Here is a 139316-nt window from a genome sequence, read left to right on the forward strand (position 1 = left end):
GGTACTAGGGGGTCGTAATGGTGCATCATCCTGTGGTTATGGAGTAAAAGAATGTGTGACTTTTGCAGGATTGAAAAAGAAGCAATCAAAGAATGTTGTCTATGGGTAGGATGTGTGATTGGTGCCAGTCTTTGGTCCACTCTGGTGGTGGGCTGGCAATAGGGCTAACAAGGGAAAAAATAGCGCACTCAGTGGTGTCAGTGGGATCAGACTTGTGGCTCTTTAAGGCTTCTGCTGTACCCCGCTGAGGGCCCTCGCGAAGTTGGTGCCTGCTCTAACTGGCAGCACACAGCTCCTACACTCTGCAGGAATCCTGAAAAGGCCCAGGAGCACCGATATGGGCCAGACGTAAGAACAATGTGTGCCTCGGTCTCACCCTTGTGCCACGGGGTCACAACAGTAGATTCCACAAAGGACCGGCACCACAACAAGGTATTATAGCTCTAATACTTTATTAGCTCATGCCATAAAAGCAAAGACAGACTGTTGTTTCAGCCATACGTGGCCTTTGTCAAGTTGCACAAGAAGCATTACACAGGCAAGTGCACAGAATGTCCATATATATACAAGTGAAACATGCCCACAAAACATCAAAACCCAATCACGATAGGCCAGCAGTGGAGGACCTGATGGAGAACTTAGAACACCATCAAATGACCAATCCAGTCATATATATTCAAAGGATCACTCACCAATGATAGGAGGGCAAAAACCACCGTTATTCTATCCAGAATGATGGCGCTACCATGCTCATATCTGCCACTGTCTCCTCCAGAAAAACTGTAAGTGACATCATAGTTATGTGACGGCGGCAGAACGGTGGATTTTGCCCTCCTTTCATTGGTGAGTGATCCTTTGAATATATATGACTGGATAGGTCATTTGATGGTGTTCTAAGTTCTCCATCAGGTCCTCCACTGCTGGCCTGTCGTGATTGGGTTTTGATGTTTTGTGGGCGTGTTTCACTTGTATATATATGGACATTCTGTGCACTTGTCTGTGTAATGCTTCTCGTGCAACTTGACAAAGGCCACATATGGCCGAAACAGCAGTCTGTCGTTGCTTTTATGGCATGAGCTAATAAAGTATTAGAGCTATAATACCTCGTTGTGGTGCCGGTTCTTTGTGGAATCTTCTGCAGGAGTGCTGTGATCCAGTGAGTGGCAGGTGGTGTTAGTGGCTGAGCAGTTTTTCCCCCATGCTGTAATGCGACTTACAACTGAGCAGGTTGCAAGCAGCTGATGAGAGTAAAGGTATTGCTGTGGGGTGTGAGTGGAAGTACGACAAGGCTAGGACCATATTTGTAAAAAATATATACTTTACATCTGCATGCGGCCAGTTAGAGCCAGGCCCAACTTTGCGAAGACCCTCATCAGAGTACAGAAGAAGCAAGTGAACCTGAACTGAATAAAATAATTTAAAATAAACACATGATGTACCGGCAAATGAATGTTACTTACCTTGCCATCGGTTCCTCTCAGAAACTCACCATTTTCTTCTAACAATGATTCCTTCCAGTTATGACAAGATTTTGTCAGAACTGAAATATATCAGTTGCTGTCAATTGTATATCAGTTGCTGTCAGTTGTATATCAGTTGCTGTCAGTTATATAATAGTTGCTGTCAGTTATAACCGAAAGACAACTGATGTGCAAGGTAATGTACATGTTTCCCTATGGCTCAAGTGGGTGTTAGTATAGTTTAACGGTATGCTGACCCTGGAGCTGTTACAGGGTCACTGCAGTTCCCGACGGCATTTACGTGGCGGCGATTGATGACGGGAAGCTTTTGTTCTCCGAGCCAATCTCAGTGCCTGGAATGAATGTACTTGACCACAATCAGGGACCATGTCCATTAACCATTTCAGCCCGCGGGGATTTTTCACCTTATGCATCTGAGCAATTTTCACCTCCCATTCATTCGGTAATAACTTTATCACTTCTTAACACAATTTATTGATCTATATCTTGTTTTCTTCCACCACTAATTAGGCTTTCTTTGGGTGGTACATTTTGCTAAGAATTATTTTATTATAAATGCATTTTAACAGGATGAATAAGAAAAAAATGCGAAAAATTCATTATTTCGCAGTTTTCAACGCTATCATAATTAAAACCTATGTATTTTATTTGCCCGTTTGTCTCGGTTATGACACCATTTACATTTTGTCCCTATCACAATGTATGGCGCCAATATTTTATTTGGACATAAAGGTGCATATTTTCCGTTTTGCGTCCATCACTATTTACAAGGTTATAATTTAAAAAATGTTCGTAGTATACCCCCTTCACATGCATATTTAAAAAGTTCAGACCCTTAGTTAACTATTTATGTGTTGTTTTTGTTTTTTTAATTGTAATTTTTTTTTCCATTAAAAAAATTATTTGGGTAATATTTTGGTGTGGGAAATAAACAGTTAATTTTTAATGTTATTATATGTGTAAATTTTAATGTAAAATGTATGTAGATATAGTTTTACTATTTGGCCACAAGATGGCCACCTTGACTTTACTTTTTTCTCCTTGTGCTTCTCGATCACCGGAAGCACAAGGAGAACGGGAAAACTTTTTTTTGCAGAAAGACTGAAGCCTCTAGTAAGAGAGCTTTGGTTTTTCTGCTGGGGACACTAATCATGTTCCCGTTCACTGATCCCAGGGCTACCGGGGGACAGCATGGGGGCGCGCCCGTGATCACGCGCTGGAGTGCGCCGAAGCGTGGCACCACAGCAGAGCAGTGCTCGATCACGTCTGGGCAGCTGAAATGGTTAATAAGAGTGCTAAAAAAAAAATAGAACACTTCCTGGTAACCCAGGATAGTGTTTTTAGTGCCATCTAGTGGCGAAAAGGTAAAAAACAAAATACATAAATAGTTGCTTTAGGGAGTAGGATTTTAATATTTATATCAGGAAGGTAAACCACTGTTATGTTCCCTATTTATTGTCCAGTGCTGTGTAATATGTTGGCACTTTAGAAATACAATTAATAATATTAATGTTAGCAAATAAGGGCTTGTAATTGTTGATCAGATACAAAAAAAAAAACACAAGACAAAAAAAATAGACCTTTATTTCCAAATAATATATTGTCGCCATACATTTTACTAGGAACATATATTAAATGTTATGTTAGCTGGGACTGGCTTCCCCCATCCTCCTGTTTCTCATGGTGGCGGTGAAAAAGCTCCCGGAATGGCGGGGATGTAAACATTTACCTTCCTGGCTCCAGCACAGGCCCAGTATTGGCTCTCCGCTTGGAGATAGGTGGAAATAGCCAAGTCTCCTGCGCCTGTGTAGTAGAGTGGACCCGACAGAGATGGGCTATTTACGCCTATCGCCGTGCTGAGAGCCACAACAGTGCCCCCGCTGGAGCAGGGTAAGGTAAATAAATGTAGCTTGTCGGGCTTGTCGAGGGAGGATTCCGGGTAGGGATGGGAACTGGCATTTCCGATTCCGTGGTAAATCCGCATTCCGCCATTGCCAATTACCGATTCCGCTTTCCGCTACCAATTTCCGCATTTCAACGCGGAATTTCCGCCGGAAATCGCGGAAATTCCGCCCGAATTTAACATCGATTTTCTCAAAAACTATAAGGTCTTTTTGAAAACTTTTTTTTGCATCTTTTTTTTCTAGGACTTATGGGGGCTTTGCTATTATCCGCTAAATTCGGCGGATTTTTACTGTAATGTAAAATGCAGAAAATAGGCAGATGCAGATTTTCTGCATTTTACATTACAGTAAAAATCTGCCGACTTTAGCGGGTAAATAGCAAAGCCCCCGTAAGTCCTAGAACCACCAAATTTTCAGGATTTATTAAACAGAATCTTCTGAACAAGATGCAAAAAAAGTTTTCAAAAAGACCTTATAGTTTTTGAGAAAATCGATGTTAAAGTCGGCAGAAATTTCCGCGATTTCCGGCGGAAATCCACCCACCGCAATTGCATTACTGAATTTCCGCATTCCGATGCGGAAATGCAATTTCCGATCGGAATTTCGGAAATTGCATTTCCGCGGTATCCGAATGAGCATCCCTGATTCCGGGACAATTTGGGGGAGCCAGCGCTGGATTGCCTGCAGCTACAGCGGAGGGGGAAGCCTCATTGGGACTCTGAGGCTTCCCCCTCCCGAGGTGAGTATCCACCAGGGGACGTTTTTTTTTTTGTTACAGAGTCTCTTTAAAAGTTATTTTAATAAGATTATGAAAATTATCTCCTAGGAGATAACTGAGGAGAAAAAAATAATTGCATATGGGCCAAGGGCCCTTATTCAATTCACTTTTTCTCCTAAGTTTTCTACTAGGATATTTTTTTCACACCTTGGGCCATATGCAATTCATTTTTTCACCTGAGTTTTCTCCTAGGTGATATTTTCACAACTTGTAAATAAAATGCCTTTTACATCACCAGCAAGCAAACAAATACTCAATATAATTTTGATAGTACTTTTCGCATACTTTTTGGTACTTTTTCCATTGCAAAGTGCTTAAAAGCTATTATCCAAGAAAAGAAGATTGGGCTGCTACAACTCACCGATATCACACTAGATGGGAGCAGGAAATCAAGTGCTGAATCGTAGATGGTAGTTGAAAAGGATGTTACATCAACTGGCTGGATTGCAAACTCTTTATTCTGACATCATGATACATTCAGGTAAAAGCTCACGTGTATTGAAGCAAAAGCATGGCTCCTTAAAAAAGGGGCTAAAGAGCATACATTTCTTTTTTATTATTTTTGCCTGAAATGGGTGGCCCTTTAACCACTTGCCGACCGCCCACTACCTATGGGCGTCAGCAAAGTGGCATGCCCAGGACCACGTAACGCCGATGGGCGTCGGGTCCTGGTACTGGATCTGGCCGGGGATCGCGCGCAGTGATGCGCGCACATCCGCCGGCAATAGGCTCCGCCCACCCGCGACGTCAACCTGCCAGCCGTTCGGAAGCGCCGGCGGGTTGTTAACCCCTCGATCGCCGCGTTAGAAGCGTATAATACACTAATACGCTTTGTAATGTATACAAAGCGTATTATACAGGCTGCCTCCTGCCATTGTTATTATACAGTGATTATTTGTTGTTTAACATTATGTAAACACTTCTCTGACTGTGCAGACTCTCCAGAACACAGACAGCTATTTATAAATCATTCCTGGGTACATTACAATAGAAATACAATAGAAATACACCAGTTATGAATAAAATGCAATTGCAGCTCTCAGAGCAAAAAAAAGTACTTTGGGAACTTGTAATTTCTAAATGAATAATATTACATGTGCACAAATGCAAATATGATAACTGTATGTGATATAATAAGTAGGAAAAAATGTTTTTATTGAATATTATGTCAGAGTTTTACACCACTTTAAAAAGAGAACATACACAAAGTACTACATGGATGATTACCAGACATCTTAACAAAAAAAAAATGTTGGAAGGGTTCCATGGTTAAGCCAAAAGAGATACCTAGCTTTCAGCAATTAAATAACAGTGCCTGAATAATTCCAAGGATATAAAAACATATTTAAAGAGGAGCTTCAACCCAGGATAGAACTTCTCCACAGTGTGATGTCATGACCATGGTCCTGACCATTTGCTGTCTGTGAACCTTGTTGCATTGTAGGAAATAAAGTATTTTTCCAACTGCCAGCAAGCAATATCTCCCTCTGTGCACAGAACACTCAGTAACGAACATTCCATAAAGATCACCTGGCAGAACTAAAGATGTCACCATCAGTGATACATTTCAGAATGTAAATCTGGAATATTTTACAATGGGAAACCGCTAAATAATCTATAAATGAATGTTGTAAAACATAAGCAATTTTATTAATTATGTAATTTTCACTACAGTTCCTCTTTAAAGGGTACCTGAGACGAAAGGGGAGGGGGAATTATACATACATGGGGCTTCCTCCAGCCCCCTCCTGGCTTATCACTTCCTCACCGTACTTTTCCGCTCCCTGGATCTTCCTCTATAAGTCCCAGTAATTTGGCCAGTCGGGGCCAGTTGACACAGATGCAGTCCAGCCACGTGCTCCCCCATCATATTCCCCAGCCTGGAGCATTCTGCACCTGCTCAGTAGTACTGTGCACTACGCCCTGACTGCCTGAAGTACCTGGGCCCATAGTAGAAGATCCAGGGCCTGGAGGAAGATGGCGAGGGACCAGTTCGCCTAAAGGGTGTTAGAGGAAGCCCCGGGTGTGTATCAGTTTTTCTTTATCTCAGGCTTACTTTTACCTTTTGGGGACTGGCTGCCTACCCCCCCCTTAAGGACCAGGCATTTTACATGCGGGGGGCATGTTTTTGGGGGGTCAGGCAGCCGGATCCCTGCTGGGGCTAGCTTAGGCATGGTGACCAGGTCCCCCCTGTATTGCAGGCAGGATTTACTCACCTCCCAGGCTCCAGAGATGGCCCGATGTGGACCCCTCCGCTCCGGCCGGCATCTCCGCTCTTACTGCCGCTAAGTTCCAGGTCGCGGCTTGATGGCATCATCAAGCCGGGATCCGGCACTTACGTCAGAGTAAGCGAGGATGCCGGCCAGAGTGGAGAGGACGCGATTGCCGGGGGAACGGCAGGAGGGTGAGTGGATCCTCTTCTTTCCCCCCCTACCGCCACATCACTAATAGTGATCACTATGATCCATCGGCGATCGTAGTGATCCCGTGATCAACAGCCATATGCGATGGTTGCTGATCACTGAGGGGAGATGTCAGCTGTCATATGACAGCTTAATCTCCACTCTTGGGTGCGCAGGATCGTGTCAGGAGCGTAAACGGCGGGTGGCGTAAATCCTATCGATCAGCCTTAGACAGCCACAAGTGTGACGTAGGTTTTACTATAGGTGGTCCCCAAAGGGTTAAGAACACATCTAACTATCACAAATATACAGTATAGTGATCATTTCATAATATGCATTGACAGTGGCTACAGGTGACACATAATCAGAGCTTGGCCTCCACTGCCACATTTAAACATTGTTTTGTTTAAATGATTATTTCAAACAAGCAAACAGGCAATTCATATATTAGTATTTATTAGTATTTATACTACAAAAAATCATAGAGTATATGTTTCCAGGATTTGTGAAGGCCCATATGCATTAGTATAACATTAAAATTTTCAGAACAAATATTTGCAAAAATTGCGAATCCTGAATTGAAAATTGTATGGAAGAATAACACAAGGAATCATTTCTTAGCAGAACCCCTTTTAGTCAGGGCTACACTACCTATAAAATTGGCAGTTGAAAAAAGGTATCAATTTCATGATGACTTATTTTTTGTTTGCCCATAAGAAAAACATTCTTTCACACGAACATATTTTCATGAGCCAATGAGAAAGCCATTAGTTTCATACAAACATATTTTTGCAAGAATCTAAAAAAAGCTATTTGTGTACATACTCTTTCACAAACAATTTACAGAAATTATTTTAGCATTTTCACTCAATTTTAGCAACCTGTAATCAGGGGTCTAGTCCTAGAAAAAAAAGGTGAGTGGACTCACCTCAAAAATCCCTGTGCCGCGTGTAGCGTGGGGCGCCGAAAAATGTGACCGTAGTCATGGGTGGGGCCAAATATACATGACTTTAGCAGTGGTGTAAAAGGTCTTCTGGGGAAGTTTGAGCTCTGCCACAGTATATCCCCCAAAAATAGAGGTAATCTGACAGCTTTTCACCAAAAATACACATAATCTGGCAGAGGTTCCTCCAAAATACAGATAATATGGCAGTGGTTCCCCCAAAATAGATGTAATCTGGCAGCAGCAGTTTCCCCAACATACACATAATCTGGTACCAGTTCCCCAAAATAGGCGTAATCTGGCAGCAGATCACCCAAAATACACGTATCACTGACTGACAGTGGTACAGGCAGACTAGAGGTCAATATCAGGCAATATATCTGGCAGTGGTACAGGCAGACTAGATGCCAATTATCAGGCAATAGATCTGGCACTGGCAGGCAGACTAGAGGCCAATTATCAGGCAATATATCTGGCAGTGGTACAGGCAGACTAGATGCCAATTATCAGGCAATAGATCTGGCAGTGTTACAGGCAGACTAGAGGTCAATATCAGGCAATATATCTGGCACTGGCAGGCAGACTGAGGAGGCAGACTGTATATCTGTATATATAGGCAATATATCTGGCACTAGCAGGCAGACTGAGGTTAATATCAGGCAATATCTGGCACTGGCAGGCAGAGTGGCAGACTGAGGTCAATATCAGGCAATATCTGGCACTGGTAGGCAGAGTGGCAGACTGAGGTCAATATCTGGCAATAATATCTGGCACTGGCTGGCAGAGTGGCAGACTAGAGGTCAATATCAGGCAATCTCTGGCACTGGCAAGCATTGTGGCAGACTGAGGTCAATATCTGGCACTGGCAGGCAGAGTGGCAGACTGAGGTCAATATCAGGCAATACTATCTGGCACTGGCAGGCAGAGTGGCAGACTAGAGGTCAATATCAGGCAATATCTGGCACTGGCAGGCAGAGTGGCAGACTGAGGTCAATAGCTGGCACTGGCAGGCAGAGTGGCAGACTGAGGTCAATATCAGGAAATAATATCTGACACTGGCAGGCAGAGTGGCAGACTGAGGTCAATATCCGGCACTGGCAGGCATAGTGGCAAACTGAGGTCAATATCAGGCAATATTGTCTGGCACTGGTAGGCTGAGAGGCAGACTAAGGGCAATATCAGGCAATATCTGGCACTGGCAGGCAGAGTGGCAGACTGAGGTCAATATCAGGCAATAATATCTGGCACTGCCAGGCAGAGTGGCAGACTGAGGTCAATATCAGGCAATAATATCTGGCACTGCCAGGCAGAGTGGCAGACTAATATCTGGCACTGGCAGGCAGAATGGCTACAAGAGCAAAGTGGCCGGCCGGGTAGGGGTGCTCGGATACCCCTTTTCAAAATCCGAATTGATCCGGATACCCAGATATCCGATCCGGGTCGGATATCCGAGTTCAAAATTTTCCAATCCGGATCCGGGTCGGATATCCGACCTCAGTATCCGAGGTATTCGGGTGGATTCTGATATCTGGATAGAAAAAACGGAAGTGGCCTTTAAATTGCTTTAAAAACGTTTTTAGGGTAAATGAGGCATGTAGCATCATTATTTTTTAAAGGGGAACACTAATTGATGATGTGGGGACTTAAAATCCCCCCCCCCCCCCATCCAAAAAAAAATGGCTGTCAATTAACATCAGGCCTAGGTTCCAGACAGCGGTCATGCAGCCCACATTGGCCTCAATTCATTAAGCTTTATCAAACACTTTATCAAACGTTTGATAATTTATCTCATGGGTAAAATCTGATTTTGAATTCACTAAGGTGTTATATATTAATTGAATGTTTTATCGATAAAACGTTCAATAAATCTATAACACCTTAGTGAATTAAAAATTTGATTTTACCCATGAGGTAAATTATCAAACGTTTGATAAAGTATTTGATAAAGCTTAGTGAATTGAGGCCATTGTGTCCAAAGTCTAACCGCACAACTGGGACATCACAGTTTTCAGCCAAGAAAAAATTACGCAGCAATTGTGTTTTGGGTTAAATATAGGTGGCATCAGTGGCCTGTGGCACCCTGCGGTGGGAGCTGCACAGGCAGCAGGGCAATGCAGCAGCAGCAGGTGTAACGTGTGCCAGGAGCATGCCGGACGTGTCACGTGTCACTTGGCACGTGTCACTTGGGACTTGGCACTTGCCGCTTGGCACATGTCACTTGGCATGTGTCACTTGGCACTTGGCATGTGTCACTTGGCACGTGTCACTTGGCACATGTCACGTGTCACTTGCCACGTGGCAAGTGACACAAGCCAAGTGTCAAGTGACACGTGCCAAGTGACACGTGCTAAATGCCAAGTGACACGTGCCAAGTGACACGTGCCAAGTGACACGTGCTAAATGCCAAGTGACACGTGCCAAGTGACACGTGCCAAGTGAGCAGGTGTAACGTGTGCCAGGAGCATGCCGGACGTGTCACATGGCACTTGGCACGTGTCACTTGCTGATTGGCACGTGTCACTTGGCACATGGCACGTGTCACTTGGCACGGGTCACGTGGCACTTGCCACGTAGCAAGTGACACGTGCCAAGTGTCAAGTGACATGTGCCTAGTGACACATGCCATTTTGGACTAGCCCATCTTTTCAGAGGGGGTTCTTAGGGTTTTCTTTATTTTTAAAAGCACTTAGTGAATGGCAGTTGCTCCGCGGCCGTGATATGAGTTATCACGGTTTAGTGAATCAAGTTCTGATTACAGACTGGCCTATGATAGCATTTTTATAAAAAGAATAGATAGGGATTCAGGAAGATACTACCTATCTTCAAATTATTTTGAATAAATTCAAAACAGGCTTACAACATTACTTATGTTCTACACACTGACTTGGACTGCCAATTTCCCATCACTAAATTCATTTCTTTCATTCTGTCTGCAGTCTCATCTTCTTTGTCCAGTATGCCTCATCCCTTTCAAGATCAGAACAACTCCAGAAACTATCCCAATTATTCCAACAGATAAGCCAGTTGCACAGATTGTGTTCTCTGAATTCTCTGATGGGACCGGTGGCACATCAGGTCCTGTAGTGAAAAAAAAAAACCTAATAAAATGTTTTTTAAGATGATAAAGATTATATATTTAACTAGCTGATGACCCAGCGTTGTCCAGGTATGTATTTGGTTGTTATTGGTTCCGTCCACTTTTTTTTTACCTTGCCACACAGTCACTCAATGACCAAGTCTATGAGCTTTGGGGTCCTTGGCATCAATAATGTAAATTTTCCCATTGAAATTAAACAAATCTGACTGGCTGCTGGTGGCTCCGCCACTTTTTGGAATTTGAATCAGTCATCCAATGATCCTTTGTAGCAGGTTTGAGGGCTATGCCATTAAGAGTGTAAGAATGGCAACAATTTAAATATTCCCCTTGAAAATCAAAAGGCTTCACCCACTTTCCTGAATATTAATCCCAGTCACGTAGTGGCCAACTGTGCAAAGTTTGAGAAACCTGCCATAAACAGTGTAAGAATGGCTGCCATTAAAATTTTCCCTGTGAATTTTTTGGGCCCTGTCCACTTTTTGTAACCTTGACTCACAGCAACTCAATGGCCAAGTTTGTGAGCTTTGAGGTTCCTGGCATCAATATTGTGAGAATGGAAGCAGTTTATCAAGCAAGGAATTGAAACAGTTTCAATAGTAATAGAAAAATATTAATCCCAGTCACCCAATGACCAACTGTGCCAAGTTTGAAAACCCTACCATTAACAATGAAAAACAAAAGTTTGCTTTCTTAAAACAGAAAGAATTTGCGCCAATTCAGGTTGGAGTGAGCCCGAGATGCCTCCCAGTGCAACACTGCTGAATGTATGCAAATTAACCATTGTTACCTTTAGAAGCTAAACAAGCTTCTAAAGGTAACAATGGTTAATTTGCATACATTCAGCAGTGTTGCACTGGGAGGCATCTCGGGCTCACTCCAACCTGAATTGTCGCAAATTCTTTCTGTTTTAAGAAAGCAAACTTTTGTTTTTCTTAACATCTTAGTAAGGGGGCTTTTAGGACCAATGTAGTCCCTTACACACTCCAATGAGTTCTGGTTCACCATGAGCTTGCTGGTTGGTATTAACAATGAAAGAATGGCTGCAGTTTACAGACGACTCAGTGTTGCCCAGGTATGTATTTGGTTGTTGTTCCCCAAATCAAACGATTGGCTGGAAAGTGTAATGGTTAAGGGCTCTGCCTCTGACACAGGAGACCTGGGTTCAAATCTTGGCTCTGCCTGTTCAGTAAGCCAGCACCTATTCAGTAAGGAGTTCTTTGGGTGAGACTCCCTAACACTGCTACTGCCTACTGAGTGTGCTCTAGTCCGACAGGAGAAAAGTGGTATACAAAAAAAGGAATTATTATTAATAATGAGTAGGTTATTTAGTATTAAACTGTTGCTCATTCATGAAAGAAAAGCCATAGATGACATGGGTCAATAAGTGCTTAGAAATCTTCAGTAAGTTTAGGTGGTCACATTCTGGCCCCTGCTTCTATAATATGCACAGGGCCAGATTTCTGGAAAGGCCACAAAGGCCCAGGCCTTGGTCGGTTGCAGCCCAAGGGGCACCCCTTACTATATGTGAAAGAGGAGGCTGAAAATGGGGAGGCACGTGAAAAAGGGAAACTGATGCCCAAGGGAGGTGTTCATGAACGCGATGGGCGCTGTAAATAGATGATACGCATAGAAGAAGGGGCTATGCATGGAATGGGAGAAGCGCTGCTGCAGATAAAAGGGGAGCAACAACGTACCTGGCCTAGGGGCACAAAATGTATAAATCCTTCCTTGAATATGCAGACAGTCTGACAAAAATAGTGACCATGGAGATTGAGGGACATGCTGCTGTAAGCGCCATCCAAAGGTTAGACGAGACAAAACAAGAATCATTTATACAGTGCTTTTCTCCAGGCAGACTCAATGCGTCAGAGCTGCAGCCACCAGGGCGTGCCCTATAGGCAGCAGCAGCAGTGTTAGGGAGTCTTGCATGAGGTCTCTACAATGAATAGGTGCTGGCTTACTGAACACCACTTTCCACCAATCTGCACATTTCTATTCATAAGCACTTGACCTTCAGAGGTATTCAAGGTTATGCTTGACCATTCTGATGAAAACAAGGTGCCCATTAGAAATTCTGGCCAACAAGCTCCTATGTTGTCTGTATGGTAATCAGTTTGTTTACCTTTGAAGGCCAGACTTTCAGGGAGTAACATAAAAAGCACAAATTAGTGCAAATTTGCACAATCTAAGGGCAATGTTAGCACAAAACTACTGAGCTCTTTTGCAAATGTAGCAGCCCCACTAGGTGTGCTTAAAGTGAATGGGAACTGCTTTAAAAAAAATGAACCAAATATTTAACCCCCTTGCCATTCCGATTGTGTCGGCGCAGCACTTTTAATTTTTTTTTTAATTCATGTAGCTAACCTAGCGCTAGCTACATGATAGCCGCTGACAAGCGGCATCCCCCTACCTAAACCGATCGCCGCCGGCGCTCTCTGAAAGCAGGAAATCCCGTTCAGAACGGGATTTCCTGCTGGGCTTCCCCCATCGCCATTGGCGACGGGGCGGGATGACGTCACCGAGATGTCAGAGAGAATCCCGATCCACCCCTCAGCGCTGCCTGGCACTGATTGGCCAGGCTGCGCAAGGGGTCTGGAGGGAAGGGGGGGCGGCGCGGCGGGTAGCGGCGAATCGGCGGCGAGCGGCGGCGATCGAAATATGCACACAGCTAGCAAAGTGCTAGCTGCGTGTAATTAAAAAAAATTATGCAAATCGGCCCAGCGGGGCCTGAGAAATCCTCCTACGCAGGTTACCCCGAGCTGAGCTCAGGATAACCGGCAAGGAGGTTAAAGGGGAACTGAAGAGAGAGATATATGGAGGCTGTCATGTTTATTTCCTTTTAATCAATACCAGTTGCCTGGCAGCCCTGCTGGTCTATTTCTCTGCAGTAGTATCTGATTAAAACCAGAAACAAGCATGCAGCTAGTCTTGTCAGATCAGACTTATAAGTCTGAACCACTGAAACACCTGATCTGCTGCATGCTTGTTCAGGGGCTATGGCTAATAGTATTAGAGGCAGAGGATCAGCAGGGCTGCCAGGCAACTGGTATTGTCTAGAAGGAAATAAACATGACAGCCTCCATATACCTCTCTCTTCAGTTCCCCTTTAAGGAAAGGGAAGGCTCTGGGTCCTATTGAGCTTTCCCGCTCCTCTCATGTATCCTTCGTTCCAGCGCTGGCTCCCCGGTAGCAGTATTCAAACAATTGGTCAAATACTGCCTTTCTATCGCAAAAGAGGCTTCGGATGTTTTTTGTGAGTCAGAGTGCTCCTGAAGACAGGCAGCTCCATACTGTGCCTAAGCGAGCATGCTTTCTCACACGTTCATGCAGGTGCAGTACAGAGCCGCCTGGTGAGGGATTCAAATGGGGAGCCAGCGCTGCAACAAGGGCACTGTCAGAGAAGCGTGGAGACTCTATAGGACCCAGAGCCTTCCCTCTCCTTAGGTAAGTATCTGGTTCTTTTTTTTTTAAATTCCCATTAATTTTAATTAAGGAGTCTGTTATGGAATGTTAATTAGAACCTGCCATTGCAAATCTCTGCCCCCTGAGCAAGACCACCCCTTAAGAATTGGGCATTACCCTGTGGGGTGGGGGGCAGTGAAGACTACACCTCTCTTCTGCTGATCACCCTTATTCAATGGCTCACCTCCACCTCCAGTGCCCAGGTGAAGGTAGGAGTAACTGCTGCCATGTACATGGCAGTAGGGCCAAGCCTGTAAATTAAAGCAGACCTGAACACAGAACGTCTTCTCTGCTCTAAAAGCTTTGCAACAGCATTATAACCTTTAAACAAATGTCTTTGTTACGCCTGATACAAATACCACATCCTAAAATAAATCTGCACTTTGATTCATGGAAGCAGACATATTGTTAGCCTTATGTACTTTCAAATGGCCTTATCTGCCATCAGGTGACCCAGGGGGAGATCAAATTACAACTTGTGATTAGTAACAAATGAGGGGGAATTACACAGGCTAAACTCTCTAAACACATACCGGGTGCATTTCTCTATGTTAAATTGTTTCAGCACTGCTTAAACTCCCATGTGTGCGTGCGGTGCGTTTTGAATGTGGGGTAGATGTATGAGTCATACTCTCTGCTGAAACAATTTAAAATAAAGTTATTATATTTTAAACATTAAAGGGACTCCGAGCTCACCCAAAAAAAGAAAGTTGTACTCACCAGGGGCTTTCTCCAGCCCAGTGCTGGTCGGGAGGTCCCACGCCGGCGTCCTGGCTCCTCTCCTTCTCCCCGCTCCGGAATGGCTGACAGGCCGCAGCCCGGGCGACACTCGGTAGAGTGTCGGGCTGCTCCTTCCGCATATGACGCGGATTACGTCACACGCCGGCCGCCTCGCGTCATCACGGCGGCCGGCGTGAAAGTACTGCGCATGCGCGATTAAAGCGCGCATGCGCAGTACTTTCACGCCGGCCGCCGTGATGACGCGAGGCGGCCGGCGTGTGACGTAATCCACGTCATATGCGGAAGGAGCAGCCCGACACTCTACCGAGTGTCGCCCGGGCTGCGGCCTGTCAGCCATTCCGGAGCGGGGAGAAGGAGAGGAGCCAGGACGCCGGCGTGGGACCTCCCGACCAGCACTGGGCTGGAGAAAGCCCCTGGTGAGTACAACTTTCTTTTTTTGGGTGAGCTCGGAGTCCCTTTAAGTCACCTATGCTCCTTTCTATCTATTTATGTGCAAGTTACTAATAGTGGGGTTAAGGGGCACACCCACTATATACCAGGTAGCTGTAGGTGGGAAGATTCATCTTTAGTATTTATAATACAACACTCTAGATAAGCAGCGCCAGCTAGTTTATTTGTTATTGCATTTCTCTATGTATTTCTTCAGTCTTGTGCAAGAGTGCAGGTCCTCTTTAACGTTAATATTAAGAGGTCTTCAAACAATCATTAACCCTCTACCATCAGAACACACGCTCACAACAAGCTGGAAAACCAGCAGCAATATAAGCAACTAAGAGTCCATTATTTAAGTTTCAGCAGAATTAGCATGATTTCTCTTGTTTGATTCTTTGTCTGTGTGCAATATTAAGGGACCCCCAGATGCCCACCCCCTAGGGGTGGGTGTAGGGATACATCAGTACCTCTTCCCCATTTCTACAAAAGGTTAAGGCTGGTTTCACAGTGGGACGTTACAGGCGCACGTTAGAGCAGCCTGTAACGCACCCCACCGCAAAGTAATGAAAAATCAATGGGGCTGTTCACAGTGCCCACGTTGCGTTACATTGTAACGCTGCGTCACAAGACAACGTACTGCATGCAGTACTTTAGACGCGGCCGAGCCGCGTTAGACTGCTTGCACATGCCCAGTAATGTTGGGGAGGAGCGGAGAGCGGCCAGGCACATGGCTAATTAATATTCACTGCACTCAGTGACGTGCAGTGTTTACTTCCTGGAGCAGCCGCTCTGTGCGGCGATTGGCCGGCGGGACCACGTGATGTCGCATGCGCACAAGAGTGCGCATCACGGCATCACTGACGCCAGAGTGAGCTGCACAACGCGGCTCACTCTGACGTCCAGATCCAGCACCACCAGGCGTTGAGTTAGGGGGACATTATGCGACCTTAACGCCCCCTCTAACGCAACGTCCTGGTGTGAAATTAGCCTTAAAGTAGAAAACAAAATATCCAATATCCTCTAGCCTGAATGTTTGCCCCCAAGGCCCTCATCCTCTGCACACCCACCACCATACTGAAAAGGGCCTACCTTATGTGGGTGGGACTTTTTGGATATAAATGCATTTCCTGTTTGTATCTGGCTAGCTATGACCTTGTGTCTGAAATGCGTCGGCTGCTGAACATGTCTTTCTGGACGTGCCAATAAAAGTTTGCAGATTTTATATCTACACACAGTATGCTGCAGGCTATTGTACAAAATTAATGTTTGCTGCCTGGTGGAGAGTCGTCCAGACACTGCTGTAGTATTGGGAAGATGAGAGTGGTCTTCCTACTGGTTTCTACTGGTGGGTCAACAGTCATACATTCTACCTTCTAACACACCCACTTACCCCAAAACATTCTTGTGGGTTCATCCAGGCCCCAGTGCTCCACCTCACAGGTGTAAATGTCTTCTCTAGATGGAATCAATGCCAGGTAGTGGAACTTGCGGAAGGAGTGATCCTGGGATGGCAGGAAGATGGTCTCAGTTCCCTGCACATCAATCTTCTCTCCATTCTTCAGCCAGGTCATGTTCATCACAGGTGGGAAGATGTTCCGTACAGCACAGATCAGGATGTTTGGTTCCCCCAGCACTACGGGATGTTCTGTGTACACTCTGACTATGGGTGGAACTGATACGATTACACAAAGTTATAATGTATACTTCAAAGTACATATAGGCTCTGTCTACAGTTGTGCACATAAGTTTACATACCCTGGCAGAATTTATAATTGTCATAGAATTGCCATTTGTCATAGAATATGAATGATAACACAAAAACTTTTCTTTCACTCATGGTTAGTGGTTGGCTGAAGCACTTTATTGTCAAACAACTGTGTTTACTCATAATTACTACACAAGCTACCCAAATGATCCTGAACAAAAGTTTACATACCCCATTGCAATTGCCCCCTTTAACATCTATAACAGCTTGAAATCTATTGTGGTAGACTAGTAGTGGATGAGGCTCTTTATCTTTTCAGGTGAAGCTGTCTATTCTTTCTAGCAAAAAGCCTCCAGTTCCTGTAAATTCGTAAGCTGTCTTGCATGGTCTCCCCAGTAGTGGTGCTCATAATGACTCAGTAATAACATAATTTCGTAATTACGAGTCAAAATTGGCACTCAAAATATCGTAATCGGAAACCGTAATCAGACGGAATTACAGGTTGGGATTACAAGTGTACGCAAAGTTACACTAGTAATTTCGATTATGAGCCATAATTTCAAGTACTTTAAAGAAAACCTGTAAACTCAAAAAGTTCCCCTGGGGGGTACTCACCTCGGGAGGGGGAAGCCTCAGGATCCTAATGAGGCTTCCCACGCCGTCCTCCGTCCCTCGGGGGTCTCGCTGCAGCCCTCCGTACAGCGGTGATGTAAATATTTACCTTCCTGGCTCCAGCGCAGGCGCTCTGGCGGCTGGCGGCTCCGAAGTAGGCGGAAATACCCGATCGCCGTCGGGTCTGCTCTACTGCGCAGGCGCAAGTCTCCGGCACCTGCGCAGTAGAGCGGACCCAACTGAGATCGGGTATTTCCGTCTAGTTCCGAGCCGAAAGCCGCCACAGCGCCCCCGCTGGAGCCTGGAAAGGTAAATATTGAACTAACAGTCGGGTCTGTTGGTCGGCTGACCGGAGGGCTGCAGCGAGACCCCCGTGGGACAGAGGACAGCGTGGGAAGCCTTATTAGGATCCTGAGGCTTCCCCCACCCAAGGTGAGTACCCCCCAGGGGAACTTTTTCAGTTTACAGTGTCTCTTTAAATAATTACAGAAGTGCATTTTTTTTTTCATTTTAGACCAATCAGAGTGTCCCCAGCACGTCCCTAGCAACCAGTAGAAATGACCCCTCCCTATATAATGCGTACACCATTTTGGTATTCATCTCTATATATTCATTTTTTTTTTGGGTCAGTGAGCTAGCTAAGTGAACTAGTGTAGCGCTCTGTGTACTAGCGTAGCGTAGTGCTTAGTGGTCATCAGTGACTTAACTTGTCCATCCCATTAACAGTACAATATTTTCATCAGATGCAATCTTTTGACACAATATTTATGATCGAATTGTACAGAAAACGGCACAGTGTTTGGTTAAAAAATTATGTGAAACGGTTCTTTAATCGATTGGAACTGACAATTCAGTCAGCGGTCAAACACACAAAACCTAATGCTGCAGTGGCTGTAAGTAGCACACAGGCAATACAGCTGGAATCTAACCAAGTCATTGCTAGACCTGAAAACGAAAATACTACTTATGACGGAAAAATAAAAAAAATGATGGAGGACTTCACGGTGAGGATTAAAGAAACTATAGTAGAAACAGTACAGGTTTCTATAAAAGAAGCAATAAGCAGCGAGCTCAAAGTGATCAAAGAAGAAATTCTACAGCTGTCAGAGAGAGTGAACAGTTTGGAAAAAGAGACAGACAATATTGTTAAACAGACAGATTTGCATAGAGAAGAAATAGGAGCGCATAAAAAGTGTTTGAAGGACCTTACACACAAGATAGACGACCTGGAGAATAGGAATCGAAGAAACAATATAAAAATTTGTGGACTACCTTCTAATATCCCTCCCAAGGATTTACAAGAAGTGGCTGGAAAAATGTTTAAAGAATTTACAGGCAACGATGCACCAGCTGGCATACTAATAGACAGAATCCACAGGATTGGCAAAGAAAAGAACTTTTCTGGCCTTAAAAGCACAGATGTGCTCTGTAGGGTGCATTTTTTTCATGAAAAGGAACAGATCTTGAGCAAAACTCGTACTTTAGGCGCTCTGAAATTTAATGGTTGGAGCATTGAGTTATTTCCAGATCTATTTAAGAGGACAATTGACCGCAGAAGGTTGCTGAAACCACTGCTGGAGAAAATTAAACAAAAAGGAGGAATCTATAAATGGGGTTTCCCCCTATCATTGAGAGCCACCATCGATGGGAAAACATGTGTTCTTAATGATGGCGAACCAATTCAGAAGTTCCTGTCTAACCTAGGGCTCCCCCCAATTGAGATTCCAGGCTGGGAAGATTTGTAATCTGTTTTTTTGTTTTTTTTTGTTTTGTTTTTCAAACACTTTACCGCTATATTTGCACGCAAAAGGAAGGTAGGCGGTAAATATCTGACATCGGGACTCTATTCCATTTGACGAGTATCAAGATGGAAACATTTAGTTGTCAGTTCGGACAAGACCAATCTGATTGTGAAAAGAATGAGTGTATGTATGATTGAATTCCACCGATACCCGCCTAGGTGTGCCCTGTTGCTGATGTCCCGTCCTCCTGCTCCGACACAGGCAGCAAATGGAGCGTCATGTAATGTTTTTTAATAATTATTTGATATGGCAGATAATTTGAGATTGCTTACACTTAATGTTAAAGGAGCTAACTCTGGATGTAAGCGTAGGATAATTGTAGATGAACTAATAAAGAATAAAATTGATATAGCATTCATTCAGGAAACACATTTTAAAAAAGGGAAACTCCCCAAATTCTTTGATAAAAGGTATAAAGAGTGGATCGTTAATTTGAATGAGCAGAAAAAAGCCTGTGGAGTAGCTATTGTGATAAGATCAGGTCTGGACTTCACTATAGACCAAATTTACAAAGATAAAGCAGCAAGGGAGCTAATTGTGCTTGGGAAGGTCAATGGCATCCGTTTGACATTAGCAAATGTGTACGCGCCAAACAAAGGCCAAGTAGCCTTTCTAATTGATTTTTTTAAGAGAGTGAGAGAAAAAGCCAGAGGTAGGGTCCTTATTGGTGGAGATTTCAACCTAACGATTGACCCAAAACAAGATACCTCACAAGGCTTTTCGCACATTTGCAAACGTGATATTATAAAATTTAATAATGAACTTACAAATTATAAACTCGTAGACACATGGAGGATTAAAAACCTTGAAGAAAGAGATTACACCTTTTTTTCCAATGTACACCAAAATTACTCCAGACTAGACTATTTTCTTATCCCAGAAAACTTTATTACATCCATTATAGATGCCACAATTGGGCACATTACCTTCTCAGATCATGCCCCTGTCATATTAAGGATTAATCTTGGTTCAAAAATCCCGCAAAACAAATTATGGAGATTAGATAAAACTATATTAGAGGAAGAAGAAACTAGACTTTTGATAACTAATGCGATAAAGGAATTTATTGAAATTAATTTACCAACCGCGACAACACCATCCATCCTTTGGGATACACTAAAATGTGTTGTAAGAGGAATATTAATTAAACTGAGTAGCAGAAAAAAAAAAGATAAACAAAAAAAGATTACCGAGCTAATAAATAGTTTACACTTAGCAGAAACAGAACATAAATCCTGTCTATCGTCTAAAGCACTACTCAATTTATCAAAAATTAAGACAGAATTAAATGTACTGCTTGATAATAAATGCATAAAGGAGTATAAAGACTTTAAAAAACATTATATACAAGGAAAAAACAAACCGGGTAAAATATTAGCAGATTTACTAAAAAAGAAAATGCACACAACTAAATTTATTCAGCAAATCAAAAATACAGACGGCAGATTAGTCGAAGGTACGGAAAATATAGGTAAGGTGTTCTCTCTTTTTTATGAAAGATTATACAACATGGATATTCCAAGACTCCAGAATGCAAGGGATTACTTGGAAAAAATCAATTTGCCTAAATTAGACACTGTAGACCAAGAAATGCTTGGCTCATTAATAAAAGAAAGTGAATTTATAGATACTGTGTCCAAACTCCAGAAGGGAAAGAGCCCTGGTCCTGACGGTTATTGCGCAGAGTTTTATCAGTACTTCGCTCCAGTCTTGGCCCCTATCTTTTGTAATATGGTTAACAATGAGGAAGGAGCTGCTATCTTTTCTAAAGAGACTAACCGAGCAACCATAACGTTAATTCCAAAGGAAGGGAAATCTAACTTAGAATGTGCAAATTTCAGACCAATATCGCTTCTAAACTGTGATGTCAAGATTTATGCAAAAATCTTGGCAAATAGACTGGGCGGGGTTGCTGATGGAATTCTGGGCAAGCAGCAGGCCGGCTTTGTTAAAAATAAACAAACCCAAGATAATATTTATGCAGCAATAAATTTGATACATACATGCAGAAAAAGGGGGGTAGAAGCAATAATGATTGCTGTAGACGCAGAAAAAGCGTTTGACAGACTTTCGAGGGATTTTATATTCTTAATTCTCGAAAGGTTTGGCTTTGACTTCAATTTTATTAATAAAATTAAAAGACTGTATACGAATCAAAGTGCCGGAGTCAATGTTAATGGACATATATCTAGTAATTTTGACATAAAAAATGGGGTCAGACAGGGTTGCCCACTATCTTCTTGGCTATTCAATCTAAGTCTAGAAGCTGTTATCCAATTAATTCAGTTCGATAATCAGATAAAAGGTGTTAAAACAAATGAAGATGAGATCAAAGTGCTTTCCTATGCTGATGATCTGTTATTAATCCTGACTGACCCGATCCATTCTATTGCTAGGTGTGAGGAACTTTTTAATACATTCTCACTGTATTCCAACTTTAAGTTAAATCAAGACAAAACTACAATCTTGAATTTGGGGTGTTCAGTTGCTACTGTACAAAATATTAAACAAAAAAATAAATTTAAATGGAACGAGTGTGTAATTAATTATCTTGGAATCTCCCTCACTAAAGACCCTAAGGATCTGTTTAGAGCTAATTTCTCTAAAATTATAAAAGATTATAAGGAAAAACTTCAGTCATGGGATCGCCCTTGTTTTAACATCATTGGCAGGATTAGTATTATCAAAATGATTGTGCTACCCAAGCTCATCTTTTTATTGCGGAGTTTGCCGGTGACCATCCCAGGTTCATGGTTCCAAAGCTGGCATAAAATTTTTCAAAACTTTATATGGAGTAGGTCCAGACGTAGATTAAGCTACAAACTAATCTCTAGGGGGAAAGAGACGGGAGGCCTAGCGGCACCAAACATCCAGAATTACTACAGAAGTATACACTTGGCCAGAGTTCTGGACTGGAGGATAGAATCCTCTCCTAACAAAACAGGTAAAATATGGACGTTACTGGAAAAGGAGGAAGGTAAACTTAATTTAATTTTTTCATGGATACCAAGTAATATTTATAAAGTATATTCCACTACCTACCATCCGCTGATTAGCCCCACACTAAAAACCTTTTACTGGTTTGTTCTAAAATGGCAAAAAGAAACAGGCCTCTCGCCTCTGACCACATTGAGAGACAATCCAGACTTTATTCCAGGTTTGGAGAAGTCTTGGTTTATAAAGAACAAAATAAGCAGTGAAACTCGTATTATTAACCTCAGGGGCGACCACACTTATAAAATACCTAGCCTATTATGTAATCATGGGCAGGAAAACTCCTGGGGATTAACTCAAGCCCGAAGTTTCCTGCAAAAAGTGCACTCGAAATCTACTAAAATTAGGAAAGACCTGAATATTTTAGAAAAACACATCCTACTTAATAAAAAAATGGAAAAGGCTCTATCTAAACTAAATAGACTTAATAGCCCAGGAGAGATAGATAATTCTACCCCAACGTACTGTACAAAATGGGAAACAACTATCAATCCTACTCTCAGTTGCAAATGGCCTAAGATCTGGCGTAGTAACTGGTCTATACAGGATGCAGGACTACAACTTATCCAGTACAAGACCACTGCTAAATGGTATATTACCCCAGCACACATCCAGAGATTCACTGGCCATAGAGAAGTCTGTTGGAGGTGTGGGCAGGAGGACGGGACAGAGCTGCACATGTGGTGGACATGCCCCATTGTTAAAATCTTTTGGGATGAAATAAGCCATTTTTGTAGAGATTTACTAGGAGATACCTTCGATCTATTTGCAGAAGAAGCTATTTTTGGATTTGCTGACACGGGTGGGTGTAAAGGTAGTATTTTAATTAAAGAAGTAGGTACCAAGGTTGCCAAAAAAATGATAGTAGATAAGTGGAAAGAATCAACCCCCCCAAGCTTGGATGAATGGGTCTGCAGAATGGACCAGCTATGTGGTGGCAGTACCTCTGTAGTTCAAGATACGAAGGAAGACAAAATGGTTTGTGGTGGATGTGAATGGGCAAGTCCGTACAGTAAGACCTGGCAAGAAATTACAGAAAGGTATATAAATAAAATATAAATATACACACATTTTGGGGATAAAGGTAGACAGAGCCTGAGGCGGGTGGATAATCTGCGGTGGAGACTGGTAACAGGATATATTGCGCTTCGGTATGTTTTTGTGTGTTTGTGAGTCTGAGTGGGAAGATTGTGGACTAAGAGTGAATGGATGAGGGTTGAATGTGCATACGTACATGCGGAAGCTAGAACCTTTGCCCATCGTCTGAAGGTTAGCAAGCTGGGACAATTGAAATAGTGCAGTCATGCTGGAGAGGGGAGGATTGGGCACTGAAAGGGTAGTTAAACGATCTATTTAGTTTGTATAGAAATTTATAAGCGCTACAAAAAAATGGAACCGAACGATGATGATAGCATTACCCAGCGATGGCACACAGCCACTTAAGGCTGATGAGCCTCTAGCTGACAAGCTTTCTGCATGTGGTGTGCATCTGAGTTAATAAAGGAAAAAAAAAAAAAAAAAAAAGGAACTGACAATTCAGTCGATCTGAAAGTACGATCGTATCTGAAGAGAGAAAATACCCTAATCGACCTGTTTAAGGGAACAATCAAGAATTACCTAGTATAGTCACATTTCACATGAAAGGCAGTCAGACAGGTTCTGTGTACTCTCTGTTGTTTTGTACTTTGTCATTGTACTTGTGTTTTGTGTAGCTGTCGTTTTTTTAATTTGTCAGTGACAGGTAGTCCGCTTTTTGTCCGAAAGTTAGTGTTTTCTGTATGTTCATTGTGTATGTATGATATATATACAGTGGTGTGAAAAACTATTTGCCCCCTCCCTGATTTCTTATTCTTTTGCATGTTTGTCACACTTACCGGTAAATGTTTCTGCTCATCAAAAAACATTAACTATTAAACAAAGATAACATAATTGAACACAGAATGCAGTTTTAAATGATGGTTTTTATTATTTAGTGAGAAAAAAAACTCAAAACCTACATGGCCCTGTGTGAAAAAGAAATTGCCCCCTGAACCTAATAACTGGTTGGCCCACCCTTAGCAGCAATAACTGCAATCAAGCGTTTACGATAACTTGCAAGGAGTCTTTTACAGCGCTCTGGAGGAATTTTGGCCCACTCATCTTTGCAGAATTGTTGTAATTCAGCTTTATCTGAGGGTTTTCTAGCATGAACCACCTTTTTAAGGTCATGCCACAACATCTCAATAGGATTCAGGTCAGGGCTTTGACTAGGCCACTCCAAAGTCTTCATTTTGTTTTTCTTCAGCCATTCAGAGGTGGATTTGCTGGTGTGTTTTGGGTCATTGTCCTGCTGCAGCACTCAAGATCGCTTTAGCTTGAGTTGACGAACAGATGGCCGGACATTCTCCTTCAGGATTTTTTGGTAGGCAGTAGAATTCATGGTTTCATCTATCACAGCAAGCCTTCCAGGTCCTGAAGCAGCAAAACAACCCCAGACCATCACACTACCACCAACATATTTTACTGTTGGTATGATGTTCTTTTGCTGAAATGCTGTGTTACTTCTACGCCAGATGTAACGGGACACGCACCTTCCAAAAAGTTCAACTTATGTCTCGTCGGTCCATAAGGTATTTTCCCAAAAGTCTTGGCAATCATTGATATGTTTTTTTTTAGCAAAATTGAGACGAGCCTTAATGTTCTTTTTGCTTAAAAGTGGTTTGCGCCTTGGATATCTGCCATGCAGGCCGTTTTTGCCCCGTCTCTTTCTTATGGTGGAGTCATGAACACTGACCTTAATTGAGGCAAGTGAGGCCTGCAGTTCTTTAGATGTCGTCCTGGGGTCTTTTGTGGCCTCTCGGATGAGTTTTCTCTGCGCTCTTGGGGTAATATTGGGCGGCCGGCCACTCCTGGGAAGGTTCATCACTGTTCCATGTTTTTGCCATTTGTGGATAATGGCTCTCACTGTGGTTTGCTGGAGTCCCAAAGCTTTAGAAATGGCTTGATAACCTTTACCAGACTGATAGATCTCAATTACAGTACTTTTGTTCTCATTTGTTCCTGAATTTCTTTGGATCTTGGCATGGTGTCTAGCTTTTGAGGTGCTTTTGGTCTACTTCTCTGTGTCAGATAGCTCCTATTTAAGTGATTTCTTGATTGAAACAGGTGTGGCAGTAATCAGGCCAGGGGGTGACTACAGAAATTGAACTCAGGTGTGATAAACCACAGTTAAGTTATTTTTTAACAAGGGGGGCAATCACTTTTTCACACAGGGCCATGTAGATTTGGAGTTTTTTTTCTCACTAAATAATAAAAACCATCATTTAAAGCTGCATTTTGTGTTCAGTTATGTTATCTTTGACTAATAGCTAATGATTTTTGATGAGCAGAAACATTTAAGTGTGACAAACATGCAAAAGAATAAGAAATCAGGAAGGGGGCAAATAGTTTTTCACACCACTGTATATATATCACCTTTTCCACCTTTTCCAACAAGCATATTCTCTAGCTTATGCCATGCAGGGCCGGGCCGAGGCATAGGCTGGAGAGGCTCCAGCCTCAGGGCGCAGTGTAGGAGGGGGTCACAATTCATTCAGCTGTCATTCCTAATTGTGTATGAAGCAGAAAGAAATAAGAAAAGGGGATACATGGCAGTGACTGCAAGCCAGATAACTAGAGATTAAGGTGTTGGGGAGGTTGTGGGCCCTGTGGCCCTCTTAGTCTGATAGCAATCAGTGTGTGACGGCTGGGGTGGGAGGGATGGAGGGGCGCACTTTGGTGTCTCAGCCTTGGGTGCTGGAGGACCTTGTCCTGGCTCTGATGCCATGCACCCACTAAATAACCTAATTACGCACTGCCTGTACATATACTGTATACATCCCCACCTCTTGTTTCCACCCCATTCCTTTAGATTGTAAGCTCGCAAGGGCAGGGCTCTCACCCTTTTGTGTCATGGAATGTTATTAATTTAATTGCTTGCACACTGTTAGACATTTATACATTTTAATCATCATGTTATTGTAATCAGCAGTGCTGTATCTTGTATCAATGTTCATATTTGATGTATATCATTGTCTGTATCATTATGTACCCCTTGTTTGTTTTCTTACATTGTACAGCGCCACGGAATATGTTGGCGCTTTATAAATAAATAAATTATATATATATATATATATATATATATATACAGTGGTGTGAAAAACTATTTGCCCCCTTCCTGATTTCTTATTCTTTTGCATGTTTGTCACACTTAAATGTTTCTGCTCATCAAAAACCGTTAATTATTAGTCAAAGATATCATAATTGAACACAAAATGCAGTTTTAAATTATGGTTTTTATTATTTAGTGAGAAAAAAACCTCAAAACCTACATGGCCCTGTGTGAAAAAGAAATTGCCCCTTGAACCTAATAACTGGTTGGGCCACCCTTAGCAGCAATAACTGCAATCAAGCGTTTGCGATAACTTGCAACGAGTCTTTTACAGCGCTCTGGAGGAATTTTGGCCCTCTCATCTTTGCAGAATTGTTGTCATTCAGCTTTATTTGAGGGTTTTCTAGCATGAACCGCCTTTTTAAGGTCATGCCACAGCATCTCAATAGGATTCAGGTCAGGACTTTGACTAGGCCACTCCAAAGTCTTCATTTTGTTTTTCTTCAGCCATTCAGAGGTGGATTTGCTGGTGTGTTTTCGGTCATTGTCCTGCTGCAGCACCCAAGATCGCTTCAGCTTGAGTTGACGAACAGATGGCCGGACATTCTCCTTCAGGATTTTTTAGTAGACAGTAGAATTCATGGTTCCATCTATCACAGCAAGCCTTCCAGGTCCTGAAGCAGCAAAACAACCCCAGACCATCACACTACCACCACCATATTTTACTGTTGGTATGATGTTCTTTTGCTGAAATGCTGTGTTACTTCTACGCCAGATGTAACAGGACACGCACCTTCCAAAAAGTTCAACTTTTGTCTCGTCGGTCCACAAGGTATTTTCCCAAAAGTCTTGGCAATCATTGAGATGTTTTTTGGCAAAATTGAGACTAGCCTTAATGTTCTTTTTGCTTAAAAGTGGTTTGCGCCTTGGATATCTGCCATGCAGGCCGTTTTTGCCCAGTCTCTTTCTTATGGTGGAGTCGTGAACACTGACCTTAATTGAGGCAAGTGAAGCCTGCAGTTCTTTAGATGTTGTCCTGGGGTCTTTTGTGGCCTCTCGGATGAGTTTTCTCTGCGCTCTTTGGGTAATTTTGGTCGGCCGGCCACTCCTGGGAAGGTTCATCACTGTTCCATGTTTTTGCCATTTGTGGATAATGGCTCTCACTGTGGTTTGCTGGAGTCCCAAAGCTTTAGAAATGGCTTTATAACCTTTACCAGACTGATAGATCTCAATTACAGTACTTTTGTTCTCATTTGTTCCTGAATTTCTTTGGATCTTGGCATGATGTCTAGCTTTTGAGGTGCTTTTGGTCTACTTCTCTGTGTCAGATAGCTCCTATTTAAGTGATTTCTTGATTGAAACAGGTGTGGCAGTAATCAGGCCTGGGAATGACTACAGAAATTGAACCCAGGTGTGATAAACCACAGTTAAGTTATTTTTTAACAAGGGGGGGCAATCACTTTTTCACACAGGGCCGTGTAGATTTGGAGGTTTTTTCTCACTAAATAATAAAAACCATCACTTAAAACTGCATTTTGTGTTCAATTATGTTATCTTTGACTAATAGTTAACGTTTTTTGATGAGCAGAAACATTTAAGTGTGACAAACATGCAAAAGAATAAGAAATCAGGAAGGGGGCAAATAGTTTTTCACACCACTGTATATATATATATATAATTTTTGCTATTATTTAGAAGACCTATCCTGTTTAGTGTAAGCATATTTATTTAGTTGAGGTAATAGTTAAAGCGGTATTGTCACCATAAAAATCAAATTTCAACAGCAACTGGTCTGAGTGTATTAAAGGGACACTTAAGTCAAAAAAAAAAAATGAGTTTTACTCACCTGGGGCTTCCAATAGCCCCCTGCAGCTGTCCGGTGCCCTCGCCGTCTCCCTCAGATCCTCCTGGCCCCGCCGGCAGCCACTTCCTGTTTCAGTGACAGGAGCTGACAGGCTTGGGACGCGAGTGATTCTTCGCATTCCTGGCCACAATAGCACCATCTATGCTGCTATAGCATATATCATATACCATATAGCAGCATAGAGGGTGCTAATGTGTCCGGGAACGCTAAGAATCACTCGTGTCCCCAGCCTGTCAGCTCCTGTCACCGAAACAGGAAGTGGCTGCCGGCGGGGCCAGGAGGATCGGAGGGAGACGGCGAGGGCACCGGACAGCTGCAGGGGGCTATTGGAAACCCTAGGTGAGTAAAACTCATTTTTTTTGTTTGACTTAAGTGTCCCTTTAAGTGATAAAGGTGCTAATCCTGCATTCAAAACTTGCAAAACTTTTTCTGCTGTTATGATATGGAGTTATCACATACTTTAGGAGCACTGGCCCTTTAATAGCCATTGCCATTCAGTTGCATGCTGGGGGTTCTTTTTATCTATAATATATTCCTCCTCTTCCATTTATTTCCCTACCTAGCTTCCTGTCTGAAACACGATCCAGCTCACTTGTGTTTACAAGCAAGGCTGAGGTGGCTCAGCGATTGGAGGAGAAAAGAAGTGCAGTTCCTAGTATACACCTCAGTGGGAGTGTCTGAAGACTCTGGGAAGAGGGCAGCTAATGAATACACAATGAGCAAGAGAAGGGGGAGGGGGGAAACAAGAGTCAGGGAGGATATGATGTCAGCATTAGCTTGGCAAAATGGCCACTGCCTAGAATAGGATTTTCTGCTTTTCCTTTATAAAATTCACAGGAATCATTACGTGGATAGCACAATACATCTATTATGCAAGTAGAACTAGTATTTATCTACTTATAGATTTTTTTTATTTCTAGGTTAGCATGGGTATCGCTTGTTCTTTAAGGGCCCGTTTCCACTATGAAGTGATGCGAGTGCGGCTACCTCGCTGCATTGCATCACTTCCACTGCCGTTCGCGTCACTTCCACATCGGGAGATGCGGAAGTGTATGGAGGGGGGCGGCAGGCGGATGCGGCTGTGTGAGAATCTGCAGCATTGGTTTCAGGACACCTGCGGTGCAGCTATGTAGCCGCATCGCACTGCATGTAATGGAAATGGGCCATTAGTGGTACAGTTTTTACTGTTAAACGGAACTTGAGACAGGGAGGGAAGGAAAAATTATACATACCTGGGGCTTCCTCCAGCCTCCTCCAGGCAATTTGCTCTTTCACCATCCTTCTCTGCCACTTGGATCATCTGGAATCCGGCCCCAAAAGTCCTCCAGTTGGAACCACTCAGTGCAGGTGCAGTCTGGACTGGAGCGCTCCCCAATACTACTGCGCGCTGCGATTTGCTGCAGTATGGGATCCCTGAGTGGCACATTTCCAGCCACCAGCCCGCCATTACATTTCCAAGATGGCAATTCCAGAATTGCACAAGTACGTAGTGCAGAATGAGACCTGTGTGCTCGATTACACTCTGGGGGACTTGGTCCATCTCACTATGGACTCATGGAGCAGCTGCTATGGACAGGATTGCTACCTGTCCTTCACCTGCCACTGGGTCACCAGTGTGGAAGGCGGTGGGGCCTCAGCAACTGGCACAGCAGCAGCACCTGCACAGCTGCTGGTGCTAACCCCACAGTGTCATAGGAAATGGCTTCCCAGTCACCTCTGATCCATATCCATCCGTGACTGCAGACGCACCTTACAAGCATTCCCCCCTGAGTAGCAGCATGGAGCACTGTCACCGACAAGTGCTGCTGCAGTTGGTGACTAAGAGGCTGATGGCCGGTGGCACCTACAGCTGGCTATCTATGCTAGGTGCACCTATAGCTTGCTATCTGTACTGGGGGCACCTAAAGATGGCTACCTATACTGGGGGCACCTAAAGATGGCCACCTATACTGGGGGCACTTAAAGATGGCTACCTATACTGGGGGCACCTATAGCTGGCTATCTATACTGGGGCACCTGTAGCTGGCTACCTATACTGGGGGCAACTTACTCTGGCTACCTATAATGGGGTTACCTATAGCTGGCTGCCTATCCTGGGGGCACCTATAACTTGCTACCTATACTGGGAGCACCTATAACTTGCTACCTATACTGTAAGGTGTTTTTTTTTTGGGGGGGGGGGAGGGGCGGGGGGATGCAAAGTTTCGCAGGAGGGCCCAGTGATATCTAGTTACACACCTGGTAGTATGAATTCTAAAGTTGCAAATTTTAACAACTATTAATCTATTTACAGGAAAATTACAATACAAGGAAAACACATATGCTGGTATGTATGTAAGTACTAGCTGATTGCCCAGCGTTGCATGGGTAGGTATTTGGCTGGTGTCGGCTCCACCCACTCTTTCTAACCCTAACACACAATTACTCAATGACCAAGTTTGTGAGCCTTGTAGTCTTTGGCATCAGTAATTTGCATTGAAATGAAAAAAATCTGATGGGTTGTTTGTGGCTCCACCCCCTTTTCTGAATTTGAACCCCAGTCACCCAATGACCAACTGTACCAGGTTTGAGGCCTGTGCCAATAACAGTGCAAAAATGGTAGCAATTAAATATTCCCTTGAAAAGCAATAGGTGAAGCTTAATACACTTTTGTAGGCTCCACCCACTTTTCTGAATATTAATCCCATTCACTGAGTGACCAACTGTGCAAAGTTTAATAACCCTCCCATTAACAGTGTAAGAATGGCTGCAGTTTACATTTTCCCAGTGAAATTTGTATTTTTCTCCACCCACTGATTGCCCGGCGTTGCCCGGGTATGTATTTGACTTGTGTTGGTTCCGCCCACTTCTTCTAACCCTAACGCACAAACACTCAATGACCAAGTTTGTGAGCTTTGGTGTCTTTAGCATCAATCATTTGTATATTCCCATAGAAATTAAACAAATCAGATTGGCTGTTTGTGGCTCTGCCCCTCTCCAGCATTTGAACCCCAGTCACCCAATGACCAACTGTAGCAGGTTTGAGGCATCTGCTATTACCAGTATAAAAATGGCAGCAATTTAAATATTCCCCTTGAAAATCAACAGGTGAATTTTGATTGGCTATTATAGGCTCCACCCACTTCCCTGAATATTAATCTCAGTCACCCAGTGACCATCTGGGCAAAGTTTGGGAACCCTGCCATTAACAGTGTAAGAAGGCCCGCAGTCTACATTTTCCCAGTGAAATTTGGTTTTTGCTCCGCCTACTTTTTGTAACCTGGACATACAGTCACTCAATGACTAAGTTTGTGAGCTTTGGGGTCCTTGGCATCAATAATTTGTATTTTCCCAAGAAATGAAACTGTTTGTGGCTCTGTCCTCTTTTCTAAATTTGAACCCCAATGACTAACTGTACCAGGTTTGAGGCTTGTGCCATTAACAGTGCAATGAATGGTAGCATTTTTAATATTCCCCTTTAAAATCAACAGGTGATTTTGATTGGCTTTTTTAGGCTCCACCCACTTTTCTGAATATTAATCCCAGTCACAAGTAACCAGCTGTGCAAAGTTTGAGATCCCTGCCATTAACAGCGAAGAAGGGCTGCAGTTTACAATTTCCCAGAAAAATCTGTTTTTGACTCCACCCACTTTTTGTAACCTTGACACACAGTCACTACTCAATGACCAATTTTGTGAGCTTTTGGGTTCCTGGCATCAAAATTGTGTGAATGGAAGCAGTTTATCCAAAAAAAGCAAATCTGATTGGCTGTTTGTGGCTCGACCCCTTTAGTGAATTTGAACCCCAGTCACTTGATGACCGACTGTAGCAGGTTTGAGGCCTCTGCCATTAACACTGTAAGAATGACAGCAGTTTCAATATTCCCCTTGAAAATCAATAGGTGAATTTTGATTGGCTCTTGTAGGCTCCACCTACTTTTCCGAATATTAATCCTAGTCCCCCAGTGACCAACTGTGTCAAGTTTGAGAACCCTGCCATTAATAGTGTAAGAATAGCTGCAATTTATATTTTCCCATGTAAAAAGTTAGTTGTTTTTGGCTCTGCCCACTATTTCTAACCTTGACATACAGTCACTCAATGACCAAGTTTATGAGCTGTGGGGTCTTTGGCATCAATAAGTTGCATTTTACCATTGAAATTAAACAAATCTGATTGGCTGTTTTGGCCCACTCCCTTTTCAGAATTTAAACCCCAGTCTCCCAGTGACTGACTGTACCAGATTTGATGCCTCTGCCATTAAGAATGTATGAATAGGAGCAATGTAAATATTCCCCTTGAAAATCAAAAGGTTAATTTTGATTGGCTGCTGTAGGCTCCACCCACTTTCCTGAATATTAGTCCCAGTCACCCAGTGGCCAACTGTGTCAAGTTTGAGAACCCTGCTAATAACAGAATGGCTAAAATCAATCTAAAAAATCAGATTGGCTGTTTGTGGCTCCACCCACTTTAGTGAATTCGGACCCCAGTCACCCAATAACTGACTGTATCAGGTTTGAGACCTCTGCCATTAACAGTGTAAAAATGGTAGCAATGTAAATGTTCCCCCTTGAAAATCAATAGGTAAATTTTGATTGGCTGTTTTTAGGCTCCACCCACATTTCTGAATATTAATCCCAGTCACCCAGTGGCCAATTGGGTCAAGTTTGGGAACCCTGCCATGTAAAAAATTAAGTTGTTGGCGCCGCACACTATTTCTAACCTTGACATACAGTCACTCAATTATCAAGTGTATCAGCTTTGGGGTCCTTGGTATCAATACTTTGTATATTCCCATTGAAAAATAAACAAATCTGATTGGCTGTTTGTGGCTCCGCCCCCTTTCTGAATTTGAACCCTAATCACCCAGTGACCAACTGTACCAGGTTTGAGGCATCTGCTATTAACAGTATAAGAATGGTAGCAGCTTAAATATTCCCTTTAAAAACCGAAAGGTGAATTCTGATTGGCTGTTGTAGGCTCCACTTACCTTCCAAATTCTTAATCTCATTTACCCAGTGACCAACTGTGCAAAGTTTGAGAACACTGCCATTAACGGTGTAAGAATGGCTTCAGTTTATATTTTCCTAGTAAATTTTTTTTTTGTTTTTGGCTCCGCCCACTTTTTTTAACCTGGACACACAGTCACTCAATGACCAAGTTTGTGAGCTTTCAGGTTCCTGGCATCAAAAATGTGTGAATGGAAGCAGTTTATCCACCAAGGAAATCTGATTGGCTGTTTGTGGCCCGCCCCTTTGTGAATTTTGACCCCAGTCACCCAAAGACCGACTGTAGCAAGTTTGAAGCCATTGCCATTAACAGTTGTAAGAATGGCAGCAGTTTAAATATTCCCCTTGAAAATCAATAGGTGAATTTTGATTGGCTCTTGTAGGCTCCACCTACTTTTCCGAATATTAATCCTAGTCCCCCAGTGGCCAATTGGGTCAAGTTTGGGAACCCTGCCATGTAAAAAATTAAGTTGTTGGCGCCGCACACTATTTCTAACCTTGACATACAGTCACTCAATTATCAAGTGTATCAGCTTTGGGGTCCTTGGTATCAATACTTTGCATATTCCCATTGAAAAATAAACAAATCTGATTGGCTGTTTGTGGCTCCGCCCCCTTTCTGAATTTGAACCCTAATCACCCAGTGACCAACTGTACCAGGTTTGAGGCATCTGCTATTAACAGTATAAGAATGGTAGCAGCTTAAATATTCCCTTTAAAAACCGAAAGGTGAATTCTGATTGGCTGTTGTAGGCTCCACTTACCTTCCAAATTCTTAATCTCATTTACCCAGTGACCAACTGTGCAAAGTTTGAGAACACTGCCATTAACGGTGTAAGAATGGCTTCAGTTTATATTTTCCTAGTAAATTTTTTTTTTGTTTTTGGCTCCGCCCACTTTTTTTAACCTGGACACACAGTCACTCAATGACCAAGTTTGTGAGCTTTCAGGTTCCTGGCATCAAAAATGTGTGAATGGAAGCAGTTTATCCACCAAGGAAATCTGATTGGCTGTTTGTGGCCCGCCCCTTTGTGAATTTTGACCCCAGTCACCCAAAGACCGACTGTAGCAAGTTTGAAGCCATTGCCATTAACAGTTGTAAGAATGGCAGCAGTTTAAATATTCCCCTTGAAAATCAATAGGTGAATTTTGATTGGCTCTTGTAGGCTCCACCTACTTTTCCGAATATTAATCCTAGTCCCCCAGTGACCAACTGTGTCAAGTTTGAGAACCCTGCCATTAATAGTGTAAGAATAGCTGCAATTTATATTTTCCCATGTAAAAAGTTAGTTGTTTTTGGCTCTGCCCACTATTTCTAACCTTGACATACAGTCACTCAATGACCAAGTTTATGAGCTGTGGGGTCTTTGGCATCAATAAGTTGCATTTTACCATTGAAATTAAACAAATCTGATTGGCTGTTTTGGCCCACTCCCTTTTCAGAATTTAAACCCCAGTCTCCCAGTGACTGACTGTACCAGATTTGATGCCTCTGCCATTAAGAATGTATGAATAGGAGCAATGTAAATATTCCCCTTGAAAATCAAAAGGTTAATTTTGATTGGCTGCTGTAGGCTCCACCCACTTTCCTGAATATTAGTCCCAGTCACCCAGTGGCCAACTGTGTCAAGTTTGAGAACCCTGCTAATAACAGAATGGCTAAAATCAATCTAAAAAATCAGATTGGCTGTTTGTGGCTCCACCCACTTTAGTGAATTCGGACCCCAGTCACCCAATAACTGACTGTATCAGGTTTGAGACCTCTGCCATTAACAGTGTAAAAATGGTAGCAATGTAAATGTTCCCCCTTGAAAATCAATAGGTAAATTTTGATTGGCTGTTTTTAGGCTCCACCCACATTTCTGAATATTAATCCCAGTCACCCAGTGGCCAATTGGGTCAAGTTTGGGAACCCTGCAATGTAAAAAATTAAGTTGTTGGCGCCGCACACTATTTCTAACCTTGACATACAGTCACTCAATTATCAAGTGTATCAGCTTTGGGGTCCTTGGTATCAATACTTTGTATATTCCCATTGAAAAATAAACAAATCTGATTGGCTGTTTGTGGCTCCGCCCCCTTTCTGAATTTGAACCCTAATCACCCAGTGACCAACTGTACCAGGTTTGAGGCATCTGCTATTAACAGTATAAGAATGGTAGCAGCTTAAATATTCCCTTTGAAAACCGAAAGGTGAATTCTGATTGGCTGTTGTAGGCTCCACTTACCTTCCAAATTCTTAATCTCATTTACCCAGTGACCAACGGTGCAAAGTTTGAGAACACTGCCATTAACGGTGTAAGAATGGCTTCAGTTTATATTTTCCTAGTAAATTATTTTTTGTTTTTGGCTCCGCCCACTTTTTTAACCTGGACACACAGTCACTCAATGACCAAGTTTGTGAGCTTTCAGGTTCCTGGCATCAAAAATGTGTGAATGGAAGCAGTTTATCCACCAAGGAAATCTGATTGGCTGTTTGTGGCCCGCCCCTTTGTGAATTTTGACCCCAGTCACCCAAAGACCGACTGTAGCAAGTTTGAAGCCACTGCCATTAACAGTTGTAAGAATGGCAGCAGTTTAAATATTCCCCTTGAAAATCAATAGGTGAATTTTGATTGGCTGTTGTAGGCTCCACCCACTTTCTCGAATCTTAATCACATTCACCCAGTGACCAAGTGTGCCAAGTTTGAGAACCCTGCGATTAACAGTCTAAGAATGGTCGCAGTTTACATTTTCCCATTTAAAATGAATGGCTGAAATTTGATTGGCTGTTTTATGCTCCGCCCACTTTTCCTGGATTTGTAACCTCGGTCACCAAGTGACCAACTGTGCCAAGTGTGGGGACTCTGGCTTGTTTACTGTGAGAATGGCAGCTTTTTACATTTTTTCCATTGACTTGAATGGGTAAAATCTGATTGGCTGTTTGTAGCTCCGCCCACGTGTGCAGGGGGGCCGCGAGACCCCCAGAACATATCATCCCAGGTAGTAAGGGATCTGTGTACCAAGTTTCGTTCAAATCGGTCAAGCCATTTTTGCGTGATCGCGGCACATACATACACACACACACACATACAGTGGTGTGAAAAACTATTTGCCCCCTCCCTGATTTCTTATTCTTTTGCATGTTTGTCACACTTAAATGTTTCTGCTCATCAAAAAACGTTAACTATTAGTCAAAGATAACATAATTGAACACAAAATGCAGTTTTAAATGATGGTTTTTATTATTTAGTGAGAAAAAAAACTCCAAACCTACATGGAGCTGTGTGAAAAAGAAATTGCCCCCTGAACCTAATAACTGGTTGGGCCACCCTTAGCAGCAATAACTGCAATCAAGCGTTTGCGATAACTTGCAACAAGTCTTTTACAGCGCTCTGGAGAAATTTTGGCCCACTCATCTTTGCAGAATTGTTGTAATTCAGCTTTATCTGAGGGTTTTCTAGCATGAACCGCCTTTTTAAGGTCATGCCACAACATCTCAATAGGATTCAGGTCAGGGCTTTGACTAGGCCACTCCAAAGTCTTCATTTTGTTTTTCTTCAGCCATTCAGAGGTGGATTTGCTGGTGTGTTTTGGGTCATTGTCCTGCTGCAGCACCCAAGATCGCTTCAGCTTGAGTTGACGAACAGATGGCCGGACATTCTCCTTCAGGATTTTTTGGTAGGCAGTAGAATTCATGGTTCCATCTATCACAGCAAGCCTTCCAGGTCCTGAAGCAGCAAAACAACCTCAGACCATCACACTACCACCACCATATTTTACTGTTGGTATGATGTTCTTTTGCTGAAATGCTGTGTTACTTCTACGCCAGATGTAACGGGACACGCACCTTCCAAAAAGTTTAACTTATGTTTCGTCGGTCCATAAGGTATTTTCCCAAAAGTCTTGGCAATCATTGAGATGTTTTTTAGCAAAATTGAGACGAGCCTTAATGTTCTTTTTGCTTAAAAGTGGTTTGCGCCTTGGATATCTGCCATGCAGGCCGTTTTTGCCCAGTCTCTTTCTTATGGTGGAGTCGTGAACACTGACCTTAATTGATGCAAGTGATGCCTGCAGTTCTTTAGATGTTGTCCTGTGGTCTTTTGTGGCCTCTCGGATGAGTTTTCTCTGCACTCTTGGGGTAATATTGGTCGGCCGGCCATTCCTGGGAAGGTTCATCACTGTTCCATGTTTTTGCCATTTGTGGATAATGGCTCTCACTGTGGTTCGCTGGAGTCCCAAAGCTTTAGAAATGGCTTTATAACCTTTACCAGACTGATAGACCTCAATTACAGTACTTTTGTTCTCATTTGTTCCTGAATTTCTTTGGATCTTGGCATGATGTCTAGCTTTTGAGGTGCTTTTGGTCTACTTCTCTGTGTCAGATAGCTCCTATTTAAGTGATTTCTTGATTGAAACAGGTGTGGCAGTAATTAGGCCTGGTGGTGACTACAGAAATTGAACTCAGGTGTGATAAACCACAGTTAAGTTATTTTTTAACAAGGGGGGCAATCACTTTTTCACACAGGGCCATGTAGATTTGGAGTTTTTTTTCTCACTAAATAATAAAAACCATCATTTAAGACTGCATTTTGTGTTCAGTTATGTTATCTTTGACTAATAGTTAACGGTTTTTGATGAGCAGAAACATTTAAGTGTGACAAACATGCAAAAGAATAAGAAATCAGGAAGGGGGCAAATCGTTTTTCACACCACTGTACATACATACATACACACATCTGATTTTATATATATAGATGTATATATGCATGTATATATGACTATGTACAATTCAAGCATAATCCGAGTCAAAATTACGTCTGTATTTACACGTAATTTTGACTCAGAATCGGAATCACAACGTAAGTCGAAATTGGTCATTACAAGCATATCACGCTTGAGCGTGACGCGATATCGTACAGAGAAATATACAATAACCTTAATGCGTAGTTTTGGACCGGTCAGAACTTGTGCACAAGTATAGGTATTGAGGTACTAATGTCGTTAAGCAAAATTGTAGTCAAATTCAAGCAGGGTCAGTAACGGGTATCAGATGTAGGTCGTATTGCAAGGATCAGGCAGTAACAGAGTCAGGGACAGGCCGAGTCGGTAACTTAAATCAGATGGCAGCGGTACAGAAGGATTAGACTAGAGCACGGTCACGAAACAAGCAAGAGGTCGGTACACAGGTAAATATACAGATGTTACTTCAATAATATCAGGAGGATATTACGAATGAATTACAATAATAATAATCAATACGAAAATAACAAACGACTGACTAACTAGAGAACATATATATTGTGCATGTACACAATATATTGATGTAGCTCAAAATAGCTAGCTAGGCCAAGAACCAGCAAACTGATTAGTATCAAGGACAGTGAATGACTGAAAGCACTGGCCTTAAATACAAATGCTAATTCCCCAGAAACCACCCCCAATTGGTGATGCCACCTGTGACATCACCTGCCGTCATCCCTAACCCTCCTCCTGAGCCTATAAGGCTCACTCAAACTCGCGCGTGCGCGGTGCGACCTTTGGGTCACACGCAAGCCGGAAGACAGCGCCGGAGAAATGCCGGGGATGCTGCCAGAGGACGTCTGCTGCGAAGTCCCGCCGCTCGCCCGGACCACGTCAGAGACGCTGCAGGACCTACCGCTGGAAGGTAAGAATGTTACAGAGCACCACTACTCCCCAGGGTGGCTCAATAATTGATACTGAGGTTGGGAGACTAAGGAAGGCCACTCCAGAACATTCACTCTATGTTGCTGTAGCTATTCACAGCAGGTCGACTTGGCCTTGTGCTTTGGGTCATTTTCACGTTGGAAATGTCCAAGTATGTCTCATGATCAGCTTCCTGGCGATGAGTCCAAATTTTTCTCCAGTATTTTTTGATAACTTACTGTATTCATATTGCAAACAATTCTGACCAAGTTTCTTGTGCCTAGGTAGCTCACACATCCCTAAAAACATCAGCAATCCACTACAATGTTTTACAGTAGGAACGGTGTACCTTTCATCAAAGACATTTTTGATTCCTCTCAACATGGAGGGTTTATCTTTGCAGCCAAAAAGTTCAGTTTAGTCGTATCACTTCAAACTATTTTTTGTCTCCTTACTGTGCTTCTTGAAACTGCCACTACACATTTTTTCAGAGAATCCTGTATTTCATCTGAAGTTATTTGTGGGTTCTTTCTTGCATCCCGAACAATTTTTCCGGCAGTTGTGGCTGAAATTGTATTTGATCTACCTGACCAGGGTTTGGTGTCAACAGAACCCATAATTTTCCACTTCTTAATTTGAATTTGAACACTGCTGATTAGCATTCTCAATGGATATTTTCTTATATGTCTTTCCTGTTTCTGAGCTGAACAACCATTTCCTGTAGAACCTTTGAAATTGCTTTTGCTTTCCCCATGACTTAGAATATAAAAAACATCAGTACGGCACTGGATGAAATATGTAAAATTCTGTCAGGAGTCCAAAAACTCCTTGACCTTTTATACACACCCACTTATTACAAGCAAACAGATTACAGGTGTACTTATCTTTAATAACCATTCAAGTAATCAGGACAAATCACCAGGGTATGTAAACTTTTGGGTCAGGGTCATTTGAGTAGTTTGTGTAGTGATTTTGTTTTTAAAAGAGTAAACACAGTTGTTGCAATAAATGGTTTTCAGCCTACCACTAACCACAAGTGAAAGAAAAGTGTTTGTGTTATCATCCATTTTCTATGGAAAATGGTAAAAAAATCAAGAAGTGAAAATAAAACCAGTGTTGCGACTGTGCCCTCCCAGAGGGACATGTAGGCTTCTAGGGGCTGGAAGAAGCCCCAGTTAAAGGGATACTGTAGGGGGGTCGGGGGAAAATGAAGTAAACTTACCAGGGGCTTCTAATGGTCCCCCACAGACATCCTGTGCCCACGCAGCCACTCACCGATGCTCTGGCCCCGCCTCCGGTTCACTTCTGGAATTTCAGACTTTAAAGTTTGAAAACCACTGCGCCTGTGTTGCTGTGTCCTCGCTCCCACTGACGTCACCAGGAGTGTATAGCACAAGCCCAGTATGGTCTGTGCCTGCACAGTACACTCCTGGTGACATCAGCGGGAACGAGGACATGACAATGCAGGCGCAGTGTTTTTCAGACTTTAAAGTCTGAAATTCCAGAAGTGAACCAGAGGCGGGGCCAGAGCATCGGTGAGTGGCTGCGCAGGCAAAGGACGTCTGCGGGGGACCATTAGAAGCCCCAGGTAAGTTCAACTCATTTTCCCCCAACCCCCCTACAGTATTCCTTTAAGTAAATCTGATTTTTTTTATCATTTGCCTCATGTATCCTTTAAAGCAGTACCAAAGTCTTGCACAGCAAACAATGAAAAATGTTTATACCACATATACCGTATATACTCAGGTATAAGTCGACCTGAGGTATAGGTATAGGATAAACCCCCCCAACTTTTACCCTAAAAACCAGGAAAAAATGACTGACCCGAGTATAGGTTAGCCAGCCATAGGTGCCCCAGTATAGGTTAGCCAGCCATAGGTGCCCCAGTATAGGCTAGCCAGCCAGAGGTGTCCTAGTATAGGCTAGCCAGCCATAGGTGCCCCAGTATAAGTTAGCCAGCCATAGGTGCCCAACTATAGGTTAACCAGACATGGTGCCCCAGTGTAGATTAGCTAGCCATAGGTGCCCCAGTATAGGTATCCCCAGTATAGGTTAGCCAGTCATAGGTGCCCATGTATAGGTTAGCCAGCCATAGATGCCCCAATATAGGTTAGGCAGCCATAGGTGCCCCAGTATAGGTTAGCCAGCCAAAGGTTCTGCAATATAGGTTGGCCAGCCATAGGTTCCCCAGTATAGGTTAGCTAGCCTTAGCTTCTTCAGCATAGGTTAGTCAGCCATAGGTGCCCCAGTATAGGTTAGCCAGCCATAGGTTTCTTAGTATAGGTTAGCAAGCCATAGGTGCCCTAGGATAGGTTAGCCAGCCATAGGTGTCCACAGTATAAATTAGCCAGCCATAGGTGCCCCAGTATAGGTTAGCCAGCCATAGGTGTCTTAGTATAAGTTAGCCAGCCATAGGTGCCCCAGTATAGGTTAGCCAGCCAAAGGTGCCCCAGTATAGGTTAGCCAGCCATAGGTGTCCACAGTGTAAATTAGCCAGGTATAGCTGTGCTCTCCCCTCCCCACGCAGGCTGGGAGATTAGAGAGAAGGAGAGGGGAACAGCAGCACAGTGGGGGAGGGGGGCCCAACTCCTCCCTCTTCTTGGGTCATCCTCTGTGCTCCTCTCTCCATTGCTTAAATCTAGTATGGCAGCAGAGGCAGGGTGACTCACCTTTTGGTCTCCAGGCAATGATCACATGCTGCCGGGCTTCTCTGTGTACATGGCCTCTCACCGGATGTAGTAGTAAGTTCCACTGTACCACTGCTCCTTTCTCCTTCTCTCTAATCCCCCAGCCTATACCTGCACTTGAGTATCAGCCAAGACCCCCACTTTGGGACCACTTTTTTAGTCCCAAAACCTTGGCTTATACTTGAGAATATAGGGTAGTTGAAGAGGAAATTCACATCTCTGTGCCTTGTGTTTTTTTAGTTAGATCAAAATGTTTAATTAGTTCTTATCAGCATCTGTAAATAAACTGCAGGAGACAGCTCTCCCTATACACTAAACATGGAGGCTTAACCCTTTGGTGTTCCCTGCAAAGTGAAAAAGAGTGTTTATTTTTAGGATGTCCATTAATTGTAATGAAGATTTTTTTCCATAAAAGTTTTCGTGCAGTTGCTAATCTTTTAGAGCCGAGAGGAAGTTCTGAGTTTAGTTCCACTTTAATAACTATAAAAAATACAATAATGCTTTAGTGGCTGAAAAAGTTAAGGTAACATAGTAACATAGTTAGTTTGTTTGAAAAAAGACATATGTCCATCATGTTCAACCAGAAGGAAAAATAAAACAGCCTGAACCCGTTCATATCCCAATTGATCCAGAGGAAGGTGAAAAACCTTACAAGGCCTGGGCCAATTAGTCTTAAAAGGGAAACATTTGTTCCCTACTCCAGATAGCAGTCAGATAAATCCCTGAATCCCTGAATCAACTCTCCAGGAAATTATCTAGTAACTATAGCTTTGGATACCTTTCAATGTAAGGAAAGCATCCATACCTCTTTAAAGGGATCCAAGCAGCTCTTGGCTTCAAATAGCTGCAAGGGCTGACATTGTTCAGAAGCTCAACCCCTGCTGTTTTAAAAGTGCTGTTATCCAGGCTAGGTGTGACATTCTTCAACTGTAACTGATGTTTTCTGTTTGAAGTACAATGGGGGTTTGTTTGTGGTCAATTAAGTCTAAAGAGGCAATTTCTTATCTGTTTTCACCATCTCCTGCTCAGGGACCGCAGGTCCTTTGCGGTCGGACAAAGTGGCTAATTTAACTCTTAGATGTAAAAAAATGAGGTAAAATTAAAGTTTTTTTTAATAATAAACCACGTTTTTAGAATGCATTTTTTATTTGGTATAGAGCTGCCCTGGATGTTAAAAATGATGCTCGGTTCACTTTAACAACTTCAGGACCACAGTGCTAAACCTCACTAAAGACCAGGCTATGTTTAAATTGGCCACTGCAGCTTTAAGGCCAAGCTGCAGGGCCGCACAACATAGCACACTAGTGATTCCCCCCCCCTTTTCTCCTCACCAACAGAGCTGTCTGTTGGTGGGGTCTGATCTCCCCCCTGTGTTTATTTTTTTTTTAAATCAATATTTATGTTACCTTTTTTTTTTTTTTTTTTTTTTATAAAAATGACTATTTTTTTTTCTTTCCAGCCCTGCTCCCTCCCTCCCTCCCCCCGCCAGCCAATCAGCATGATCACCTGTCATAGGCTTCAGCCTATGACAGCCGATCACTCCCCAGCCTCAGGAGGGGACAGCCATGTCACACGGCTGTCCCCAGTACAGCGCTGCTGCTGATCGCAGCGCTGTACATGTTAATAAGACAGCGGTTTCGCCGTCTATAAGTCTCCCGAAGCGGTGATCGCCCCCGAGCAGAAGATGCGCGTGCAGCCTGCGCGCGATCTCCTGCAAACTAGCCCCAGGACTTGACGCCAATTGGCATTAGGGGGTCCTGGGGCTGCCACCGTGGCCACGCCCATCAGCGTTAGGCAGTCCCCAAGAGGTTAAATTCAGATATAGAGCTTGCCATAGCTACTTCCTGAGTTAAGATATTCCAGATTTTAACTCTCGCTGTGAAGGACCCCTTTCTAAATAGATGGCAAAAACTTTTCCTTACGCAGATCAGAGCCGGGACAAGGTCCTCCAGCCAGGGCCGGGCCGAGGCATAGGCTGGAGAGGCTCCAGCCTCAGGGCGCAGTGTAGGAGGGGGCGCACAATTCATTCAGCTGTCATTCCTAATTGTGTTTGAAGCAGAAAGAAATAAGAAAAGGAGATACATGGAAGTGACTGCAAGCCAGATAACTAGAGATTAAGATGTTGGGGGCTCTGGGGTACCTCTTAGTCTAATAGCAATCAGTGTGTGACGGCTGGGGTGGAGGGATGGAGGGGCGCACTTTGGTGTCTCAGCCTTGGGTGCTGGAGGAGCTTGTCCCGCCTCTGCCTCCAGCACCCAAGGCTGAGACACCAAAGTGCGCCCCTCCATCCCTGCCACCCCAGCCGTCACACACTGATTGCTATTAGACTACGAGGCGCCACAGGGTCCACAACCTCCCCAACTCCTTAATATCTAGTTATCTGGCTAGCAGTGGCTGCCATGTATCCCCTTTTCTTATTTATTTCTGCTTCAAACACAATTAGGAATGACAGCTGAATGAATTCTGCGCCCCCTCCTACACAGCGCCCTGAGGCTGGAGCCTCTCCAGCCTATGCCTCGGCCCGGCCCTGATGCAGATCATGTCCCCTTGTCCGTTGTTCAATCCTACGGTCAAAAAGCTCATCTGCAAAGCTTTTGTATTGCCCTCTGATGTATTTATACATGTTAATTAGGTTACCTCTCAGTTGCCTTTTTTCAAGCTAAATAAACCCAGTTTGTCTAACCTTTCTTAGTAAGTGAGATCTTCCATCCCTCTGATTAATTTAGTTGCCTGTCATTGTACCCCCTCTAGAAGGTCAAGGTCCTTTCTGTAGTGCAGTGCCCAAAATTGTATTCCATACTCCAGAACAGTGATTTATACAAAGGGAGTAGTATACTAGCATCTCAAGATTTTATTTCCCATTTTAGGCATTCTAGAATTTTATTAGCGTCAGCTACCACTGCTTGACATTATATACGATTACTTAACTTGTCATCAGCCAATATTCCCAAGTCCTTCTCCTAGTCTGATGTTCCCAACTGTATGCCATTTATTTTATATGGTGCTGTACCACTGGTTCGTCCAAGGTGCATGACTTTACATTTATCAACATTAAATTTCATATGCTGCTGTGCCCGCCATAAGGGCCATTTTGGTTTTAATGTTTTTTTCTGCTTTGAAAACAAATGATACTGGCATTAATAGAGGGTTAAATCAGGGGGCTATTCTTTTAGATGCTTAAAGGGAAGGTCCAAGCAAAATAAAAAAATGAGCTTCACTTACCTGGGGCTTCTACCAGCCCCATGCAGCCATCCTGTGCCCTCATAGTCACTCACTGCTGCTCCAGTCCCCCGCTGGCAGCTTGCCGACCTCGGAGGTCGGCGTGCCGCATTGTGTACATTTTTACGCATTCCCACTAGTACAGGAACATTCACACATACATTTTTACGCGTTAGTGGTGCCATGCGTAAAAAGTTACGCATGGCACCACTAACGCGTAAAAATGTATGTGTTAATGTTCCTGTACTAGCGGGAATGCGTAAAAATGTACGCAATGCGGCCCAAGCTGCCAGCCGGGGACTGGAGCAGCAGTGAGTGACTACGAGGGCACAGGATGGCTGCATGGGGCTGGTAGAAGCCCCAGGTAAGTGAAGCTCATTTTTTTATTTTGCTTGGACCTTCCCTTTAAACATGCAGTTGCTGGATTTGATTAGTCCGTCTTCAAGTCACACAAGTCTGCATAACATTTGCAGTAATTCCAAATTTTTAGTATCTACTTGACCATCCCTAATTACAAATGCGATAGTCCCTGACACTGTCACTATTCCATTGCTTACTAATATTCTAATTTCCAAAACTTCAAGAAACATTATATATCAGTTGAGAGCAACGATAGGGCACTGAACTCTGTTTATTTAAGTGTCAGCTTCAAGGAAGGATTTTTCTGAACTTTCATGTAATAAAAAAACAACAAATGGCCTAGGTTTGACAACTAGATTTGTTTTGTCTTCATCTCCACAACTTCTGTATCCCAGATAATGTTACTGGACGTACATCGTACATCCAGATCAGTGCAGCTCTGTGTTCCTGGATATAACTTGTACGTCCAGAGCTGAATGCCACTATACACACTCCCACGCTTGCACCTGCGTGCAAAATCTGCTTTAACAGTGAATAATAGCTGCTTTTGAAATTATGTAGAAGCAATCATTCAGTAAAGTTGTAAATAAAAGTTAAACTGACAAGCTCACAATTACAAATAAAGTGTTTTTCCCCCTTCAGTTAAGTTTAAGGGTACGGGTACGAACATTGTAGGCAGAATGGCATATGCGTTTTCCATAGCACATAGTGGAAAACGCATTTGTGATTCAGCCTAGTGGGTTCCTACCCTTAACCCCTACCTACCCTATGAGCCCCTTTTTAACCCCTGTAATACCTACACATGTTACTAAACCTTTAGTGATTGCCGCCTGTAGCATTCGGTTGTGATCACGAGTGTGACAGTTCAGGGCCTCAGCCATTACATAGCAATGCATCTGTACAGCGCTGTGGCCCCCAAACAGTCACCCTGGCAGTTGCATTTGATTGCTATAGACGCACAGGCTGGGGATAATGGTCCACCACAGCTAATAGTAAAATAAGGCACATAAGGTATCATGTTAAATAAGGCAGGGACGATTTAACATGATACCTTATATAGCTGTGAGACTTGTCATGTGAAACTTAAAAAAAATGTATTTTGCTGCATTTACATCTATATTTTCCCATAATATGACTATAAAATAAAATAAAAATTCAGAAAAAAGAAATATTAAACAGAGAAAGCCTAGACTGTCCTGAAAAAAAAAGCAAAATACTGTATACATCACTTGGATTTTATAAGTAAGGAAAAAGTTATCGCTATTTCAATAGCGACACAGCTGAAGTGTCAAAATTGTCAGGAACGTACACGTGAAAACCTACAGTAAGTATGTGAAGTGGGTATCCAACTAACTAGAGAAGTTATACGCATATAAGAGAAAAAAAATTGTTGCAGTGTAAATCGTGTTATTGGATCCTTACCGATTGTTGCTGGAGTATTTTTTGACCTCTGCATTAATGCTTTTAAGTTCTCTTTTGCGTTTTTTATTTCTTGCAGGCCAAGCCGCAAATCAAATGACCCAGCATCTTCAAAGTCAGGCTTCTCCCAAACCACAGTTTTTTTGTCCATATCCACATGAAGTATCTCTTTTCCACTGTAATCATAGAGATATTCTCCTGTAGGCGCCCGAGTCTGCGCAATGGCTGCCCCATATTCAAAGTAATCCACTGAAATGGAAGAGGAACACCACAAACAAATGAGTTCTGATTAGCAGTTTCAGCATATCCTCAGAGTTTAGTTTGGACGCCCCTGATTAGCTATTATACAGCTCAGCAGGAAAGGGAAAAAAAAGGAAAAAGAAAATCATAAATACACTATTTCTCCATTTTCAACCACTATACAGTAGTTTTAAAATAAACAATGTTAATGTAGATAAAACCCACGTATTTTATCTGCCTATTTGACCTGGTTATCACAACATTTAAATTATGCCCAAGTACAATCTATGGTGGTAACAAATGTATTGTTGGAAATAAAGGTGTATTTTTTGTGATTTTTGTTTTCTCATTGTAACCTATCAATGATTACAAGCCTGTATTTGCAAACATAACAGTAGTATGTATGCCCTTATGGCATACACATTTAAGAAGCTAAGCCCCTAAGGTAACAATTTATGTATTTTCTTTTTAATTCTGTCACTTTTGCTATTCTCTTACTTGTCACAGTAAGCCTGTTTCCACTACACGCAGATTCTGCATGCAGAAAACTGACTCCAATGAATGTCTATGGGCCTGTTTCCACTGAACGCAATTTTTCTGATGCAGATTTCCCAAAGGCATTCATTGGAGTCAGTTTTCTGCATGCAGAATCTGCATGTAGTGGAAACAGGCCCTAAGGGCCCTTTTCCACTAGAGCGTTTGCGATTGCTGAATCGCAAACCGCTAGTGATTTTCAAATCGCTACGGTTTGCTTTTTAACATAGAAATCATGGTAGGTCATTTCCACTACCGCGATTCGTTTTTTACTTAATCGTGATCGCGCCATGGAGCGATTATTGCCGCGATTTTGCAATGCAGTGCATAGCATAGCAAAATCGCAATCGCAAACTTCAGGAAATCGCCGGGAAATGTTTAACTTTTGCTGAATCGCAGTCGCTAGCGTTTAGCACGAACGCTAGCGATTGCTAGTGGAAAAGGGCCCTTAAAATGATACCCTATATACATAATCAGCTTTTTGGGCACAAAGCAGACTGTTAACACCAATGTTTTTTCAGGGCCAGTTTTTTCACCAAATGTATTGGTGTCATTCGTGCTTAGTAGTATAAGAAGTAGTATAATGTGTTTTGTGGTGTATTTTTACATATACCCATGCTGGGTGGGAGAAATATCTCTGTAAATGACAATTTTTTGTTTTTTTTTACACACAATTATCCATTTACAGAGATATTTCTCCCACCCAGCATGGGTATGTGTAAAAATACACCCCAAAACACAACATACTACTTCTCCTGAGTACGGCGATACCACGTGTGACACTTTTTTGCAGCCTAGGTGCGCTAAGGGGCCCAACGTCCTATTCACAGGTAATTTTGAGGAATTTGGTTTCTAGACTACTCCTCACGGTTTAGGGCCCCTAAAATGCCAGGGCAGTATAGGAACCCCACAAGTGACCCCATTTTAGAAAGAAAACACCCCAAGGTATTCTGTTAGGAGTATGGTGAGTTCATAGAAGATTTTTTTTGTCACACGTTAGCAGAAATTGACACTTTGTGAAAAAAATAAAAATAAAAATCAATTTCCGCTAACTTGTGACAAAAAATAAAATCTTCTATGAACTCGCCATACACCTAATGGAATACCTTGGGGTGTCTTCTTTCTAAAATGTGTTCACTTGTGGGGTTCCTATACTGCCCTGGCATTTTAGAGGCCCAAAACCGTGAGGAGTAGTCTGGAAACCAAATGACTGTTCAGGGGTATAAGCATCTGCAAATTTTGATGACAGGTGGTCTATGAGGGGGCGAATTTTGTGGAACCGGTCATAAGCAGGGTGGCCTCTTAGATGACAGGTTGTATGGACACTGAAGTGCAGGAAGCCCGGGATGTTCTCAAATCGTGACCTGGACATGGCAGCAGAGAACATGGGCATGTGATGTATTGGGTGCGTAGACCAATAAGACCGCAATACATTCTTTGTGACTAGACCCATATTAAGGAGAAGGCCCCAAAAAATGTTACGTTTGGAAACTTGGAGTGGTTTCCACCGAAAAAAGGCTGGGCATGGTAGCTTCTTGGATTGGCGGTTGCGTATTGTGTGGCATAACGGTTGGTCTCAGCCACAATTAAGTCGTAGAGACCAGCAGTGATCAGAAAAAAAAAATTCTGTCACTGTGGTGGGGCGGGTGAGGGTTTGGCTGGGTGATCAGAAGCCCGCAGGGGGCAGATTAGGGCATGATCTGATGGATAGGAGTGCTAGGGGGGTGACAGGAGGTGAGTGATGGGTGTCTCAGGGGGTGATTAGAGGGGAAAATAAATGCAATCAATGCACTGGGGAGGTGATCGGAAGGGGGTCTGAGGGGGATCTAAGGGTTTGGTTGAGTGATCAGGAGCCCACACAGGGCAAATTAGGGCCTGATCTGATGGGTAGGTGTGCTAGGGGGTGACAGGTGGTGACAGGAGGTGATTGATGGATGTCTCAAGGTGTGATTAGAGGGGGGAACAGATGCAAGCAATGCACTGGCGAGGTGATCAGGGCTGGGGTCTGAGGGTGTGGGTGGGTGATTGGGTGCCCAAGGGGCAGATTAGGGTCTGAGCTGATGGGTAGCGGTGACAGGGGGTGATTGATGGGTGATTAGTGGGTGATCAGTGGGTGATTAGATGGCAGAACAGATGTTAAAATGGTGTGGGTGATCAGATGCCTGTAAGAGGCAGGTTAGGGTCTGATCTGATGGGTGGCAGTGACAGGTGGTGACAGGGGGTGTTTGATGGGTGATTGACAGGTGATTGACAGGTGATTACAGGGAAGTATAGATGTATGCAGTACACAGGGGGGGAGGTCTAGGGGGTCTGAGGGCATTCTGAGCGTGTGGGCGTGTGATTGGGTGCCCTAGGGGCAGATAGGGGTCTGATCTGATGGGTAGCAGTGACAGGGGGTGATTGATGGGTGATCAGTGGGTAATTAGATGGCAGAACAGATGTAAACAATGCACTTTGGAGGTGATCTGAGGGTGGGTCTGCGGGCGATCTGATGGTGTGGGTGGGTGATCAGATGCCCGTAAGAGGCAGGTTAGGGTCTGATCTGATGGGTGGCAGTGACAGGTGGTGACAGGGGGTGTTTGATGGGTGATTGACAGGTGATTGACAGGTGATTACAGGGAAGAATAGATGTATGCAGTACACAGGGGGGGAGGTCTAGGGGGGTCTGAGGGCATTCTGAGCGTGTGGGCGGGTGATTGGGTGCCCTAGGGGCAGATAGGGGTCTGATCTGATGGGTAGCAGTGACAGGGGGTGATTGATGGGTGATCAGTGGGTGATTAGATGGCAGAACAGATGTAAAAAATGCACTTTGGAGGTGATCTGAGGGTGGGTCTGCGGGCGATCTGATGGTGTGGGTGGGTGATCAGATGCCCGTAAGAGGCAGGTTAGGGTCTGATCTGATGGGTGGCAGTGACAGGTGATTACAGGGGAGAGTAGATGTATACAGTACACAGGGGGGGAGGTCTGGGGGGGGTCTAAGGGCGTTCTGAGGGTGTGGGCGGGTGATTGGGTGCCCTAGGGGCAGATAGGGGTCTGATCTGATTGGTAGCAGTGACAGGTGGTGACAGGGGGTGATTGATGGGTGATCAGTGGGTGATTAGATGGCAGAACAGATGTAAACAATGTACTTTGGCGGTGATATGAGGGTGGGTCTGCGGGCGATCTGATGGTGTGGGTGGGTGATCAGATGCCCGTAAGAGGCAGGTTAGGGTCTGATCTGAGGGGGGCAGTGACAGGTGGTGACAGCAGGTGATTGACGGGTGATTGACAGGTGATTGACAGGTGATTACAGGGGAGAATAGATGTATACAGTACACAGGGGGGGAGGTCTGGGGGGTCTAAGGGCGTTCTGAGGGTGTGGACGGATGATTGGGTGCCCTAGGGGCAGATAGGGGTCTGATCTGATTGGTAGCAGTGACAGGTGGTGACAGGGGTGATTGATGGGTGATCAGTGGGTAATTAGATGGCAGAACAGATGTAAACAATGCACTTTGGAGGTGATCTGAGGGTGGGTCTGCGGGCGATCTGATGGTGTGGGTGGGTGATCAGATGCCCGTAAGAGGCAGGTTAGGGTCTGATCTGATGGGTGGCAGTGACAGGTGGTGACAGGGGGTGTTTGATGGGTGATTAACAGGTGATTGACAGGTGATTACAGGGAAGAATAGATGTATGCAGTACACAGGGGGGGAGGTCTAGAGGGGTCTGAGGGCATTCTGAGCGTGTGGGCGGGTGATTGGGTGCCCTAGGGGCAGATAGGGGTCTGATCTGATGGGTAGCAGTGACAGGTGGTGACAGGGGGTGATTGATGGGTGATCAGTGGGTGATTAGATGGCAGAACAGATGTAAAAAATGCACTTTGGAGGTGATCTGAGGGTGGGTCTGCGGGCGATCTGATGGTGTGGGTGGGTGATCAGATGCCCGTAAGAGGCAGGTTAGGGTATGATCTGATGGGTGGCAGTGACAGGTGATTACAGGGGAGAGTAGATGTATACAGTACACAGGGGGGGAGGTCTGGGGGGGTCTAAGGGCGTTCTGAGGGTGTGGGCGGGTGATTGGGTGCCCTAGGGGCAGATAGGGGTCTGATCTGATTGGTAGCAGTGACAGGTGGTGACAGGGGGTGATTGATGGGTGATCAGTGGGTGATTAGATGGCAGAACAGATGTAAACAATGTACTTTGGCGGTGATATGAGGGTGGGTCTGCGGGCGATCTGATGGTGTGGGTGGGTGATCAGATGCCCGTAAGAGGCAGGTTAGGGTCTGATCTGAGGGGGGCAGTGACAGGTGGTGACAGCAGGTGATTGACGGGTGATTGACAGGTGATTGACAGGTGATTACAGGGGAGAATAGATGTATACAGTACACAGGGGGGGAGGTCTGGGGGGTCTAAGGGCGTTCTGAGGGTGTGGACGGATGATTGGGTGCCCTAGGGGCAGATAGGGGTCTGATCTGATTGGTAGCAGTGACAGGTGGTGACAGGGGGTGATTGATGGGTGATCAGTGGGTAATTAGATGGCAGAACAGATGTAAACAATGTAGTTTGGAGGTGATATGAGGGTGGGTCTGCGGGCGATCTGATGGTGTGGGTGGGTGATCAGATGCCCGTAAGAGTAAGGTTAGGGTCTGATCTGATGGGTGGCAGTGACGGGGTGATTGACGGGTGATTGACAGGTGATTGACAAGTGATTACAGGGGAGGATAGATGTATACAGTACACAGGGGAGGGGTCTGGAAAGGATCTGAGAGTGTGTGTGTGTGTGTGTGCCTGTGTGTGTGGGGGGGGGGTGATCAGGAGCCCCCAGAGGGCAGTTTAGGACCTAATCAAAAAAATAGTGTTGACAGATAGTGACAGGGAGTGATTGATGAGTGATTAAGGGGGTGATTGGGTCCAAACAGGGGTCTGAGGGGTGGGCAGGGGGGGTCTGAGGGGCCTGTGGGCAATCAGAGGGAAGGGGGGGGCAGATCAGTGTGCTTGGGTACTTACCTGGGTGGCTGCAGCCTGCCCTGGTGGTCCCTCGATCACTGGGACCACCAGGGCAGGAGGCAGCCTGTATAATACACTTTGTATACATTACAAAGTGTATTATACACTTTGTAGCGGCGATCAAGCAGCTAATAACCTGCCGGTGCTTCCGACTGGCCGGCGGGTTACTGCGCCAGGTGGGCAGAGCCTGTTGCCGGCGGCTGATCACGTCACGCGTGACGCGATCACCTCATAACCACGCCCGCCGCCGCCGATGGGCGTATTGCGGTCGTTTGGGCCCAGCCCTTGCCGCCGCCCATTGGCTGTGGGCGGTCAGCAAGTGGTTAAATGACAAAGCTTTAAAACACACCAAAATGTTTTCAACAACTCATCATGGTTAAAATGATTGCCTCTCTTAATAACAAACTGTCTCTGCAGCATTCCATTATACCCAAGGTGTACTATTGGCCTTTTTAACTATTGGCCTTCTTCCCAGAAGACACAGGGCATCAGAAAAAAGGCCACAAATGTCACCATTATGGAAAGCTAACAATCGGGGCTGTTGTGGGTGGGTGTTTTGTAAGCTACCGACTTAAGTAGTTTTGCTAAAACTTTCCCAAATTCGATTATAATTTTGACATTTTTTATGTTGAATTGAGTTTGTCCCTACCTATTTTTTATGTGACATGAGTCCAAGCACTAAAACACAGCAAAATGTATTCTACAATTGATCACAGATAAAATGATACCAAATATGGCTAATTTGTAAATATGATAATTAAAGTGAGGCCTATATCACTTCCCAATGGAGCTCACCATGGGACGCCTAGCAGAATTTAGAAAAGCCAGAGGTCAGAAGCCAAGGCAAGCCAAGCATTGGTCAGAAGAAGGGGGATGGTCTTACCAAATCCTTTATTTTTCAGCCCATAAGATACTCCGGACCATAAGACACACCTAGGTTTAGATTACAAAAAGCAGGGGAAAAAAATAACTTATACTGGTGTGTCCATGGTGCATGTGCATCTTATGGATCCTTCCCCTCAATTATTATGCTCCCCATGTACCTTTTATGTTCCCGTGTCCGGCTCTCTCCACCTCTGTCCTTCCAGTGTCCTCCTCTCTCCGCCTCTGTCCCGATGTGTCCTCCTTTGTCCTTGCTGTGTTCCCCTTTGTCCACCTCTGTCCCCTTGTGTCCCCCTCTGTCCTTCCACCACCCCCCTCTGTCATGCCAGTATCCCACTCTGTCATTCCAGTGTCCCCCTAAGTCCTTTCCATCTCTCCCTATGCTCTGTTGTTTCTCTCCATCCTGGGAGTTGCAGCGTGTGTAAGTATCTTTAGAGACTGCCTTCAGAGCCTTCAGGTACTGTTTTTCCTGGTGCAGCTGATGTGCACAGAGGGGCTGCTGAGCCCCGAGTTGTTATGGCACTTCTCCCTCCAACACACAGACAGCGCAAGTGCAGTGATTGGCCCCAATGATGGAGCCATGGTCCCAGCCGCAAGACCATCAGCTCCTGTAACAGAAAAGCAGCGGCCGTGATTGGCAGCGCTCCCTGCCAAGGGATGACAGCAGTTAGCCTGCAACAGGCCAAGGTGGTCTGGTGGTCTGGATCACAGACACGCACTGGATAAAGTTAAGAGGCAGAGCTCCAGGCTGCTCCAGGTCTCTTGCAAAAAAAAAAAAATTTAATAACTGCTGAGTGTGTGATATGCATCAAAGCAGTCGATAATGCAGAGTCCGCGCTGTGAGGGGCATTTTGGACAGTAGAGTCTGGTGTCCTTCCTCCTCTTGTTTTTGCCACCGCATCTTTTCTGTGGATTTTGTTTAATCTCATTTGGGGGATTGTGACAGTTAAATGTCTACCAGTAAGTCTGATTGAATTGCCTAATTTCATTGGGTCAATTTCCTCACTAATTTCAGCAGTTTGGTGGACCATTGACTTTACCACTTCTTCCTGAAATGTAGGTAGGCTTCCCTCACAGCCCTACAAGTGCCAGTCTGAGCTGAGTACACAAATTTAAACTAGGGTAAAAGCATATGTGTACCCACTGCCACTCTCACATAGCTTGTACAATTCCCCCCATAGTTTGCTCTCATGCTTGGGATGTACTGTTTAATCCCCAGTTTGCCATGAAATGGTACTAAGAATTCGTCCACTGTAATGTATCGCTCTGGGGTATAGACCTCTCTAAATTTTGTGCTGAGGGAAGGTAATAGGGGCCTCAGCTTAAAAAGTTTGTAATGGGCATGGTCATTTCTAGGTAGGCTTTGGTCATTGGGGTTGATTCACTAAAGTAATTAGCGCGACTAACTGCGGCAAAGGGAATAGGAACTGGAGAGTGACTTTGCATTCTACCACAGGTACCAGTGGCTGCACAACCTGCCTTTGCCTGGCTCCCCTTAGACCACTGCTACTAACTGCATGTTGCCCACCGAGCACCATTCTATGGCACCTGATGGGCCCTTATCAGTGGATTCAGGATCCCTCCTCAAGTGGTGAGATGGCGGGCCTGCAGACTCAGAGCTGTCAGAAACTCATTTAGAGTTGGCTGCAGGGAGCCACTCGCTTCCCAAATCATCCCTGTCACATGCCTATTACTGGCCAGACCACTTAGTGCTTCCCAATCTGTTTTAGCCCACTGACCATCCAATCTCATGGATGCAGTCGATGTGCCGGAGCAGCTGGAATTGGGCAAACAGGCAGGCCAGGAGGGAACGCGTAAAAGACCAAAGCTTTACTGCACACAACATTAGGTGTAAGCTGCCACCAATTATAAGGGGTGAGGTCCCTACTGAGTGTTCTAAGCCTGCAAAGAAGAAAAGGGTTAACACAACCTAATCTTATTAAACCAATATGGTTTCTCTGAGTAGTGTCTCACTAGAAAATCAAGAATTGGTTCTGTGGTACTGAAATCAAGTAAATAGCCATAAAAATTACCTTTTGTCATTTTATTAAAAAACTAGTAGACCCAAGCCCGTTTAAAAACTAGCTCTAGATTTGTCTTTTAAACTGCGTATGCGCGCGCACCCTCCCCGCGCACCCGTCCGTCTGCGCACATTCCGGCCCGGCTCACTGGCCCCGTTCTCCTGTCTCAACGGCTGTCTGGGTCCGTGCTGCGCAAATGCACAGTAGCAAAAAGCACGGACCCAAGGACACAGAGACAGGAGCAAGCAGGGGTTTTATTATAGAGGACTAGCTGATTGCCCAGCGTTGCCCGGGTAAGTATTTGGCTGGTGTTGGCTCTGCATACTTTTTCTAACCCTAACACACAATTACTCACTGACCAAGTTTGTGAGCTTTGCGGTCTTTGGTATCAATAATTTGCATTGAAATTAAATAATCTGATTGGCTGTTTGTGGCTCCACCCCCTTTTCTGAATTTGAACCCCAGTGACTCAATGGCCATCTGTACCAGATTTGAGGCCTGTGCCATTAACAGTGCAAGAATGGTAGCAATTAAATATTCCCCTTGAAAAGCAATAGGTGAAGTTTGATTCACTTTTGTAGGCTCCACCCACTTTTCTGAATATTACTCCCAGTGACCAACTGTGCAAAGTTTAAAAACCCTGCCATTAACAGTGTAAGAATGGCTGCAGTTTACATTTTCCCAGTGAAATATGTATTTGTCTCCACCCACTGATGACCCAGCGTTGCCTGTGTATGTATTTGACTGGTGTTGGCTTCGCCCACTTTCTAACCCTAACACACAAACACTCAATGACCAAGTTTGTGAGCTTTGGGGTCCTTGGCATCAATAATTTGTATAATCCCATAGAAATTAAAGAAATAAGATTGGCTGTTTGTGGCTTCACCCCCTCTCCAGCATTTGAACCCCAGTCACCCAATGACCAACTGTAGCAGGTTTGAGGCATCTGCTATTAACAGTGTAAAAATGGCAGCAATTTAAATATTCCCCTTGAAAATCAACAGCTGAATTTTGATTGGCTATTATAGGCTCCACCCACTTCCCTGAATATTAATCTCAGTCACTCAGTGACCATCTGGACAAAGTTTGGGAACCCTGCCATAAAGAGTGTAAGAAGGGCTGCAGATTACACATTCCCAGTGAAATTTGTTTTTGGCTCCGCCCACTTTTTGTAACCTGGACACAAAGTCACTACTCAATGACCAAGTGTGTGAGCTTTGGGGTCCTTGGCATCAATCATTTGTATTTTCCCATGAAATGAAACAAATCTGATTCACTGTTTGTGGCTCTGTCCCCTTTCCTGAATTTGAACCCCAGTGACTCAATGACCAACTGTACCAGGTTCGAGGGTTGTGCCATTAACAGTGCAAGAATGGCAGCAATTTTAATATTCTCCTTGAAAAGCGACATGTGATTTTTGATTGGCATTTTTAGGCTCCACCCACTTTTCTGAATATTAATCCCAGTCACCCAGTAACCAGCTATGGTAAGTTTGAGAACCCTGCCATTAACAGTGAAGAAGGGCTGCAGTTTACAATTTCCCAGAAAAATCTGTTTTTAACTCCACCCACTTTTTGTAACTGTGTGGCGTGAACAAGGACTATGGAGGTCTGAAACGGTGGACCGTAGCCACTATGCAGCTTTTTATGTATATTTTGTAAGATCCAATAAAGCAATTTTTCTGATAAAAGAGCGGTGCTGGATCTTCTTGGGGATTTGGATTGCTTACCCGGATGGTACACGGGTGGATCCGCTGCACGCTTGACCCCTGAATCATTTGAGTGCTGTCCTACCTCCTTCCTGGGTAACTACTCAATGACCAAGTTTGTGAGCTTTTGGATTCCTGGCATCAAAATTGTGCTAATGGAAGCAGTTTATCCAGCCAAGAAATCTGTGTTTTTGGCTCCGCCCCTTTACTGAATTTGAACCCCAGACACTTAACGACCGACTGTAGCAGGTTTGAGGCTTGTGCCATTAACAGTGTAAGAATGGCTGCCGTTTCAATATTCCCCTTGAAAATCAACAGGTGAATTTTGATTGGCTGCTGTAGGCTCCACCCACTTTCCTGAAAATTCATCCCAGTCACCCAGTGGCCAATTGTGTAAAGTTTGGGAGCCCTGCCATGTAAAAAATTTAGTTGTTAGCACCACCCACTTTTTCTAACCTTGACATATCAAGTTTATCAGCTTTGGGGTCCTTGGTATCAATACTTTGTATATTCCCATTTAAAAATAAACAAATCTTATTGGCTGTTTGTGGCTCCGCCCACTTTCTGAATTTGGGCCCTAGTCACCCAGTAACCAACTGTACTAGGTTTGAGGCATGTGCTTTTAACAGTATAAGAGAATGGTAGCTTAAATATTCCCTTTGAAAATCAAAAGGTACATTTTTATTGGCTGTTGTAGGCTCCACCCACCTTCCAAAATCTTAATCTGAGTCACCCAATGACCAACTGTGTAAAGTTTGAGAACCCTGCCATTAACGATGTAAGAATGACTGCAGTATATACTTTCCAAGTAAAAGTTGTTTTTGGCTCTGCCCACTTTTTGTAACCTTGACACACAGTCACTCAATGACCATGTTTGTGAGCTTTCAGGTTCCTGGCATCAAAAATGTGTGAATGGAGCAGTTTATCCACCAAGGAAATCTGATTGGCTGTATGTGGCCCCGCCTCTTTAGTGAATTTGAACCCCAGTCACCCAATGACGACTGTAGCAAATTTGAAGCCTCTGCCATTAACATTGTAAGAATAGCAGCAGTTTAAATATTCCTGCGCAGTACAGCCTGGAGGACGTCCGATGACGTCAGCGCGACCAAGTGAGACGCACGTTGGAGCGCAGAAGAGCCCGACCTGGAAGCCGGCCTGGCCAGGTCGGGTGAGCCACCGGAGACGACCAGGAGCCTCTTGAGCGGCGTCGAGGGCACGTCCTGCCTGCCACGGGCTGGAGGAAGCCCCAGGTAAGTGGATTCGTATTTTTTGTTCTTCCTGAACCCTCCCTTTAAAGATGCTTATTAATGATGCAATTTTACTAAATGATCAACCTTCTGATTGATTGGGTTAGACAGTGTTCATGGTGCCAATCAATTTGTCAATAGTTTATCAATCTGTTTTGAGGATCGATTACATCTGAAATTATTATTATTATTTATTATTATTATTATTTATAAAGCGCCAACATATTCCGTGGCGCTGTACATTGTAAGAAAACAAACAAGGGATACATAATGATACAGACAATGATATACATCAAATATGAACACTGATACAAGATACAGCACTGCTGATTACAATTTGATTTAACATGATGACTAAAATGTATAAATGTCTAACAGTGTGCAAGCTATGAAATTAATAACATTCCATGACACAAAAGGGTGAGAGCCCTGCCCTTGCGAGCTTACAATCTAAAGGAATGGGGTGGAAACAAGAGGTGGGGATGTATACAGTATATGTACAGGCGGTGCGTAATTAGGTTATTTAGTGGGTGCATGGCCTAAGCTAGAGAATATGCTTGTCAGAAAAGGTGGGTTTTGAGGGAGCGTTTAAATATTTCAAAGGTGGGAGAGTGGCGGATGTGTTGTGGAAGGGCATTCCAGAGGAGGGGTGAGGCACGTGAGAAGTCTTGTACACGTGAATGTGAGGAGGTAATTGTAGAAGAGGATAGAAGAAGCTCGTGTGCAGATCTGAGATTGCGGTTGGGTTGGTATCTGGAGACTAGTGAGGAGATGTACAGGGGAGAGAGATTGTGGAGAGCTTTGTAGGTTAGGGTTAAGAGTTTGAACTGAATCCTCTCATTAATTGGTAGCCAGTGAAGAGCTTGACAGAGAGGGTCAGCAGAGGAAGAGCGAGAGGAGAGATGAATGAGTCGAGCAGCAGAGTTCAGTACAGAATTGAGCGGTGTTAGTCGGTTAGTTGGAAGTCCACCAAGCAATATATTGCAATAGTCCAATCGAGATATAATAAGAGCATGTACTAACATTTTGGTTGTGTCATGGGAGAGAAAAGGTCGGATACGTGCTATGTTTTTTAGTTGGAAATGGCAGGAGCTGGTTAGGGAGTTAATGTGAGGAGTAAATGAGAGAGAAGAATCAAATATTACCCCCAAGCACCGTGCTTTGGGAACTGATGTTATAGACATGTTGTTAACATTTATTGTAATATCAGGCAAAGGGGTGGACAGGGATGGTGGAAAGACTATTAGTTCAGTTTTATTCATATTAAGTTTTAAGAAGCGAGAGGACATGAAAGAGGAAATAGCGGACAGGCAGTCGGGAACCCGTGTGAGGAGGGAGTTAAGGTCTGGGGCCGAGAGGTACAGTTGTGTATCGGCTGCATATAGGTGGTATTGGAAACTAAATGAGCTGATTAAGTTACCAAGACCGTGCATGTAGATGGAGAAGAGGAGGGGACCGAGGACAAAGCCTTGAGGTACCCCTACAGACAGAGGATGTGAAGAGGAGGCCTGATCTGAATAAGAAACAATGAAAGACCTTACAGAGAGGTAGGAAGATATCCAGGAGAGAGAGAGGTCCTTTATTCCTATAGATGAAAGGATCTGTAGGAGTAGAGTGTGGTCGACAGTGTTGAATGCTGATGACAGATCTAGAAGGATGAGTATGGAATAATAGCCTTTGGATTTAGCTGTGAGGAGATCGTTAGCTACTTTGGTGAGGGCTGTTTCTGTGGAGTGGTTTGGCCGGAAGCCAGATTGGAACTGATCAAGCAAGGAATTTGCAGATAAATACTGACTTAGTTCAGCATGAATGTGGCGTTCAAGTAATTTAGATGCAAATGGAAGAAGTTACGTGCTGGTTCTGGGGCCCCGGGCAGTGAGAGTTCCCGGGCCCCAGGCTGGCTTGTGCACCATTGTTTTTAATTTTACTGTAGATTCCCATGCAGTTTAGTTAGGAGGGGGGCAGATGAGAGGGAATATCCTGCACGCTGGTGCCCCCTGCTGGTCATATAGCCATTGTCTATATGCAACTGAAGCCCTATCCAACGATTGGCTGACTTGCTCAGCTTCTGCTTGATTAATCACTGCAGACTAGGTGTAACGTGTGTGTGCACTTCTTATTGGCTTATAAGCAGCCTGCAGGCTTTATAAAGCAGCAGAGGACTGTTTGGGAGTGAGTATTTTCCTTTGTGTGTTTGGTAAGTTTCAGAGCAGTTGGGGACAGGCTCTTGGGGGTGGCAGCTCCAGGGCTTGACTGCGCTCACATATGGTGTTACGTGCTGGTTCTGGGGCCCCGGGCAGTGAGAGTTCCCGGGGCCCCAGGCTGGCTTTTGCACCATTGTTTTTAATTTTATTGCAAATGGAAGAAGTGACACTGGGCGGTAGTTAGCAAGTTCGGTGGGGTCTAGAGATGTTTTTTTAAGTAGTGGTGTTACAACAGCCCTCTTGAGTGAGGATGGAAAAAGAGAGGGATAGGTTAAACAGCGATGTTAGGGCAGGGATGAGGGATGTGGATAGCTGTGGAATGAGATATGATGGGATCAGATGATGGGATCAAATGATCAGAATAATTATCATTTTTATTCCATTTATGGGTCAAATCTAAGCTTTCCGCTCTGATAGGTTGAAGCTGGGTGAAGGGCGGAGTTGGACTTGAACAGTTTACGACAGTGATGATGAGTGACAGCTCAGGTCACAGACAATGCCCACGTTTGCTGCCCCTGAGTCCCCTGCAGACATTTGATGGACTGCTGCAGTTCACATGTTTGGCAGATTGACTGCATGAGTGTGCCAGCCCACTGCCCACCCCTTGCTTCCTGGTGCCCTAGGCCTATGTGGCCTTCCCTGAAATCCGACCATGTCCATACCACGGACCTCTCTACCGGAAGCGGGAATTAAGGGCGCAGGCAGCTAGTGGACAAAAAGGGCGCCGCCATTCACTCTCATAATAAATAACGTTTAATGGGCGCCGAGCAGGAAAAAAGGGCGCCGAAGATAAATAACGTTTACAAACGGCGCACGGAGATTTTTAATGATTTATAACTGTGCTTGTGGTGATTTACGTTTATAAAATGCATCCGTGCCGAATAACGTTTATTAAAATACTAAACATATTTATCTAATTTAACTAATTAAAACATTATTTAAGGTTTTATCCCTTACTGTTTGTAAAACATTATTATTCACAAAATAAAGCGAACAGTACGTAACGTAAATTGCAATATATTTTTTGCAGCCACAATTAGTAAAACATTATTATCCACATAATAAAGGGGGGTCTTAGGTTTAGGCACCACCAGGGGGGTCTTAGGTTTAGGCACCATCAGGGGGGGTCTTAGGTTTAGGCACCACCAGGGGGGTCTTAGGTTTAGGCACCACCAGGGGGGTCTTAGGTTTAGGCACCACCAGGGGGGTCTTAGGTTTAGGCACCACCAGGGGGGTCTTAGGTTTAGGCACCACCAGGGGGGTCTAGGGGTTAGGGATAGGTACAGGGAGGGTTCTGTGTGAGAGTAGGCTTAGGTATAGTTTTAGTAAAATTTTAGTAATACTTACTAATGTTTTACAACACTTATTACGAACGTAGTTATATTTATATCATTGTTATAAAGAATATTTTCAGATTTTATTATAAGAACAAACCATAAATGAAGGATATTCACAATAATATACAATTATAACACTTAAACATATATTATTGTTTTTTTAATAAACGTAATTATAAGTTTAACTTTTGAAACAGGGAAGATTAACGTTTTCACAATTGCCGATTTCATAAACATTATTTAATGATTTATAATTTTGTAAAACATTATTTGTAAACGAAATATAGCACACTATTTTTATAAACGCTATTAATGATTAATTATTAATTAGCGTTTACACCCCGCGCCCTTTTTGTCCGGGCGCCCTTTTTGTACGTACGCCTCTCCACCACCACTGTTGGGGGAATCTAGGAATCTGAGTCCAATAGGCAGGCCATTACATTACATGTAGAGTAAGTGAGTCCACCTGATGTTGTGTAAATCTCACTAATCTTCTACCCCCTAGGTCTTTTCCTATAAGTTATAGTGGTGCTTGATTGAAACAAGAGGGTCATATCACTCATATTGTGAAGCTGACAGCTGGCGACACCTTTCCTGGTAGACTGATAGAGAGGTTGGGATCAGCTAAGACCCACTCAGCTTGATAAGTGACACCTTGTTTACCTGTATCATTACCCGATATACAGTATATGAGGAGGAACACATACAGAATGACCGTGTAATATTGTTCTATTTATGTACACCATTTTATAAAGGAACCAATAAAAGTTAAATTTTAACCTTGCATAGGTCCATATAGGGCTTGTCCTTTGGACTGTGTGCTACAGCAATTGACTCCATTGTACCCCCTTCAGAGTGTTTGGAGAAAGTGCTGTCACCAGATGATACCAGATGATACCAAAATCAAGTTTTAGGCATCAGTTAGAACTGCCATATTTGGAGGCGTGAAATACCTGAGTATGACGCACAGTCAAACACAGAGGTGGAAACATTTTTGGGGCTGTTTTTCTGGCCAAAGGAATGGGATCATGTACCGTAAAACCTTGCATGAGAGCTTCTATACCTCAGCTAGAACACTGAAGATAGGTCGTACACAAGTCTTCCAGCATTACAATAAATCAAAGCGTACCACAAAGGAAACAAAGGGGGGGCTTAAGAAACACATTAAGGACTGGAGTCTCAGACATAAGTCCTATGGAAAATCCGTGGAGGGAGCTGAAGCTTAGAGTTACCAAGCAACAGCCAAGAAATCTAAAGGATTTAGAGAATATCTATAATGCCTAATACACATGATGAGATTTTCTGGCAGATTTCTTGCCAAATCGATTATTTCCAGCATGTCCAATCTGATGTTGATTCCAATTGATTTTCCGATCAATTTTTCATGGAAGTGAATGGAAAATCAATTGGAAATCAGATCGGACACGCTAAAAATAATTGATCTGGTAAGAAATCTGCTATAAAATCTCATTGTGTGTATTAGGCATGAGAGTGTTCCAAAATCCCTGAGATGTATGCAAATCTGGTGACCAAGTACAAGAAATGCCTTACGATTGTACTTGCCCACAAGAGTTTCTCCACCAAAAGCAAAGTCTTGATTTTATTGGGGATCAAATACTTATTTCACTCAGTGACATGCAAATCAATGTATAACTCTTATGTAATGTGAAGTTTCTGGATTTCTGGTTTATATTCTGTCTCCATTCAATTAAAACTACCGTAGAAATTACAAATGTTAATTTCCCTGTCGGAAAACTTGAATTGGGAATCAAATAATTATTTTGCACACTGTATAAAGATGCATTCATATGACACAATAATCATACTGTAGTTGATTAGGATCAAACCTATTAATTAACCACCCTGGCGTTCTGATTATATCGCCAGGGTGGCTGCGGGAGGGTTTTTTTTGAATAAAAAAAAAACTATTTCATGCAGCCAACTTTCGGCTGCATGAAAGCCCACTAGAGGGCGCTCCGGAGGCGATCTTCCGATCGCCTCCGGCGCCCAGAATAAACAAGGAAGGCCGCAATAAGCGGCCTTCCTTGTTTTGCTTATATCGTCGCCATAGCGACGAGCGGAGTGACGTCATCGACGTCAGCCGACGTCCTGACGTCAGCCGCCTCCGATCCAGCCCTTAGCGCTGGCCGGAACTTTTTGTTCCGGCTACGCTGGGCTCAGGCGGCTGGGGGGACCCTCTTTCGCCGCTGCTCGCGGCGAATCGCCGCAGAGCAGCGGCGATCAGGCAGCACACGCGGCTGGCAAAGTGCCGGCTGCGTGTGCTGCTTTTTATTTGATTAAAATCGGCCCAGCAGGGCCTGAGCGGCGACCTCCGGCGGTGTTGGACGAGCTCAGCTCGTCCAGACCGCTCAGGTGGTTAAAGGGGCCCAGACACTTACTCAATTTCCCGCCGATAGACAGCAGATTTGATCACTGTGATCGAATCTGCTGTGAAATCGATGTGCAAACGCTGACCGATCGACCGATTTCTGTCCGAAAACAGATTGATCCCATCGATCTGTCCACATGGAAAATTTCGCTCGATCGCCGGCGGGTCGGGAGTGCGTCGATAGCAATGTTCGAATGTCCGACGACAGACGCTAGCGGCAATACATTACCTGTTCCTCCGGCGCATGTCCCCGATGTCCCTTCTCCGCGCTGGGCTCCATCTGGCTTCACTTACTTCCTGTCGAGAGAAGTTTAAACAGTAAAGTGAAGCTGTAGCCCTGGAGCCCAGAGCAGAGAAGAGACAGCGGAGACCGTGGGACTCGCGCCGGCCGGATCAGGAAATGTATGCTGGGGGCAGCGGCAGCTACACAGATTGTGAATCGATTTCATAGTGAAATGAAATCGATTCAAAATCTGTTTGCAGTGTAGGCAGCCAATAGATCCCTCTTTGATCCACTTCAATCACAGAGGGATCTATCTGCTGGTCGATCTGGTGGTAATCGACCAGTGTATGGCTATTCTAAGACTGATTTGATTATTTTAATTTTTAATTGATTCTATGACATGAACAGGACTTTTCCAAGTCATGTCTTATCACATCGAAGACAAATCATTGTTAAATTTACATGTATTATCAGTTGCTTTCAGTTTCTTATGTGTTTGCTATTATAAAATCAAATATCTGCACGTAGCCTACATAAACGTTGCTTGAGGATATATTAGCATGGAAAAGTTGCTCAGAACAGACAACTTTACAATTTGTTTTGTGCTTTTTCTGAACAAAGTGTCATTGTCTAAATCAAGTTTTACCATCTCATTGTAAGACAAGTATAAACGGAAATATACATTACCTTCAACAGCTTTGACCGCTGCCAACAGCAGCAGAGCGAACACACGGCAGACAGTCATGATCTCAACACAAATTCTTCTGATCCTGTGTGTTACTGGTGTTACTGGTGAGATAAAGCAATAAGACGTTTATTGCTTACTGCCTCTTCTAAGGGCAGGAGTGGGAGGAACTAAACCCACTATTTAACCTACCAGTCAATTAGAAAAAAAGAATGGTATCAGTGTTACTAAGCAATTTCTATACTGTCAAGGTCATCTACCATGAAAGATGCTATTTTTTTGTTAGTACTGTATGCTATTACCATTATTACTACAACCACATACAACCACACTTTGCTTTGCAAAATATCTAACTTTATTGTTGAGAATCTTTTAGTCATTTGTTTTATGTAAGAACACAATACTATGGAAATCAGACTGTTCCACTAACAATATGGAAAAAACATTTTGTATGTATTGTGAAAATCGATTTTAAACATGCTTTTTGCCCCATCAGGGGGTGCAATAGTTGTAATTTTGGGTTTATTAGCAGGTGCATCGTTAGAGCCAAAGATCTGTGGCCCATGCCACAGATCTATTCTGGGGTGTGCCAGAGGTCCCCCTGGTCCTCTCCTCTCCAGGCAGAGTAACGCAGTGGGCAGATGCACTCACCTGCTGCTCGGTCTCCAGAGTAAGGAGACATCTTCTCTTTCGTGCGTCTTCCCCTAGTGTCTCAAAATAATTATCAGATACTAGGAGGGCACAATTTAAGCACCACAGCTCCTAGCATATTACAGAAGAGGCATCTGTCACACGCCCCCTAGTGCCCAGACCGCACAATGCCTTCCAATCAGTTTCAGCACACAGACCATGCAATCTGTGGTCGCAATCAGTTTGCAGAAACCGCTGGAATTTTGCCAGCAGACAGGCTACAAGGGAGCTTGTGAGTTACCATAACACAAATTACGCACTATTTCAGGGTATAACTGCCACCACACCTACAGAAGTGTAGGAGACCTCTACACTGATACTAATACCTGCAAATAAAACGGTTAAACACACTCTATTTTATCTAGCTATCAACAATAGTACCGACTCTTCAGAAGCTAGGGTTCTGTTTGTGCGGCTGAATAGCAGGGGTAGCTGAGCAAATAAATAACTTTTTAGGCGTTTATTATAAATGCAATAGAAATGAAGTTTCTTTGTTTCCAGAGCAAAGTTCAAACAAAAATGGCCGCTGCTCGTCCTCAGAGCAGCAGCATACTCCCATGAAGATGAAATTCAGAGGACTACCCCTCCCTGTATGCACCCTGGTTTTATGGAAGCTAGTTTTGGGGGTGGAGCAAAGCCAGCCCCCTCCAGTTCACAAACCAATCACAGTTCATTCCCTCAGAGAGAGATTTAGGTTTAAACTTATAAAACCCTGTAATTTAAAACCAGGAAATTCCATATTTGTGCGGATGACAGATTCATATTCTTCAGAATATGACAATTCCTATGACATCAGACTTGGCTTCCATATTATGTTTAGTTCCTGAGAGGTTTAATACTTTGTCATGGCTTATCCCTGACCCCCCAAGACTGCTATCAAAATGTCCATCAAAACACCATGAATTAAATGATATAACTTCCATAACTGTCTTGGGCATGGTATTCCTTTAACAGGCTAAAAATCATATACAGCATTCATTTTCTCTCTGCTTCCAATGGAATAGAACAGTCTGGTCTCCTGCCGAGTTTATCCTGTCTTCTTCAAAAGGCAGCAACACTTTGCCATTTGGGGCTTACTGCTGGACAGCTTTAACACCTAGGTGTCATCACTGGCCATGAAGGAACTTCTTTTGATTAAGTTAATTTAAACAAACATGCCTTCACTGGTCAACAAACATACTTCATGAAAAGCGGTCCTCTAGCAGCTATGAAAGCCAGAGGTCGCCAGGCTCACACCCTGCTGTACCTAGACATAAGATTCTGATCTGGCACGTCAATGGCAATCGGTACAGCAAACCGATTGCGATTGTGTTCTCTTTTCTCACAGCTCTTCCATGACAGCATCACAGCTGCCAGCATACCCCCATAGAGCTGTGAATCCTCTATGATTGCATGCTGGGAGCTGTGGTTCCTCTATGGGGGCATGCTGGGAGTTTGGGTGCCTCAATGGTGGGGCCCGTGGGAGCATAGGAGAATGGTCCACTAGAAGGTCAGGGAAAGCTATGGGGGGGAAGGATGACCCACTAAATGGCCAAGGAATAGTTACTATTAAGGGGAGGATTGGTTCCATCAGGCCAGGGAACACTATTGGGGTGGGGGAGGAGGGGTGTCACTAGACAGCCAGGACATACAGTGCATCTGGAAACTGGAAAATAGTCATAGTGCATCAGTCATAGTGAATTTCTCAGTTTTCTTATTCTTAAAACATTTGCCAAAACCTCAAGTGAACATTTTTAACGTTATTATCTGGTTGTGTGTAGAATTCTGAGGGAAAAAAAATGAATCCAGTCCATTTTGGAATAAGGCTGTAACATAACAAAATGCGGAAAAAGTAATGCACTGTGAATACTTTCCAGATGCACTGTACTATTGGGGGTTGAGGGGACCACTAGATGAACAGAGAACACTATTGAGGGGACCAGGAGATGATCAGGGAATGTTATGGTGGGGGGGGGACTAGATGACCAGGGTATACTATGTGGGGTGGAGGGACCACTAGTTTACCAGTAAATACTGTGGGGGATGGGGGGGGGGACTGCCAGCCAACCTGGCATCAGACCAGCCAGCCCAGGATCAGGCTAGCCAGCCCACCCAGCAGTAAGCAGACCAGCCAACACACCATTGGAGCCAGGTAACTCTGCCTACTTATGTTTAAGGGACACTGCCTATTTATATGATAGGCTGTTTATTTATTTTTTTTTCATCAATAGAGAGGGAGCTTCATCCAACATTTGGCTGGGTAGGCCTACTTAGAACACTGCTAGGTTCATGTAAATTTGGCTCCACCCATGACCACACCCGTGTTCTGTTGTGCCACGCCTATTTTTCAGCACAGCAAAAGTGTCCATCATTGATCTTTTAGGATGTCTGCATTAGAAAATGACAGCATTTCTTCTTCACTCATCCCTACCAGCATTCCGTCTTTAAACTGGAAGTATTTTCAAAGATTTCCTTTTTTTTGGGGGGGGGGGGAGGGGGGCAGGGGGGGGAGGAATAATTTTTATTAATTCCCAAGTCACAAGAATATACAGACATGTCAAGATAAATCAACCATCCATAGTAGGCATCACATCTTCCACTTTACAACTTGACTCCTATAATAGAAACGTAGAACAATGATTGGTCATCACAGTACATGCTATATAAGCAATGTAATTGGTTGGGTATATACACGCTCACTTTGGGGATCAATCTAGTGGGTTCTCTTCTCAGAAACATATCCTCAACCAACATAACATAATCGATGATTGGCATGTCCTTTGGAACCAAAGTAAAAAATAACTATTTATTTATTTTACAATTCGCAAAAAAATAAAATAAAATATGGAACCCTTGTCAGGTGTCTATTATTGACCAAATTCCAATTATGTAGCCTCCACCACAGTTTATCTGTCATGTGGGCAAAAACCGAATGGTAGTCTCCTTTAATGAGGATACAAACAGCAATAACACTTAAAGGAACGCTAACATGTTTTTTTTAACCTGGGATTGAGAGAGTTCCTGAAGTGTTGGTAAATAATGATGTATACATTTCACTTGCATATCTCTTTTGTTTACTGTATCAATTTTCATTTCACTCTTAAGTGATTGCAAGTCTGTTCACATTTGATGATGAGTGAACCATGAGGGGAAGGAAAATTCCCAGAGCATCTGTTAATCCTGTGTGTGTGAGAAAGCTCTGAGTAGCTGCCTGATTCTGACTAAACTGACTGCAGAGAGCAGAGGAAATGTAACTTGTTATAAACATTTGTAATTATCTGTGACACCACAGCTTTTCATGCATATTTTTGCTTTCAGAGAAAAACACTCTGTAGCCTGATATGCAAATAAACAACAATGGCTGTGCATTAAAGCAGACACCCCTTTTGAGAATGATTTATTCCAATATAGCTAAATCCAACACACAATGAATTAAAGCTTTTGCCTCTGATATTTAACATGAAAAGTAGGAAAATGTTTACACAGCTACTTAAACATTATTTGTACATTGTCATTTTAGAACACTTGGTCTGATAGCGTTCCTTTAAGAAGTTTTAATACGTTTTCATTCTAGCCAACATTAAACACATTTGCTGGGAGTTGCATATTAAAGGAAACCTGAGACAAAAGGAAAACAAATTATACATACCTGGGGCTTCCTCCAGCCCTGCTAGGTGGCACAGTAATTCCACCAGTCAGAGTGTACTGTGGGTGTACTGCACAAGCTCAGCTCAGCCATGTGTGTGCAGGGCCAGGCCGAGGCAGAGGCTGGAGAGGCTCCAGCCTCAGGGTGCAGTGTAGCAGGGGCGCACAACTCATTCAGCTGTCATTCCCAATTGTGCTTGAAGCAGAAAGAAATAAGAAAAGGGGATACATGACAGTGACTGCAAGCCAGATAACTAGAGATTAAGATGTTGGGAAGGTTGGGGGCCCTGTGGCACCTATTAGTCTAATAGCAATCAGTGTGTGATGGCTGGGGTGGGAGGGGCGCACTTTGGTGTCTCAGCCTTGCGTGCTGGAGGACCTTGTCCCGGCTCTGTGTGTGTGTGTCCCTTCAAGCTCCTGCCCATGGGAGAGTGCGTGCAGCTGGACTGTGCACAGAGCTGGGACAAGGTCCTCCTGCACCCAAGGCGGAGACACCAAAGTGTGCCCCTCCATCCCTCCCACCCCAGCTGTCACACACTGATTGCTATTAGACTAATAGGTGCCACAGGGCCCCCAACCTTCCCAACACCTTAATCTCTAGTTATCTGGCTTGCAGTCACTGTTATGTATCCCCTTTTCTTATTTCTTTCTGCTTCAAACACAATTAGGAATGACAGCTGAATGAATTGTGCGCCCCCTCCTACACTGCGCCCTGAGGCTGGAGCTAGTGTTGGGCGAACATCTAGATGTTCGGGTTCGGGCCGAACAGGCCGAACATGGCCGAGATGTTCGGGTGTTCGAGCCGAACTCCGAACATAATGGAAGTCAATGGGGACCCGAACTTTCGTGCTTTGTAAAGCCTCCTTACATGCTACGTACCCCAAATTTACAGGGTATGTGCACCTTGGGAGTGGGTACAAGAGGAAAAAAAAATATTTGAAAAAGAGCTTATATTTTTAGAGAAAATTGATTGTAAAGTTTCAAAGGAAAAACTGTCTTTTAAATGCTGAAAATGTCATGTTTCTTTGCACAGGTAACATGCTTTTTACCGCCATGCAGTCATAAATGTAATAAAGAGAAGAGGTTCCATAAACAGGGACCGGTAACGCTAACCCAGCAGCAGCAGCACACGTGATGGAACAGGAGGAGGCGCAGGAGGAGAAGGCCACGCTTTTTGAGGCACAACAACCCAGGCCTTGCATGAGGACAAGAAGCATGCGGATAGCATGCTTTTTACTGCCATGCAGTCATAAATGTAATAAAGAGAAGAGGTTCCATAAACATGGACCGGTAACGCTAACCCAGCAGCAGCAGCAGCACACGTGATGGAACAGGACTCAGGAGGAGGCGCAGGAGGAGAAGGCCACGCTTTGAGACACAATAACCCAGGCCTTGCATGAGGACAAGAAGCGTGCGGATAGCATGCTTTTTACCGCCATGCAGTCATAAATGTAATAAAGAGAAGAGGTTCCATAAACAGGGACCGGTAACGTTAACCCAGCAGCAGCAGCAGCACACGTGATGGAACAGGACTCAGGAGGAGGCGCAGGAGGAGAAGGCCAAGCTTTGAGACACAACAACCCAGGCCTTGCATGAGGACAAGAAGCGTGCGGATAGCATGCTTTTTACCGCCATGCAGTCATAAATGTAATAAAGAGAAGAGGTTCCATAAACATGGACCGGTAACGCTAACCCAGCAGCAGCAGCAGCACACGTGATGGAACAGGACTCAGGAGGAGGCGCAGGAGGAGAAGGCCACGCTTTGAGACACAATAACCCAGGCCTTGCATGAGGACAAGAAGCGTGCGGATAGCATGCTTTTTACCGCCATGCAGTCATAAATGTAATAAAGAGAAGAGGTTCCATAAACAGGGACCGGTAACGTTAACCCAGCAGCAGCAGCAGCACACGTGATGGAACAGGACTCAGGAGGAGGCGCAGGAGGAGAAGGCCAAGCTTTGAGACACAACAACCCAGGCCTTGCATGAGGACAAGAAGCGTGCGGATAGCATGCTTTTTACCGCCATGCAGTCATAAATGTAATAAAGAGAAGAGGTTCCATAAACAGGGACCGGTAACGCTAACCCAGCAGCAGCAGCACACGTGATGGAACAGGAGGAGGCGCAGGAGGAGAAGGCCACGCTTTTTGAGGCACAACAACCCAGGCCTTGCATGAGGACAAGAAGCATGCGGATAGCATGCTTTTTACTGCCATGCAGTCATAAATGTAATAAAGAGAAGAGGTTCCATAAACATGGACCGGTAACGCTAACCCAGCAGCAGCAGCAGCACACGTGATGGAACAGGACTCAGGAGGAGGCGCAGGAGGAGAAGGCCACGCTTTGAGACACAATAACCCAGGCCTTGCATGAGGACAAGAAGCGTGCGGATAGCATGCTTTTTACCGCCATGCAGTCATAAATGTAATAAAGAGAAGAGGTTCCATAAACAGGGACCGGTAACGTTAACCCAGCAGCAGCAGCAGCACACGTGATGGAACAGGACTCAGGAGGAGGCGCAGGAGGAGAAGGCCAAGCTTTGAGACACAACAACCCAGGCCTTGCATGAGGACAAGAAGCGTGCGGATAGCATGCTTTTTACTGCCATGCAGTCATAAATGTAATAAAGAGAAGAGGTTCCATAAACATGGACCGGTAACGCTAACCCAGCAGCAGCAGCAGCACACGTGATGGAACAGGACTCAGGAGGAGGCGCAGGAGGAGAAGGCCACGCTTTGAGACACAATAACCCAGGCCTTGCATGAGGACAAGAAGCGTGCGGATAGCATGCTTTTTACCGCCATGCAGTCATAAATGTAATAAAGAGAAGAGGTTCCATAAACAGGGACCGGTAACGTTAACCCAGCAGCAGCAGCAGCACACGTGATGGAACAGGACTCAGGAGGAGGCGCAGGAGGAGAAGGCCAAGCTTTGAGACACAACAACCCAGGCCTTGCATGAGGACAAGAAGCGTGCGGATAGCATGCTTTTTACCGCCATGCAGTCATAAATGTAATAAAGAGAAGAGGTTCCATAAACAGGGACCGGTAACGCTAACCCAGCAGCAGCAGCAGCACACGTGATGGAACAGGAGGAGGCGCAGGAGGAGAAGGCCACGCTTTTTGAGACACAACAACCCAGGCCTTGCATGAGGACAAGAAGCGTGCGGATAGCATGCTTTTTACCGCCATGCAGTCATAAATGTAATAAAGAGAAGAGGTTCCATAAACAGGGACCGGTAACGCTAACCCAGCAGCAGCAGCAGCAGCACACGTGATGGAACAGGAGGAGGCGCAAGAGGAGAAGGCCACGCTTTTTGAGACACAACAACCCAGGCCTTGCATGAGGACAAGAAGCGTGCGGATAGCATGCTTTGTACCGCCATGCAGTCATAAATGTAATAAAGATAAGATGTTCAATAAACAGGGACCACGCAACGCTAACCCAGCAGCAGCAGACGTGATGGAACAGGAGCAGGCGCAGGAGGAGAAGGCCAAGCTTTTTGAGACACAACAACACAGGCCTTGCATGAGGACAAAAAGTGTGCGGATATAGCAATGCTTTTTGCCGCCATGCAGTCATAAGTGTAATACAGATGAGAGGTTCCATAAACAGGGACCGGCAACGCTAACCCAGCAGCAGCAGCAGCACACGTGATGGAACAGGAGCAGGCGCAGGAGGAGAAGGCCATGCTTTTTGAGACACAACAACCCAGGCCTTGCATGAGGACAAAAAGCGTGCGGATATAGCAGCAATGCTTTTTGCCGCCATGCAGTCATAAATGTAATACAGATGAGAGGTTCAATAAACAGGGACCGGAAACGCTAAACCATCCCAGATGTTCATTGGTCATGTTACTTGGTTGGGGTCCTGGAGTGTTGCGTAGTCGTTTCCAATCCAGGATTGATTCATTTTAATTTGAGTCAGACGGTCTGCATTTTCTGTGGAGAGGCGGATACGCCGATCTGTGACGATGCCTCCGGCAGCACTGAAACAGCGTTCCGACATAACGCTGGCTGCCGGGCAAGCCAGCACCTCTATTGCGTACATTGCCAGTTCGTGCCAGGTGTCTAGCTTCGATACCCAATAGTTGAAGGGTGCAGATGGATTGTTAGACACAGCTACGCCATCTGACATGTAGTCCTTGACCATCTTCTCCAGGCGATCGGTGTTGGAGGTGGATCTGCACGCTTGCTGTTCAGTGGGCTGCTGCTGCATGGGTGTCAGAAAATGTTCCCACTCCAAGGACACTGCCGATACCATTCCCTTTTGGGCACTAGCTGCGGCTTGTGTTGTTTGCTGCCCTCCTGGTCGTCCTGGGTTTGCGGAAGTCAGTCTGTCGGCGTACAACTGGCTAGAGGAGGGGGAGGATGTCAATCTCCTCTCTAAAGTCTCCACAAGGGCCTGCTGGTATTCTTCCATTTTGACCTGTCTGACTCTTTCTTCAAGCAGTTTTGGAACATTGTGTTTGTACCGTGGATCCAGAAGGGTATAAACCCAGTAATTGGTGTTGTCCAGAATGCGCACAATGCGTGGGTCGCGTTCAATGCAGTCTAGCATGAATTGAGCCATGTGTGCCAGAGTCCTACCAGAATCCTCATCATCCTCTTGTGAGCGTTGAGATAGTTGTTGTAATGCATCATAGTCGTCACCTTCTTCCTGGTCTGCTTCTGCTGACCATTCGCGCTGAATTGTGGAAGTCCAACGTGCACCGCTCTGGCCCTCGTCAGTGGTGGCAGGAAATTCCTGCTCCAACTCCAGCTGTTCCTCCTCCTCTTCTTCGTCATAGCTGCTGGGGCCAGCGTTTCCTGAGGCGGATGGCCTGATGTTGGTACCATCACGCTGATCGTTTTCTCCTTCAGATTCCCCCAGTTGCATCATGACAGCTGTTTCCTTGATTTTCAACATTGACCTCTTCAGTAAACACAGCAGTGGTATGGTAATGCTGACTGAAGAGTTGTCACTGCTCACAAGCAACGTGGATTGCTCAAAATTTTGGAGGACTTGGCAGAGGTCCAACATGTTGGCCCAATCGGATCCACAGAAGCTTGGCAGCTGGCCGGATGCGCCTCGGTACTGCGCCGTCATGTACTGGACCACTGCACTCTTCTGCTCGCAAAAGCGGGCTAGCATGTGCAGCGTAGAATTCCAGCGCGTAGGGACATCACACAGCAAGCGATGGTGGGGGAGATTGAAGCGCTCCTGCATCTTGGCGAGTGCCCCCGAAGCAGTACTTGAATTTCTACAATGTTTGGCCACTCGTCGCACCTTCAACAGAAGATCGGCCACGCCTGGGTATGTCTTCAGGAACCGCTGAACTACTAGATTCATCACGTGCGCCAGGCAAGGGATGTGTGTCAGCTTAGCCAACCTTAAAGCGCGAATGAGATTACTCCCATTATCACACACAACCATGCCCGGTTTCAGGTCCAGCGGTGCCAGCCACAAATCCGTCTGTTCCTTTATTCCCCTCCAAATTTCCTCCCCTGTGTGCTGCTTATCTCCAAGGCAGATCAGCTTCAGCAACGCTTGCTGACGCATGCCAACAGCTGTGCTGCACTGCTTCCACGATCCTACTGCTGCTGGGTTAGCGTTTCCGGATGAGGTACAGCTTTGAGATGCGTTGGAGGAGAAGGAGTCAGAGAGGTAGGTGCTGCTGTTGTTATCCAGTGGGAGGAAGGCGGTGCAGCTGTTTGCGGCGTGGGCCACACCCGCGCCGTAGCAGGTGAGGAATCGCTGCCAGGCTCCACAAGGTTCACCCAGTGCGCGGTAAGGGAGATGTATCGACCCTGGCCGAACGCACTCGTCCAGGTGTCAGTGGTGAGGTGAACCTTGCAGGCAACGGCATTCTTCAAGCTTCGGGTTATTTTGCTGACCACGTGCTCATGCAACTCAGGCACTGCAGAGCGCGCAAAGTGGTAGCGGCTGGGAACCACGTAACGTGGGATGGCCACTGACATCATGCCCTTGAAGCTGTTTGTCTCCACCACTCGATATGGCAGCATTTCGCAGGCCAGAAGCTTGGCTATGCTGGCTGTTACTGCCACGGCCCGGGGGTCATTTGCTGGCAATTTCCTCTTGCGCTCCAACATCTCCGAGACAGACAACTGAACCGTAGGGCTGCACACTGAAGGGCTGTTGGTTGTTGTGTTTGATGAAGACTGGGAGACCTCAAGAGCACTACTCCGGAAAGTAACAGTGTCAGCGTCGTCTGATGTTTGTGAATGTTGTGAACCACGCAATGGCTGGGCTACTGCTGCTGCTGAGGCGGGTCTGGTGGTGAGTCTGGTGAACCCAAGGGAGGCAGTGTTGCTGGTACCCTGTCCTGTCGAGTTTGCCCACAGAGTGGGATGTTTGGATAGCATGTGGCGGCTCATGCTGGTGGTGGAGAGGTTGTTAATACTTTTCCCCCTGCTCAGGCGGGTCTTGCACACCTTGCAAATTGCCATGGTAACATCCTCAGTGCAGTCTTCAAAAAAAGCCCAGACTTTGGAGCACCTGCCTTGCTGGCGATTTCTGTTTGCGCCTCTTTTGCCTCTCACTTGAACTTCCACGCTTGTGGTGCCTGAAATTGCGCGCCGCCTACCTTGTGGCACAAGGCGAACTCGTGCAGCAGTGGGTTCTTCAACAGACTCATCTGTGCTGCTGCTACGATGGCGATGTTCTCGTTCACAAACAAAATCTGGGTCTATGTCCACATTGTCCATACCCTCCTCTTCCATCTCCTCAAACTCGTCATATGTCATTGTGGGGGGCCGCCGCCGTGGAGTAGAGCTCCCCAGAACAACCTCTGCGCAGCTCACTCCAACGTCGTCTTCCAGAGCTTCTCGGCCGACCTCCTGCAATTGCAACCCCTCCTTCCCAACTTGCTCTGGGATTTGGGTTTCAAAGTCCTCGGACTCGCCTTGTTGTATTTCAGTGCCCGGTGCATTTCCCACAGTTAATGGTTGTGAATCCGGGCACAACATTTCTGGCTGTTCCTCCATTGACCTTTCAAAGGTGGAAGTTTGTTGGCCTGGGAATAGCTCCTGCGAATACCCCATTGTATCCTGAGGTAATTCATCGGACTGGTTATCTGGCAGTTGTGTGCGGGGTGTCGCTGACGGTTGTGTCAGCTTTGTGCCCACTGGCTCCTTGTAACTGGCTGAGGACTCGGACCTCGTGCATGATGTGCTGGTGTTGCTTAACCCACTGCTGGACGCTTGAGAGGTCATCCAAGTAATTATCTGGTCCTGTTCTTTTGGATCTGTGAGGGTTGTTGTCCTGGACAACATGGGCGGTATTGAGTGGGTTTTCTTGGGTGCTCCCCTGTGGCCTGTACATGAACCATCAGGGGAAACACCTCTTCCCTTGCCCCTCCCTCTTTCAACGGATTTCTTCCTCATTTCACTTATCCTTAAAGTACACGCTGACTGGCAGCAGTACAGTGGCAGTACAGAAATGCTATACAGTGGTGGGTGAGCGGTGTACCACTATTGCCAGCAGCGACACAGAGCACAATGCTATACAGTGGCGGGTGAGCGGTGTACTACTGTTCCCAGCAGACACAGAGTGGCAGTAAACACAATGCTATATAGTGTGGCTGAGCCGTGTACACACAGTGGCAGTAAACAATGCTATATAGTCTGGCTGAGCCGTGTACACAGAGTGGCAGTACACACAATGCTATATAGTCTGGCTGAGCGGTGTACACAGAGTGGCAGTAAACAATGCTATATAGTCTGGCTGAGTGGTGTACACAGAGTGGCAGTACACACAATGCTATATAGTCTGGCTGAGCGGTGTACACACAGTGGCAGTACACACAATGCTATATAGTCTGGCTGAGCGGTGTACACAGAGTGGCAGTAAACAATGCTATATAGTCTGGCTGAGCGGTGTACACAGAGTGGCAGTACACACAATGCTATATAGTCTGGCTGAGCGGTGTACACACAGTGGCAGTACACACAATGCTATATAGTCTGGCTGAGCGGTGTACACAGAGTGGCAGTACACACAATGCTATATAGTCTGGCTGAGCGGTGTACACAGAGTGGCAGTAAACAATGCTATATAGTCTGGCTGAGCGGTGTACACAGAGTGGCAGTACACACAATGCTATATAGTCTGGCTGAGTGGTGTACACACAGTGGCAGTACACACAATGCTATATAGTCTGGCTGAGCGGTGTACACAGAGTGGCAGTAAACAATGCTATATAGTCTGGCTGAGCGGTGTACACAGAGTAGCAGTAAACAATGCTATATAGTCTGGCTGAGCGGTGTACACAGAGTGGCAGTACACACAATGCTATATAGTCTGGCTGAGCGGTGTACACACAGTGGCAGTACACACAATGCTATATAGTCTGGCTGAGCGGTGTACACAGAGTGGCAGTACACACAATGCTATATAGTCTGGCTGAGCGGTGTACACAGAGTGGCAGTAAACAATGCTATATAGTCTGGCTGAGCGGTGTACACAATGCTATATAGTCTGGCTGAGCGGTGTATACAGAGTGGCAGTAAACAATGCTATATAGTCTGGCTGAGCGGTGTACACAGAGTGGCAGTAAACAATGCTATATAGTCTGGCTGAGCGGTGTACACAATGCTATATAGTCTGGCTGAGCGGTGTATACAGAGTGGCAGTAAACAATGCTATATAGTCTGGCTGAGCGGTGTACACAGAGTGGCAGTACACACAATGCTATATAGTCTGGCTGAGCCGTGTACACACAGTGGCAGTAACCAATGCTATATATAGCGTGGCTGAGCGAGGTACACAGTGGCAGTACACACAATGCTATATAGTGTGGCTGAGCGAGCGGTGTATTACTGTTCCCAGCAGCGACACACAATGACTGGGGGGACGCTGGCTAGCGTGGCTGGAGCGCGAACTACCCTGCCTGCCTACCCTAAAGCTATACCCACAGACAAATGGCGGAGATATGACGTGGTTCGGGTATTTATTTACCCGAACCACGTGACCGTTCGGCCAATCAGAGCGCGTTCGGGCCGAACCACGTGACCCGTTCGGCCAATCAGAGCGCGTTCGGGGTCCGAACCACGTGACCCGTTCGGCCAATCACAGCGCTAGCCGAACGTTCGGGAACGTTCGGCCATGCGCTCTTAGTTCGGCCATGTGGCCGAACGGTTTGGCCGAGCACCATCAGGTGTTCAGCCGAACTCGAACATCACCCAAACAGGGTGATGTTCTGCAGAACCCGAACAGTGGCGAACACTGTTCGCCCAACACTAGCTGGAGCCTCTCCAGCCTATGCCTCGGCCCGGCCCTGACTGTGCACACGCCAACTGGAGTACACTGGCGCATGACGGAGTGGGCAGAGCAAGGGAGAGAAGAATGGAGTTGGGCTAAGTTCAGGTAAGAAGATCCGGCATGTCAGATCTCTCCATGACATATTGGGACCATTGTACAAACATGGATAGTAATCAAAGATAGAAGCTTATCTCGGTGACTGATTGTGACAGCTGTGCTGATTATGGAGGAGAGATGTCTTTCCCTCAGATTGCCAGCCTCTTATGATCTTAAGCCCCGTCTACACGGGGAGAGGTTGTAGCGATCCGGCGGCTCGATTAGCCGCCGGATCGCCTTTTCCGCGTGCCCGCCGCATCCCCGCTCGCCGCGCGTGCGCCGCATTCGATTCCCCGCTCGTGCTCGCTCGTCCCCGCCGGCGCCGCTTATCTCCCGCACGATTCCCTGCCATTGTCCCCTCGCGGGGAGCGAGCAGGGAATCGGCGGTGCAGAGATCCGTCCTGTCGGATCTTATCAATCGAGCCGCATCAGCGTGTAGATGCGGCTTTAAAGCTGCTGCCTTGGAGATGCATACAAATGCAAATCACTGTTATTACTACTAACTACGCTGTTAACCTGGAGCCAATTGTGTTTTTACACAGATGACAAAGCGAGCCAGGAGCGTTCTGTGTCTGTGGAGTAGTACTGCATGTGATGAACACTACGGAAAGCTGTGCGTAATCGCCAACGATTTCCGTATTGTCGAGCAGAATGTCAGTTTTGTTTTGTCAGTCAGATTAAACGAACAAGAGGTGCATTTTGTTTTCTCTCTTCTCTTAAGCGCAAACTCCTCACCCACCTTCCCCATGTCCTGCAGAGGTACAGAGAGGAGTGTTAAGCTAAGTACCCACGGGGGTACAATTGTAGCTGTCGCCGCACACGGGAGCGTGTGCGCGACAGTTCGAATCCCTCTGCATCCACACGGCAGCAGAGGGATTAGCGATGCGGCGGAAGCTGTCGCCGAGTTTCCTTCCCCCCGCCGGAAGCTCCGTGTGGTGTGTGGGTAGCTGTCGCTAGCCCGCATACACATGCGGGGCTAGCGACAGTTCCGGCGAGGTTGCGGCGACGACTGTAGCCGGCGATTGAACAGTTCAATCGCCTGGCGACAGCTCCGACGGGCGACGGTTCGGGGCGCGCGCATCATACACACGGGGGAACTGTCGCCGCAACACGCGCGTGCCACGCGGTTGCGGCGACGGCCGTCCCCCGTGAGTATGGGCCTTTACACGTGGCTAAACCTCCTGCTGAGATTATCTGCTGCCTACAGTTCATCTCCAAAAACCAGGTAGAACCGGCATAGATAAGGGATTCCCTCTGAAATCTTAGCATCAAACAAAGAGAACATTAATGCATTTGTAATTCAAAATAGGCTTGTCACAGAAAGACAAAAAATACATTTTCTGATACCCATAAACCAGTTCTATCATCCACCCGAATTACAATTTTCTAACTGTTGGGGGTCAATCGGGAAACTGCTTTATTCAGCATGCGCAGACCAAATGCAATAGACCAGACATGTGTACCCTTATTTGATACAGGGTCGCAGGCCGCTTATGAATATAGTCTCGGATTGGCGATACGCCAATCTGGGGCGGGGTCACGCAGATGAATAAATGTTACATTTTCTGCTCTGAGTCCTGGGGGCTGCGATCTTGCTGACCAGGAGGTAACTCCGCCTTAACATCACCCAGTTTGGAGGTAATCCAGCCCCAATTCTAAGATTGTATAAATCTGGAGCCAGCATTGTCTGCCTCGTCTTTCACCATTTCATCTGCTAAAGAAGAGCTCCTAGCATGCGTTCCTACAGAAGGACCGAACGCATGCATTGTTCCAAGGACTCTTACCAATAATGCCTACTTTAAACTGGACTCTTTTTCTTCATTCTCCAAATAGATTGCTCAGCCATAACTAAAGTAAGAACTTTCTAATTTTATCCCTTTTACTTTTAGCTATGTATCTATGTGTTAATCTGTATAAATGTGTGTAATGCATTTTTGTTATTAAACGTTTAAAAATCGTTTAGCGGTTATTACCTGTTGCTGAACATACACAATCGTACTTACTCCTCCGAAAACGTTACCTTGTGTTGTAGAGTATTCTGTATTTATAACTCATATGCGGGAATCGGGCACAGATAAACAGGTCTGGCGCCGATCCCTGCATATAGCTGAGGGTTAACTTACAGTGTTCCAGTGTGCTAAAATATTTACAGTCCTGTGCTGTCTCACAGGAGGTGGCAAGCTTTTGAATTGTATGTGTGTGGTGGATCCTTTGGCGTCCGAACGCTCCCTCTGCTAGTCGGCTCATCAACTTGCGAAGTCGGTTACGCTTCGTGATGAGCAAAATGACAGTTTGAGAGGATTTCTGACTCCGATCAATTGACCCCGATCACGCACCGGCCCTTGCAGTTTGTGACACTGCATAGTTGCAGAATGCACCCAGCTGCCTCCTTCCCTTAGGCCGCCGCTACAGGACCTTTCCAACCAAAGCCACCAGGCACAGAAACACCTTTCCCCCAGGCAGTCCTCCTCCTCAACTAAGATCAAAAGGAAAAGTAAGTGTGGCACTCCCAGTTTGTCAGGAGGGATCCGTTGGCAGAAATAAGGTAGGTCAAAACTTCCCGCACAGAGGGTCTCTTGCACAGTAAACTATCAGCCACTGACGTGTGCCTCGCATAAAGTGGAAAGAAGGAAGCATATCATAAACTCATTGTTGACAAGAAGCAGGTTCGGGCACCATCCGTCATTCAGCTCATTTATTGTAAAACAACTCGTGCAACATAAAGCATCAAATAGACATCACCTGATTTACCATGGCGATACTGTGCGGGGTGGGGTGGAGGTGGGTGCTCAGGGCTGCAGAAGGGTCGGCGACGGCCGTTTTGCGTCCACCAGGACGCTTGGTCACGCTGCGTTCCTCCTCAACTAAGCCCTCTCCCTCAGTCTCTTCCATCTACGCTCACGTCCCAGTGCAAGACTCCAACCTGTTGCACTGTACCACAAGCCATTACAAGCCGCTAGCACTACGCGCTTGGCATCTGCACTCGCCTGTCACTGTTGATGTTATTGCACTATGTTGTATTTGCTGTTGTTGTATTAATGTAGTATTGTATTGTTACTTCATTATACTGTTGTTATTGCACTATGCCAATTGCCAGTGTATCACAAACAATACCGGGTGCAGCACCTGTCGTACTTGGCGAATAAATATTATTCTACTCTATTCAAAAATGGACTGTAAGGAGCTGAGGGACTGGCATGTATTATTTTATGCCAGACTGTAATTTTACTTTAAAAGCTTTTTGAGTGTTTTTCTATCCTGGGAAATTGCTTAGCTATACACTTGGTTTGAATGAACCTTAAGGCCCATAACCACTAAGCGATGTTCTAAACAATTTTTTGGCGCTAAATATTTTTGCGATATTGCGCAACATCATGTAACAAGAAATTTGATGCATGCCACCCACGGCTATCGTTCATTTTTACATGAGCAACATATCCAATTAAATCATGGAGGAACATTCCGATCCTCAATGACTTTCACAAGTTTTGCAGCGATCATGTAAACAATCATTTACCCATTCATTTGTTTCCGATGTTGCAAACAATGCTTGCAGATTTGGCCCGATGGATCGGGGAACAATCGTTCGGCGGCAGGGATGCCCAATCCATCTGGCCGTGATATGCCAGTTGATACTTAGCTTTAAAGGACACCCGAGGCGGAAATAAACGAATTAAATAAACAATTGTATCTATCTTCCTTTTCCTAAAAATGACTTTTTAAGATATTCCACAGTTTTAATTTATGTTTAAATCTACTTTAAGTTTTAATTGTTTTATTGTTTTTGCTCAATGACACATTCATTGAAGTATGCCAGAGCTAAAATCTATGAACTATTTGACCTTTGTATCTCTTTCCTGCACTCAGAAGCCATTTTCTGATAGGAAAGTGTTTTATAGTTGGAATTTCTTATCAGTGAGGGTCACACTGTAGTCACTTCCTGTCTGAGTCAGGACTGAGTCAGCCACTTATATACCTGCTATTTAACTCTTTCAGGCAGGGAAAGAAAAAAAAAGGGGCACAGCGTAGTTATTGATGTGCTAGGCACTGTACATATACATGTCTATCTCATCATGTCACATCATGTCACCTCGGGTATCCTTTAAGTAAACCTGAGGTGAGGGGGATATAAAAAAATGAATACATAAATAAAGCCCCCTCCAGCCTGATCGCTCCCTCGCCACCATCCTCCCCGGCCTGAAGCCTCCGCAAAGTGCCCCGGAGAGTCCTCCAGTCCATGGCATACTGCGCATATGGGGCCTGGCAGCGCACGCGCTGCCTTCACACTGTGGCCAGGAACCTCGGGGGTGCGATAGGGGAGCGCTCAGTTGGACTACGTCTGCACCAACTGGCCCTGATTGGATGACTTACTAGGGCCAGTTGCAGAAGCTGCAGGCAGTGATGGATGTCAGCGAGGGAGTGATCAGGCCGGAGGGGGCTGGAGGAATGTATACATTTTTTATATCCCCCCATATATCCCATTTTTAAGGCTGTGTTCCCACTTTTCATTCTACGCTCATCATAAAACTGCCAGTAAGCAGCTCCTATTTTATAAATAGGAGCCGTTCACACCAGTGGTGTACCTAAGGAATTTGACACCCGGTGCTGATTATTTACAGACACCCCCCTCATGGGAGGGTTGACGGGTTTGGGCACCGAACGTGTTGCTGCAAATTTTGGATCATTTTTGGGGAAAAGGAGTAGACAGGATGTGCACGGAGCTAACCATTATGAAACTCTGTACTCTATACAGTGCTCTATACAGTGAGGTAGAGGCACAAGAAAGAGAGCCTGGGTGGGAGAGGTTGCTGGGAAAAGAGATAAGATTACCTGCAATCAAGCTAATCTAAATTGCCTGGAGCTTGCTTCTCTGCTCACTACTGAAGTCGGCTGTCAGCACCTATATCACTGGCTTCTGCAACAGCAGACTGCCCTGCATTATTGATTAATTCATCTGATCAGGATAAATACCCAATAGTCCAGGGCACTCTGGTATTACAGCAGCCAATGCACATTGCTACTAAATAACAGGCAACTTCTGAAGCACTAAACAAATCCTGCCACCGCTCCCTGCTAATGTCCCAGCAGCAGCACAGCAATCGTTCTCTCTACTCACCCTGCTGCTCTGCACATTTACTCACTGCAGGCTGTGTGTAGCGAGCGAGGAGACACATTGCCCATGGGACAGGAAGGGGGAGGGGTGCTACATCTAGTGCAGGAAGTTGTACAGTCCCCTGCACTGCCTGCTGCTATTTTCCTGAATGCTATGAAAAAAGGTCCAAGGTCGAATAACACAGTGGCTAAGCACCACAGCGGCACCCCTAACCATGGCTACACCCAGTGCTGTGAGCACCTGCAGCCCTGTGATAGGTACGCCACTGGTTTACACTTGTCACTTTGCAAAGGATCCATGGGATCTGTTGCAGTAAGTGGACTGCACTTCTGTGCAGTCCATGATAATCCCAGGCCAAGCAGATGCATTCCTCCAGCCCACGTGTCCCGCCTTTGATCGCCGCCACTTAGTTCCTGCAGGATTGCCGTCAGAGCATCAAGGGGGAGAAGTGTATGGGGCCCAAGGGAGGCCCTACTATGAAGCAAAGTGAAGCACATGAAGGCCCTTATCAGACACTTGATCAGAGTGACAAGTTCTGAGGAGGGTGCTTGCTGATATATTATAGATTTGGATTGTTATTCAATAGAGGCACCAGCAAAGCAGACAGACATTCTCATTCTGCCTCTCATACAAACCATCTGAACAGGGGCAACTGCGGAGGGACCCAGAAGTTCGGGGAGGGGGGCCCAACTTATAACCTTCCCTTTCTCTGATACTTCAGATCAGGTGGTTTTTCACGTGTTATGGGTGTGATTTACAGGGCTGCCATCAGAAATTTTGGGGCCCCTCACACATCATCAGGCCTAGGCCCCCCTCCCTGAGCCCACCCACTGGTTGCTTTACCTGCCCACTAGCCACCCCACCCCGTGTCCGTGCGTGAAGTGCGCTGCGGCGAAAAATGTGCATGGCTCAGACACTGAAGAAAGCGGCATGCACAGCATGATGAGTGGGAGTGACCATAGCATGTTGTGGGTGGAGCCAAATACTAGCAAAATACAGGTATGCCACGGTTCACAAGCCAAGTATAGGTGGTGCCCCAGTATAGGTAGCCAGGTATAGGTGGTTCCAGCCCCAGTATAGGTAGCCAGGAATAGGTGGTGGCCCAGTATAGGTAGCCTGTAGCCAGATATAGGTGGTGCCCCAGTATAGAAAGTCCACTGCAGTGGGCTCACTCATCTGCTCCCCACGTTCAAGCGCTGATGTCACTCTTCTCTCAGTGCTGGCATGCGGTGTGCTTGTTAGTGAGCCACAGGCTCGCAGCCAGCACATGCGCCCCCTCCAGCACTTGGAAGGGGGGGTGGGCCAGGGCCCCCAAAATCCCTGGGCCCCTCACTGCAGTGTCACTTGTCCCCTCCTGATGGCTGCGCTGGGTGTGAAGATCCCAATGGCCACACTTGTTTTATGACCCTTGCAAGATGGGCCTCCAGGCTTTGAGGGTCTCCAAGGAGAGGCAAAGGGTTGTAAACATTAAGGGGCCCCATCAACGTTTTGCTGGGGAACAATGATTTGTAGTTACGCCTCTGATCCCCCCTGTTGTGAGTTCATATTCTCATCATTATTCACTGCAGTCACCTCCCCTCCCCACATGCAGTGCTGCTGTTGGCAGAAGTATGTAAGCTCTACACCCCTGTTCACATTTGTACATTTGATTCCACCAGTGTGTATATACTGACACTTACGTCCAGGCTAAAGCAGCCCATACACTCAGCCGATTTTCTGGCCGACCGATCGATCCCGATCGATCGATCGATCGATTGCAAATCGGTTGGCCAATCGACCGATCGACGGCCGATTTCGATCGATTTCGATGGATTTCCATCGAACTTGCAGGGTGGAAAATTTAGGTCGATCTGATGAGATTGTTTATCATTTTGCATTGGCCTTAATGGAAATCTGATGGCAAAAAAATGCCATCAGATCGAATTTCAATAGATTTCAAACTGAAATCTATTGGAATTCTATCCTGGTAAAAAATGTTCTAAAAACGCATCAGATAGATCATCAGATGCATTTCTTATCTATCTGCTGCCAATCTGACGAGTGTATGGGCACCTTAAGGAAGAGCAGAGAAAGGTTAATATGCTATAGCCTTGTCTGTTTCTCCCTGCTGTATGTTTACAGCACTGAACCAAGTTGATAATGGAGTTCAGAGATGAAAGGGAATTTGGCAGGACAGGAACACCTAATAGTGAGTGAGGGATACTGGCTATGTGTGACGTATGCCATATGTATGGAGTATGTGTTTTGCTTAGCGGATGTGCTTACCATGCCCATTTTTACATCCGCTGAAGTGGGAACCGAGCTTTACAGCAACAGGTTACATCATTATCTTGCGGCCTCTTATGTGGACAAACACACCAGCGGCAATGAACACAGTTCCCACTCCCAGCACAAAAATCAACAATTCCAGCTGTCATCTTTTATCGTTCTGAATCTGTTGTCGGTGGGTCTATAGCGGAACAAAAAAAAGTGTTAAAAAGAGGTTGAAAAAAATCTGAGACTTCTTTACTAAACCTTTCTCTACATATTTATGAATTGCGCTATGTAGGGGATTCTCCCTCAGGCCCACTTATCTTCCTTAACCACTTCAGGACCACAGGCTTACACCCCCTAGTGACCAGGCCATTTTTCACAAATCAGTGCTGTGCAGCTTCGTCAGCTTCCTACACAGCCATACAACTTAGCACACAAATAAGTCTTACCTCCTTTTCTTGTCCTTAAAGAGAACCCGAAGTGGGTTTGTGAAGTCATATTAGGAAACAGAGGCATGTTCTGTATATAATCACCTGCCTCTGTGTCCTTGCATTGTACCTCCAGGCAGCCGCCCCCCCCCACCCCCTGCTCTGCCATCCCCATTAAAAAAAGCGCCAGGCTAGCAACACGCAGATTGTCGAAAGCCTGCTATTTACCTTAACCTGTCAGTCACCACCGCTCCCCCGCCTCCTGTATAGCGCGACTCCCCGCCTGTGTCCCTTCCCTCCCTACCCCCGTAAGCCGATTGGAGGAAGCTTACAGAGGCGGGGAGGGAAGGGACACAGGCGGGGAGCCGCGCTATACAGGAGGTGGGGAGCAGCGGTGACTGACAGGTTAAGGTAAATAGCAGGCTAGTGACAATCTGCGTGTCGCTAGTCTGTCGCTTTTTTTAAAGAGGGACAGCAGAGCCGGAGGGGGGGGGGGGGAATATGGAGGCACAATGCAAGGACACAGAGGCAGGTCATTGTATACAGAACATGCCTCTGTGTCCTAATATGATTTCACAAACCCACCCCGGGTTTTCTTTAACAGGACATTCTTTTGGAGGTCTCTAATCACTGCTGTGATAAATTTTTTTTAGATCGCAGCGATGTACAAATGTAACAAAGGGTTTTTTCCCCCTCTCATTTACTAACAGCCTGCTAGCCACAATCACAGCTAGCAGGCTGATCACGGAACTCCGCTCTGTGACTCGGCAGGGAATGATCGTGCATGCGCACGATCGTTCCCAGCTAATCTCCACCTCCAGGACTTTACGCCTTTCGGCGTTAGGCAAGTGAAAAAACTTATGAAATAATAAATTGTATGAGCTCTGCTCTGTTTCATAGTTTAAAATGCATAATGTAGATTGTAAACTGCAAATATTAGAGAATGATACAATGTTATAAAAAAAATATCTATATGACTGAAAATAAAAAGATGAGATGCTTTTCTTTGCTACTAATGTTCCATCAATTATGCGTACCACACATACAATTCATTATGTCATAAGTTTTTTTTCTTCGCTTCAGTTTCACTATAAACCTCAACTGCACAAAAAAGCTTATTTTTGTCTCCCTGACAACCCCTCCACTTGACTCCTCAACCACCCTCACCCCCCCCCCCCCCCATATGTCCCTAGTGATGCTATCAGGTGGAGGCTCTGAACAACATTTTACCAGTGGTCCAACCACCTGCAGTCCCTTCTGTGGAGGAAGATCATGACACATGCACCACTCCCTTCAGTAAAGAAATTAATTGAAGTCTGCACAATCTTCAAATGTCATGAAAGCTTTATTATTACAAGGTTAAAACGTGGTGCTGGGCAGCTTAAAAAAGACCTAACTACACTGATTCTAATACCTGCAAATAAAAACAGTTAAAACACACTCTGTTTTAGCTATATGGCTATACGGACAGTGGTAGCGATGCCTCAGAAAGCTAGGATTCATTCTATGCAGCTGAATAGTAGGTTTAGCTGAGAAATAAGTGACTTTTTAGAAGTCTTTTATTAATAAATGCAATATAAATACCGTATTTTCCACCATATAAGACGCACCTTGGTTTAGAGGGCAAAAATCAGGGGAAAAAAAATACTAAACCTGGTGCGTCCATGGTCCAGGAGCTTCTTGTGCATGTTCTCTCCCAGATGGTGTCCTCCTGTGTCCCCCATGTGTCCTTCTGTGCATCCTCATGTGTGCTCCTGTGCCCCCCATATGTCCTCCTGTGCCCCCTATGTGTCCTTCTGTGTGTCCTCCTGTGTGTCCTCATGTGTGCTCCTGTTCCCCCCATGTGTCCTCCTGTGTGTCCTCATGTGTGCTCCTGTGCCCCCCATATCCCCCATGTGTCCTCCTGTGCCCCCCATGTATCCTTCTGTGTGTCCTCATGTGCCCCCCATGTGTCCTTCTGTGCCCCTCATGTGTCCTCCTGTGTGTTCCTGTGCCCCCCATGTGTCCTGTGTGTCCTCATGTGTCCTTCTGTGCCCTCCGTGTGTCCTCCTGTGTGTCCTCATATGCACCCCTTTGCCCCCCTGCCTTCCTCCCTGCCTCCCACTTGAGTCTACTGACCCCCCCCCCCTCCCGGGGAAAGTGTCAATAGCGGCAACTTACCTTTGGCATGCTCCCGCTCTGATCCCAGATCATTGCGCTGCCCCCCGCTAGCCTCATCTGCCTCCCCCTTGCGTCTCTGATCCCCCCCCCCCCCCGGTGATGTAGTGAGTAGCGGCAGCTTACCTTCCTAATGTGCCCGCGATGACTGCAGACATGTCTCCCCTGCACTTCTCGTTCCAGCGAGTGGCATGAACTGTGCGTCATCAGTTCAAGCCACTAACTAGAGCGAGAAGTGCAGGGGAGACAGATGTCTTGCAGATTAGGAAGGTAAGCTGCCGCTACTCGCTACATCACCCGGGGGGGGCGGAGACGCAAGGGGAAGGCAGAGGAGGCTAGCGGGGCCAGCGCAATGATCTGGGATCAGCGCGGGAGCATGCTAAAGTTAAGTTGCCGCTATTGACACTTTACCGGGGGGGCCAGGAGACTCGGCCGGGAGGGAGGAAGGCAGGCACAGGGGAGCAGGCACACAAAGGCAGGGAATCCCTGATGTGGCGTCGGGTCAGCGGTTTGTATCGGCGGGCGTTCGTAAGTCGGGGATTCTCTGCCTTTTCCATATAAGATGCAATTTTTCTCTTTTGGGGAGAAAAAGTGCGTCTTATATGGCGAAAAATACGGTAATTAATATATACAGAAAATCATTACAATCAACAATTAAAGAGAGTAACCCAGCGTAAAAAATAAAAGGGAAAGAAATAAACAAATAGTTAGGATCCGATGAAATATATCCATTTTGGGAAAGCAAGTTAAGTTCCTTTGTTTCAGATCAAAGTATATCCAAGATGGCCGCTGGCTCAATCCTTAGACCAACAGCACGCCTTCATGAGTTGGGAATATGGAGGACTGCCCCTCCCTCTATCCATCCTGGTTTTATTGAAGCTAGTTTTAGGGTGGGACAAAGCCTGCCCCCTCCGGTTTACAAATCAATCACCGTCCATCTCCTTGGAGCGAGATTTCTTAGGTTTAACTGTGGAACACTGTAAGTCAGAAATGATAAATACCATATTTGTGCTGATGACAGATTCATAATCCTCAGAATAGGACAATTCCTATGACATCAAACTTGCCTATCGCAGGTGGTCCAGTTCCTGAGAAGTTTAATAACTTTGTCGTTGCTTGTCCCCCCCCCCCCCCCCCCCCCCCCCCCCCCATATTGGTATCCAACTGTTTAGCAAGATACCACAAATCAAATGATATAATTCTCATAACTGTCCTAGGTAAGGTATTCTGTAAGTAAGCAAAATTCATATACAACGTTTATCTCCCATAGCTGTAGACTGGGTCCAGCGAGTCTAGGTAATACCAAACCCTGAATAGGCACCCTGCTGTGGGCTTCCTGACTGCTAAAGTCATTTAGGCCACATGCTTCTATTCAGATGGTTTTTCACATGTAACTGGGGAGAGACCCCAAGGCTTGGCAGTCTGCTATACCTACAGACAAAAAACTGAGCACTGATAAATTTATGCACATCGGTGCATCTTTAAATGGTCCTATGGCTATTGTTAATGTAACCATAAACCTCAAAGAAAAGAACAAAAGCCACATCATGCCTATAAAACCCTATAGGTAGAGTAAATATATCACGACTCAATCATCTCCAATGCAAAAAACGTAATTTTATTGAAAGCTCATACTAATCATTAAAAACAGTTAAAACTTGATAAAATTCTCCCTGGCACATCCAATTATAATCGGATCACTCCCTCACAAAAATACAGTATATACGTCCATATAAACAGGACAAATAGCAAATATGTCCATATTACACAATCTATTTCATAACCAGAGACGGGACACACACAAACTGAAATTTGGTACTAACAAAAAACCTCTATCTATATAATCATAAAGTGCCATGTGCTGTAAACCTGTAAAAACACAATACATCCGTGTGCATGCCCACGCCACCACCAGCCAAGGGAGCGGGCGTGTGCATACACACCAACGTGCAAAACCGTGCAAAAAATAATCCAACTTGCATGTAAAATAAAAAATGCCTGCAAATCAAGATATACAGCGATCCGGGGTGTGCATACCCAAGCCCACAAAAAAACCTGTGGGCATGCCCATGCACACATCCAGTCACCGGAAACCTGTAAGTGAAAAACACAATCTACACAGAATAAAGTGCTCAGTGCATAGTCATAGCAATAACCACCTAAGTCATGTGTGCCCAACGCTGTGCATCATTAGCAATACAGTGTGATCTGGTGCAAAAACTGGAAGGTCCGCTTACCTCTGGGATATAATAGTGGGGAGCCCGGGAGGTGGTTATTGCTATGACTATGCACTAAGCACTTTATTCTGTGTAGATTGTGTTTTTCACTTACAGGTTTCCGGTGACTGGATGTGAGCATGGGCATGCCCACAGGTTTTTTTGTGGGCTTGGGTATGCACACCCCGGATCGCTGTATATGTTGATTTTCAGGCATTTTTTATTTTACATGCAAGTTGGATTATTTTTTGCACGGTTTTGCACGTTGGTGTGTATGCACACGCCCGCTCCCTTGGCTGGTGGGGGCGTGGGCATGCACACGGATGTATTGTGTTTTTACAGGTTTACAGCACATGGCACTTTATGATTATATAGAGGTTTTTTGTTAGTACCAAATTTCAGTTTGTGTGTGTCCCGTCTCTGGTTATGAAATAGATTGTGTAATATGGACATATTTGCTATTTGTCTGTTTATATGGACGTATATACTGTATTTTTGTGAGGGAGTGATCCGATTATAATTGGATGTACCAGGGAGAATTTTATCAAGTTTTAACTGTTTTTAATGATTAGTATAAGCTTTCAATAAAATTACGTTTTTTGCATTGGAGATGATTGAGTCGTGATATATTTACTCTACCTATAGGGTTTTATACGCATGATGTGGCTTTTGTTCTTTTCTTTGAGGTTTATAGTCTGCTATACCTAAACACACAATTTGGATTGTACCGTTAACCACAAAAACGGTGCAGAAAACCAATTGCGATTGCGTTTTCTCACAGCTGATCCATGACAAGGCCCATTTACTGGTAAGAATATAAGTGATGTTTGGTAGGCATGGTGAGGATATGTCTGGGAAGAAGGGAGAGGGAGGGGTGCAGTGAAAATCAGAATGTGCTTCATTTATGTTACAAGCCTTAAGAGAACCTTTACTGGATATAAATTAATACATACAATTGATTATTTTTGCAATATTAATTTATCCATGATCTAGTCAGTGTTTGTTTATTGTAAAATGTTTCCCTAATTTACATTGTTAAATTTATCACAGGTGGTGGCATTTATTACTGCTGGCAAGTAGTATGACTGCAGAATGTTTGTTTGTTTGTTATGTGTTCTGAAGTCAGCAGAAACAACACCTGGTCTCCCAGAGTGCTCTGGGAGGAAAAGGCTTCATGACATCATAGCCTTGGCTAAACATCGCGGGGAGGGTGAACCTGCATACCAATATAGAGCAATATATTGGTACAGGAAACAATTCTGATGTTGAAACCAGGGTAACTAGCATACAATTGGGTATTCTGAATATAGTATTGCATTCTTCTGTAGGTTGGTGCATTGCCTCTTTAAGATAGCAGCGAGGGCAGAGCAAAGAGGCAATATGCAATGATGCTGCATCTTTATGGGGGAGTGGAGGCTTGCCCCATTAGTAAGATGTTGATAGGAGGGAGAGTAACACATCTCATACAATGCAGTAGGTGTAACAAGTCTCTGAACGTGGCTGCTGAAGAGAGGCGGGGCATAGATGTACACCAAATGAGAGGGGCGTGGTATATTAACAGCAGGGTGCCATGGGGAGGAGATAACAGAAATACAAATCATAGTAATGGCAGCCTCCATATCACTCTCACTTCAGTTGTCTTTTGATATTTCCCAAGTGATTACAGCTGATGCCAGCAGTTGGTGTAATAAGTCTCATACAATGCAGGAAGCATGACATAAACAAAATGCCACCAGAGAGCATGGGAGTAACTAGAGGGGAGCAGTCCCTGCAATCACAGGGGGGCACAGAGCTGTGGGGGTTCCCAACTATTAACCCTCCCTTCCTCCGATACAGGGGAATATACTTCACATCAGGTGTTTTGTGGCTACACTTGTTACGGGTGGGAAGATCATGATGATCACACTTGTTTTGTGACCCTTGTGAGATGGTCTTCAAGGCCGTGAAGGACACCAAGGCAAGGGAAGGGAAAGGGGGTGAAAATTGGGGGGCCACGTCAAAGCTTCTCTTGGGGGGTCCCATGAATTGTAGTTACATCACTGCCAGAGAGCAACACATACCCAAAATGAGAATAATGCCACCCTATATTTGCTTGTCATGCCTTCCTCATTATATGTCTGCCAATGCTACAACCCTCAGCTTACAAGGCATGAAATACCTTCTAAACCATGTTAGACGTATTGTCCCTACCAACATCTTACCACATTTCTGAAGACACTCGTTCATTATGCACTTCCTCTTTCCACTATCTTAGGGGTCCCAAAATAAATTAAGTATGTGACCTTTTTTTTTGCAGTAAACTCCCCACACTTTCCCCCTCTCCAGACATCACTTCATTGGTTTCATGCAATCTGTATTTTGTTCAGGGGCACATATTTGCTAGTATGGCTTTAATATGAGACCATGCATTGTACAGATAGTTCCAGGCTAACTTGCCAGGCTTAAAGCACTCTTGAAGTGAGAGGGATATGGAGCTGATTTTCTTTTAAAAAATGCAAATTGTGTGGCTATCCTGATGATCCTATGTCTCCAATACATTTGGGCATAGACCCTGAACAAGCATGCAGATCAGGTGTTTGACTGAAGTCTGTCTAGATTAGTCCCTTGCTGGATTCAGGTGTGTGATTTAGACACTACTGCAGCCAAAGATCAGCAGGGCTGCCAGGCAACTAGTATTGTTTAAAAGAAAATAAATATGGCAGCCTCCATATCACTCTCAGTTCAGGGGTACTTTAAAGTCCATACACAGGACTAACAAAGTTGCCGCAAACAGATGACCAACATTGCCGAAACAACTTTACCGACAACATCACTTGTCATTTTTGCAAACAGCCAACTCATTTAAATACTACAGTATATGCGCAAGCAGAAATTACACTATGCACAACATGTGCGCATTCAGTAGAATGCCATTCAAATTACATTGTACATATGTAGCCAAATGCGCAAGATCTGCCCAACAGTTGTCTGAGTTGATCTGATGTGAAACTGGATGGATAGGGCAAAATGCCCAATGTCAGTCGCTCATCGTTTGGCTACTTATTTGCATAGGATTTTTGTCTGATACAGCAAAATCTGTGGTTTGTCAGACGTTTCAAACAACTTTAATTCAACGTGAGTATGAGGCTTTAATCTTTCTTGCATGTGCTGTGTCATCTATGCTGGTATCTCTGTTGATCACATTTCAGTTCTAAAGGAATTTGTACAATCTATTTGTACCAGTATTTAGTAGAAAATAATATAATTGTATGTGAGCATTTAAGAGTAAATGGCATTTTCAATTTGTGGCAGCATTTTGAGGAAGTTCCACAATTTCTACACATCACAGATAGTTCCCAAGAGCCAAGAAACAGAAAATGCAGACTATACTGGGTGTAGTCTTTTTGTGTAGGCGAATAATGACAATCGCAGTTTTACTATGTGGAAAAAAACACAACTTAAAGGAGTACTGTAGCTGTAGGAGGGTCGGGGGAAAAGCGTTGAACTTACCCGGGGCTTCTAATGGTCCCCCTCAGACATCCTGTGCCTGCTGAGCCGCTCACTGATGCTCCGGCCCCGCCTCCGGTTCACTTCTATAATTTCTAACTTTTAAGTCAGAAAACCACTGCGCCTGCATTGCCGTTTCGTCCCTCCCACTGACATCACCAGGAGCATATTGCGCAGGCCCAGTACAGTCTGGGCCTGCGCAGTACACTCCTGGTAATGTCAGTGGGAGCGAGGACACAGCAACGCAGGCGCAGAGGTTTTCCGACTTTAAAGTCGGAAATTGCAGAAGTGAACTGGAGGCGGGGCCGGAGCATTTGGGGAGTGGCTGCGCAGGCACAGGATGTCTGAGGGGGACCATTAGAAGCCCCGGGTAAGTTCAACTCTTTTTTCCCCGACCCCCCTTACAGTATCCCTTTAACACTTTTGCTTACTGTCAAGCTCTTTGCAATGTAAGTAAATACTGTAATACTGTTTCAGTCAGACAAAGTTACATACCTGCTAAATATGTGCCGAGAAATACCAGCATGCAGAATTAAGAGGAACTGTACAATGCTCATGATCATAATGGGTTTTCTCATCTTCCTCTAATCTTCAGCCATACAGAAAATACAGAACGTTACATTTTTTTTCATAAAATCTGAGACACTTTTCTTGTGTTTTACTTAGTTTGCTTGTTACTTCTGCACCTACCAATCAGAGAATTCATACTATTCATGCTTATTACCAGGAAGAAATTCCCCTGTAGCAGTGCAGTTTGCTTTCTCCTGTTCATGGAAAAGATAAGGAGAACTTAATAGTACATTAGACCCACAGTTCTCAAACTGATCCAAGGAGCTCTGGTGTGTCATAGGACTGTACAAGGGGTCCACAGGCAGCCATCAGCAGTTGCTCTGGTCAAATTACATTCATTACTTGTCTTTGGTACGGAGGTTAGCATGACCATTGCAGGCATATAAACAAAAAGCTAGAATTATCGCACCGATTCTCTCATTGCCACAACTCACTCTCCCTGCCGTCTATATGATGGTAGAGCACTGTGAGCCGGTCAGGAGCTGATTTCATTGGTTCCTGACCTTGTCATCACTGTGAGCCAATCCCATTGGCTTACATGGATGGACAGGGTCAGGAGCCAATCTAAGCGGCTCCTAACTGGCACACAGAGTTCTGCTGTCATAGGGAAGGCAGAGAAAGGGACCTGCGGTGATGGGAGAGCAGCGTGACTGGCAGGAGCGAGGGGTCTGTGCGGCGAATTGTTGACGGTAAGCGCTGTTTTGCAGTACCAGCCAGAGCCGGGACAAGGTCCTCCAGCACCCTCGGCTGAGAACCAAAGTGCCCCCCTCCATCCCTCCCACCCCAGCTGTCACACACTGATTGCTATTAGACTAAAAGGCGCCCCAGGGCCCCCAACACCTTAATCTCTAGTTATCTGGCTTGCAGTCACTGTCATGTATCCCCTTTTCTTATTTCTCTCTGCTTCAAACACAATAGGGGAAGGATAGCTGAGTGAGTTGTGTGCCCCCTCCTACACTGCGCCCTGAGGCTGGAGCCTCTCTCGCCTCTGCCTGGCACTGGTATCAGCAGTCTCTGGTCCTTAAGAGGTACGGAAGTAGTTAACAAAGCTTAGAAGAATGTTTATTTTTATTTTATTTATTTTGTACAGGTAATAAAAATAACTGAACTTTTTATGTACTGGCATATAATTCTGTATTTCTGTAATTCTGTATTTCAGCCATAAAGGACGACTGTAACCTCTTAAAACAAAAAATAAGAATCTTCTGTCCAGAGTTCGACTTGTGCGCATGTGTCCTGCCAATAAAAGTCCATGTATTAAAGTGGACCCAAATTAAAAATACAAGATTTCAGAAATAAAATCTATTTTCTAAATTATAATAATAAATAGCAGCCTTTTTCAGCTGTATGATGACAAATATAAAATATTTTACATTTATTGGAGGAACCCCTCCCTTCCTTTCAAATTGCCGGGACAAAATCCGGCAAACTGGTGGAGTAGGTGGTGTCCGGCAATGGAGGAATTGCTAATGGCTGCCCCCAGTATAACCCTAGTTAGGAAAAGAGAAGGGTGAAAAGCATGCACTGAAATGCTCATAGGTTTGAAGGAGTGTTTATTTATCTTTGTATGTGTGGTGCAACTAAATATTTTTAATTAAAAAAATGTTTGGTTTGGGTCCGCTTTAAGAAATGAGGGGAGAACCTGCACTTTGGGGACACAAGTTTCTACAGGCAGCCCATCACATCGGAATCTCAGCACTCTAGGGAAATATGAGGGAGACCGGTAGCCAGCTCTAACATTAGCAGCTAAGCTGCTTCGGGAGGAAATTGAATATCCTGTGGAGCCGCTGCATTGATGATGCCAGGACAATCTGGCTTCTTAGAGTAAGTATAGTGCAGCAGTTAGTGGTATAGCTGCTGAGGGAGCGGGGGAGGGGGGGAGGCAGAGGCCCAACAGCCACTACATCTACTCACATCAGGTGCCAAGCTCACAGTGTTCTTGTCCCTAAGTGCCTCAACAGCTGCTGGGCAGTGATTCTCAGTGTCCTGGAGAAGCTGTGTCATGAAGCTGGTGGGGACTGCAGTGCTGAGTGCTGGAGAAGAGAAGCTGGAGTCCTGTACCCCAGCTATTTAGAGCACAAGTGCCCAGGTCCCTGGCACAAGAACCCCTCTAGTAACCACAAAATGCCTCTGCACCAGGTTTAGTAATTGTTTCCCCTGTTTTTTTTGTCCTGTAAAACTAGGAGTGCCCTATAATATATAATAATAATCCGAACATTTATATAGCGTTTTCTCCTGTTGGACTCAAAGCGCTCAAGAGCTGCAGCCACTGGGACACACTCAGGAGGCCACCCTGCAGTCTTAGGGAGTCTTGCCTTGAACTCCTTACTGAATAGGTACTACTAACCCTAGCCAGCAGTCGAACCATGGTCTCCCATGTCAAAAGCAGTGCCCTTAAATGTGGATCCGAGATGAACTTTTACTCATTGCATAATTGTGTTCCTATAGGGCAAATACTTTTTTGTTTTAATACTCTAATTCCCTATAAACTAAACAAGCCACGCCCACAGATTTTCAGAGAGCCAAGGCACTTTCAGACAGTAGCAAGGGCTCATGGGAGCTTAGTCTGGGCAGGAGGAGGGGGAGGTATTACTAGCCAGAGATTTCAGAGGCAGATGGGAGGAGGGAGAAGGAGGGGGGAATTAGGTTTTTTTGCTCAAGATGCAAATAAGCCTGCCTCTGTGTAATGTTTACAAACAACATGGCTGCTGTCATTGTATCACAGGAATAATCAATCATATTCTATTAAAGCTGTTTGCAGCTAGATTTGCTGTGTAAACTATCTAAACTTTAGATAAGATATATAGACAAGTTACTTGTTATAGTTAGTTTTTCATCTCGGATCCGCTTTAACCAGTACTTTATTCAGCCACTGCCTATATCCAGGTGCATCTTATGGTGTAAAAATTCGGTACTTCCAATGACAAGTAGCTCTGTATTATGCACGCCTGAGTCCGCGCTTGCACAGTATGGAGCCCATGTCTTTGGAAGTACTCGGAAACCAGAGTTCTTCTGGGGCCTTCCAAGGAGAGCCAAAGGCCTCTTTTACATTAGTCAGAGGTTGGAACGGGGGTCCAGTTGTAGAATGAGGGGAAGCAGAGAGGACCGGGATGGGTCTAAGGCAGTGATCTGCAAAGTCTGACAGTCACAGTCATGATTCATAAAGGCAAATGCATTGTGGGACTTGTAGTTCCTTAACAGCTGGAGAGCCAAGTTTGCAGATCACTGGTCTAAGGGATCCAAAGCCACCCCTCCTCTTAGGTGAGTATCTAAAATTTTTCAGGAGGCTACAGTTGTCCTTTGAGCAGCACAAAGAACACACCATGCTAACTCCCAACTTTGTGCTACATGTAAAACAGATAGACCACTGATCAGAGGTTTCACTTTATTCAGATATTTTTAACATGCAAAAAATATAGTGACAACCCAGGGAATATACTGGCAATAGACAGTAAAATGTGGTTGCTTAAAGTTCATCAAAAATGTCCAATGCCACTGGATAGTAGTGTAGAGTTCAGATGCTCAAAGCCTTATATATGCATGTGTCGTAGTGTTCAACAACATATATAATACTTTAAACATTTGTACATGAAAAAAAGCACGTTGCTTTTTTTTTTTTTCTAGACACCACAAGCACATTCGGGCATTGAACTTCATTTCTTTTATTCATTTATGTGTATAGAAATGTGTGTAGCGGGGGCGTGGTTTAGCGCCGGAACAGAATCGCCGCCTGAAAGACGAGCTCCTCCACCAGCTTCCCGTATTTGGCCCGCAACTCTTTCCTAATAAGGAACTAAGGAACCAGACGACCATATGTCTCACCCCAAACCCCCCTGCGATCAAGGAGCACAGCCGAACCTCCAGATCCCTGAGATCTTCCGCCCACGGAAGACAGGGCCTTCTCCACACGCGTCATCCAACATGGCGCCCGCTCCGTCTGCTGACAACGACACGGGCGACATGCTCCACTCGGAAGAAATACCCGAAGGCGGAATAGTAGTAGATATGCTCCGTGACATGCCCACCACAACCATTATGCAAGCTATTGCAGCGGATATAAAACGTACCTTCACAGCTGCTATCTTCGACCTGAAGGAGGAAGTAACCAGCCTCGCCACGAGGGTGACCTCCCTTGAGAAGCAAGATGGCGATCTCCTGCAGAAAGTTGACACTCTGCAGAAAGCCTCCACAGCCCAAGATGTGAAAATGATAACCTTTAATCGGAGGCTTGAGGATTTGGACAACAGAGGCCGAAGGCATAACATCCGCGTAAGAGGCGTCCCGGAATCGGTCGCCACAGAACAAATCAGGTCAGCACTGCTTTCTATTTTTAACAACCTCCTAGACAGGGATGCAGACTCTCCAATTCAAATGGATCGAGCCCACAGAGCACTTAGGCCCCGCAAGTCAGATGACGACCCACCCAGAGACATAATCTGCTGCCTGCAAAGTTTCGGCCTAAAAGAGGAGATTATGCAGAAAGCGAGAACACAAGACGCAATATTCTTTAATGAAACCGAGATAAAACTCTTTCAAGACCTTTCGCCAATAACCCTGCAGAACAGACGTATACTAAAGCTGCTGATTGATGAACTATGTCAACGTTTACCACAAAAGAAAGAGAGTGCACACACTCCAATCAGGAGCAAAGCCATGGATCTGTAAAGACTCTTTAAACCAAAAACAAAGTATCCATCTAGGCTACTGTAATACATAACTAACAGACCACCAATTATATGAATAATCAAAAAAGTTTATTGGGGGGGGCGTGTCTGCCGAGCGACCGAGCTGGACGCCTAGACACAGAGCTCCGCAAACCCTCTCCTAAGAAAGCGGCTTAACGCACCGCCAGCAAGTCCTCACCCACCGCACCAGATGGAGGGAGATCCGATGGAGCTGGAGACCTCCAACAAAAGGAAAAAAAGCCAGCAGAAACCCCAGAAACTGCCCGAACTCTTCGCAGGCATGCAGGCCAGAGCAGCAAGCAAAGATGGCGCCGGCACCGGAGCGCGCACTCCACATTCCGCACAAGATGCGGAGAAGCAAACAGCCACAGGCCCGCCACCTCCTCTACTGACCTCCGCACCCAGCACAGGAGACTCCTCACCCGACACAGCTTCTCCTGCCTCCCGCAGCCCGGCTAAATCACGGCAGAGGCTATCAACACAAGAAGATAAGGTAGGAGCGGACGCCATCTTGGCACAGACCCTGCCTGTCATTTCCTCGGCCCCGCTACCTAACTCACTAGGAGGCTCGCTTGAGACATTCCCCGCCTCAGACCAGGGGATTACACAAGCATACATGAAGGACATGATGCTGACATTAAAAGCATCCTTCTCCGCAGATATGGCAGCAGCGACCAATCTCCTACAACAATCCATAAACACCTTAGGAGATAGAATCTCCACAGTAGAGAACAGTGTAGCTCGCTTAACAGCTGAACACAACAAGTCAGTGGACTACATGGAAGACACACAAAACGACATTAAATGGCTGAAAGTTAAAGCGGCAGATCTAGAAGACAGGAACCGACGATCAAACCTTAAGTTTAGAGGCATAGATGAAGCAGTGCAACAATCACAACTTCAGCAGTATGTACAAAAGCTCATCCATACAGCCCTCCCCCACCTGTCAGAAATAGAATTGATGATAGAGAGAATCCACAGGCTCCCTAAGCCCTCTCACCTCCCTGATAACATCCCCAGGGATGTAATCTGTAAGTTCTTCTTCTATCCCACCAAGGAGAACATTTTGCTCTATATTAAACAACACGGGTCCCTGCCTGACCCGTATAAAGGAATTACACTCTACTCAGACCTCTCCCAGGCCACACTAGCGAAACGCAAATCCCTGCTGCCGGTTACCAAAGCCTTACGAGACCATAATATCCCCTACCGCTGGGGATTCCCCACGAAGCTACTTATCAATAAAGCAGGTGCCCTGTCCGTCATCTCAAGTACGGAGGAAGGCATCAAATTACTAGCCTCCTGGAAAATCAAAGCTACAGAAATGGCTCCTATTTCCAGAAGAGCTAACCCTTCATCCAAGATCCAGCAAGACTGGCAACTAACAACATAGAGGGTTCTAAGAAATAAGAAGTCACCTGCAATTACAAGATGGTAATCCTCTGCTCCGCAAGAGAGATGCCACCTTTCTACCCCCCCTTGGGAGTCACTTTGGACAGCCTCATCTCATTGCTCCTGCTCACAGTAACTGCACCTACTCTCCCAACAAGAGATAGGAGCCCCATAGCTTTAAGACCAACCAGAATAGATCTGCATCATCCCTATCCTCCCCCTCCCAAACCTACTCCACGCCTGAACGATATCACCTCACTGCTCATTCAATGGATCAAATACTATCATCCGCAACTCCAAAATGTTGATATGCACTTCAATTAATGCTCATGGTCTAAATATTCCTGTTAAGAGGCACTCACTCTGGAAAGAAGCAACTAAGCTCCGCTCTGATATCCTCTTTGTTCAGGAAACACACTTCCAAGAAGGGAGAGCTCCACCTTGTCAGAACCCCAATTATCCACAAATCATATACAACAATAATACCAAAAAGAAATGTGGGGTCTTAACGGCATTTCATAAAGACCTAGAAGTCAAGATCGCATCAGTCGAGAAAGACCCTCATGGCCGATACATCCTGATTAACTGCACAATTAACAACTCCCAGTATACTCTACTCAACCTGTACGCCCCTAACCAAGGTCAATTAAAATTCCTTAAGAAGCTCCTCACAAGAATATCAGCCCCTAACCCACCAGGCCTAATTATCGGAGGAGACTTCAACCTAATACAAGACCCGAAGATGGACTCTTCGAACCCGCAAAATAAACAATCCAGAACTTTAACCACCCTACTAGCAAAACAGGACCTCTACGACCCCTGGAGAGCAGCCCATGGAAATGAGAAGGATTACACTTTTTTCTCCCACGTTCACACCTCATACTCCAGAATAGACTTTTTTCTGACTGATAGACATAATCTGCAAAGAGTCTCTAACTCAAAGATACACAATATCACCTGGTCGGATCACGCCCCAATAACCATCCAGATAGATTATGCCCCTAAAACAAACACTAGTCCTCCGTGGAGACTCAACACTTCACTACTCATACCAGAGAAAAACAAGAAACTCCTAGAAAACCAATTGAAAGAGTATTTTATGTTAAATGAAGGGGGGGAAGTTGGAGAGGCCTCAGTCTGGTCGGCGCATAAGGCAGTGATGAGAGGTTTACTAATTCAAATAGGCTCCCAAACAAAAAAAGCGAGGCAGAAGGAGATTAATGATCTCCTAGCAGAAATTAAAGCCACAGAAGGTGCGCACCAAGTAAATCCCACCCAAGCAGGCACGAAACTACTATTTGATTTAAGACACAAATTAAGGATTGCACTCACAGTGGAATATGATTCCCGTCTCACCAGGCTCAAATTAAACCGCTACCACCAAAACAACAAAACGAGCCCGCTCTTGGCTAAAATGATACAAAATAAACAAGCCAAGGCAAAGATATCCAAATTAATTCACCCTTTCACCAAAAAGTCCCTTTCCAACCCCCAAGAAATCGCAGACGCCTTTAGCGATTTCTACTCGTCATTATACAACCTCAAAAACGATGATAAAACCCCACAACCCAATCCTGATCTAATTAAAAAATTTCTATCTAAGATCAACCTGCCAACAACGACAGAGGAACACAATGCCACCCTGAGTGCACCCATCACAAACTCCGAAATATTGAACACAATCATAAAGTCTAAATCCAATAAGGCCCCAGGCCCTGATGGGCTGTCAAACGAATATTATAAATTATTTGCACCCATATTATCCCCCAAACTATCCTCCCTCTTCAACAAATTTATCATCTCAGGAACTATCCCAGAAGAATATTCCAAAGCAATAATAACGGTAATACCGAAACCGGGGAAAGATCAGACCAGCCCCTCCAACTACCGCCCCATATCTCTATTAAACTGTGACCTTAAATACTACGCCAAAATACTAGCCAACAGGTTGTTCCACATCTTACCTCACCTCACAGCTTTAGATCAAGTGGGATTTACGAAGGGCCGCCAAGCACCTGATGGGACCAGGAGAATAATAAACATAATTCACTCCTTGGAGTCTTGTCGGAGGCCTTCTCTGCTCCTAGCTTTGGACGCGGAGAAGGCCTTTGACAGGGTCCATTGGGGTTTCCTGAGTGAAGCGTTAACAAAATTTGGGATAAAAGGGCATTTCCACCGGGCTGTCATGGCCCTTTATAAATCCCCATCAGCTTCAGTAAATGTATCAGGCTTCCTCTCCAAACAATTTAACATTTCCAATGGCACAAGGCAGGGGTGCCCCCTGTCCCCACTCATCTTTGTACTGACAATGGAGACCCTGGCCGAAACCATTCGCTCTAATCCTAATATAGAAGGAGTACCTATAGGACCCACGGCCCCCAAAATAAGCCTCTTCGCGGACGATGTTTTACTGTCAGTCACTAACCCTCTCTCCTCACTAAGACACATCTCAGACACATTGACCAACTTCTCTAAAGTCTCACTTTATAAAGTGAACGAGTCCAAATCGTCCCTATTAGGCATAAACACTCCAAAAAATCTAAAAAGAACAATCTCCCAGAACTTCCCCTTCCCCTGGGCAAACAAAAGTGTCTCCTACCTAGGAGTTCAAATCCCAGCTTCCCCGAAAGACATCTTTAAGCACAACTACCCTCACCTACTACAAGAAACAACAAACGACCTCCGGCGTTTAGCTCCCTTTGACCTCTCCATCTCGGGTAAAATAGCAGCCTACAAAATGGCAATCTTTCCAAAAATCCTTTATTACTTCAGAACTCTACCCATAGTGCTCCCCACATCCTTCTTCAAGGACCTCAACAAATTAATCTCCCACTTTCTTTGGGGGAAAAAGAAGCATAGGCTTCCACAGCATATCCTAATGGCCAGCACAGCACAAGGAGGGTTTGGACTTCCAAACCCCCTCCACTACTACCATGCAGCAATCATAGACATGTCCCAATTCTGGGGAAAATCAGCGCCTGAAAAATACTGGGTCAACATAGAAAAAACCCACACCAAGGGCAACCCACTGGATCTAATCTACTTAGCATGGGCAGGACTACCCTCCCACACAGACCACCACCCCTTAATAAGCCAGACAATAAAATCATGGAAGGCATTAAAATCAACCTATCCTCAACACATCCACAAGGTCCCAATCAAACCCTCCCTGGAGGCTTTAAAACTAGCTATCCCAGGCCTAAAAATAAACAACTGGATAAAAGGGGGTATCACTAGCTTAGAAAACATAATGATAGATGGAAATCTCCAACCCTTCGAATTCCTAAAGTGGAAATTTAAGCTAACAACCAATGACCTCTTCCCCTATTACCAAATAAATCACCTACTCTCCTCCCTCTCCACCTCCGCCTGGGCCATACCTAAACCAGCACAAGACTTCTTAGTATTTCCTAAAACGACACACAAGGGAGGTATCTCCCTATGGTACAATCAATTTAACAATGCGCTGCCACCTCCAACGCCCAAATACACCAAATCCTGGGCACAAGACCTACAATTACAACTCTCCCCAGCAGATATAGAAAGAGCACTGTCAAACACCAAAAAATATTCCAAATGCGCCTCCCATGTAGAAACGACCAAAAAGATACTATACAAATGGTACATAACCCCCAACATCCTAACAAAAATGTCGAGCCAGCACTCGTCAAACTGCTGGAGAAACTGTCATAATACTGGCACACTAAAGCATATCCTTTGGGATTGCCCAAAAATCAAAAACTTCTGGACCCAAGTTTTTAAATTAATAGCCTCCATAACAAATCAACGAACTCCCTCCTCTCCTCTAGCAGCACTGTTTATAATAGGCCTAGACCAATACCCCCAACAATACAGACTAGCAATTACCCAACTACTATGTGTCTCAAGACAACTTCTCCTCTCAAACTGGAAAACCCCAGAAGCCCCGACAATAGCTCATCTGACTCGAGTAGTAGACCACAACCTCAAAATGGAATATCTAATTAGGTCAAGGAACAACCAGAATCTCTGGCAAGATAAGTGGTCATACGACTGGGACACATTACTAACAGGAATACAGACAGATTAAAGGTCACCCTAACAACAGAAGACCAAAACCAAGCACTCATCCCCTTCATCAGGAACTCGATCCATTGAGCACCACTTCCAGTCCCCAATTATAAAATACATTTAAAAGGAACTTCCCCAGACCCCCCCCCCCCCCTCCCATCCAACACCTCCCTTTCGGCCAGCAGACCTATCTCTACTAGCACATCCAAGTCTACTCGGAAAGTTTCCAAGGCTGAGATTTGGTTCCCTGCTAGAGCATTCTAATTATAACCAAAATAAAGACGAACTACCACAGGCTGTCCGACTCCAGGCCCATCCATACACTCTTGTTAAAGGTTTATAGTTAATCCTACCGGACACTTGTTAAGACTAAGGACAGGGAATATCCCAGTTCTAACCAAGGTTAATCTAATAATTACTCACCGTTAACTACTAGACACAAATACGCCAGCAATGTCAGAACAATCTACTCCTTATTCTGCATGCATTCATATTCTGTATTTCCTGACATTATAAATGTTGTGCAAAGCACCGTAATTGATGGAACATTATATGTAAATTTTATAGCATGTTCTTTGTTCATGTTAAAAATTAATAAAAATTTAATTACAAAAAAAAAAAAAAAAAAAAAGTTTATTAGGGACTTGTCCCCACAACCCATAAAAACATTTAAAACCATAAAGCGCACAGATTGGTCAGCAGGCACCACTGAATTATACCATATAATTGTAATAGATATATTGGTTACAACACTGGTGAGATAAGCATATTATTGCTCTGGGAAGAAAAATAACATGCACCCTCCGGGGTGTAAACCCATCTCCCTAGATCAGCCGCAAATAGTAATGAATAAGATCTTACCCAATGCTGTATGAGAGTGTCCACTGCCTCCCTGCGCCCCCTCACGCGTTCCGTGACCCTGTCACTTCTCCAGAAGGTAAACTTGTGAGGATGTCGTCCCCTCTTAAACTAAATCCTGTCCTCCTCTTCCCGTCACCTGACCATCCCTGACTTCCGTCTCCAATTTCCGCATTAATGCGGTTCACGTGTGCGCGGCCGCGCACAGTGACGCAACCACGTTCCCCGTCAAGCGGACGGGATTCCGTGGTTGCGTGTACAGTCATCTATCTAATCACGGGGATTGTGTAGGGGATGGGAGGACAATAAAGTTTATACAAAAGCGGTAGTCTAATTCTAATATTCAATTACAAATTTAAAACATGCTATAGCAGGAGTGTCACTTCTCAGAAAATTCAGCAATTGCAACATAATCCTATTTAAATTAATTGTACACAGTCGGAAATTATCTAAAACAGTGCCTACTACCATCTAGTGGTCAGATCTTAATATGACCATACAATATGTGTTAAACATGATTATATTAGATGAAATTTAACAATATTACTGTATGATTTTTGTAAATAATATTTACATACGATTTTCATAAACGTGGGGAAAAGGGAAAAAGAAGGGAGGGAAAAGGGAAAGGAAACGTGAAAAAATAGGAAATAAATTGCATAACAAATACATGCGCAAATAAATAATTATACAATTAAAGTGCATAAATGTTTCATATTAAAGTGCTCCATGATTAAAGTGCATTGTGAATCTTGATTGAACTCCTTGGTCCTATTGTCTCTGTTTTTTCATTTTTACCCTGTGGACTGAATTCGCATAATTAGTGTTATTCATATTAAATTAAATTATTTAGCTTTATTAAAGTGACTCGTGCCCAATTGTGCAAATTCACTCTATCCTATCAGGAGTGAAAGAATGTGTCAATTCTCTAAATGTGGGACACAACTGTACTCACATCAGTATGTCCAATGAAGACTATACATGAATAGTGTTCCACTGTACTCACATCAGTGTACCACTGGTAACCACGTGAAAGAAAGAATTAAGTGAATCCCTACTATTTTCCCATATCACACATGACTATCATACTCACAATTCACATGAAGGCTCTAAAGTCAGCCTGGAGATCAAGACAAATATGGATAAGAAATAAACCTGTAATAGTTAAAAAATATTATAAAGAGGAGAAAAAGAAAGAAAGAAAAGATCAGAATGGCAGAATGATAGGGATCCAATCCAAACCTATTCGACACTTATTGGGGAAGAAAACATCCAAAACTATAATCCTCATTTAGTCCCAATGGACTCCTACTCTGTACATTATGTATCCATCTCATTTCTGCTCTTAAAAGTTTTGTGACAATATTGCCACCCCGAATATTTTGTTGTATATGTTGTAATCCTAAAAAACGCCATCCAGTAAGAGAGCTATTATGTGCATAAAATGCATGTGCTGCCACCGTTGTTATTGTGTTCCCCCTTTCCAAATCTCTTGCTGCCAGCTTCACTGTTGAAACGTGTTTTTGCAATCTTGATTTAAGTTGATTCTTTGTTTGCCCTACATATTGTTTTCCGCAGGGACACTGTAACATGTAAACAACTGACCTGGTCTTACAATTGATAAAGTCTCTGATTTTGAACTTTTTCCCATTAACCGAACTTGTTATTTCTTTAATTGGTTGCATATATTTACATATGGAGCACTCACCGCAGGCATAACTTCCCTTTGTGCATGGTTTGATTGCATCCTGTTGAAAATGGCTACTACATAGTAGGTTCTTTAACGTCGGTGCTCTTCTTGCTGTGATACTAGCTCTATGTGTAACAAAAGGAGCAATATCTCTGTCATTCTGTAGAATGCTCCAATGTTTCTGGAGTGTCTGTCTAATTCCCTGCCAATTATCATTATATGATGTTATCAACCTTACAGTATCTGAATTTTTCTTCTGGCGGGTTTTCAGTAATCTATCTCTTGGTATAGCTCGGACTTTTCTAATGGCTCTTTCTAAGCAATTCCGTGGGTATCCTCTCTCTCTGAACCTTTGTTTTAAGTTCATTGCCTCTTGTTCAAAATCCTCATCATTTGTAAAGTTCCGCTTAATTCTAATAAATTGACCCATGGGAATATTTTTCTTTAAATTTGTCATATGATGAGAGTCATATGACAAAAGACTATTCACAGCCGTTGGTTTTCGGAATGTGGTTGTTTTTAAGTTCCCATCACTTTGTCTACTGATTTTTATATCCAAAAAATCCACTTCTCTGTTGGAGATCTTGTAAGTTAGGAAAATATTCAAAGAATTCCTATTTAGACACTCTAAATTCTACACACAACTTTTGAGGACCATCCCACAGTATCAACAGGTCATCAATGAACCGGAACCATCCCAAAATATAGGGATGGAACCGGTCCATTTCCTGAGACCAAACAACCTCGCGCTCCCACCAACCAAGGAACAGGTTCGCGACCGATGGGGCACAACGTGTTCCCATGGCCACGCCCCTGACCTGGAGGTAGAAGCGCGAGTCAAAAACAAAATAGTTTCTGTTCAACACAAACTCCAGCAAGCACATGATAAATTCCTTCTTCTCCATATTCTGATTACTCATATTAAGAAAGTATCGTACAGCCTGCAGTGCATGTGAGTGGTTGATGTTCAAATATAAGCTTTCCACATCACAGGTCACCATAATTACTTCTTCTGAGAAATTTAGGTGATTAATTCTATTCAGGAGTGTGAGAAAACACGGAAGAGCCGCCGCCATGAGCCAGCGGCAGGCGGCTCTTTCCGCGCACAGTGGCGCCACACACAGAGAGGCAGCCGCCTCCTCTCAGCATGAGGCGGCTGTCTCCGTACAAGGATCCACGGAGCGTGGAGAAACCGCCGCGTTAGACGCGGCGGTTAGCGCGCATGCCCCCGCTGCGGAGATACCGCAGAGCGGGGCTGGTGTGGCTGGGACATGTAGTCCCTCTAGATTTAGAGTGACGCGCGTGCGCGCACTCAGGCAGGGCTTTTATGGCAGCCAGAAGTAGTCAGCTGACCAGGCTGGTCAGCTGACTCTGGCTTTACTCCTCATTGGTCCAGCACTGTGGGAGGTGCTGGAGAGGGATATGGGTATATATACTGCTGGCTGGTCATTTCTCGGGTGTCTGGCGTTGCGATCACGTATGTGGGAGCACCCAGATCCGTAGTCAGATCCGCAAGTGTGCCGGGACTAGCTGGAGCTGTAATCCTACACTTAGCTAGATTCTGTTGATAGCTAAAGTACTAGTTTGATTGTGATTATCTGTTATGACCTATTGCCTGCTCGACCATCCTCCTGAACTCTGATCTTGTACCTCGATATTTCTGATACTCTGTTGCCGAACCCCGGCTCGTTCCTAGACGCTGCTTCTGCCTCCTGATTTTGTACCTCGATATATCTGATACCCCGTTGCCGAACCCTGCCTGTACCTAGACTCCGCCTTTGCCTCCTGATCTTGTACTTTATCTGTCTGTGTGTGTACGACCTGGCTTGTCCGACCTCGAGAACCGACCTTGCTGTTAGAGGCGGTTCCTCGCTCTGTTAGTGACCCTTCCTCCTGTGGGTTACTTTCAGACTATCCTTCCTACTGTCAGCCTGACTCCTCCCGTCTTGGAGAGTCCAGGTCTGCGGAAGGAATCCGTGCAGTACTCCCGACTGCGCTGAGGCTTTGTCCTCAAAGTGTTACTGTTACACCAACACTACACTCTACTCAGGTGAACAGAGGTTAGCTGGTATATCGGATTATCGGTGATACTGCAGATCACTTATAATCTGGTATACATCTGTATTCCCCGTGATACTGCAGATCACCGGTAATCAGATCCTCTCTGTGCTTCACCGATCGTTACAGAACGCCAGACCCAAAAAACAAATGGAAACGCACGCAGATCCTCTGACTGTGCTTGCCACTTCGGTGGATAGTATCCATCAAGCACTGGGCCAGCACAAAGCCTTAATTGATGCCCTATCAGGCTCTGTGCGAACCCTCCAGACGTCAGTGGATTCAGTGCGATCCCCTCCTAGTGATGATGACATACGTATGCCTGTACCTGATAAATTTTCCGGCCACAAGTCTGACTTCCGGAATTTTAAGAGTAGAGTGTTATCGTATTTCGAGTTGAGACCCCGATCCTCGGGGACTGAGACCCAACGGGTCATTTTTATTAAAACGTTGTTAACTGGTGACTCCCAGTCCTGGGCATACAACCTGCCTCCTACCGATTCTGCTCTGACCTCGGTAGAGGAATTTTTTAAGGCCATGGCCGTAATATACGACGACACTGACCTTGCTGCGACCTCTGAGCGGAAGCTCAAACTCTTGAGGCAAGGCAGAGGCTCGGTCGAGGATTACGCAGCAGAATTCCGTAGGTGGTCAGTCACCGCCAGATTTGACACCTATGCCCTGATGGATTACTTCCTGTCTGGGTTGTCGGAGGAGGTCTCCGACCTAATGTTAACTGTACCCGAGCCCAAGACAGTCGATGAGGCCATCTCATCGGCCATTCGAGTTGACCGTAGGCTACGCCATCAGAGGCAGACTAGGGGCAGTCACCGTGTCAGGGTGACATCTTACGCGGCACCTTCCGCTGCACCCCTAGTAGCGCCATCTCCGCCTGTCTCACCCTCTCCGGCCTTGCCTCCGCCCGAACCAATGCAGATTGGTCGATCGAAACTGACCCAGATGGAGCGAAGGCGGAGAATGACGGAACAACTGTGCCTGTACTGTGCAGCAGCAGGGCATAGGGTGCGAAACTGCCCTAACAGGTCGGGAAACGAGTTTGCCTAGGAGTAGTGGGGGGTGACACCCTAGGCACACAATTTTCACCCCTTAAAGAAAAAAAATTGCTTCTTCCTTGTACTGTTACATGGGATAATAAGTCTGTAGCCACTGAGGCTTTTATTGACTCAGGCTCAGCGGCTAATTTTATGAATTTCGAATTTGCTCAGGAGTTGGGTATTCCACTCACCCCTGTGAGACCCCCCATTCAGGTCACGGCAGTGGACGATTCCCCTCTGCAACGGAATCGTGTCCTGTCACAGACCCCGGAGGTGAAGGTCACCATAGGGGTATTGCATGGGGAACAATTACAATTTTTTGTGTTACATATGTCAACCTCCACTATCATCCTAGGCATGCCATGGTTGCAAGTCCATTCACCGCAAATAGACTGGGCCACGGGTCAGTTAACTGCCTGGTCACATTGTTTTCAACGGTGTTTGGGAAAATTGACATTGGGGCAAACCAGAGTTCAGGTGGGAGGTGTACCAGACCAGTATTCTGAATATGCTGATGTATTCTGTCCCAAGGCAGCCGACAAATTGCTCCCACATCGCCCTTTCGACTGTCCCATCGATCTCCGTTCTGGTTGTGTACCCCCCCCCCCCCCCCCCCCCGGGGTCATTTGTACAATTTGTCGGGGCCCGAAAAATTGGCTATGCAGGAGTACATCAGGGAGAATTTGGCCAAGGGTTTTATTCGCCCGTCCCGGTCGCCTGCTGGGGCAGGCTTCTTTTTTGTAAAAAAGAAAGACGGAGGCCTGCGACCCTGCATTGATTACCGCGGCCTTAACAAGATTACAGTGAAAAATCGCTATCCGCTGCCTCTGATAGACGATTTGTTCACACAGATCACTGACGCCAAGATCTTTTCTAAACTGGATTTGCGGGGCGCGTACAACCTGATACGCATAAGAAAGGGCGATGAGTGGAAAACGGCCTTTAATACACCGGACGGGCATTATGAGTACCTGGTGATGCCCTTCGGGCTATGTAATGCCCCGGCCGTTTTCCAGGAACTCATCAACGAGGTCTTCAGGGAGGTGTTGGGGAGATTTGTTCTAGTCTATCTAGACGATATCCTTATCTTCTCCAACAACCTCTCTGAACATAGGACCCATGTGAGGTTCGTTTTGAACAAACTAAGGCAGAACTCTTTGTACGCAAAGCTTGAAAAGTGTATTTTTGAGGTAACGTCTTTCGCTTTCCTGGGGTACATAATTTCCACCACGGGCCTATCTATGGATCCTGCCAAGGTCTCCGCTGTTCTGGAGTGGCCTCAGCCGGTTGGCTTGAAGTCCCTTCAGTGGTTTCTTGGCTTCGCCAACTATTATAGAAGGTTCATAAAGGGGTACTCCACGGTCATTTCTCCCCTTACCAGTCTCACTAAGAAAGGGGCAGATACCACTCACTGGTCTCCTGAGGCGTTACAGGCTTTTGCCACCCTGAAGGGCCTATTCTGTTCAGCACCCATCCTCAGACATGTGGATACGTCTTTCCCGTTTATTGTTGAGGTAGATGCTTCGGAGGTTGGGGTGGGGGCTGTGCTGTCTCAGCGGTCAGGCTTGCAGGGTAGAATGCACCCGTGTGCTTGCTTCTCCCGTAGGTTCTCCCCTGCGGAGAAGAACTACGATATTGGCAACAGGGAGCTCCTAGCCATCAAATTAGCTTTCGAGGAATGGCGGCATTGGTTAGAGGGAGCTGAGCATACGATCACGGTCTACACTGATCACAAAAACCTAGAGTACATCGAGGGGGCTAAGAGGTTGAGCCCTCGTCAGGCTCGATGGTCGTTATTCTTCTCTAGGTTCAGTTTCATTATTACGTACACCCCGGGTAGCAAGAATGTTAAGGCGGATGCTTTATGCAGGTGCTTCGAGTCAGAGACAGCACAGCCCTCTGTTCCAGAGACCATTGTTCCCCAGAGGTTGGTACTGGCAGCAACAGAGACTTGGGAGGATTGGAAGGAGACTTTGATTCCCTTTCAACAAGACATCCCGGAAGGGAAGCCCACAGGGGTTCTGTTCATTCCTCTACCGTTTCGTCTCCGGGTGCTAGAGATGTTCCATGCGCATAAGAATGCTGGGCATCCTGGGGCATCTAGAACACAAGATCTGGTAACCAGATGCGCCTGGTGGCCTTCCTTGGCAGCAGATTGCAAGGAATACGTGAGGGAATGTGCGATATGTGCCAAGAGTAAACCCTCCCGGCTGGCACCTGTCGGTACCTTGCAGCCTTTGCCCACCCCGAGTGAGCCGTGGACCCACCTGTCCATGGATTTTGTAGGTGAGCTTCCCAGATCTGAGGGCATGGCAGTCATTTGGGTGGTAGTGGACCGCTTTAGCAAAATGGCCCATTTTGTGCCATTGAAAGGACTCCCCTCAGCTCAGGAATTGGCCGAGTTATTCATAACTCATATTTTCCGTTTACACGGCATTCCAGAAAACATAGTCTCGGACAGGGGAGTCCAATTTGTTTCACGATTTTGGAAGGCTTTTTGCCAGCTTATGGGCATAAAGCTGTCATTCTCATCAGGCTACCATCCACAGACAAATGGCCAGACTGAGAGGATAAATCAGTCCTTAGAACAGTTTTTGAGGTGTTATGTTGCAGAGGCGCAAGACGATTGGGTCAGATTCTTGCCCTTCGCAGAATTTGCTCAAAATAATTTAAAAAATTCGTCCTCCGGATTTTCTCCTTTACAGGTAGTAACGGGGAGATCACCCAAATTTTCCCCATTGCCAGTAGTCTCTACTCCGTTCCCAGCCCTGGAGACCTGGCAAAGGTCATTTAAGGACCTTTGGGGGATGGTAAGAAGTAATCTGGAAAAGGCCTTTCTGAGTCAGAAGGGTCAAGCTGACAAAAGACGGTCATTGGAGTGGAGGTTCCGACCAGGAGACTTGGTCTGGGTGTCCACACGTCACTTGACCCTGAGACAACCTTCTGACAAGCTTGGTCCCAGGTTTGTGGGTCCATTCCCGGTAGCCAGGAAGATCAACGATGTTACTTATACCGTTGATCTTCCCACCAGCATGCGGGGGGTAAGGTCCTTCCACGTATCCCTTCTTAAACCAGCAGTCCAGGTGGGTCCCACTCCGCCTCCTCCTGTGTTGGTAGATGCCCAACCCGAATATGAGGTGGAAATTTTTTTAGATTCACGCACTGTACAAAACTCGGTACAATATCTCGTGCATTGGAAAGGGTACGGCATTGAGGAGAGACAATGGGTACCAGGGACGCACATGCATGCCGATGAGTTAAAAAGGGAGTTTCACACTTTGCACCCAGAAAAACCTGGAAGGAGCTGTCCGGAGTCCACTCCTTGGGGGGGGGGGGGGGGGGGTACTGTGAGAAAACGCGGAAGAGCCGCCACCATGAGCCAGCGGCAGGCGGCTCTTTCCGCGCACAGTGGCGCCACACACGGAGAGGCAGCCCCCTCCTCTCAGCATGAGGCGGCTGTCTCCGTACAAGGATCCACGGAGCGCGGAGAAACCGCCGCGTTGGACGCGGCGGTTAGCGCGCATGCCCCCGCTGCGGAGATACCGCAGAGCGGGGCTGGTGTGGCTGGGACATGTAGTCCCTCTAGATTTAGAGTGACGCGCGCGCACTCAGGCAGGGCTTTTATGGCAGCCAGAAGTAGTCAGCTGACCAGGCTGGTCAGCTGACTCTGGCTTTACTCCTCATTGGTCCAGCACTGTGGGAGGTGCTGGAGAGGGATATGGGTATATATACTGCTGGCTGGTCATTTCTCGGGTGTCTGGCGTTGCGATCACATATGTGGGAGCACCCAGATCCGTAGTCAGATCCACAAGTGTGCCGGGACCAGCTGGAGCTGTAATCCTACACTTAGCTAGATTCTGTTGATAGCTAAAGTACTAGTTTGATTGTGATTATCTGTTATGACCTATTGCCTGCTCGACTATCCTCCTGAACTCTGATCTTGTACCTCGATATTTCTGATACTCTGTTGCCGAACCCCGGCTCGTTCCTAGATGCTGCTTCTGCCTCCTGATTTTGTACCTCGATATATCTGATACCCCGTTGCCGAACCCTGCCTGTACCTAGACTCCGCCTTTGCCTCCTGATCTTGTACTTTATCTGTCTGTGTGTGTACGACCTGGCTTGTCCGACCTCGAGAACCGACCTTGCTGTTAGAGGCGGTTCCTCGCTCTGTTAGTGACCCTTCCTCCTGTGGGTTACTTTCAGACTATCCTTCCTACTGTCAGCCTGACTCCTCCCGTCTTGGAGAGTCCAGGTCTGCGGAAGGAATCCGTGCAGTACTCCCGACTGCGCTGAGGCTTTGTCCTCAAAGTGTTACTGTTACACCAAACACTACACTCTACTCAGGTGAACAGAGGTTAGCTGGTATATCGGATTATCGGTGATACTGCAGATCACTTATAATCTGGTATACATCTGTATTCCCCGTGATACTGCAGATCACCGGTAATCAGATCCTCTCTGTGCTTCACCGATCGTTACAAGGAGATCTCCAGAATCTCTAATATAAGAGTCCAGAGTGCTCATCAAAGGTTGAAGATGCATATCTATAAAGCTACTGCATTTTTCACTCAGATTACCTATCCCAGCAATAATTGGGCGTCCAGGTGGATTTTGTGTGTTTTTATGTACCTTAGGTAACATATAATATGTCGGTATGACTGGATGTTCCACCCATAAATATCTTTTTTCTTTTTCCAAGATTACACAATTGTGATGAGCTTGTGTTAAGATATTGCTCAATTCTTCTTGGAAACATTTGGTAGGATTATTAGGGAGGATTCTATAGAAATCTCTGTTATTTAGTTATTTGTATGCTTCTGCAAGATACATATCAAGGGGCCAGATGACAATATGCGCTTTATGGTTTTAAATGTTTTTATGGGTTGTGGGGACAAGTCCCTAATAAACTTTTTTGATTATTCATATAATTGGTGGTCTGTTAGTTATGTATTACAGTAGCCTAGATGGATACTTTGTTTTTGGTTTAAAGAACTATGTCAACATAACATAATCTACAGATGGCGATTTCCCTTTTGCCTTTCCGCCACAAAGAATGGGAAAACCGCAAACCTGAGGGTCCCCTCCGACCTCCTTGACTTCTGCCAAAACCTAAACTTCCGGATTGGTACGCGGAGATTGAACCCCCTCTCCCTCCGGATAGACGCAAACAGCTACGCCCGTCCACGTCAGATTCCGATGACGGATCCATTAAATCCACCTCAAGCCGAGCGCGTGACAAGGCCCCAAAGCTCCAACGTTCAAAAGAGTCTGGACGAAGAAACCTCCGTTCATCTTCACGGCACCCAAAACTACCATCTCCTCCTCAAATTCAAGAAGATGAACTTCCTTGAACACCCGGGTAACTTTTCTCTCCCCTTGAACGCCCATACCCCTTAAGACATACTGCTAAACATGTTTTTCTTCTCTCTTTTTTGGTAAGAGCAGTATTTTCACCTTTAACTTACCTACTTTTTCCACAAATATCTTCAAAGCCTGCTTACAGGATTAAACACTTCTATATGCTTGAACAGTCTACATAAACAACTCCCCTTCAGTTATTCCCCGGTCAAGAAAGGACCTTTTTCTCACCTCCAGAAGGCAGAAACATTCTTCACCCTTGCCCCCTACAGCTTCTCTCTTACTAAACCCATGTTTGCCAAGACCCTGACCCGCTTTAAGGTCCGTACACACGCCGGACTGGAGGCAACGACGGGTTCGTCGTCACCTCCCGCTGGGTGGGCATTCCAACGACAGTCCGGCGTGCGTACGCACTGTCGGCGGACTGATACGGCTGTTTCTGAGCGATCCGCCAGGCAGATCGCTCAGAAACAGCCGTATCAGTCCGCCGACAATGCGTACACATGCCGGACTGTCGTTGGAACGCCCACCTAGCGGGAGGTGATGACGGACCCGTCGTTGCCTCCAGTCCGGCGTGTGTACGGACCTTTACTCACACAGTGAAAAATGCCCCCCTTTTTTTATTAGCTCCAACCTATACTCTACCGGACTAAACTAAAGCTACTGTATATAAATGTTCATAACCTAAAGCTTTCCTTCCTTACAGGTTTTGATTTATATTACCTAAAGGTGAATCTTACTAACCCTGTTATACATGTTTGATCATATTACAATCAAGCTGATGAACCACCTTAGTCACTAAATAGTGAAAACATGTTTGTTATTAGAAGAAAACTTCAGTTTAACCTGAAATTCAATGTTTTAAATTGTATGTTACTCCGCATGATTATACTGTTTGGTAAAATCTGGTTCCGCATAAGTCAACATTTAGACAAACTACTACCTAGGATACAATGTACTTCTGCTGGAACAAGCTCTCCAGCACATACACCCCTTAGGCCGAGGGGACTGGCCGAGATAGAATACGCCACTCACTCTTCTTCTTACCCGGTTTTACCCTCCCCACCCAGTGCGCACTCTAGACAGACTGCGTAACTGGCTCTAATCGGATTCTATACTCAGTCAGTACCATAACTAACCTGACTGATCCGAATGCACTTTAAGGTTCACAGAACTACCGCCCTCTTCTTGGAGCTTATCATCCTGGGGTTGCTCCATCCCTTTTTTATCAGTAAAATGGCACAATTAACACAGAACCCAGACTCAAAGACTAACTGGAAAATTAGCTCATACAATGTACATGGACTTAACACCCCCCAAAAGAGATCCCAACTTCTCGATAAACTCCACAAAGAAAAAGTCTCCATTGCTTTACTGTAAGAAACACATTTTAAGATCAACTCAGTCCCTAGACTGACAGAGAGACACTATAAGACCCACTATTATGCTTCTAACCCACAATCTAAGACCAAAGGTGTCTCTATCCTTTATTCCAAAAACAAGAAATTATGACAGACCCAGAAGGTCGCTATATATTCCTCAAAGGAACCATAGGCACGAGAGATGTCACGATTGCCAGCATCTACGCCCCAAATGTAGGCCAGCTCAGCTTCATCCTCAAAACCCTAAATTCACTGCAAACGTTTGCAAAAGGGATGATACTTTTAGGAGGCGATCTTAACATACCACTGCTTCCTATCAATGACACCTCCACAGGACACTTGGTCCTCCCCTACAAAGCACTAAAAGCAATCAAACTAAAACTAAAGGAGTTATCCCTCATGGATACTTGGCGAATTTTCCACCCCCAGGAAAAGGACTATACATACTATTCTGACCCAGCCAAGCGCTACTCCAGACTTGACTATCTGTTCATAACACAACCTGACCTAGATTTGGTCCAGGATGTTCAATTGGCAACATTGATATCTCAGATCATGCCCGTCTATGTGACTATTTCATTTCCAATGTACAGAAGCAAACAATTCAATTGGAGGCTTAACCCCCAACTTTTGGCTGATCCTGAAATTCACAAAAAAATAGACAGAACACTGACTTCCTTTTTTAAAGACAACAACACTGATGATACATCTCCACTAACGGTTTGGGAAACTCACAAAGTGGTTGTTAGAGGGGAACTCCTCAGACAGGGGGCTCGTAAAAAAAGAGAGAACCTAGAGAGATATAACTCTCTCATCTCCAAAATTCACACTCTCGAGCAGCAGCATAAGAAATCGCTCTTACAAGCGACCTTACAGGAACTCACTACCTCAAGGGAAGAACTATTAACTTACCTGAACAGGGAACATAAACGCAAATGTATGCTCCAGACTAAGCTCTTCTACGAATTCAGTAATAAGGCAGGCCCCCTCCTCGCTAGATTGCTAAGGAAAAAACAGGCAAACCGAGCCGTACATCAAATTAAAGCACCCAATGGCAAAATATGCCATACAGCAAAACAACAAAGCATGCTCTCACCATCATGGGCTACATCTGAATGACTTATCACCTCATATGCACCGCTTATATAGCTCAAATACACACTCAGCAATCAGACAGATGCAAAAAACATATGCAAAACTAAATACTTACCATGCAAAACAGGATAGCACAATGGGTGCTGCTAGCCTGATAGTTACAGAATTATGGAAACACAATAAAGGTAGAAGGCTGCGCATCCCTGACCCAATACTGTACAATTGAATGGTTAATCGCTGTGGCGCACACCGCCCCCCCTGGACTGAAATGTACGCCCGCATCCAAACAATGCAATACTGGTCTATGGAGACATTTTAGCTTCCATCATAGTTTTGCATGCAAAAATATAATATACTGGACATCTGCACCAACGTTGAGGTAAATCTCCAAGGCAGATGTCCTAACACTAACTAACCTAAGTTAAAAGCAAATGTCTATACCCTGGGAGCTGCTACGCTAAAAATGTGTAACTTACATTCAATACAGACAGCAAAACAACAAAGCATGCGCTCACCATCATGGGCTACATCTGAATGACTTATCACCTCATATGCACCGCTTATATAGCTCAAATACACACTCAGCAATCAGACAGATGCAAAACATATGCAAAACTAAATACTTACCATGCAAAACAGGATAGCACAATGGGTGCTGCTAGCCTGATAGTTACAGAATTATAGAAACACAATAAAGGTAGAAGGCTGCGCATCCCTGACCCAATACTGTACAATTGAATGGTTAATCGCTGTGGTGCACACCGCCCCCCCCTGGACTGAAATGTACGCCCGCATCCAAACAATGCAATACTGGTCTATGGAGAAATTTTAGCTTCCATCATAGTTTTGCATGCAAAAATATAATATACTGGACATCTGCACCAACGTTGAGGTAAATCTCCAAGGCAGATGTCCTAACACTAACTAACCTAAGTTAAAAGCAAATGTCCATACCCTGGGAGCTGCTACGCTAAAAATGTGTAACTTACATTCAATACAGACAGCAAAACAACAAAGCATGCGCTCACCATCATTAACTTAGGTTAGTTAGTGTTAGGACATCTGCGCATGCTTTGTTTTTTGCTGGCTGTATTGAATGTAAGTTACACATTTTTAGCGTAGCAGCTCCCAGGGTATAGACATTTGCTTTTAACTTAGGTTAGTTAGTGTTAGGACATCTGCCTTGGAGATTTACCTCAACATTGGTGCAGATGTCCAGTATATTATATTTTTGCATGCAAAACTATGATGGAAGCTAAAATTTTTCCATAGACCAGTATTGCATTGTTTGGATGCGGGCGTACATTTCAGTCCAGGGGGGGGCGGTGTGCGCCACAGCGATTAACCATTCAATTGTACAGTATTGGGTCAGGGATGCGCAGCCTTCTACCTTTATTGTGTTTCCATAATTCTGTAACTATCAGGCTAGCAGCACCCATTGTGCTATCCTGTTTTGCATGGTAAGTATTTAGTTTTGCATATGTTTTGCATCTGTCTGATTGCTGAGTGTGTATTTGAGCTATATAAGTGGTGCATATGAGGTGATAAGTCATTCAGATGCAGCCCATATTGGTGAGCGCATGCTTTGTTTTTTGCTGGCTGTATTGAATGTAAGTTACACATTTTTAGCGTAGCAGCTCCCAGGGTATAGACATTTGCTTTTAACTTAGGTTAGTTAGTGTTAGGACATCTGCCTTGGAGATTTACCTCAACGTTGGTGCAGATGTCCAGTATATTATATTTTTGCATGCAAAACTATGATGGAAGCTAAAATTTCTCCATAGACCAGTATTGCATTGTTTGGATGCGGGCGTACATTTCAGTCCAGGGGGGGCGGTGTGCGCCACAGCGATTAACCATTCAATTGTACAGTATTCGGTCAGGGATGCGCAGCTTTCTACCTTTATTGTGTTTCCAAAATATGCCATACCCTGCCTGGAATTGCTAACGCTTTCAGTTCATATTATTCCCAATTGTACAACTTAAACGACAACCTCAATTCCCCTTCCAATCAGGCAACACGAGAGGGAGTTATTAATACTTTCCTATCAAAACATGGCTTCTCCCCTATTACTTTAGACCAACAAAAAGAATTAGATGATCCCATATCAGAGCTGGAATTTCTAGCTGCAATCAAAGCACAAAAGCCAGGGAAAAGCCCGGGCCCAGACGGCCTAACCTCACAATACTACAAATCTTATGCTGCTGCCCTAACAGCTGCATTTCTGCGAGCTTTTAATAGCCTCTCCCCTGGGATGTCCCCATCTAGGCAACTGCTCGAAGCCCACATCACGGTCATCCCAAAACCAGGGAAAGACACCAGTCTTTGCCATAGCTACCGGCCAATATCCTTGCTGAACTTGGATGCCAAAATATTAGCAAGAATATTGGCCGCAAGACTCCAAGAACTGATTGCAGAAAAAATTAACAACGACCAGGTAGGATTCGTCATGGGAAGAGAAGCACGTGATAACACCATCAAGGTGGTTGGGATCAACTCTTGGCTCTCTCGGCATCCGTTGGAGGGAATGTTTCTTTCCACGGATGCCGAGAAGGCATTTGATAGGGTAGCCTGGGACTACATGTTCGCAGTCTTATCAAACCTGGGGCTAGGTCCTGTGATACAATCTTGGGTGACACTATTATACTCAAACTCATCCGCTAGAGTTCTTGTAAACGGTACACTTTTTGAATCTTTCACCCTGAAAAATGGGACCCGGCAGGGATGCTTCCTTTCGCCCCTCATCTATGTCTTGACTCTGGAGCCCTTCCTCAACATGATAAGAGACAACCCAGAAGTAAAAGGAGTCACAATAGGCAAAACAGAATACAAAATTGCAGCCTTTGCTGATGACTTGCTGTTCTTCTTAACTAACCCCGAGAACTCTCTCAGAAGCTTAATATCAGCCTTTACCTACTTTGGCAACATATCTAACCTGAAAATAAACTACTCCAAATCTTTTGCCCTCAATGTGTCTCTGACCCCCTGCACCCTAGAAATATACCAAAGCCTCTTCCCTTTCCAATGGGACCCAGAGTCAATAGCATACCTGGGGATTAAACTCCCTTCTAGGCTTGAAGATTTATATAAACTTAACTATGCCCCTCTAGGACAAAACCTAGGGAAACTGTTAGAAGATTGGAGTTCTATTTCCTCCTTATCCTGGTTTGGCAGAGTGGCAGCTGCAAAAATGTCCATTTTACCTAAGTTCCTCTACATCAATCAGGCTCTACCAATCCACCTTCCACCCACCTTTTTCAAAAATTTGCACAAACAACTCCACCAATTCATATGGGCCAAAGCAAGGCCACGCATTGCAGTATTCACATTGAGGAGATCAAAGCTAGATGGAGGAATAGCCCTCCCAAACTTCAGGACATACCATATGGCCTCCCAACTCACTAGAGTTGTCGACTGGTCTGTACACGGGGACACTAAGGACTGGGTAAACCTTGAACAAGCCTTTATAGAAACCCAAATAGCAAGCTTACCCTGGTGCCCACTGAACCCAAAAGCTAAGATGACCACTCCTCACCCCCTCATAACAGCCTCCTTAAAAACCTTCCAAAGAGCCTCTAAACAACACTCCTTATCTCACCAGAGGGGACCTATGACCCCATTACGCTACAACCCGGAATTCACACCGGGATTACAAAGAGACTACCTGAAAGGCTGGACTTCTCATAATCCTCCCACAATAGGAGACTTCCTATCTAATGGCAAGATAATCCCTTATCAACAGTGCAAACACCTCACAGCACCTAACCCAATCTCGGAGTGGACATATCAGCAAATTAGGCACTACATCTCGTCAATAAGACCGACAACCACACTAAAGGTCCGTACACACGCCGGACTGGAGGCAACGACGGGTCCGTCGTCACCTCCCGCTGGGTGGGCGTTCCAACGACAGTCCGGCATGTGTACGCACTGTCGGCGGACTGATACGGCAGTTTCTGAGCGACGGATGGCTCAGAAACAGCCGTATCAGTCCGCCGACAGTGCGTACACACGCCGGACTGTCGTTGGAACGCCCACCCAGCGGGAGGTGACGACGGACCCGTCGTTGCCTCCAGTCCGGCGTGTGTACGGACCTTAAGGCTCAACTATACCACCTTTGATCTAAAATGCAAGTCACAAGAACACCAAAGACACGTCATTTCCTGGCTATATAACTTACGTAGCCCAGTGGACACTCAAACCCTTCTCCCATTTCAAAAAGAATGGCACCAAGTCCTAGGCAAACATCTCTCAGATGATCAATGGGAGCAATTTTATATTAAGGCCCACAAAACTATAAATTCCTCACATCCTGGTACCGCACCCCAGCAAAACTCCAAAAAATCTTTCCCTCTTCCCATCACACCTGCTGGAGATGCCAAAACCCTAGAGCAGATCTTAAACACATAGCATGGGACTGTCCTAGAATACAGTCATTTTGGACCAAAATCCACCAAACAATTAACCATATCACTAGCGCCAATCTCCACTTTAATTTAGAAACATTCCTACTACATGGATCCCACAACTCTTTAAAAACTTACAAAAGGACCTCAATTCCATTCTTAATAAATGCAGCCAGAGCACTTATCCCAACCCATTGGAAATCCACAACCATTCCAACTTTTAAACAATGGATCCAGAGAGTAGAAAAAATTAAAGAAATAGAAGAAGATATCTTACTAACCCAAGACAAAGCCGAAGAAATATCTCTAATCTGGGCTACATGGTACAATTTCCAAGACTCAGACACCTATAAACAAGCCATGCTCTCCACTACATGAAGGTACAATATGCAACAGCACTCTCACCTCCCACCTGCCTGCATCTCTTTGGAACTTGGTTGTGGCTCCTGCTCTACCACTCCAGAAACCCAAATTGTGTCGTTCTAAAGTCGGATGGTGACCCCCAAACACTTACTTAATCCCCTTTTAAGATAATCTGCGAACTTAACTACAACTATAACTATGACTATAGTTGTGCTCATTAAATTGGGTGCAGCTATGGACAAGCTGATTACAAAGACAAAATTATAAATAGCTATTAAACTGAAACCTCACTGAAACGTTTAACCCAGAACTACTTAGCATTCTAATCATGCCCACACTCACCTGTCTCACACAGGAATAACCTTATCCACATAAATAGCTTGCTAGATGCTCCTAGCCCAAAAGGTCTCCTGCATATACCCATACCCTGTGTTTGAGGTTGATCTGCATGCCACTGCACCCCAGAAACACCTTTGTGCCTGCACTGTATGCCTCTGCACCCCTGACCGTTACTGTGCTACTTCACCTCAATACTCTATTGTGCATGTATGCCACTGAATCTCCGATCACTACTGGGCCTGTACTGTACGCCACTGCACCTTGAAATACTATTGTGGCTGCACTGTATGCATCTCAGAACACTATTGAGCCTGCACCTTATGCCACTGCTCACGTCCCGTCTTCCCGAGATCCTCCGCCAGACTATTAGACTATGCTTGGCCCCTCTGCCTTGCTCCACACGACCACCCCGCCCCGTTGTCTTGCGTCACACGATCACCCCGTGCTACCCTCTGCACTCAACCCAAATACCACTCCGTACTGAGGTATTTGGGCCGTGGGACACAGAACGGTCACAATAATATATGGCCACCCTATCCAGAGAGGCCCTCCTAGCTTGGGAACCCCCAGACAGCCCCAGGCCTACATGGGGCTCCTCCCTGTGGGATGCTGTCACCGCCCACATCCAAGATCTCGTCTCCAAGCGAGCACCGAACAAACGCCGCCACAGAGGTAGGAGAGCTGGGGCCCAGGTCCGACTCAAAAGAAAAGGACTTCGCACTCCCGTCCCTGCCATCCTACTTGCAAATGTCTGCTCACTCCCCAACAAACTGGACGAGCTGCTCCTCCTACTCGGTAGCAAGCCGCAGATCAGCAAAAACACCCCTGTTCTCTGTGTCACTGAGACCTGGCTGTGCGCCAGCACCCCCGACAACTCTCTACAAGTACCAGGCTACAACCTTCTAAGAGCAGACCGCGATGCAGCCCTCTCCGGGAAAATGAGAGGTGGGGGTATCTGCTTTTACATCAACACCTCCTGGTGCTCCAACATCACCACTCTCAACAAGACCTGCACCCCAGATGTTGAGTTTCTGGCCATAAACTGCAGGCCTATATACTCCCCCAGGGAGTTCTCTTCCCTTGTCCTCGTTGGGGGTCTACATCCCTCCCGACGCATGCTCCAAGACTGCGCTGCAAACCCTCAGTGACTGTATTTCGCGGTGGGAAACATCCCTCCCGGAGGCTCTGTTCATCATCCTGGGTGACTTTAACAAGGCGAACCTACGACAGGAGATGCCCCGCTACAAGCAGCACATTACCTGCCCCACCAGAATCGGTAACACCCTGGACCACTGCTACACGGTCCACAAGAACGCATACAAGGCCACCCAAGGTGCCCCTCTGGGAAACTCCGACCATAACACGATCCACCTGATCCCCACTTACAGGAGGCTCCTGGAGACCTCTAAGCCCACCGTCAAAACCATAAAAAAATGGACAGCAGAGGCAAAACTGGAACTCCAGGCTTGCTTTGATACCACCGACTGGTCAACCCTGGAGGCACCCTCCCTCGATGAATGGGCCGAGAATGTCACCTCCTACATCAGCTTCTGCGAAGAAGCGTGTATTCCATCCAAGACCTTCAGGGTCTTCCCCAATAATAAGCCTTGGTTCAACGACAAGCTCCGCCGACTTCGGAAACGCAAGGAGGTAGCGCACAGGTCTGGCTCCCCTGAGGAATACAGAGAGGCCAGGTATGCCCTGAAAAGAGAACTGCGATCAGCAAAGAGGGCCTACTCCGACAAACTGGAGCTCTACCTTCAATCAAACAATACACGGGAGGTGTGGAAGGGCATGAGAGCAGCCACGAACTTCAAACCCATAGCTCAACCTGCGACCCCGAGCCTTCGGCTGGCGGAGGAGCTCAATGAGTTCTACTGCAGGTTCGAGCGGCAACCACACCAGCAAGTGGACCATACAGCGACAGCTTTGGGGACCCCCCCCTTGGGTGAACCCGGCACCCCGGCTCCTGTCGCTGTCCACGAACTAGAGGTACTCCGGCACCTCCGAAAGCTGAACCCCAGGAAATCTTCTGGCCCAGATGGAGTGTCGTCGATCTGCCTGAGAACCTGTGCCGATCAGCTAGCCCCTGTGCTCACCTCCTTATTTGAGCGGTCATTATCGGACGGTACCGTCCCCCCGTGTTTTAAGCGGTCCGATATTGTACCAGTCCCCAAAAAACCCGGCAGCACTGAGCACAACAACTTCCGACCAGTGGGCCTAACCTCCAACGTTATGAAGCTCCTTGAACGGCTGGTCCTTGCTCATCTGAAGAAGCACACGGACGCCCACCTCGACCAGCTCCAATTTGCTTATAGGGCAAATAGATCCGTGGAGGATGCCATCAATGCTAGCCTGGCATATCTCACTGAGCACCTTGACAACCCTGCCTCCTACGCCAGGATTCTGTTCCTAGATTTCAGCTCAGCGTTCAACACGATCTGCCCAGACATCCTGCTCACAAGTCTGACACGGCTCGGAGTAGATCCCTCCCTTCGAGCATGGATCAAGGACTTCCTGACAAACAGAACGCGACGGGTGAAGCTCGGCAACTGCTACTCCAGCATCAGAACCACCAATACAGGGGCGCCGCAAGGCTGTGTATTGTCACCACTATTGTTCTCCCTATATACCAACAACTGCATATCATCCGCGGACTCTGTGAAAATCATCAAATTTGCAGACGACACCACCATCATCGGCCTAATTGGCAGCTCCGGAGAGCATGAGTACCGCAGCGAAGTAGAGAGAATCTGCAACTGGTGCAGTGACAATAACCTAGGACTCAACGCCGCTAAGACCGTTGAGCTAATCGTGGACTTCAGGAAGAATCCTCCCCCCCCTCCCTCCTGTCCTCATTGGGGGTACTGAAGTCTCTAGGGTGTCATCTGTGCGGTTCCTCGGCACGACTCTCTCCAGCAACCTTAAGTGGGGGCAGAACACCACCAACATCCAGAAGAAATCTCAGCAGAGGCTGTTCTTCCTGCGCCAACTGAAGAGATTCGGCATGCCCAGGAAGCTGCTGGCCAGCTTCTATACTGCCACTATAGAATCCATCCTCTGCTCCTCAATCATTGTATGGTACATGGGTGCAACGGCCAGCGAAAAACACAAACTGCAGAGAGTCATAACTGACGCAGAGAGGATCATCGGGTCTCCTCTCCCACCACTTGATCTCCTCCACTCCGCTAGGATGATAAAGAGGGCCACTGCGATCTCCCGTGACTCCTCCCACCCAGGCAGTTGCTACTTCAAGCTTCTCCCATTGGGCCGCCGCTACAGGACTATACCATGCAAAACCTCCAGATGGAAGAACACCTTCTTCCCCCAAGCGGTTCGGCTGCTGAACTCCAACCTCCCCCTGTCAGGCGCGCCTTCTGGCATGCCCTAGCGGGGCCTTCCAGCCAGTTTTCGCCGCTGCCCGCCCTGGTTCTCGCTGCCCTGGGCAGTATGGGGGTCACCATCAATCATCATCATTATTACTATTATCATTATCATCACTTGTATCACTATCAGTATTGATTGACTGTTCCTGCACGACAGGAAGAACACTAACTGATGACCGGGGTCTGCTACTAATGTGGGTTAGACCTATACCATTACTGTAACTCCAACTGCTTGTGTTGTGTTGTGCGTTTTTGTTTTCCTATACTATGCCTATGCCATGTGTACCACAAAGAATTCCGAGTACAGCTCTGTTGTACTTGGCGAAATAAAATTGATTCTGATTCTGATATACTGTTATCTACTGTTTAAGTTCTGTAAAATCCTTGTTCAAACTACTGCATTAAGTTAAACGTAATGTAACTTCTTGTTGTAATTTACTTGAATATAACTCAATTCAATAAAACATATTGAAACAGAAATGTGTGTAGCGTCAAGGAAGTTCAGGAACAAAAAGTATACATTTTAAAGTAAAGTTGAGATTTAACTTGCAACAAAATCAGATATTTACCTAGGTAGAGGAAAGCCTCTGGATCCTCCAGAGGCCTGTGACCTCCTCGCCACTACTGCCACTGCCTGAGACCCTCTGGAACTTCACAACCATGCTCCTCTTTGTGGACAAACAAGGCCACACTATGCCCAAGGAGATGCTCATGCAGGAGCAGCTCCAACTTACTTCACAGATACAGCTGTACTCATGCAGTCACAGAACAGCCACACACATACACAGCGGTAAGCACTGCCACTATAACATGTCAGGACAAGCTTTTGTCAGAAATGTTCCAGGGGTCCATGGGAGGCAACGGGGAAGAGGAGTATATAGGATGCCTCTGGACTATCCAGAGGCTTCCCTCTACCTAGCTAAATATCTGTCTTTTCTTTGCCTCAAGTACACTGCAATAGAATTAGTTTCCACGGCTGAGCAGCCTTATATCACCAAGTGCAATGCAAAGCACTGGAAAGAGTGCAATGCACGATGCCACAATGGACTGTAGAGCAGTGGAGACATGTTCTTTGAGATGTTGAATTATGCATCTCTGTCTGGAAATCTGATGGATGAATCTGGATTTGGCAGATGTCAGGAGAATGGTACTTGCCTGACTGCACTGTGACAAGTGTGAATTTTGGTGGGAGGGGGGGATTATGATGTGGAATTGTTTTTCAAGAGTTGGGCTTGGCTCCTTATTTCCAGTAAAATTAACTCTGAATGCTTTAGGATATAAAGACATTTTGGAGAAATTCATGCTTAAAGCTTTGTGGGAGCAGTTTGAGGATTGCCCCTTTTTGTTTTAACATGACTGCTCACCAGTGCACAAAAACAAGTCCATAAAGACATGGATGAAAAAGTTTGATGTGGAGGAACTTGACAGGCCTACGTAGATGCCTGATCTCAGGTGATTCCATCAACCAATCATTCACATGAATTAGGCCTCAGGGCACTGACTGTCTAGTGTTTGAATGCTAGTATGTAATTTTTGTATGATTTAAGTATCTGCAGTCTTTAGAGTTCAGCAGGAAGTTACTGTGTCGCTGTATCAGCTAATTGATGCAGAAAGAACAATGTAAACATGGCTTGGGTTTTGTTTTCGAGAGGGCTTGTAATTTTAGAGCTAGCTTCAAGCAGCAAATAGACTGGAAGCTACCCTTGTAAACAGTCCCAAACTAGTTCCAAGACTACTCTTATGCTGACTGCGTGCAATAAGATCATTGTACTCAGCTTCTACATACAGTAGATTCAGTAACACACAGTAAAATAATACAGCAAAGGCACCAGAAGTCTCAACTAAGTGCATGGCTGAGGGGATATCGAGGACTTTTTTTTGGGGGGGAGGGGTGTTGGGAGTGTTTTCACGCTCTAAAATACTTACCAAGTCTCCAGCGACGTCTAGCAGACTTTCTGTACCTCCTAGCGGCGGCTTCCGGTGTCCATGCACAGCAGCCAGAGTGGAAGGAAGTCTACAGGAAGGTTGGAGATTCTTACAGAAGACAAAAAAAAAAAAAAAAAGACACAGGGAGACCAGGAGCCCGATCTGGCGTAATATCGTAAGGTCACCAGAGTGTATGTATAGATGAATGTGTTATACTCAAAAAATTGGGTTGCTCAGTAGGTTACCACTCAGAGCATGTGGGGAGATATCATCCCCACTCGGCCTTTTCTCTGGTGGGAGAGTTGGTCGCAGCTCCGAAGAAAAGATTGCACACTTGGGGGTCATCCAAATGTGCACACCACTATACGGAGTAATAGGTAATCAGTAGGACAACGCGTTTCACAGCCAATACCGCTTCCTCAGGTCAATAAGTGTGCCTGACGTAAAAGCAAGGTAGTCCTGGGCGCCCAGGACTACCTTGCTTCTACTTCAGGCGTGAAACGCGTTGTAGAGTGTGCTTGATAAAATTTGAGAAGCTTTCACCATAACCTTGAGTGTTAGTGTCACTTCACCAAGGTAGGAATGCTGGTATTTATACCACCTTTGTCTATTGCTATCCAGCATACTATACAGCTTGTGATACTATGGGTGCCTCCGACCTCCTACCTACAGGAAGGTTGCCAAACATTGCTAGTGGCTCGGTACGTTTTTAGTAGGGAGCTTTGTGCTTTGTCGGCTGGTAAAGCAACCGGGAAGCACATGTATCCGGCATCAGGTGATCCCTGCTGGTGCTGGACACTCGGCTGTAGCTGGTATCTGGTGCCATCTAGTGACCACAATGCCCCCCCCCCCCCCCCCGAAAAAAAAATTATATTGTCGTAAAAAATATATATTGCAAAATCTCAGCACCGCAGCACCTACAGGGACTGATATACCCCAGCTAAATGTAGTTTCTGGTTTCAAGAACCACTATTAAAGAGGCACTTAAGCCAGGAAAAAAAAAAATCAGTTTTACTCATCTGAGGCTTCTACCAGCCCCCTGCAGTCATCCCGTGCCCTTGCAGTCACTCACAGATCCTCCTGTCCCCCGCCGTCAGCTAGTTTTGTTTTGCCGACAGGCCTGGCCACGGGCAGTCTTCTCCGTGTTCCCATCCGCAATAGCATCCTGCACAGGACGGTATTGCAGATGGGAACGCAAAGAAGGAGACGCTTGGCCAGGCCTGCAAAGGCGCAGTGAGCCTGTCGGCCGAAAAGAAAACTAGCTGGCAGCGGGGGACAGGAGGATCTGTGAGTGACTGCGAGGGGGCTGGTAGAAGCTCCAGGTGAGGAAAACTGATTTTTTTTCCAGGCTTAAGGCTCTCTTTAAATATAGGCCTAACAAAAACTGTACCCAGACCACAAGCTCTGTACAAACTACTTGTTGCCAGCACTACAGTATATTCACATACTTTCTGCCACCAGTTGTGGATGTAGTTGCCAGATGAGCACAGCACACTTGTTAGTACATGCCTGTGCTCATCATCCTAGGCAGGCGATGCTGGGTCAGTATCTCTCATTTTGGCTCTCTCCCAGGTTAGCCTCTAGGTATGTGGAATTTTTCTCCAAGAGAATTCTGGGAAACAAGGCATAACTTCTAATGGCTTTGGAACACTCATTACAACGAACATTCTGCAGAGCTGCATTTGACAGGACTAAAGGAGGTCAACACATAAATTTCAGATTATAGAGTAAATCAAGGTGAGAGAAGTATGAGGCAGTATTTTACAGTGGGCAACACTAAATAAATTAACAATAAATATAGTAAAAAATAAACAATTTTATTCATTATGGTATGTTCACTTCAGTTCTTTTTTAACTTCTTCTCTGCCTAACATTAACTTCCCCTCTTTAGTGCTGAACTTGTGCCCCAGATCTATTCTGGGTTGCCCAGGATGTCCCCCAGGCAGAGTCAGCTGTGGTGCCTTAATGGCGGGCATGCTGGGAGCTGTGGTGCTTCAATCGTGGGTATGCTGGGTGCCTCTATGTGGGTATACTGAGAGGTGTTGTTCCTTGCTGGGCACTGTGATGCCTTTATAGAGGCATGCTGGGTGCTGTGGTTCCTTTATGGGGGCATGCTGAGAGTTGTGGTGCCTCAATGGGAGGCCCGTGAGGGCATGGAAGGGGGTTCACTAGGTCAGGGAATGCTATGAGGGGATTGCCAAGCTGGCAGCAGGCCAGCCCGCCCAGCAAGCACAAAAGCCAGGTAACTCTTGCTAGTTATGTTTAAGTGACATTGCCTATTTATGTGATATGCTGCATTTTTGTTTTGTATTAATGGAGAGGTGGCTTTATCCAACATTTTACTGGGCAGGCCTACTTAGACCACTGTTAAGTTAATGTAAATTTGGCTCCACCCATGACCACACCCACATTCTGGTGCATAGCCACACCCATTTTCCGGCTGGAGTGCCCAGGATCTCTTGGCAACGCCCCTGGTGGAACTACAAACCTCTCCTCTGCCTAACACTAACCGGTTCAAATCTCCAGCCACGGGAAGCTTTGGTAGTCTTTGGGAGCCCGAGTGCTCCCGAAGACGGGTGGCTCCACACTGCACATGCGCGAGCATGTGAGACAGCGTGCTTGTGCATGAGCAGTATAGAGCAGCCCGCGCTCCTGAATAATTTTGAAGCCTCGAGTAATGGCAGAGAGCAGTCTCCGACCGATTGGTTGGAGACTGCCAACGAGGAAGCCAGCGCAGGAACGTGGGGACCAGGAGAGGAACGGGAAGGTTCTATAGGACCCAGAACTTTCCCTCTCCTTAGTAGAGTATCTGTTTATTTTTATACTGGCTTCAGGCTCCCTTTAAATTTGCTGACAGGCAATAATACTGCGACAGAGACACATTCAAAAAGTCCTACGAAACTTTATTAAGCAAGATATAAAACATTAGCAAGGCTTTATATTCAGCAGTTCATAAGAAGGAGCAAAACACAAACCACAACACAAATATCTCAATTGAGACTTTCTCAAAGTAAAAAAAAAAACATAAATCTCACTACTGCCCAAGCTTGTTATTAAAGGGAATCTGAAGTGAAAATAAAATTATGATATAATGAATTTTATGTAAATGCAAAATACTGCGCCAGAGTCCACAAAGTCCTGTAAATGTCACAGGAGAGTGTTTTGGGGAGTCCCGAGGCACACAGGCACTTAAGTGGTGTACTTTCGTAAGAAGACAGTAATATTGAACTACTACAATGAATTGTATGTGTAGTACAGCTAAGAAATAAAACACTAGTACAGATATGAGTCTCATATTGTTTCCAGTACAGGAAAAGTTAAGAAACTTCACTTGTTATCTATGCAAAAGAGCTTCTGTGAGCCCCGCAACTTTATAAAGTGTGGACAGCACTGTCTTTTTAAGCACTTATCTTAACTGTCTCTCATTGTTTCTTCTTTGTTTGTTTTTTTTCTGCAGAGAAAAGTTCAAAGGCACATTAGCCTGCTGGGTGAAATCATTTACCAACCTCGCCGGCGTTCAATTTCCCCAGAATTTCTGTGCAAAAAGTGGTTTAATTAATTTCAAATACATTTTCAAGCATTTTTTTTTTTTGTAATCTATTTTTTTTAAATATTGACTTCAATACAGGTTATTGTATTGAATTCAATAAAAAAAAAAAATAGTTTGCCGCAAGATGTTGATGACACTGCGTGGCCCTTAATCACCGGGGGAATATGTATTCACAGAGGGAGAAGCAATCAGAGGGAACGCTATCAGAGGTACACAACGAGCGATCAGCACACCAATGGTGAGTATAGGTTAGCCAGGTATAGGTGCCACAGTATAGGTAGCCAGGTATAAATGTCCCCAGTATACAGTGGCTTGCAAAAGTATTCAGCCCCCTTGAAGTTTTCCACATTTTGTCACATTACTGCCACAAACATGAATCAATTTTATTGGAATTCCACGTGAAAGACCAATACAAAGTGGTGTACATGTGAGAAGTGGAACGAAAATCATACATGATTCCAAACATTTTTTACAAATAAATAACTGCAAAGTGGAGTGTGCATAATTATTCAGTCCCCTTTGGTCTGAGTGCAGTCAGTTGCCCATAGACATTGCCTGATGAGTGCTAATGACTAAATAGATTGCACCTGCGTATAATCTAATGTCAGTACAAATACAGCTGCTCTGTGACTGCCTCAGAGGTTGTCTAAGAGAATATTGGGAGCAACAACACCATGAAGTCCAAAGAACACACCAGACAGGTCAGGGATCAAGTTATTGAGAAATTTAAAGCAGGCTTTGGCTACAAAAGGATTCCCAAAGCCTTGAACATCTCACGGAGCACTGTTCAAGCGATCATTCAGAAATGGAAGGAGTATGGCACAACTGTAAACCTACCAAGACAAGGCCGTCCACCTAAACTCACAGGCCGAACAAGGAGAGCGCTGATCAGAAATGCAGTCAAGCGGCCCATGGTGACTCTGGACAAGCTGCAGAGATCTACAGCTCAGGTGGGGGAATCTGTCCATAGGACAACTATTAGACGTGCACTGCACAAAGTTGGCATTTATGGAAGAGTGGCAAGAAGTAAGCCATTGTTAACAGAAAAGCATAAGAAGTCCCGTTTGCAGTTTGCCACAAGCCATGTGGGGGACACAGCAAACATGTGGAAGAAAGTGCTCTGGTCAGAGGAGACCAAAAAGGAACTTTTTGGCCAAAATGCAAAACGCTGTGTGTGGCGGAAAACTAACACTGCACATCACTCTGAACACACCATCCCCACTGTCAAATGTGGTGGCAGCATCATGCTCTGGTGGTGCTTCTCTTCAGCAGGGACAGGGAAGCTGGTCAGAGTTATGGGAAGATGGATGGAGCCAAATACAGGGCAATCTTGGAAGAAAACCTCTTGGAGTTTGCAAAAGACTTGAGACTGGGGCGGAGGTTCACCTTCCAGCAGGACAAAGACCCTAAACATAAAGCCAGGGCAACAATGGAATGGTTTAAAACAAAACATATCCATGTGTTAGAATGGCCCAGTCAAAGTCCAGATATAAATCCAATCGAGAATCGGTGGGAAAATCTGAAAACTGCTGTTCACAAACGCTGTCCATTCTAATCTGACTGAGCTGGAGCTGTTTTGCAAAGAAGAATGGGCAAGGATTTCAGGCTCTAGATGTGCAAAGCTGGTAGAGACATATCCTAAAAGACTGGCAGCTGTAATTGCAGCAAAAGGTGGTTCTACAAAGTATGGTCTCAGGGGGCTGAATAATTACGCACATCCCACTTTGCAGTTTTTTTTTTTTTTAAAGGTTTGGAATCATGTATGATTTTTGTTCCACTTCTCACGTGTACACATCTTTGTATCGGTCTTTCACGTGGAATTCCAATAAAATTGATTCATGTTTGTGGCAGTAATATGACAAAATGTGGAAAACTTCAAGGGGGCCGAATACTTTTGCAGACCACTGTAGTTAGCCAGCTATAGGTGCTACAGTATAGGTTAGCCAGGAATAAGTGTCCCAGTATAGTTAGCAGCTATAGGTGCTGCAATATGTTAGCCAGGAATCAGTGTCAACAGTATAGGTAGGTAGCTATAGGGGGCTGCAGTATAAGTTAGCCAGGAATCAGTGTCCTGACTCCCCAGTATAGTTAGCAGCTATAGGTGCTGCAGTTAACTAGGAATCAGTGTCCCCAGTATAGCAGCTCTCCTGTTCCCCTTCCCTCCACCGTTCATCCCTTCCCTTTCTGACCCCCGCCCCCCCTCCTGATCCCCCAGCAGCTCCCTCCCTGCCTCCTGATCCCCTGGCAGTGCTGTGAGTAAAGATCAGGGAGTTTTACTCACCGATCCACTCTCCAGCGATGATCGCAGATTCGCCTCCGCATGCAGCTCCAGGATCCTGTTTACAGTACCGGAGACACGTCTTTATGACGTCATCAGCCGCATCCCCGGTACTGAGAACAGTAGCCTGGGGCTGGACTCGGGTGAGAACCTGCGATTATCGCTGGAGAGAGCCTCGGTGAGTACAACTCCCTGATCTTTACTCACAGCACTGCCAGGGGATCAGGAGGGAGGATGGGTCAGAAGGGAGAAAGGGAGGGTGGATCGGAAGGAAGCAGTAAAGAAGGGCACATATGGCTAATGGACAAAAAGGGCGCAGCCATAGACTGCAATGCAAAATATCGGCTATTGGGCGCCTGACAGGAAATTTTGGCGCCCGAGAAATAGCGGTTGCAGGGATCGTGTTAACAAAAGTTTTCGTTTACAGAATAAGGTTTATTACAAATATCGTTTACAAATTCATTTTGACTGTGTTATACTTATTTTTTCGTTTTTAAATTTCGCTTATAGGAGGTTTTACTTATTTTTCGTTTTTAAATTTCGCTTTCAGGACTGTAACACGTACATTTTTGTTTACACTTATATTGTCACTTAAAATTTGTTTTCATACATATAATGCTTAAATATCGCTTTCAACCTTATTCTATTAGAAATACATCACTTTTGTGGTATTAACTTTGTTTTTAACACTTATAATGCGTAGATTATAGTTTTCAGATTTATTAACTTACTAATATATCGCTTTTAATATTACTGTTATTTTAAGATTTTTAATGTGTACGTGATTTATTTATGTACGGCTATGTATTCTAATATATTCTCTATAATATACACACACACACACTTGGATACAAGTCGACCTCGTGTATAAGTCGACCCCAATATTTCACTCTTAAGCTGGATTTTTTTAATGTCTCAAGTATAAGTCTATCCAGCAAAGTTAATGGCTGCACTTGGGGATCAGAATGGGTTAATGACTACACTGCATAAAGTATTGTAGCCATTAACCCCTCCTGGCCCCCAAGTGCAGCCAATAACTCCTCCAGGCCCCCAGCCATTAACCCTCTGATCTGTCCCAATGTCCCTCTCAGTGTGGCAAGTATCAGTGTCCACTTAATCCCACTTTCAGTGCAGTCAGTGTGTGTTCCCCCGCCCTATTTCAGTGTGGCCAATCTGTCATTCTGTTCCCCTTCATTGCGGCCAGTATTTATCACCAGGTTACTTTACAGTGTGGCCAGCATGCACTCTCCTAGCACTATGTGTCAGTATGTGTCCCCCTGCTTGCCCTATATTGTGGTACTAGATCCCTCAGTATAGACAGTGCTGCGTAATATGTTGGCGCTATATAAATCTAATAAATAATAATAATAATAATAATAATAATAGACTCCTCTAAGTCCAGTATAAAAACTTTTTTTTTTCTTTTTTTAAACCCCCCCCAGAGTTGCAGTGGCCAGCATTCTCTGATCTCTGAGATCCATCCTCGTGTACTTTCACACTGATAGAGTGACACGCAGTCACTTTAGTGGAAGCAGCCACTCACGGATTAATCACCGGGTGCAGCATCCTCTTATCTCTCGTACTCCTGCTGCCGCCGGTCTGTGAGCATTAGCAAAGCTCCGGCTGCCAGTGTCATGTGACCAGTGTCATGTGACTTTGGAAGGTGGAAACCCGAGCGATGCTAAAGGCTCACAAACCAGCGTGAGTGAGAGAGGCTGCTGCACCCGGCGATTTATATGTGAGTGGCAGCTACGTCACCCGCGCTACATATAATTGCATGGGGGAGGACAGAGAGGGGCGGCAATCCCTTTAGGTGGTGGTGGCTGGGTAGGTGGGAGGGAGGCGGGATCAAAGTACACTGGTGCCCACATCGCTGCAGCAAAGGGAGAGAGAATGGTGTCGTCCTGGCTATAAGGCAAGAAATTTAGGACTACTTGTGTATAAGTCCTCCCCCCACTTTTGTACTATGAGTCAGTCCTAAATTTCTCGACTTATAGTCGAGTATATACGTTATACCTTTTTCTATTTATAATATTATTAATGTGTACATGATTTTAAGACTATTTATTCTATTACAAATATATAAATTATTCTATTCATGTTATTTATGGTGAAGTATTTTAAAGATTAAATATATTATTGTTTCTATGTGTGTAAGGGTGTTTGTGCAGTGGAGATGGTTAGGGTTAGGCACCAACAGGGGGATGGCTAGGGTTAGGCACAACCAGGGGAGATTTAGGGTTAGGCACCACCAGGAGGGGTCTTAGGGTTAGGCACCACCAGGAGGGGTCTTAGGGTTAGGCACCACCAGGGAGGGGGGGGGGGGTCTTAGGGTTAGGCACAACCATGGGGGGGGGGTCTTAGGGTTAGGCACCACCAGGGGGGTCTAGGGGTTAGGGATAGGTTCAGGGAGGGTTCTGTGTGAGAGTAGGGTTAGGTATACTTACAGTACAATATTTGTAATATATACAATTTATTAAATTATGTATATTTGACCAAAGGGGTTAGGTCTAGGGATTAGGGATAGATCTGTGTGAGCCTACATTTAGATATAATTGCAGTAAAATACCTGTAAAATCTACCATTGTATTACTATGCTTAATACAAGTGTAAACATCATTTTTTGTTATAGATGCTATTTGACGGTTCATTTCCGATATTGTTTGTGGTTATAGATGGTATTTTGCTGTTTCATTTCCGTTTATACAACCTATTTAGCACTAGATTTTTGTTTATAAGCGATAAACGAAAAAATATTGTTTTACATTACAACTTATAATTTCGACTATATCCCGCGCCCTTTTTTCCAGGCGCCCTTTTTTGATGCACGCGTATCGGAAGGAGGGGGATAGGAGGGAGGATCAGGACGGAGTAAGGAAGGGAGGGGGGAAATGTCCGCCACACTGCTCTGCCCCACCGGCTCTATGTGAGCTTCCCTGGGACTGATGGATGCAGGTTGGCAAATTGTGGGTAGCTCAGATCGCTACCCACAGTATGCTGACAGGCATCCATCAGTCTCAGGGAAGCCCACAGATGCAGAAAAAGTGGATCCGGCGGTGGAGAGCAGCTAGAAATCTCCATGGCTGCATGGACGAGCCTGACTCGTCCATACCGATTTCAGCAAGTTTTAGCTGGGTGAGCCAGCTCGTCCATACTGCTAGGGAGGTTAAAATGCTGAGTGTATAGCGTAAACTGCAATTATTAAAGAATTATGCAATGTTATAAAAAAAAAGCTATATACCTAAAAATAAAAATATGACACTATTTTCTTTGCTACTAATGTTCTATTAATTATCCGTATTACACATACAATTCATTAAATCATGAGGATTTTTTTTCACTTTAAAGTGAATGACTTGGTTTGCATGCAAGAATCAGATTTTTTTTCTTGGCATCTATCTGTCTACATTTCTAATTGTCTGTGGAGAACAGGAAGAAATATTTTAGAATTCATAAGCATTAGTTTTAGGTTTACAGGTAGTGTCCGGTTAGCAAATGAGATAGTGATTGTAGGTTTGTTCTTAACATGAATCTGTCCAGAAGTCAAAAACTGTGTCCTTTCTGTCCCGTTCCTATATCGAAAGGCCTTGGTCACTAAAAACCAATATGCATTTGGCACAGTGAAGCCTACAAGTTTTGGATAATCAAAATGGTTGTTTATCGCTCCTTTACATGACGGGTAAACTCTGGTGACTAACATCCTCACCCCTTACTTAATTAAACGAACAAACAAAACATAATAAAAAATAAAAATTAAAAGGGAGTTATTTAAATGGCATAGGTGGCAGTTGTGACTGTTTCAACTACTTCAAGATTCTGACTCACTTAGCAGTGTACCACTTTCTCCATCCGGGATGTGGAACTTCCTCAATCTGGTGCTTTGAAGGCTAATATGGCACATAGGAGTTGATTCACTAACACACATTGTGACAGGCAGCCTATTGGGCCAATCAAAGTGCGGGGATCACATCCTTTAAAGTTACTGGACCCGCCGGGGCGAAGGCGGGATGAGTGGAGCTGGCGTAAGTTAGTAGCGCTCGTTATGCTGTGCATAGCGAACGCTACTCTGACTAAATTTAATAAGACAAAACAAATAACATTTATATTGCGCTTTTCTCCTGGCGGACTCAAAGCGCCAGAGCTGCAGCCACCAGGACGCGCTCTATAGGCAGTAGCAGTGTTACTTGCCTAAGGTCTCCTACTGAATAGGTGCTGGCTTACTGAACAGGCAGAGCCGAGATTCGAACCCAGGTCTCCTGTGTCAGAGGCAGAGCCTTTAACCATTACACTTTCCAACCACCTAATAATAAGGCACACTACCTGCCACTAGCGCGGGTAGTGTGCATTAAGGAGCATTAAGATGAAATAGTGTTACAGGAGGCTACGGACGCTAAGGGCTTGATTCACTAACCGGTGCTAAGCTGGTCAGTGAGC

At 45.2% G+C, this 139316-nt stretch overlaps 1 protein-coding gene across 1 annotated transcript; it reads right to left on the reverse strand.

Annotated features, from left to right (window-relative positions):
• Positions 1 to 10368: 10368 nt before the first annotated feature.
• Positions 10369 to 65174, reverse strand: LOC137527275 (H-2 class II histocompatibility antigen, A-U alpha chain-like). Its single transcript, XM_068247781.1, has 4 exons — positions 65117 to 65174; positions 46666 to 46911; positions 16631 to 16912; positions 10369 to 10586 (listed from the first exon to the last, which is right to left on the reverse strand). Exons 1-4 carry the CDS (start codon positions 65172 to 65174, stop codon positions 10447 to 10449), a joined length of 726 nt encoding a protein of 241 aa, XP_068103882.1. The 3' UTR covers positions 10369 to 10446.
• Between the last annotated feature and the right edge of the window lie 74142 nt (positions 65175 to 139316).

Source organism: Hyperolius riggenbachi, chromosome 8, assembly GCF_040937935.1.
Source record: "Hyperolius riggenbachi isolate aHypRig1 chromosome 8, aHypRig1.pri, whole genome shotgun sequence".
Classification (NCBI taxonomy): Eukaryota; Metazoa; Chordata; class Amphibia; order Anura; family Hyperoliidae; genus Hyperolius; species Hyperolius riggenbachi.

Bases quoted from the DNA above. Each gene is read 5' to 3' on its own strand.
- LOC137527275 (XM_068247781.1), bottom strand. From the start codon at position 65,174: ATGACTGTCTGCCGTGTGTTCGCTCTGCTGCTGTTGGCAGCGGTCAAA. The intron at 46,912-65,116 runs GTAATGTATATT...CTTCCATTTCAG, and splicing joins AGCGGTCAAAGCTGTTGAAG to TGGATTACTTTGAATATGGG. The intron at 10,587-16,630 runs GTAAGTGGGTGT...TTTTCACTACAG, and splicing joins ACCCACAAGAATGTTTTGGG to GACCTGATGTGCCACCGGTC.